Here is a 120,788-nt window from a genome sequence, read left to right as displayed (position 1 = left end):
GAATACACTTGAAAGTGAAGTAGTGTGCTACACCAGATATCTTCAAAAACGATACTCGGTTTTAACGTGTCATCCATTTGAAAATTAAAGTGACTACCATTTGCTATTCAATCGTATCATTTTTAATTCTAAATGTATTTTATGTTGGATTTGATATGACTTTGCATATTCGAATCGAATGTAATAATATAAGGTTCAAGGTGTTTTTCTTTCGTATAAACTAAGCATAGTCTTTAATCAATAAATTTAATATTTATTATCACCCATAAATTCTTAACCAAACCGGAGACCGGACCAAGTCACAAAACTGATAAAAATGCATCAATGGCAGCGAACTGTCAAAAATTTCGCAAGCTATAGTATACATTGATCAGATCAAGTATTGCAAACAATGAAATATGGAATCAGTATGAAATATGAAATAAATTCGAATGATTGAAACTTATAACTATTAAAGAACTCCAAAGATTGAATTTGATTTTCTCGATTCTTGGTCCGCTCTGAGGTTTACCAGAAATAGTTAGATACAAAATTACTTATCTTCGGGTCTGCGCTTGAAAGAGAACAGTTGAACATCTTACGTAATAGCCAATCGGTCTTCTGCCTTCTAGATCTGCTGAGGTCATTTTGCTGTAGCTCAGCTGCTTCCAAAGCATAGAATTAAAGCGTGGGGCTCAAGCTGGTTCCTTCTTCTCCTTCTCTTCTCTTCGGCATGAATTTATAATTGCTGTTAATCTGCATAGCCTAAAAGCAAAAAAAAAAAAATAAATTATACACATCAAAATAATTTAGTTGCAATTCAATCCCACCTGCTGAACCAATTCAAGTAAAGTGCTTTAACCAGTTCGTATTTCAATCGTTTAGCTCGTGCTGTTTGGGGCCGTCGTGGACCTCGTAGATTTCTAGGCTTATGTTACGCTGCAACTGTAAGAAGAAGATTCTTCGGCAAACTCCAAAACATGGACAGCATGGAAACGGAGAGTTTGGCCTGAATTCTCGCACCATTTCGCCAGACTGTCGCTGGCAAACATAATCGGATATCAGCTGCCCTCGATCACAAGAAACCGAAACAAGAATCTTGCCACTGGATGGCGATGTAGTAAATATTTAAGCTGTACGGATAGCTGTAGTAGGTTCACAATAGTGAGTTATTGCCAGTCGTTGGTACGTGTGCATAATACTGATACACTGCTTCGCTGAATCCATCGGTTGTACGGCCTTATCAACTGCTACTAAAATCTTCGTTTCACATAGACCTCCACACGCCGGCTACTCGGTAGACGATTGCATCGTTTCTTGCTGAGCTTGTACTAAGTAGATTCAGAATCGTTTCAACTAATTTTTTGATAAATCCAACTTCTAAACTTATATAAGAGTGCATGTTCAGAATGGCCTCTTGTGTAACCCACGTCTATCTATGGCACCAGAGCACAGCTGAATCACAAGTTTGGATCCCAAGCAACAATGTGAGTTTTATTGTACTCTTATGGTGGTCTTCAAGACCAATTTTGGTCTTAAATGCCATCATAAGAGTGTAATAAAACCCGAATTGTTACTTGGGATGAACCGTGACTAAGCCCGCTATGGAAAGACTGTGCTAAACTGCGCACCCAGCTTTGTCCTTTCTTGACTGACTCTGGTTTGAAACCTTGTGCCCATCGACTGCGGCTGCTTATGATGGTTATGTAGGCGAGAGCCTTAACTATGCGATGTTTGTCCGCAAGCGATGATAACGAAAGTTCCCAATAGAGCAGGAGAGGTATCTACGATGCCGATGATACGCTGCATTCGCTACTGGTTGAATTTGGAATCAACACTTGGTGCACGCCAGCCCATTAGTTGGATTATTAATCACGCGATTCGCCATATGGAATGTCGTTGGAACGTTACTCTTAAGATGGAAAGGTTTCATCTTCTTCAATTGATAAGCCAACTCGTAAATCAGGCTTAATGTGGCTTCCAGTACTAGTGATGTTGATTCTTCGAAATTGCCGGTTCATTCCTTTTGTGCTAAAACGTTTTTTATTCTTCCTTTTCAGCTTTACCTAAAAATTAAAATAAGTTCAATTCATCTGAAATTTAAAAAATCTTAACATTTAAATAAAAATTAGGTAAAACAAGTCAGCACAATTTCTACAATGAAGTTCTGGATGCTGCTGCTTTGAAGCATATTTTATATTCATGGAGGTATAAGGTTGACGTTGTTATCTATCTTCTTCTTCTTCTTGTATATATAAAAGTAAATGTATATTTGTATGTTTTGCCATAACTCCAGAACGCCTTTACCGTTTTTGTTATCAAACTTGGCACACACGCAAGAGATTGGGAGACAAAAGGCCGGTGAGTTATTGGGGACGAGGTTGGGGAGGGTATCCCCAAGGAGGGATATATAAAAAAACCTTTAGTTTCTCCTTGCGAAGGAGCCAAAGGGGCATGGCGCATGGGAACGAGAAACGCGAGTATGAATGAATGTTCCGCCATAACACCGCAAGGCCTTCATCAAACTTGGCACACATGTTCTTTGACATAAAAGAATCAATGCAGGGGGGCTCACAAAAAGGGTGGTCCCGAACTAGGGGAGGTCCAAATGGCTCCTAGATCAGTGCTATATCCAGTTTGTTTTCTGTGGATCTTCTGCAAAGTACCCAATCGCTTCTTTTGCATGGTAAGATTCGTTTAAACAAATTTAAATATTGACGTAGGACTACGTCTTTGTTTACTATACTGGGACTGGGTAGCACTTTATGAAAACGAAAATAGAAGTGTAAGGTTTGAATGAAAGAGTTCAAATGGTAATAACTACTATACTACTGAACGAAACTGAACAATTTAAATGTCGTTGGATAGATAAAATGACCAGCAATTTTATGGAGGGGTCTCCTAGACAATTGAAACACAAATTTCCTCATAACTCTAGAACTTATCAAGTAAAAGGAATCAAATTTGGCATATGGGAGCTTCAGAAGGCAAGAGTTTTTTCTATGGTGAATTGAGACCCCTTCCCTCTTTACGAGGGAAATTATGACCCCTCTCTCTTATAAGAGGGGAGGGGGGGGCTCACATACAAATAAAATACAAATTTCTTCATAACTAGAGAACTAATCAAGCAAGTGCAACCAAATTTGGCATGTGGCGGTTTTAGAATCGGGAATTTTTTTATGATGGTTTGAGACCCATCATCCCTATGGTAGGGGGATAAGAGCTTTCAGACAAATGAAAGACCGGTTCCGGGCGGCCGACAACCATGAGTGACAAAAGTTCTAAAGGATGCTGAAGAGGAAGGCTGGGGGAAAAGTGGCTACATCGCTGAGTGTGCTTGGTCGGGAGGTCGGTGCAATCGGCCAAACAGTGAAAAGGTACCTAGTGAACATGGATATACATATCAGGAAGCGACATGTCCTGTCCACTGGTCTCGGAGCTGCAGGCAATGAGGCAGCGGCAGCGGTTGAATAAGGCGGTCAAGCCGATTTTCCCGGCGAATCGCGACGTGACGGTGGTGATGGACGACGAGACCTATCTCACCCTGGATGGCAACGACTGACAGGGTACTTCGTATTTTACTTCCCCCACGAAGGAAGTGAGCTCCGAGGTGAAGTTTATTTCACACACCAAATTCCCCAAGAAGGGGCTGCTGTACCTGACAATCAGCTAGAGATGATGTGAAAGCCGCACTTCTTTCGCTCCAGACTGGCCGTGAACGGGGAATTTTATAGTAAGAAGTGCCTGTGGGAAGTAACATCGTTCATCCAATAATACCATAAAGGCAAAGACGTGCTTTTAAAACTTATTTTATTTTTATTTTCAAAAGCAGAAGGGGATCATAGAAACAGGTTTCCACTGAAAAATCACTGTCCATGCTGCAGTGAGTTACAGATTTAGCATCACAGAATACTAAATACAAGGATCAAATGAATGATGCTTAAAGATGCCAGACAGTGAGAGCAGTTTATTGAGTACAGTCGACAGGTAAAGTAACAGTGGTAATAAAATGAAAAAAAAAAACTATATATGTTGATGTTGGTATCAAAATATTTGCGTACTTTATAAATTAGCTCAAAGCAGCAAACCATTTAAAGTGTGAGTTATGCAGAACACCGAGCTCCCGATTATGTAGTCGTAAAATGATGCGAGCCCTATAGTAGACTCCACAGAACAATGCAAATGTACAAAATCAAATTTGCCTGACTTTTAAAGTGCCATCCAATCACATGTAAAGAGCGGCACACTTGTTTTACTATTAAGGTTCAAACATACGTCATTGAATTCTGTGATTTCAAAAGCAGTTTTATGCTCAAAACGAAAGATAGGTTCACGGAAATTTATCATTGTGTTCTTTGGTTGCATTGTGTTCTTTTGTTTTCGATCAAACCTTACTGCAATGTCACTCCCCAAAGTTAATAATATGCAAAAAGCTTTATCCCCCCGTGAGTCAACAAATGCTCACAAATCTATATATAAGAATTTTAAAAAAACGGGCAGATAAAGCGAAGTCGCGATAATTAACTATCATATATAGATCCTAACAGTCGGACCCCAAGATATTCTTAACCACCCTATTTGCACTTTATACAGTGCTACCTATAGTGCATTAAAAACGAGTCGATAAATTAAAAAAGCCATTCAATAATAAACATACCATACATCGCATACTTCAGGTTGTATTAGACCAATTTTGTCGCAATCGTAACTCATTAGTCATTTCGTACCACTTGAGGCATCATATCGGTCGAAAGGAACGAGCTTAATGCAATCGGAATGTTGCTTCGATTATTCGTATTAAGAACGCCAACTGTGTTGTCCGATATCCGAAATGCTATGACGTTGCGGATGCCAGTAATGTTCGGTTACTTTGGAGCAGATTTTTTTCATTTACGGCAAATAATCGACGTTGCTATAGCACATACTAGCCAGATTATTGGTAACTAACCTTTGAGCATACAACCAATAACCAACCTAAAACACAAAACCTTTGTTCAATATGGAAACAATTAATACATAAAATAAGGGCTTACAATGTGGATTCCAACAGATACTCGGTGATGCACATCCGGCTAATCGAATGATAGTTGAGATCCCCCACCACCTCTAGAGGATACCGCAGTGGATACAGCGACTTTGTGTCGGGGCAATTGACATCAAACATAATTATCCCAGAGATTGTAATCTCCAATGGAACCTCGACCTCTTACGACCAAGATCGCTGCAACTACGAGATAATACATTCTACTTATCATAGTTTTCTACGTAAAAAGAAACATCGCGTTATTAAAATACAGCCACTTCCATAAAATTACGTCTTTTTACCTAATACTTTATCCCTGAAGATCAAACCGTTCACGCAAAAATGTTTCTATTCCAGTAACATTTTTTGCCTGAATCGTTAAAAAATATCCGCACGAAAGTAATGAAGGCTCCTAATGCTATGCAGACGTTTACTCTCGTAGCTGGGTAGCATAATCCTATCAATAATTTCACGCCTCGTTCGAATTACGGATGGTTCCTTTCACTTTCCGGCTAGGCAGCATCGTTCAGCATAATTGCATTAATGTCATGATCGACCCTGTTATTTTAGATAGAGAAAAAAGAAATAATATTACTTACTATACTAGGAAGTTTGTTGATATTATTTGTGATTGTTGTAACTATATTAGAATGATTAGAATATTCTCAAAATTAATTACCTTGCGACATGTTTTTTTAGACACTGTCTGTCAAACGCCCGTTTAAACATTACACTGTTAATTTTAAACAATTTCAAGATCGAACCACGAAAAGGGCGAATGTGGGAAGTGTAAACTAAACCGGAAACACAAATTAGACCATTGTTTCTGCTTATACGTTGTGAAATCTGATAACTTAGAAGTGAAAAACGATTTGTCACTATTCAGCAGCCATTTTGGATTCAATTACACTTTCAATTAAAGTGGCTCACACTTGAATGCCGTATGCACTCACATATAGCACAGATCCAAATGGTGAAAAACTTCAATATTCGATGTCTCACATATAAAAATCAAAATTATGACATTTGGTTTGCATAGCATATGTCATATAGCATGTTAATGGTAAATCACTCGAAAATAACGTGGATTCCATTTGAAATGTGTATGGATGGACGAGTGGAAATGAAGTGGATACAGCCATTGATTTTCAAGTGAGAATAGCATTTGAACTGAGCGTGTAGGTTATTTACAATGAAGTGTAAACACATTTGTTTGTTTAGTACCTTGTACATCGAAATCATAAGTCAGTCACTTGAAATGTGCAAGTGCTAAAAACATTCGAAAATGATGTGGATTCCATTTGGAATTTGTAGAGATTTACAAGCGAAATTGAAATGTTCACTGTTATTTAGTTTCAAGTGTAAATGGCATTTGGATCGACTGTGCTGATTTTTTGCAGTGTATGGGTGTGTTTGTGTTTTCCTATCTGCACCAGCTACACTCTCTTTTCTTCTGGTGTAGCTGGTGCAGAAAAAGTGTAGCAATGGTGTAGCACCAAAATCGAAAACGAACAGTTTTGGTGCAAAAAAGCTACACCGGTGTAGCCTCGGTGTAGCTACACCGCAAAAACGAAAACGACATAAAGCTGTTGTTTATTGGAACCGCTGCCAAGCCACGTTCGCTCCCTCATAAGGCCGAACTTCCGGTGGAGTACTATCATTCAAAAAAAGCTTGGATGATGAGGCAACTATTCCACACATGGTTTTACGAGCAGTTTGTTCCGTCTGTGCGAACTTTTTCTGCGGAACAAGGCCTGCTACAGGTAAATCGGAATGTATAACATAATTATAGTAACTACCCAAGCAACAATGTGACTTTTATTGTCCTCATAAGAGTGTAACAAAACCCAAATTGTTACTTGGGTATAAATCTGAAACAAACTTAACTTAAAATATTGCATTGGCGTCACTTTTTAGGCTATCTACCTGCCACCGAATGTGACCTTCGAATGCCAGCCGATGGACCAAGCCGTCATTAATGCCATCAAAACCAGATACAAGCGCAAATTGATGTTGGCTTTGATCCTCGAAAACGACCATTTACCCTTTGAAGACAGGTTAAAAAAATAGTCTTCTACAAAGTATGAGCTGGCTGGACGAATCCTGGAAAGAAATCACACCAAGAACCATCAAAAATTCATGGAAAAAATTAATAGACCAGTTTCCAGAAAGTACCGAATGCTCTACGCAGGAGGAGTTTGCAATATCAGATATGCAGGCTCTTTGGCAGGAACTACTACATCTGAGGAAGGTCTAGTTTTCGACCCTGTGCTAGTTTTCGCACTACTGCTAAAACATTCATCAAATAGATTCCTAAGAAAAAGGTAGAGCAACGCTATTATTTAGGATATTGTCAAGGTTGTTATTTTGCTAGAAATTTTGCAATACCCCACCAAAATTTGCGTCTGTACGTCCAAATAATCAAGTTTTTTAAACTGGGACTGGAGTTCGAGTGTTTTCTTTTCGTCTAGTGAAAACAGATACGGAATCAAAATTTCCATAAACTGTGTATATTGAGTCACTGAATTCATGCAATATGTTTTTATACAAAGAAAAGGCAATATTTCTGTCCAATTTTCTTTTGTTGCAGTGCATATTTGTTTTTTATGATGTAATTAGAGACGTTTAAACAAGTACGAAAATTGAAACGCAAAACTGTTTGCGTTCTAGATTTCGACCGGTCGAAACAGCCTTCTGTATGCTTTCAAAGACGCTTGTTTCATTTTTCAACCCATCGTTCAAAAGCCATGGAAGTCTAAAAAGTATCCAGACCCGAAAGTAATTGTATGATTTCAGGCGTTTTCCGGGATTGCGTTTCATACATTTTGCACATATTCATTTAAAGGAGAAGGGTAATTGAAATAGTCTACAGAAAAGATTTACGGTTTAGTTTTAAAAAAAATAATACCAATGAGATATTACAGAAATGTTGCAGTTATTTTTTGCGTTAAATTCATCAATTTAAACAACCCTCGACTTTGAAAATACATTACTTTGTACTTGGATCAAATATTAGAACACGCAAGGGTCGAAAACTAAAACAAGGGGTCGAAAATTAGCCCAATGGAATATTGAATTGAAACGAGAAAATGGGTGAAAAATAAACATCGTACACTTATTTCCTTTTAAATGTTAATTGTAAATACATCCTTTTATACTATTCTATCATATTTTCGAAAAAATAGCGCTATTTGGACGATATATTGCATTTTGTTAGCCATGCGTTGGTTTCATAGGTCGAATTATAGTGCCCTTACCCTACCATTGTCGAAAACGAATGGTGTAGGCGCAAGATTTAAATAATTTTATTATAATAAAAAACTGATAAAATTTTAAAATGTTTCTCCATTTAGCATCCCCTTACCAAACTTGACAGTCAGACGTCACAGTGAACTTTGACGTTTAGTTTGCTTTTAACCGTTTTTTAATTGCACTTTCGTGCAACTAGCAAACGTGCAATTAAAAGGCAGTGCATGTAGTGAACGTGCAATTAGCGCACGAGTGCTGTACATGAAGAATCGAATGATTACAAGCATGAATACATGCTACATACATGAATATCACTACAAAGAGACTTACGTAGTCCTGCGTCACAACCCCTATGATTTTTTTGTTTAATTTCATGTATCGTATTCTACTAAGACGCTCCAAAAACTTCAGACAATTGACATGTTACTCAATTTTCTTCAATTGTAAACAGATACACATACATAAAGCAAAGCAAAGCCTACGTGCTACATTCCGTTATCGAAACTTGACCTTCTGTTTTTTTACGACAGACTTCGCAGCCAGCTGTTAGAGTACAGGACAATTCCCAGTAAACCATTTGGTTTGTATATCTCGATTGCAACTGAGGTATACGAAATCATATCTGAATGAAAAAGTTGTATTTCACGCCATATAAGAACATATATGTACCAAAGTGGAGGTGATATACGTGCGAAAATTTTGACAACTATTTGTAATTCTATTTTGCGCAGTTTTTATAACACGCAACTAAATACTCCTGAATATATGATTAAGATATAATCAAATATTGCAATTGTCTATCCTGCTTTATAATTCACAGTCATGAATTGTATATGAAGACACGCACGACTGCAAAATAACTTATTGTTCACTTCGATTTGACATACTCTAATTATTATACAATTCCAATGTGAAATTGATATGTAAACGATTTAATGTGAACTTTCTATTACGATTATGTGTTATCTGGGTTGCAGGGCCAGTTGCTACGATCCTATTGACTTTAACAGCCTCTCCCAACCAAGATTCGAACATACGACGACTGGCTTATTAGGCCAACGTCATACCTCGAAGCCAACTTGGAGGCAACATACATGCATTGCTATATACACACATACATTCATACACACATCGAGAGACTCGAGTAGGGTTTTAGTGGGTCTGGATCCTCACACCCCAGTAGGGGGGTCGGGATACCAAACCCCACTCCCTGAGTTGTCTTCTCAGGTGTCTGATAGCAGATTTCCCTACTCGTTAAAAAAAACATACACACATACATGCATACATACATGCATACATCATACATACATTAAATACCATCAGCATTTGATTGATATATTTTGATTTTCACGTTTTAACGGTTTAATATACGGTGCTTAAGTGTTAAAGTTTGAATAACTTTTGAATGTCCGATTTTCAATAACTTCAATAACGTTTGATAGATCTCAAATGTAATTTTCAAATAATAATAAATTGTAAGATATATCTCAATAAATTAATACTTTGTTATTACTTACTTAATGGTACAAAAATATGTTTTAAATACTTTTTTTTCACATTTCTTTATATAACTTTCAAACCATATTCCCAATTATTATGAAGTTTGGAAGTTAAGGTTTTGAAACGCTTTCCTTTCATATGCAATCAGTGTTTTTGAAATCGGTTGAGGGACCTAGGAGATAATGTTGTCTCTTATTTTTCATATTTTTATACATAACTTCTCCGATCAGTATGAAATTCAATAGCGACCTATAAGGCAACTAACCCTTTCATTTAATACTAAGATTATCAAAATTGGTCCAGCCATCTCCGAGAAAAGTGAGTGAGATTGAAAAGCGTTACATACACACACATACACACACACAGAGATAGAGACAGAGACAGAGACACCCTCAAACGAAACAACTTCTAGTTAAAGAATCCTGGATTCACATTGTTCGGATAATCCCATTAGGCTTTTTCAGGTTTTCCTTAATTTAATTAATTTTTGAGTTCAGACTCTTGTAAAAGCACGGACACGTAGCGTACAACCAGTGCACGAAGTAGGAATGATAACCGCCAATAGAACAGACACAGCGTAGAACAGTAACCACAGTGAACCACAAAGAAATCAAAACAGCTGCAGTGAGTAGAATTTCAGGACAAAAACAGTTCCAAATTATTAAAATAATTACAGAATAATATCCATAGCTTAGAGGGACACCATTTTTTAAAATAATACACACAACCAAGACAACCAATGTTAGACACTAACACAGTTAACGACAAAACGATAAATTTTCTGTAAGTAAACCAAACATAAATACACATAGACAACAGACCAAATAGTAACGGAAAACCAAAACTATGTTATACTTTATAGATTCCTCTGAAAAAGATGAAATAAATCATCGAAACTGTCGGATGTAGAGACCAAGCTCGTTTTTGACATTTTTGAGACTGATCAAGCCGAAGGAAAAAAATCCAACAAGTAAATCCCAACAGTCGACAAACATACAATCTTGTAATAGAATTAGTTTACCTATAGATTTTAGTTTACAATAGAGTTAGTTTACCTACACCAAATTTGTATACCTACACAGGTAGTCTTAAGCATCAACTGACACATTGCATCCGTTTACCTCGCATACAAATGAAACATAAATTTATGCATAACTAGAGAGCTAATCAATCTAATCAAGAAAATGGAATTAAATTTGGCATGTGAAGGTTTTAAGAAGCAGACATTTTTTCTATGGTGAATTATGACCCCTCCTCCTTTTAAGAGGGGGGGCTCCCATACAAATGAAGTACAAATTTCCTCATAACTTGAGAACTAATCAAGAAAATGGAACCAAATTTGGGATGCGGGGGATTTTGGAGGCATGAATTTATTTTAAGATGATCACCCCTTTGGTAGTGTGATAAGGACTCTCATACAAATAAAACTGAAATTTTTGCATAACTCAAAAACTAATCGAACTCGAGAATCTTGCATTAGTCAATAAGGCTATTAAAATATTTTAAGTTTTTCTCCTTCCAGTGTTGAGCAATTTTTTAATCAAGCAAAAATAATACATTTTTACCTAATGCCCGCGAGTGTTGCCAATGACCCACCGTCGGCAGCCCCCCCCCCCCCTCCCGCAGAAATCGCCCCTGTGTAGGTTTAATTGTTTTCCTACGTCTACTGCCCTTTATTACTTTCCTTCAGTTAGGTCCGACCGAGCGACAGCGAGTAAGGAGAGGATCACCCCTGCGAAATGGTACTTTACACGAAAAAATTTTCCGCGAAATGGTATATTCCGCTTAAGTTTCTTCGCGAAATGGTATTCACCGAAATGTTATATAATCACGGCGAATATTACTATCCGCTTTATTATCTGCTTTCTGGCTAAGGCAATGGGGGTTGTTTTCTACTTTACTGTGAGGAAAAATTGCAAATTTGTATATTAAACTACCCATGCTTTCATAGTTGCGTAACTGCTAAAATGAATCATTTAAGGCTGATCTTCACAGAAACTTGCAAAACTCGAGATTGTGACAAAGATCATGCGAGATTTATAATTTATGTACAACACAATTTAAGTTGTGGCAATACGAAGTTTTGTCGGGTCTGCTAGTAAATAAATAAATTGATTAAAAAAGAAATCCTGTAAGATAATCAAAATATATTTTTTAACGAATGGTTTTCTGTATAATAGCCTACTCCTCCCCAGTCAGCTCCCCCTTCTGTCACGTAGCTAATTATGCAATCCCTATAACGGAAATGAAATATGAGTTTTTTTTTTCATATATCGCTCCTCGGTAGAACTTCCCTTTTTTCTCAGGCACTTGCACAACTGCCACCGGTCTTAATGTCAGAGAAACGTAACCTCTTTTACTTATTTTGACCTCCCCTTCTTGTTAGAGACCGTCCCCTTTTTGTCAACCCCCCAGTGCTACATACAGTCAATCCCAATGGATTAATTTTCAATTCTACACAAAATAAAAAATATAAATATAGTATGTAGCCATGTAGAACACTGTCTCAGTGTTACCCACTTTTATTTGTCTCACTGTTTACTATAGAATTTTTTTATGAAAAATACTGAAATAGCGCACGGTATGTTCGAAGGCACTTATTATTTAACTTTCATGCACCTCAGATTTCTCTTCACAAAATGTTAGTATTAGTCAAAACGATTAATTTTAAAAAGTCTTAAAATATTCTATCTTGGGTTTTTTGAAAAATTCAATTTTTAAGTTTACGTAGGGGTAATCTCACCCGTTGTAATCGACCATCTCCGATTTCTACCAAATTTGGTACAATTGCTCATTTCAATCCCACATTCAATTTTCCAAAGTTTTGTACAGATTGATTAATCCCCCTTGCAGTGACATGCAGTGAAAAATGAGTTTTTTCGAAAATCTGAGAAAAACAGAGAAGCGGCACTGCAAGGGAGATTGATCAATCCGTACAAAACTTTGAGAAATTGAATGTGGGGTCGGAGTGAGTAATTATACCAAATTTGGTTGATATCGGAGGAGGTCGATTACAACGGGTTAGATCACTTGAGAGGGAATGACCCCTACGTATACTTAAAGATTGAATTTTTCAAAAAACTCAAAATAGAATATTTTAAGACCTTTTGTAAATGAATCATTTTGACCAATACTAACAACCAACAACAAGAGAAATCTCAGGTGCATGAAAGTTAAATAATAAGTGCCTTCGGACATAGCGTGTAGCGGTATTAACAAACAATTCGATTGTCATACTTTTCACACGTTAACACTTCTAGAAATTGCGAAGAGCTTCTCAAAAAGCTCTCGTGTTACGAGTAATTTTTAAAACAAGTACCATGAAGTATTGAGTCGAAATGTCTACGGCCTATTCATTCCCATCAACGAAGACATGTTGAAAGTTTTAATGAAATCGGAGAGGGTTGAGCAAAGTTTTAGAAGATTTCACCTGGAAATGCTCTATAACTAAAGCAGTTGTATACAAATATGCGTATATTGGTCACTGCTTGCAAGTTAAATAAGATTTTCTCCTAACTTTTGTCAATCTTTCATTACTAAATTATTACTAAATCGAGTTTATAATTGGTTTCCAAAAGATTAGGAATTGGCGAACAATGTAAAAATATTTCCATAAACAATAAAAATATCAATGGAGTAGAACATAGATTTTCTGGCTGTATTTTGAAGTTTTCCATCATCGTGGAAAATTTTGTGCAGAACTCTTGCTTTGTAATATTTTTCCAGTATGCTAAAAAATTGCTTACATTTTTGTAAAAAAGATTGTTCTATGATAATTGGTATAAATTTAAATTCAAATAAAAGGTTAGCCTTTAGTATTTTTATAATGATTATTTTTGAATGAGTTTGTAAACATAAATGTGATTTGATTAAATGCCTATCTACCTACCACCCGCTTATCCGAAATTAACTAACTGATGTATATGCTAAAAGTGTTATATTGATGAATTGAACGTGAAATATACGTAGCTGGATGATGTTGTATTCTTTTTATTAGAGAAACATACTTATCAGTTTTTGGAAAAAAATATTTGTAAGTTTGATAAACAGCTTTATTTCTAGTATGTTTTCTTTTGGTTGATAATGATGCCTATATTCGACGAAGCAAGACTTAAGTTGCTAAAAAGTCAGTTGGGATTTTTTTGCAAACTGTCCCACGTTTACCATGCGGCTTGTCTTAAGCAAGCGTGTGTGAATCCACATTTCGCATCTGTATACATACACGGCAGCCTCAGTTTCAGCCTCAGCCGTACACGTCGCTTCAATTCAATCTGCCGGTCCAAAATACTAAAATCTCTCAGGCTGTTGCTCAGTCGGCACGCGTGTGTTCCATTCCGATGGAGCCCGAGATGCAAAAAAGTGGAAACCAGAGCTCAGACTCCGTCTTTTATTCGAAATCGAAAGTGAATCGATTTAAGCTTCTCCAGTCTGATTTCGACCTTCTTTAGCATAGCATCGCGTTTCAGCCGAACCGCACGACGACTGAACGAAAGATCTTGTGACTGTGATTGTGGCCGTTGAGTGACAAAAAGCGTTCTCCGCGTGTGGCCACTGAAAAGTGTACGTTCAAAGTGAATCGCTATTGGGGGTTCGTATCTTGCCGCGGCGGTGCTGTCGTTCGACGGGTTTTGTGAACGGGTCACACACATACGTCGCAGATATTGTGCAACACTGTGCCGACGTCGCTTCGGTTGACGGTGGCTCACAGGCACAGCTTCTCATTGCTCTCGTTCGTTGACGAAGCCGCTAAGACTGGTACACGGTCACTCGGGTTTCGAAGTGTGACTGGAACCTACATACAGCTCCTTGCTTGGACACTACTTATGGACACTGCTTATGGCTCTTAGTGCGTTGGATGCTGTGATTACACTAACGGTTGGAAGTTGTTAGATACGTTAGGTGATTCTTAAAAAATCACTATTTGTATTGCTATTGAATTTTAGCCGAAATTTACAATGTGACAACGTGATTAACTAAAAACAAATTTAATTTTGATAAACAAATTTTTATTTCTGTTATTTAGTTTTAGGAACCCTCCACAAATTACGCAACACGTTTGGTGGATGGAAGAGTGGTATGTCTGAATATGTCACACGCCGGTAAACCACTAAATAAAATAGTGTTATGATGGGCGGGGCGCTAAAAGTCATTAAAATATGCGTTATGGAGTTTCTACATGTTTCGTATCTCAGCATTTAACCCATTATGACCCGGTGTACATTGATATAACGTATTAACACACACAAATAACATTCACTGTACCATTCTTCGGATGCAGTAATAATCATTTCAAATATGATTTTTGGTTGGAAATGCCTCCGTATTCATTAAAGTGGCGCTATTCAACGAAAGGAGCAAACGGTCATCTGCAAAACAATTGCTTCACCGAGAGATATTCCCTTTTTGAAATGTCGATCATAGTAGGTGCTAATGTACAGCCCAATCCCAAGTTCCCCTCTGGTTTTATTATGGTATTACGCAATACCAAGAGGATACGAGTCAAAACACACTTATAGCACAGACAAACAGACATAACTCTTGGAAGAAAAATCAACAAAAATTATCGTACCTCGCATTTAGCCTGAACACTAGCACCATCTATGATCGACATTCCCAAATATCAAATAGCAACATGGGCATCCCTCGAAGTAGCACGTATTTTTTATGGGGAACTCCCCTTTTTTCGTCAGAAAGCGCCACTTTGACCAAAACGGAGACATTCCCAACTAAGCCCAAATTTGAAATGACGGTTTAATCGGTACGAAGAATGGAAAACAAGTGTTATGTCTGTTTGTCTGTGCTTATAGCTAGCTACGAAACCACAAACAACTGTTAATAAAGCAAATTTATTGGGGTTGCTTACATTACCGCGATGAAACTAGCTGTCTGTCTCTTATAAACTTACCAAAGTGTGCTTTTGCAATACAATACAGCACACCAATCAAAATTGGTGTTATTATGGTTGCTTATCAAACCGCAATAACGGAAACTGATTGATATTTAAGCAAATTTTTGGAAATGAATAATTTTGTGTTGCCAAAAACGGATACTTTTGTTGCCAAAATTGAGGCATGCCGAAATCGAGCCATGCCAAAAACGAACCATGCCAAATTTGAAATCCCACTGTATATTTATTGTATTATAACAACCAACCGTTGATTTTATCCATCTATCATATCAATACGCACGATAAAATTTAATGCGCATATGCTGCAAACCAACAAGTTTGCTCAAAATTGATGTAATGTTGTATTTGTTTATTAATTTATTGTTGTTATGATATCATCTGAATATTGGTCGACTCCTCCAAAAGCTGCATCACGTTTTCATTAAAAAAGATGCCAAAGATTTCATTGAGCTAGAATAACCCGTTTAACCACAATTATTTTTGGCCGTCTAAAATAGCTTTCTGGCCCATAGTGCAATGCAGGTATGAATAAAATGGCGTAAATAATCGAAGAAGAAATGTGAATCTTACTCAAAACCCAACGCTTTGGCATTTCGTTGAGGCATACATAATAAAAATTATGTTATGTTATGTTGTTTACAGTTGATTAAGTTGGTATCTTGACGGTCATCAGAAGATTCTTCTGGAAGTCTTTTCAAGACTTGGCTTGAATCTAGCGGATGAATTCTAGCTGTTCGAAACCATGCTTGCATACTTTTTGAAGCATTTTACATTCAATCCAAAGCTTTTTTTAATAATCCAGGAAACACTCATTTATTAATCATACCTTTGCATTTCTCTTTGAACTCTTTAATGACATGTCTCCATTTAGCTTTCAATGGCCGAAAAACCGCAACATCTGGTGGTTGGCATAGATGTGTGCTATTCTTTGGCAGCAATATAAAACGGATATTGTGTTCGCGATAACTCTCTATTCTCTGTAATAGAGATGTGGCTTGCCAGATTATCTCCAATCAATTATTTTGGTTTCTCATTTTATGAATCTTTGTTCTTAAAGTATTTAAGTAGAACTTTGAAAAACCACTGCTCGAATAAATGGTTGTCGAACCAACCACTGTTAGAATTTCCGTGCACAGTTCCTGTTCGACCTCTTTCAGTGTAGGCACCGTAAAGATATTTACTTTTGTAGACAACAAAAGGAGATAGAATATCTCCAGAAGCTGTTCCAGCGAACATAACAGACGTGACCATGACGCATTCTGCATGTTTTGCGCCTCTTCGAATAATTAGGGTGCTGGATGGGTTCGTCTACGTGGGGTCTTCGTCTACTTTCCAGACATAACGACAAGAAACCAGCATTATAACCAATTTCGATGCGAATTAATTACAGTCAAACCAACCTGGTATTGATATTTATGGATTGTCTCTTCGCTATCGAGGAAAAGATTATGTTCGAAAATTACTATTTTTCAATATTTGTTCAAAAAATAGAAGTCCTCTTGGTTTTTCTACCAGTTTTGAGAATGACGAAGAGTAACTACTTGAAATTTTGAGCTGTGATTCAAATTATTTCCACTCTTTTTATAGTAATTGGGTAGCCCTTGGACACGGCTCAAAGATGCACGTGCTTAGATTTTTGTAAGTAATTACTGTCTGTCCATGATAAACGAAAGAAATCTTGCTTATGACGAAGTGAATTGTCGTATGACAAACTCCTTCTGGAGCATGAAAAATTGTTCCACTGAGAAATGTAAGTTTCGAAATATTTTTTCAGGCTAAATGGGTATACATGTAAAGGCAAGATGACAATTGTTTTATGCTTTGAATAAGTTTTTCAAGCCAATAAACGTATATCAATTGTCACCTAGTGTGTAGTTTCCAGCTGGTTATTTAATGCTACCTGGTGCTACAAGCCACTCAAAAATCTACAAAATTCTATCAATCACCGCCAATCACCAAAGGATGTGTGATTGTGACTTGGAAAACGATACAGAAGATGCAAACATTTGGAAAGTATAATCTCGACCTTATCTAACAAAGTTATAGTACAGTTTATGGTTAGAGTACAGTTTAAGGTAACCAATCTATTTTGGACCCCAGCAGCAACTGTACAACTGTATTTGGACATTTACTGCAAAATCAAATGGAAGTATCAAAATTATGTACAGTTGCTGATGGGACCCAAAATAGGTTGGTTACCTTAAACTGCGAGTCTACAAGTTGAATTCGCGGCATCTACCGAGGATTTGTCGAAGGTTTGGTCCGTCATTAAGCGTCCCTCTCGAAAATCGAGCCTTGTGTACTCTAATAGAAAATGCATTCTTTCGACACCTATCCGCGAAGAAGTCGATGAGTTTTTTATAAATTTACGGCAATCTTCAAATGATTTGACTAGTAATAAATACTTTTTAAGTAGCTATCAAAAAGCAATCTGCATCCTCGTGAAATTACTGCGCACACATCGATGAAGAATAATGAAAACAGTAGTGGTTCAAAATTGTTTCCTTGTGGGATGCCAGATCAATTGCAAAACTCCCTACAAGATGTGTTATTTAGTTTCACTGAGAAGCAGCTATGTAGTTATGAGTTTAGCAAGTTAACATTCCTTCGTCATTGCATAAACAGGGCTTGACAAGGTCTGGTTTCTAATTCCGTTGATCGTTTTGAAGAAGCTTCTCGTATCGTACAATCGAAACATATGACAACTGGCTTATTAAACCAGTGCCGCTCCTCAAGGTCAGCTGGGAGGTTGACTACCCAACAAACAATTTTGACGTAGGACTACGTCTTACGGCAAGTTTTGAGATAGGCTGTCATTCCAAAAAATCGAAAAATGCTAGCGTCACGAAAAATGAAAGGTTTTGAGCGCTAATAGCTCAGCGGTTTTCCGATCGATTTTCAATATTCTTATACCAATCGATCGGAAAATCTTCTAAGAATTGACCCAAATGAAGAAAAGTATGGATTCTTGATGTTGAACTATTGAAAAATTGAAAATAATGAACCCATGTTTTACCAGAATTCTCGCTTCGTGATTGGTTGGAAGATTTTTTACGATGATCTAAACCTATACCAATTTGATATCCGTGCTTGGGAAGCAAGCCAAAACAAGTGACAAAGTTTCCTCATTTTAACAAGATTTCTTAACAATGCGGTTCAACCTAGACCATTTTGATGTCCTTGCTTGGGAAGTACGCCAGAGAGAGTGACAAAGCCCCCTCGTGACAACAGATTTCTTACGAATGCGATTAAACCTAGTCCAATTTGATGTCTGTGTTAGGGAAGTGTGCCAGAAAAATGACACAAGTTCGTTGTCCCAACAGTTCGCAAATTCTTTACTGCGAGACTATTAAACCTCGGCGAATTTGATATCTGTGTTGGAAAAATGTGCTACAGCTGTAGTGTTCGGTTATAATACGACTCTGTATGAATACGCATGCTTGCCGTTTCATTAGAAGTGAATTAGTGAAAAGATGTGCTGTTGATAAAATAGGATTGAATTGGTAAAATCCCTTCAACGTGGGAAACCATGGACAATAAAAACAATCTTTAATTTCAGTAAGGTAGCAGGAAAGCAATAGTTTGTGTTCTTGATTTTGTTAAATTGTTTTCAAATGCACAATCTTTTGAGAATTGAACGTATGCAATGTTACTACTTTGATAAATGTTACATACAACGCATGTAGCATGTATATATGTTGCATATAGCATGTATACATGAAGAATAGAATGATTACAAGCATGAATAGCATGTCTATCACTACAAAGAGACTTACGTAGTCCTACGTCACCTATATATGCGGTCGTGTCTTGTACACAACCCCTCTGATTTTTTTGAATAGTAGCTTGTTCAACCATTGTACAGCTAATTACTAAGTAACAAGCGTATGATAAGCTGTTATTCATCAAAAATGTTTGTTGGGTATATAAAAAGTAGCCAATATTTCTCGTGGATGTTCTTACACTGCTCACTCAGGTTATCAGACTTGCTTACTACGAGATAATTGTCAGATTCGACGTTTGATCTCCGGAAGGACCGCATGACTGTGACATCTGCAAGACGTCGGCCATCAACCATACTGTGGCCGATACGAGAGCAGGCCTCTACATTGGTGTTTCCAAGTATGCTTTCGAATGTTCCAAAGAGCAAAGCAGGTAAAAATGTGTCATCCAGTACACACGTCTTAAAGCTCTGACAGTCCCACCGCTTCGTCGAAATCGTTGTTTGACTATTGCCCAAAGTTTTTTATTAAGTCTAAACTCCAACCTTATTAGCTGCATACCACTCTAGATCCTCTTTAGAGTAGTGACAGCTAGCAAAATTAGGCCATAATATAACTTTATTTTTATGTTTACAAATGACTGGCAAAACCCATTTCTTCAAACATTCTTCCATGTACACACTTGATGTCATTGGAAAAAGGATTGGAAGGAATTGATGAAACGCACAGTCTTTAGTCCACAGCGAGGGGCAAGACACTGTTGAAAATATATTACTTTCCCCTATGGAAATATTTTTTCAACTTCAGTATATTTACCGTTCCCACCCTAATATAAGCTAAAGCCCTATAAAGATATACATTATTTAATATGTTTAATAGGGCCTAATATATTAATATATAATAATATTATGAAGTGTCTTACCCCTCGGTCCACAGCTACATATTCCTCGCCAGATCAAGGTTTTCTTCGCAAATTTATTAGCAAACACGAACTTATACTTGGCTGGTACATCGCCACACCCAGTTGCAATGTAAAATTTTTGACCGAAATGTTGCTTGAAATCCTTTTTCACATAGGTTTCGCCATCCATCAAAATACATCCGTTGAGTTTCGTCAAAAATTGCTCGTACAAATGCCTAACGCGCTTGTTGGCTACCAAGTTCTGCTTCAAATGCCGATTCGGTTGTTTACTGGCACTTTAACCCTCTAACGGGTAAGACCGTCTGTAGACGGCCTTCGCTTTTTGAGCTTGAGAGCCGCATAAGAAATTTGTTTTTAATTGTCAGTATGCAAAATGTATTCAGAACAGATTTCTTGACATTTTGATACTAATATCATAACATTCTGACCATGCATTCAAAAGTTATCACCTTTCAAAAACAAAAATTCCTAAAAATTCCGAAAATAATTATTGCGCGAATATTCCCTTTTTTACTTTTGAAGGAAACGGACATCTAGAACAAAATGATTGACCTAAAAAAAATTTTCTATGAGTACATTTCATGCATTATTTTAATTTTGTAATATATCTGAATTGAAAAAATTTCTGGCCAGAGCGTTAGACATGAAAAAAGAAAAAGAGAAATTGGACTTTTTCTTACCTGGCACTCTTGCAGATAATTATTTTTGCATGAAAATCAGAACTTAAGGTTCTTTTGTGTGTAGTTTCATGATAAAAATGTCATTGCCTTGATCGCATCGTTTTTACGGTGTTGCACGTTAGAGGGTTAAGATCTATAGCCACCTCGCGGGAGGATATTCCGCGTGGTACGATGGTTGGCCTTCTAGCCATATCCCGGATAGAGCAGACAGGTTTGGACTTAAAGCTCCTCAATATCTTCCTGCCCAGCTCTAGATCCCTAGTTCCGATTTTCTTAAAAGTTCTTTGCCTCCTTTTCACTCCTTCTTCTTCTTCTTCTTTAGCCTAGAGTCGGGGTGGCTCGTGCTGTTTCAAGCACACGTCTCCATTCAACTCGGTCTCATCGCCAATTTCCTGGTCGTCCCAGAAGTCGCAAATCACTTTCGACCTGGTCGAACCATCGTGCACGTTGGGCCCCCCTGTTCCTGGTGCCGGCGGGGTTGTTGAGGAGAACTATTTTCGTCGCACTATCGTCCGGCATCATTACGACGTGTCCGGCCCACCGTAGCCTGCTAACTTTCGCTAGATGTACGATGGGAATCTCCCCAAGCAGTGCCTGTAGCTCGTGATTCATACGCCTCTGCCACTCTCCGCTTTCAGTTTGTACTCCGCCAAGCGCGTATGTTTTCCGTGAGCAGCGTCACGGTTTCAAGTCCATAAAGAACTACCGGTCGAATAAGGGTTTTGTACATTGTTAGCTTCGTGCGGCGGCGAATGCTTTCTGATCGTAGCGTTTTACGAAGGGCAAAGTAGGCCCGATTTCCTGCTTGGATGTGCCGCTGGATCTGGTTACTAGTGTTGTTGTCCGCGGTCACCTGCGATCCCAAATACACGAACTCCTCTACCACTTCTAGTTCGTCGCCGTCAACGATTACCGTCCGTGGAAGACGCGCGTTTGTTTCCTTCGAGCTTCTTCCTTTCGTGTATTTGGTCTGCGACGCATTTATTTTTAGTCCAATTCTCCTAGACTCCGCTTTCAGTCTGGCGTAGATTGTCTCCACCGGCTCGAAGTTCCTGGCTATGATATCGAAGTCATCTGCAAAGCCTAGAAGCTGGCTACCCTTGGTAAAAATCGTGCCTCTCGTTTCGATGCCCGCTCGTCGGATCACCCCCTCAAGAGCGATGTTGAACAGCATGCAGGATAAACCGTCACCTTGTCTCAGCCCTCGCCGCATCTCGAAGGGACTCGAGAGTGTCCCAGAGGTGCGTACGAAACACATCATTCGATCCAATGTACCTCTGATCAGTCGCGTCAGTTTGTCCGGAAAACCGTATTCGTGCATTATCTGCCATAGCTTGTCTCGATCGACTGTATCGTATGCTGCTTTGAAATCAATAAAGATGTGATGCGCGGGCACGTTGTACTCCCGACATTTCTGCAAGATCTGTTGGATAGAAAAATTTGGTCCGTAGTTGCGCGAGCCCCCATGAAACCCGCTTGATAATTTCCTACGAAACCTTGTGCTATCGGTGACAACCGGCGTAACAGGATCTGGGAGATTACCTTGTAGGCGGCGTTTACCAGCGTAATACCGCGATAGTTGCAGCAATCTAGCCAATCACCCTCTCCTAGGTTCACCTTATTCCACTCCTAGGTTCACCTTATAACCTTGCGGACATTTTTAGCACTTAAGTTAGCTTTAAATAGACCACTCTAAATTTTCCAGGTGATTGTACAAGATTTTTTTACGTTTTTTACGAGTTCCATTCAGTAATGCTCCGCAATGTGCTGGATTATTTAGAAGAAACTAGCACCAGCTGTTCGTTATAAATATATAAACAAAGTTAAGTCAAACAGTTCCAGTTCCTACGAGGGATGTCTAGATTTACATTTAGTCAGACTTTACGATACTAAATTTTCAAATTGCTATCAAAAAAGTTCGAATAAATTATTACTTACGAGCGTCTTAGAAAAAGGTTGTAATAATAAAGAAGAGCAAATTGAGGATATTTACATTTAAACATAGGATAGACTATCTGGTCTAAATATAACTTTACTGTTATTTACAACTTCTTTCGTTTTAACTTAGAACATTCTTTCCGTCGCTTCTCAAAAGCCTCGTGTCCTAACTCTTCCAACCGTCACCGTACCGGCGTCTGAGGCTGGTGGCTGCTGTTAATAACTTCGCAAAAACAGTGCACTATTGAATAAAAAGAAGAAAAAAAACAAGAGCTAAAACTGTTAATTATCATAGTAGTCGTAGTGCTCATATATTCACATCGAACACTGCAAGCACGGTAGTGGCTCCAGATCGCGGACCCGACTTCTCTCTTTCTTTGACCATTCGATTCGCGGATCAAGGGTTTTTCTTCTAGGCTTGTGCTTAGTCGGCAGTCTCGTCAGCAATAACGAGAAGAAGTCTATTGAAGGCGCGCGCGCAATTTCGCTGTGGCTTTCAATTTGACTGCTCAGAGTGTGTACCGAAGAGCGTGTAATATCCGCATAACCTTACCGTAATCCTTGTGAACGTCGCGTCGCTTTAAATCGACTGTCGAAAATTGTGCGGACCGGGAGTGGGCTAAAATCGTGTCATCTTTGGTGAAGTTTTCGGTTTATTTCATGAAACGTGATCGTTCAATTAAAATTTTGCTGGTCGAACTTTCCGATATATGTGATAAGTGTGCAACGATGTAGAAAACGCTGTGTTGTATTTATTAATTTTATTGTTACCCGGAATACTTTTTAGCTGTGGGCGAAAGGTTCAAATTGATCGCTAATTTAGTGTGAAAAGTTGAATTTCTCTGCTGATTACGAAGAATACAGTTTTGTCCGAAAGTTCCATTCAGCTACGCACACATTCAAAAAGGCACAAAATGGTTCGTCTCGTAGTTCTACTGTTGTGTATTTCAATGACAACTACCCAGAAGCCAGGCAACTTCAACCTGAAAGAGAAAGGTGAGTACCAACAGCAATTCGATACAGAAATATTTAAAACTAGCTTATAAACAGCTGGTTTCACCGCACCGGTTACATAATAACCAGATACCATGGATCACCATTACTACCACTAGAGTTGCATTAGTCCGTAGAAAATTCACCACAGCTTGACTCACGCGATGAGAAATGGCCGCTGCACTAGCTACTGGAAATCCCGTTGTCCTTCGAAATTAAAATAGGAAACACGACCCATTTTAGACTGGTACGCTTTTTGAAACTATCTTCGGTTGTATAAAATTATTTGGCTAACAATTTAAATATTCTATCTAATCTAATTATAATACAACACAGTTTACATTTCAAATGATTTATTTTATGTTAACCACAGTTTATGCTGAGTGGCTCTAGAATATGTTCCATTACCCTACAGATGAAAGCCAGTTTATTGCTAGTGGCATTTGAGTTTGACCCCCTGAATCAAAAGCTAGCTGCAAGGACCCTTTGTATAATCCTACAGAGACAGCGGTTGTAAATACGTCTCGAACGAAGGTGCAAGAATGCCCCTAGCGTGAATCCGCGATGTCCCGCCATTATTGAGTCTTCGAATTCCAGGTCATGCTGATTATTATGTGCTTTTTACATAATATTGGATTGATCACGCTACGACCAGCAGTAGATCGCGACAGGCTGATGAAAAGTTGTCACGCAAGTCTCACCCAATCGAATTCCGACGAGGGTCATGATGGGGACTGATATTTCCAACGTCGCGACGTCATGTCTGTGACGTATATGCGCGATAGTGTTTGGGTGTTTATTTGGACGGGCTCGCTTCGAGAAAGGGACATCGGCGCGGTGGTTCGGCCAGTTTGAAACTGGAACGCACGATAACCAAGGTCGGCTGAATTTATATTGGCGTCTCAATTCGAAAAATATTTGGTAAACAGAGGGGAGCGCGTTGCGATTGAAAATGGTCAAACAACATAGACACATTTATGTTTTGATCATCCGGTGGTCCTAAAGGAAAATTTTATCTCTTGCTTGTTTTCGTTATGTTACCTATGCTGTACAATAATAAACTGCTTTGCTAGACGAAAAAGGTAGTCGGTTTCGACGGCGCTTATATTAGTAATGAAAGCAAAGTAAATGACACTAATCTACCTTATCACACTGTCGAAATTTTCCGCATCAAAACAAACATTGTGACGTAACTCCGATTGCTTTAGTGGCAAAACGCCAAAAGCATACATACAATTGTCAAACCTGTGGTCAATGATTTCGTATAAAATCAATTACTGCTCAGTTCCTACTCATACTGATATTATCACATAATTGAAGACCAACAATTGAATAGTGCCCATGTCCAAAATGCGATAGTTATTTCTTACTCGGTTTGTTTACATATCGGATTTGAGCCCTTTTCAATTGTTGGTTTTCAATTAACTCTTCATATTTATGAATCCACTTTACTCCCTCAAATGGAGTTTAAATTTGATGGTGGTGATGAAACCACTGCGAATAGAATGGCTTAAAAGTGCTGGAATCACTAGTAATGGAGCTTCATTGGACAGCATCTAGAATCTGAGAAGAGGAGAAACTACACTGAGAATATAATTTCCTATTTTGTTTGAAAAAACATTCGTAAAATTATATTCGTAGCTGATAAAAATAATTCCATACAATTTAAAAACATTCGTAGGCTTATTGTCTATCGCAAATGTTGTTATTTCTACGAGAGCATATTCGTAGCTGTCATGTATAAAAACCCATGATGCAGGGTTATTGCCTGGCATCGTTATCGACGAAAACGGGTTGCGAAGATTGTATGAAGAGGAAAAAGACTTGTGCAATTATGACCTGCCAATTATGGTATGCAGTAGCTGTGGTTCTGTGGTTTACGGCGTCGTCGTCTGTTCGTAAAGAAATATGACAAACGAGCTCAGTTCGATTCCCGATAAAATCAGCTTTTTTCGGAGATAAAAGAGATTTCGCTATTTTTCGATAGGTCGGTTACCGATAAATCGGTAATGTAGAATACTGACACCTATCGGAAAATAGTGAAATCTGGTATTATTTTTATCTAGAGGTTTTTCGTGCATTCGTAAAATCTACGAATCTTTTTGTAAAATTCCATAATTCGTACGAATATAGCTGTAAAATCTTTTATGTTATTTTTGGCCATACATTTAGCATCATTGAACCCACTCTGCAACGATCATCAGCTTAACTGATGATCGCGAGAATGTAACTTACTCTCGCAGGTTGTCGATCGTAATCTCATAAATTGATTAATATACGGTCATTCTCCCCAACGTTCGGAGAACCAGAATAGTAGATACCTAAATCTGATAGCTCTGATAGCAGATAGTGTAAAGAAGTTTAGTTACCTATAAGTACTCGAACAAACCAGCCGCAAATATACGGCCAGATTTATTTGTCGCAATAAACGTACATTTTGGCATTTACTGGCCTGTTCTTGTGCTTTCAAAGAAAATTCCCATTTGTAGGGTACAATTTTCTATACGCGCGCGAACTGTGGCAACCTGTGCAAATCGGCCAGGTTAAGAAAGAAAGGACAATTGAACCAGTGCGCGAAGATCGAAGACGGAATTTACATTGGTCCTTCGAACCGGATTCGATCGAAGCGACAAAGGACCACAGTGCGCCATATCGTGAATCGTTAATTAGTTCTGTGCGACGGCGAGGATCGGCTATTGCGAGGAGAATCAAAGGCGGCATTGTCTATTGTGCTACCTGCTGCTTGCCAGCATTTGTTTGCTGCTCGGTGTGGTTGCGGCTATTGTGATATACGAACACGTGGTTTTTCGAGACATTCCTCTACCGCGGTGACTATTGGCGGATTCCTACTGCGGAAACCTGCCGACAGTGATACTCGAACCAAGCCTCGTAGCAATTAGTTTTCGGATTTAACAATTCAAGTGCAGAAGCATTCGATTACGCGGCGTGAATTTACTGTCATCGACGCTTAACGTGCATTATTCAGCGTCCATTTTGTGGCCATTATGACTTGCTCCGATTTAAGTAAACTGACAAAACGGGAGCACCAATTACTAGATTTGGTGGAATCTATCGAAGAATTTGTTCAACAATACCAGAATGATCGTGACAAGGGATCAGTCTCGGTAAGATTGACAAAGCTTGACCAAATATACGACGAATATTTTGAAGTGCGCAGTGATATCGAAATTATGTTGGAAGAATGTGATATAGACGATGATACGGGCAAGGAAGAGGCATCTTTTCGGGCTACAATGTCGGCTATAACCAAGGCCCAAAAGACTGCGGCTAAGATAGCGGACAGTACAGCCCAGAATTCGAAGATTTTGAAAGCATTTGTTAATCGTTATTTCAGGCTAACGCAGGCACTGGAAGCATGTTCACGTGAAACTAGTTCGTGCACTCAGCTATCTGACAGCAAATTCCTATCGAACAACAGGACAGTGTTGCAGTCGATTTCGAGCGAAAAATATCGTGTTTGTGAACAGCAGCATCATTTATTATTGCACATCAATACTAACACTATTGAACAGCAATTATTGCAATCGAGCGATCGCTCGTAACAAAGCGCACAGAACTCACAACGTAACCAGATGTTCTTAACTGCATTACAACCACCACCACCCACTGTTGATTCTCTCAACGTTGCGGTTACTGCCCAAGAAATCAAGCCATCGCGATCAGTTTTACAAGCAACTGCAACCTTGATTCTTGAGGATAACTTTGGTCACTCTATGCAAACTAGAGCGCTACTCGACAGTGGCTCTCAGCTCTCTTTCATCTCAAAACGGCCATCGCAGCAATTACATTTCAAGCGATCTCGTGAAACAGTCTCGATAAGCGGCATCGATTTTACGAGTCTACAGCTTCTGGACAACATCGCTCTCGCTGATCCACAGTTTATGAATCCTGGTAGGATAGACGTCATCATTGGAACAGGATTATTTTTCGACCTGCTACACCAAGAGACTATCAGACCAGGAGAAGACGGACCGATCGTATACAATGCATCGTTTGCTCGGATAGCATGCAGAAATCTTCCTGGTGAATCGGACAGTAGCAGACCACACATTAGAACCGCACTCACAGAGCGGTGCAATGACTTACCAACACGAGAATGGGATGCCAAAGAAAACGTATTCCGATTCAGAGCTCTTAACTGGACGTCATTGGAAATCTGCTCACGAATGGTCATTTCCAATTTAAGAGAGGTCTTCTATTTAATCCTGCTAAATGCAATCATGGTTCTATTTGCTCAAATATTCGTCCAGACTCTCTGGAAGCAGAAGGTTTCTTTGGACAAACCTTTGCATTTTGATCTCCAAGCACAATCATTTACGTTCCGAATCCTCTTATCCAGATTAAAAAATCTGCAGATTCTAAGATGGAGGACGTTCCAGTACGATTGTCTTCTCCACGGCCTTTGTGATATTTCGACGAAGGCCTATGGAGCAATTACGTCAAATTTTTTGGTAGGTAAATCGCGATTTCCCCGCTCGTAGAGCTGGGAAAGAAAAGCAAGCATGCTTCATTATCATTTGCAGCCACCATTTCCTCATCAAGTGCAAATTTTGGCCTGAAATCTACACGGCGTCGTTGGACAAACTTGCTCGCAATTTTGCTAATGTTTTTCTATCCTCTCTATACACGCGAATTGTTTTGTATAAATTCGGGTCCTATAACAATTGCGAACGAGAACAATTTGCTACAACTAGTGGCGCTACCACAACAGCAATGCTTCGCTCAAGAGGTCAAAGAATTTGCAAGAGACAATAAAGCAGACTCAACATTTCGCACCAGCATTCGGCATCCATGCTTGATTGACGGCGTATTGCGGTTTGGCGGCCGGTTAGATGTCCCGGTCGACAAAAGGCACCCAACACTATCGGATAACACTCTTCCATTGGCAACCATGGTTACGCGTTATCATTTCGAATTTCTCCTCGCTGGATTACTACTGCTGGTTACCAGTACTCGTGAATGGTGTTGGCGACTCAGCGCTCGAAGCCTGGCTCGCAGCACTCTAACACCACAAGCAACCTGCAACAACTGGGGAGAACTAGGCCTCCTCCAACGAAGGCGCAATGCGCCTGCGGGAGCCAGCGGGCTCCCGCACTCCAGTTAAGTCTTTATGTTTTATTGAATTTCTAAAAAACTCAAGGAATGTTTTGTCTATGTAGCTACTCTCCAGCGGCGGACGGCCGATCAACGAAGCCACCCCACGAAAGATGTCTTCTGTGAAACATCATCGTCCTGTGAATGCTCAGATGATCGCGGTGCCAGCGTAGTTCTACCATTTCCACATCCGGGATATCGCCGGATCGGTTCTGTGATCAACACCACTTGAGTCACGGGATCTGGTACTTATCATTAGTACCAAAGTTGGTATACGTCCGTTTCATCACTACCAGAGCATCCGTCAGTCTGCAGCGGTTCAAGGAAAACGTCCATCAAGTATGTCATCAAGTATTCATTCATCTCAACGATTCACTCAGTCTAGCAGAATGGAGGAGTCTTGTTCAATTTGGCGCAAGTGCGTCGACAGGAAATTGTTATCCCACCAGGTGGTGTAGTGCGGCAGCATGAATACGCAACAAAGCAAAACTCGATGGGTTCCTTTTTTTTTGAAAATCACGCATATTTCGTTCGCTGATTCCGAGGTCCGAGAATGTGAAAGAATTTGATCTACATCAACGATTCGCATTAACGCATCAGACGTTTATCTCAATATGTTGTCGATAGTATTATTTACTTTTTAAATTTGTTATTTGTAGTATATGGATATGTTATTTGTAGAGTAGAGCTTAATTTGTAGTATATAGTTTGTTTGAAATACCGCGTATTCCAAGGCGGCCGGTATGTAAAATCTTTTATGTTATTTTTGGCCATACATTTAGCATCATTGAACCCACTCTGCAACGATCATCAGCTTAACTGATGATCGCGAGAATGTAACTTACTCTCGCAGGTTGTCGATCGTAATCTCATAAATCGATTAATATACGGTCATTCTCCCCAACGTTCGGAGAACCAGAATAGTAGATACCTAAATCTGATAGCTCTGATAGCAGATAGTGTAAAGAAGTTTAGTTACCTATAAGTACTCGAACAAACCAGCCGCAAATATACGGCCAGATTTATTTGTCGCAATAAACGTACATTTTGGCATTTACTGGCCTGTTCTTGTGCTTTCAAAGAAAATTCCCATTTGTAGGGCACAATTTTCTATACGCGCGCGAACTGTGGCAACCTGTGCAAATCGGCCAGGTTAAGAAAGAAAGGACAATTGAACCAGTGCGCGAAGATCGAAGACGGAATTTACAATAGCTTTGTTCATATGTTTGAAACATTCAGGACTGATTTTACGAATCTACTTCGTGGTAGAAAAAAAACGAAAGAATTCGTAAAGCAAACGTTCGTTTTCGTACTATAAACCAAGTTTTATTATCAGTGTACCGTGGGAATGAATGAAACGAGTAATTTGTCCTATCTAAGTACGAAATGAGTGACTGGCTTGATTGCTATTATTACCGCGGCTACGAATCAAATTTTCACACTCCGACAAATTGTCGGAGGTACACCGTACACACAACGCAGCACACAATTCAGTCTAATGCAAACAGCTATGGCAGATAATGCGCGAGCGCGGTTTTCCGGATAAACTTACGCAATTGCTCAAAGCTACCGTGGGATGAGTGACGTGTGCGTGGGCATCGAAATGAGTGGTATTCTAGAAAGTTGACCGTCGGAAACTTGAAATCCTGGGGCTGAGCGAGGTCCTAGCGAACATAAGACATCATCCGGGCAAGTCTTGCTCTACCCTGGTATACGACGCGAAAATGTTACTCGAGAAAGACGAGTTGGATTCTAACTAAGCCCAGGGGCACATGCGGCCCTGATGAAGTAAGAACCGATAAACGAGCGAATAATCGTTGCCATATTCAGAATACGGGTTAGATACCTTACAACAATCCAGGGCTATGCTCCAACAGATGCTGCCGATCTGCAGGAGAAAGAGAGCTTTTACAGCCAGCTGAACAGCGTGGTTAAGAAAATCCCGAATCAGACATCCAAATCCACTTGAGACACTTCAACGCGAAGATTAGCTGGAACAACGCGGACCTTGCACGCATCATGGGACGCCAGGGCCTAGGAGAAATGAGCGGAAACGGAGAGCTGTTTACAGAATTCTGTGGTGGCAGAAACAACATGGACATTGATGAATCGCTCTTTCCCCATAGACCAGCACATAAAGTCACGTGAGACTCCCGTGACGGCCGAACAGAAACTCAAATCGACCACATCTGCATCAGTCGAAAATGGCGAAAGAGCCATCTTGATGTGCGCGCAAACGCTGCGCGTTTGCGCGTCGCACGTGTCCAACGACGGGAGGAGAAAGTTGGGTGCCGCTATGACATTTGTCGATTGAAGAACCTTGAGGTGAAAAGGCCTTTTGTTGAACAACTCGAATCTCGAGCCTCGGAGTTGCCACCTAATGGAACCGTCGAAGAGCAATAGACCGGCATCAAGACCGCCTGCTGGGGGCCCTGTAGCCGCAAGGTTACTTCAACCGGATCCAGGAGAAGACCGACACTACTCTCCATCGGCAGCAAGCTGGATTCCGTGCTAACCAATCGTGTGCAGAGCGTATCCCAACGCTCCGCATTATATTGGAGTAGATCAACGAATTCCAGGACTCTCTTCTGCCGGTGTTTGTTGACTTCGAAAAAGCGTTTGACTGACTCAACCACGAACCACATCTGGGGTGCACTTAGGCGTAGAGGAGTTCCAGATAAGCTAGTCCATCTCATCGAGGCTCAGTAACAGGCGTTCTCGTGCAAGGTTTTGCACAACGGTGTCTTGTCAGACCTTATACCAATAACTGCTGGCATGAGACAGAGCTTCTGTTTCTCATCGTAATGGATAAGATATTAGTTGGAGCAATTTATTTATTTATTTATTATTATTCACAGAAGAGCAAATCGAGGATTGCCTTGGAATCTTCTAACGAAGAACCTCGACCTAGCCGACGACAAAGTCTTGCTCGCACAACGCCAAAACGATATGCAGAGCAAGTTAGATGACCTTCCAGGCAGCAGGTCACACAGTCAATTTAGCAAGAACTAAGTCTATGGTAGCGGGACAACAAGTTGAACAGGTGGACACCTTTCAATATATTGGTATCCAGATAACTCCCGATGGTGGTACCAAAACCGATATAGCCACACGGATTATCAAGGCCAGGTGTACCTTTGTAGGTGTGAGAAACATTTGGCGCTCAAACCAGATCTCTCTACATACGAAAACCCGAATTTTGAACTCAAACATTAAGTCTGTACTGATGTATGCCTGCGAAACGTGGTGCGTCTCAGCGGAAGCAACGCAAAAACTGCAGGTATTAATTAATCGCTGCCTGCGATTTTTCATTTGTGCCTGGTGGCCTGGTGGAAATTCGTCGAACATCCCTTGAGAAAAGTAGCGAACGAGATCTGCAAAGAAGCACTCGATTGGAATCGGCAAGGACAGCGTAGAAGAAGCAGACCCAGTGGCCCATGGCGACGCAGCTTAAGCAGCGACATCCTTGCTGTAGACGATACCCTGTCCTGGCGACAGGTAAAAGCCATGACGTGTGACCGTCGGCATGGTCGGTCTCTGATTTCATCACTTTGTTCTGCCGGACCAGCGGACATGGACACATAAGTAGTAGGTGGTCCTTACCAGCAGTTTTGTTGGTCTTCATCAAACCAATTTCTTGTTTGACTTCTTGGAGATCATGCTAATGGGTGCAGGGACTTTAGTATCTTTCACGGGCACTCCTATGTTAACTTCCATTTCGCCTATTTCTGGAACTTCGCCATTGAGGTGTTCATCGAAGAACTGCATCCACTTTTTGACCACTCCGCGCTCGTTTGTGATTAGATTTCCTCCTTCGTTCCTACATATATGAAATTTCGGTGTGTAGCCATTACGAGTTTGGTTCATCTTCTCGTAGAATTTTTCTCTCCACCCTTTGTGGGTATTCCCTTCAAACCAATTTCTCTGTATACTCCTGGGCGCTTCACCTAAAGGCCTTGCAGATGGCCAACGTATTCTGTCCCAACCGTCTTCGAGATTTGAAGCACCTAACATCTCGCAAGAAGGCAGTGCCTCATCTAATATTCGCAGGTAGTTCTAGGCAGATTGCGGGTTATCTTGTTGCCTAATGTTCAGCCGAGGACGGGTTTGGCGTGACTGGTATGGGGTTGACAGCTTTAAGTGCTCATATACTGCTACAGGTGATGGTCAGAGTCAATAGGTGATGGTCAGAGTCGGAACGTAGACGGTAATCTTCTCACGAACGAACGTGAGGTGATGTAGAATTGAAAGCAGTATTATGACGAGCATCTTAACAGCGATGTAGCTGAACATAAAGGTGATGATATGGCAATGGATTTTGGAGCATGTGCAGAAGACGACAGAATACCAGCCCCCGACCTCCAGGAGGTAGCAGAATAGATCGGTCGGCTGAAGAACAATAAAGCGGCTGGGGCTGATCAGCTACCCGGCGAGCTACTGAAATACGGTGGTGCCGCACTGGCTAGAGCGCTGCACTGGGTCATTGTCAAGATTTGGGAGGAGGAGCTACTACCGAAGGAGTGGACGGAAGGCATCGTGTGATTGTTGGATTGTTGTAATTACCGCGAAATCACACTGTTGAACGCCGCCTACAAGGTTCTCTCCCAACTTTTATGTCGTCGATTATCACCATTTGTAAAGGAGTTTGTGGGGCAATATCAAGCGGGATTCATGGGTGCCCGTGCCACCACGGATCAAATTTTCGCGCTGCGGCAAGTGTTGGAGAAATATCGCGAATACAACGTGCCCACGCATCATTTATTCATCGACTTCAAATCGGCGTATGACACGATCGATCGAGATCAGCTATGACAGATTATGCACTACTACGGATTTCCGGATAAACTAACGCGATTGGTCAAGGCGACGATGGATCGAGTAATGTGTGTTGTTCGAGTATCAGGGGCAGTCTCGAGTCCCTTTGAATCTCGAAGAGGGTAACGGCAAGGTGATGGCCTTTCATGTTTGCTATTCAACGTCGCTTTGGAGGGTGTGGTAAGAAGATTGGGGATAGACACGAGTGGCGCGATATTCACGAAGTCCGTCCAGCTTTTTGGTTTCGCTGATAACGTTGACATCATTACACGTACCTTTGAGAGGATGGCGGAAACGTACATCGGACTGAAAGCTGAAGCCAAACGGATTGGACTTGTCATTAATATATCGAAAGAATGAGGTTCTAGAGAAGTGAATGCTGACCTCCCTCCCCGGATTCATTTAGACGGTGATGAAATCGAGGTGGTAGAAGAGTTCGTGTATCTGGGCTCATTGGCTACCGCAGACAACGATACCAGCAGAGAAATACAAAGACGCATTACGGCAGGAAATCGTGCCTATTTTGAACTCCGTAGGACGCTGCGATCGAACAAAATTCGCCACCGCACGTAGTTAACAATCTACAAGACGCTGATTAGACCGGTAGTCCTTAACGGCCATGAGACATGAACTATGCTTGTCGAGGACCAACGCACCCTTAGTGTTTTCGAATGGAAGGTATTGCGCACCATCTACGGTGGAGTGCAGATAGAAGACGGAACGTGGAGGAGGCGAACGAACCATGAATTGCAACAGCTGCTTAGGAAACCACTCATCTCTCACACCGCAAAAATCGGTCGCCTGCGATATGCTGGGCACGTCGATAGGATGTCGGACGACAGCCCGGTTAAAAAAGTTCTCAATAACGATCCGACTGGAATGAGACGGCGGGGCGCGCAGCGAGCAAGATGGTTCTATCAAGTGGATGCCGACATGCGGACCCTTCGCAGACTACGTGGCTGGCGAATTGCGGCCATGGACCGAGTGGAATGGACACGACTTCTTCGTACAGCAGAGGAAACCATGGCCTGGAGCTGATTAAGTAAGTAAGTTTGTGATATTAGAGAAGAACCGGCCATTCATGAGAACTTGGTCAATTTGGTTCATTGCATGTTGGTCACGTGATCCCCGGGTGGCATTGCATTTGTATATATTTGCGTGGGGAAAAGATGCTTCCTATCACCAGGCCTCGGGAAGCTGTGAAGTTTATCGTTCGAGCAGCACCTGGTCGTCACCCGCAAAATTTAGTGATCTGACATTTTGCAGTTAGGCCCTGTTGAAAAGTTGGTGTCGATACGTGTTTTTTATCTTAATCCCTTAACCCCTTTGAATGACATACGACCACGATCGATTATGAAATTGAAAAAGATACTCGGAAGGTTCCTAAACAAAAAAGTTATGATGATTTCAGTGAATTTTACGGTCCCAAAAATGATGTAGGCCTTTGAGGAGTTAATATCGTTCGAAGCGTCAATGAAGCGATTGTGCACATGTATAAAGATTTTATTGTGATCTGGTGCTTTAATTTCAATCTTTAGATTGTATTTCAATAGATCCAATTACAACTAACAACTAGCATGCAAAAATAAACCGAATAACTTCTTCCGTTCCGTTACTAGGTACCACTAGACATGTTTTCCTGCCACAATAGACAAATGCAGGTGGATCGAACAAAGAATCGCGACACGATACTCTTATATTTCACAATTGCCAGCATGACGCCAATCATCAGCTCTTGCAAGTGTTAGCGTCTCTATATTCATCGGATCCAAATCATTAAAGATCAATCAATATTTACGTACATATATTTTTTATTCACAAGGAAATTGTATACCATTCCGCTTACCTTTTGCCTTTAGCATGAAGCGGAAGTTGAACCATTAACAAAGTTCGCTGTTTATTTGTTGTACCGGCATTCGTGTTAACCTGCAGCAATTTTCAACTTGAACCTTAACGAAATGCACAACCCAAGTCCGAGTGCAAGCAGCCAAAACTTGTATAGTGTGGTTGGCACTATTAACCGTTATGTGTGCGACAAAAAAAAACACCTTTAGCAGGGCGACAAGGGTACCCGGGTACCCAAAATTGATATTGTTATAACATCAACAATTTTAAACCGATTTTTTAGAAATAGGTGTCATTTGATTCATTAATTTATCTAGTTTTGAATTATTTGGCCATTTGGCCATAAAAAGACATACGGGGCCGGAAAATCCGGAATTCCGACAGAGTGTCCGCTGTGAGGCAGAGAACTGATTGTATTGCAGGAAAATCAGTCATGCGGATGTAAAAACTTTAAAAATTCATACAATTAACTATTTCATATAATGAGATGAATCAGGTCGGCCATTCCGGAGTAGGTTCCTGTGGGGTTATGGGTGGCCAATCTAGGATTGGAAGTAAAACCTAGCAATATGGGTATCAAAGTTCTTGGAATTAGTTCAGTAGGTGATATTTTTTACATTTCGATGTATTTTGATTGGTGATTTCGAAAATGGTTTCTACGGGGTCACAGATGATACCGCAGGATTCAAGATAATGCTTAGCATTATCAGAACAGTTCAAAACGTAGAACTATCCGTTATACATTTGGAACCAGTTCCGAAATTATTGATCAGTACTAAACTGGCCATTTCAGTTCAAAACATCTAAAAGATCCGCTAAACCAATTCTAATATTGGATTAGGCACCCAACTGACCATCTGTAACCCTACAGGAACCCAATTCTGGAATGGCTAATGCGATCTAAAGTAACCAATTTATATAATAAGATGAAAAAAAGATTGTAGTAAGATGAAAAAAGGGACCACAATGTCAAGTTCAAAGCTAATAGCGTTGCTGAAAGCTGATATTCTTTCAAACAAGCGGTTTCCCACGTTTTACCGGACGTTGCTCCGGAATTACCGATTCTTAGGAACTACATCTAATTTGATGGCCAAATGCTTTATCTAATCGAAACTAGATAAATGTACAAATCAAATGCCACTGGTTTCATCCAAATCGGTTCAATATAGCCAAAGTTATGAACATAGCAAATCATGAGTACCCGGGTACCCTTGTCGCCCTCCTACGTAATAAAAAAATTCAAGTGCCTCTCATTGCTAATCCTCGTCATGGATATGCACCAAAAAAACCTCAATTACTTAAGATCAACGAGTTTTACGATGTCGCAAAATTTCGATGACGTATGTTTTAAATTGAATGAGTTATAACTATTTTAAAATTGAAAAGGTACCCGGGTACCCTGTTGCACACATAACGGTTAAATATGAAAAATGAATGAATGAGAAAAAATAATCATTACGCGTAACTGTAGAATACACCGAAAATGGAAGTATTGCAAGTAACCCCGTATATGGGATACTAGAGATACTAAAGCTTCAAATATGCAGCGAGTGAGCGTGTTCCCTATTACCTTCTGAAAGGACGTAGACTTTCTTAATTCTTAATTTTTCTGAAGATATTAGAAGAGACAACAACATCGAAGTAACAACACGAATTTACTATTAAATAGTAGAGATGAAATTTTCATTTCCAAGTTCAAACATAAGTAATGTTCAAAGTTGCTATTTGTTAGCTCACATCCGCTAACTGTGTACATGAGCCAAAAAATGGATTTGTACCTGTATTTGATACCTAAAACTTCGCAAGTTCATTTCTTCCAATCAAGTGAGAAATTACTTACTAATGCTAAAAATTAAACAAAACGACGAGCTAATCAATATAACACCACCAGATTGTAGGTGATTTATCATTCTTCAAAAGGGCAGTGGGTTCTAGTGATTAGATAAATAAAAACTGCGTTTGAACTATCAAAAATGCCATGCGCAACAATGTTGCAAGCAACCCTGCTGTTGCAAGTATCCAGTCATCAGATGCATTGTATGCATTAAAGGTAGCGCTAACTCTTAATTTTTACAGGGTCTTAACTACGATCAATCCTGTTCTCTCGTCCTATAACATGTTAGTAGTGAGCGGAAAAACTGAACATTGATATTTTGCAAAACGAATATTTTTTAGGCGAAGTTTTGTTTGTTGACTAATAAATTTGAAATATTATACTGAAAACTCTGCAGCTCTGGAATGTTATATTAAACATGTTTTGAATCGCATAAACATCCCGATCAAATGAAAATAGCAAATTTGTAACGGGATGAATTCTAAATAAGAAGTATTTTATAACAAAATCTCCTTTGTGCCTCGTTATAAATTTGGTCCCGTTAGTAGTTAAAGTAACAAGAATTGTAACCAAATCCGCTCTAGACATATCACAAATATATCAAATCATAATTTGATCTAGTATTGTATTCTGTCGTGCCGTGTAACCAAAATATAACAAAGCATGTTATAAGTAATAGAACGAGATAGAATCTTGGTAGAATATTTTGTGTGTCGTAAGTTTTTCTATCTCATTTATAGCAAAGTTTGATAGAAATATCAACTTGAGCTACAATTCTGTAACATTTTTGTTAGAATCATCTAATCGGGATTGTTGCTAATGATGGGAAGACTAAGCTGTGGAAGATAGCTGTGGTAGCGAGACATAAAGGTATACGATTAATGAAGCTAATTTTCGCGATGCGGATGATAAAAAATTCTGTCTGAGCAAAAACGTTGCAGCAACAAACCGGACTATTATTTCTAGCCTGGCAGCTAGAGCGGCTACCTGCCGCTCCGTCAGAGACGGAATCCATACAAACTGGTTCACTGAAGGTCGTTCGTACCGGAGTTCGTTGAGTTTTTCCGAATTTGGAAACCCATCTGGGTATTCCGTCAGCGTCTTCACAAACTGACATTTCAACTTGCTTTGTACACACACGTAGATAGACCGAGTAAAACAACCTGCTGAATTCAGTCCAATCCAGCGTAAAATACGGGATAAAACAGGTTTTCTTTTAAAAATCAACTTTCACCGAGTGTCAAAAAATTATTGTAGTGCCGACAAGCGGAATGGTTCGCCCTCTGGTAGGTTGTTGGACACGGTTGTGGTAAGTCTGCTGTCGGCTGTCAGCTGTGCCACAGTGAAACTTACCACTAGACGTGACCATCGCGATGGGGCGGTGCAAAAGCAAAAGGAAATGCACCGTTTTACAGGATGGTAAACGGCTGTGGAGCGAAACCGTAACCGTGCTTTGGGCCAATTGCATCAGAGTGTACAGATTTGGGTTACTCGTAGGGTACTTTTGTGCGAAAGCTTTTAGCTTTCACATTCTCCTCTGGGTTTCGTTTTAATTGAGTTTTATGTTTACTCTCTAAGCATGGTCCTCTGATCTGTCGGTTTATTAAGAGTAGCTTTTGCGGAAGTCTAACAATGGTCCTATGAATTTGCTGTAGGTTTCACAAAGACCTTTACTGATTTACCATTCCGTGTTAGTGGTGCTTTCCTGTAATGTACACGTTTCGTTGATTTATTATTACCAGCCTCTTTGAAAGGGTTAGCGTCTGTGAAGTTGTAACTCTATTCCAGAAAACAACTAGATAATATTTGTCGATGAAAGTCAATCCAATCCGTCGGGGGCCAAACCCTGTATGGCATTGAACACGGTTCGACGAATTGGAATGTGTCCGAGTTTATGTACTCGAATGCAAGTTCTATGCATTTAATTTTGTAAGGTATGAGCTTAGCAAATAAATTATTCTATAAGCTCGTACCTCATAAAATTAAATGTGTCAATCCAAGAAAGTGTTTTGTAAGCAAACCTGACGTGATGGACTCTTCTGAGAACTGACAACCAGCCGAATTACTGGTGGTATGTCAGACACTGCACATAGATTAAGAAAGGAGCCTACCAAAATATATTTGAATGCTGGTCGCAGTGGTTTCGTCTCCGATAAACAAAGATAAAAAACAACTACCAGATACAGACTACAAACTTAGACCGCATTTTGAAATTTTTCTCAATTCTGTGTCTAGATTATGTTAAAATTGGGCTTTCTACGCTGTAGTTTACGCTCAAAAACAGCAAACAATCGTCGATGAGCTTCCTTTTTTGTTTTGTGATTGTCAAACTCAACGGGATCTTCGTATGCTCCGCATCCAACACGACCTTTATATTTGACACACCCGAAGATCTACCATAAAGCAGTTCCGTCAGTTTCGTGCCACCTAAGTAACTCATTGGGCCAATGCCAACTATTATTGGTGGAGCTTTGAAGGGTTGGACTGTGGAGTGGGGTTGCAAATATACTAATACTAGAGGGAACAGTTTGTTGGCTAAGCCGGCAGTTGCGCGAAAGTAACTTTAGCACTTTTCATAACAACGGTCACGACCGGTGATAATGCAAAGAACTAAAACCTGCGAGCGGAAGTGAAAGACGACGGCCTTTGACGAAAATCTTTTTGATGGGGCACTCCGGGAGGACAGCAGAAGATCAATTATGATTGCAAACGAGTTGACGATTACGTTGGTGATGCTAGCATGTGGGCATGTGGGCATATGATACTAACTGAGAAAACTGAAGCCGATAAACGCGAGTAGATATAAGCGATTAGCCTAACGCTCACAAGATGAAGATATCGGACCATCTATGCAAGTTGCTTAAAAGCTATTTTGAAAATCAGATGCAGGTGACAACACGGCTGATGAAGGTGCGAAGAAGTATAAAGTAACCGCGGATGTTCCACAGGTTTCGATTCTCGGTCCTGCGCTCAGCGCTTTCCAAATTATACCAAATGGCTATGGGCATCGTAGCCATATCAGTGCTAATGTATGGTGCATCGGCTTGGGTCGGGTTTTAGCGTTGGGCAGTCAGCACAACGAAGCAAGTCTTAAAAGAGTTCAAACTGATAGCATTACGGGAGGCGTGTGGATATCGCGCCATATCGCTAGATGCGATAGGTGTCATTGCGGGTACGCTTCCTATATGTATACTCTTAATCGATGATAGCAAGTGCTATAGGTATAGACAGACTACAATCTTTTACCGACTGGTAATTCACTTAATATAGACAGAGAAATGTCAGAGGCATTCGGGATAAAGCAGATCACAATGCCGAGCACGGCTGATGGACCCGTAGACTGATCCGAAACATCTCGTCTTTTTTTATAATGTTTATGCAGGGAGAAAATCTTCATAGACAGCACCTTCACGGTGCCGAATAGGATTCGCAAGGTGCCAACATGCTCCTACTAATCTAATCTAATCTCGCACTAACGCAGCCAATTCTTGAAGGCATCCTGGAAAATGACGATTACTTGAATCAATCATTTTTCTTGTTAACGGCCAGGCCAACTGCGCAGCATGTACCGCAGAAAGAATTCAAAGGAATCAAGTGGAACCAGAAAAAATATCTAATTCCATTAAACTCCTTGAAATCAAGGGGAAGGAAGAAAGCGTGGACCTCCCGTACCAAACGCTTCCCATATACACAGATAATGATTTATTTACAGTCGTTGGGAGTATCTTTGCTAATAAAGGTTAAGTGATACTCCGGACCCTCAGGGATGAACTAATGGCATTTAGACCAGAAGCCAGGCTGCAATTGGCCAAGGATATAGCGCCTTATTTCGCTCTATCAAGGTGCCAACATGCTCCTACCTACTAAAAACTCTTCTGCTGGCCTTTCCTGAACCCCTCCCGGAACTACCGTTAGATTTTACTTCAGGAGGGAGGACATGCCTAAGCACTCCGACTTATCCGTTGCGTGCGTGGATTCACACAACACCCTTGTCACTTCATACCGCCACCACCCTTTACCTAGAACCTGGGCTGGCCAATCAGCCCATTACTGATCCTCAGTGGTTGGAGAATTCGCGAAAAAGTGATCATTTGAATCGATGAACATCCCTCATGAACACACACTATTCGCCTGCCTCGCCGATAATGCACGCATCAGCTTTGAATTTTATCATGAATGGAAACTCAGTGTGAACATCAGAATTCGTTCAAAAATTGAATATTGAACATTGAGTGTGTTCGATTTATCGGATATAGAACGCCCGCGGACGCCGGAAAGTATTCAAAATAATATTACCACGAAAACGGAATAGTTTAAAGTAGTGTTAGTGGCTTTACAAGTAGCAGAAAGCAGAAATTTGCACTTATGCGTTGCTCACGATATTCGTATATTCAGCGATGATATGAAGCGTGAGTGTACGTTGCTCATTGTTATAGGCGAATTGAACCACTCGCGTAGCTGTTTTATCATGATAAAAACCGTTTGCCGATGCTCGGCGTATCTATTCATTTTGCGAGTTTTCCAACCTCTGCTGACCCTCGCTAAGCTATGTCAGGCCCTGTCGTTGCAAACGTTCTAGCCGTTGCAACTCCGTTATCACATCCGTTGCCGCCCTATCGACGGCACCCCATGCGCGCTGTTCAGCGCACATTCTCTGCACGATGATGTCGGCGTTGGTGTCTTCCCCAACGACCGCAAACCTCACCCGCCGAGTGGCCACGAAACGCGGGCAGTGAAACATCACATGCTCCGCCGTTTCCTCGGCTACCGTGCAAACGAGGCAAAAGGGTGAGCCTACCCGTCCACGCATGTGTAAATACTTCTTAAAGCATCCATGTCCCGACAGAAACTGGGTAAGGAAAAAATTTACCTCCCCATTCTTCTACCGATCCAGGACGAGATGTTATAGATCAGCCAGTGGGTCCACCTACCGTGATCGGATATGATGATATGGTACGGCAGCCGCACGCAACGCGCAATGCCAACAGCCTGAACACCTTGTTCAGACGTGCCTGATTGCGCTTACTCTCCAAAGCCGGGGCCCATGCCGGTGCACCGTACCGTGGCACCGCCAACGCATGGCAACGCTGGCCATCAGGCGTCTCTTACTGCTGCTAGGACCACAGCCATTCTGCATGATCTTGGACAACGCAGAAACCGCCGACGACGCTTTACCACAAGCTTAATCCACATGGCTGGTGAAGTTCAGCCTGTTGTCTGCCATAACACCCAGGTACTTCACACTTTGTTTGGAGACAATCATCTGTCCTCCAACGATTATTTTGGCCTCTAAAGCCGACTTACGGTTACTTATCATCACCGCTTCAGTATTGTGGTGGGCCAATCGTAGATTGACGCCCGCCATCAAACTCTCTATTATGCTTATGGCGTCCAACACCAGCATTTCCATCTCCTCTAGAAACTCGCCTACCACTGTAAGGACGATATCATCGGCGAAGCCAGTGATCTCGACCCCAGCGGGTAGTTCGAGCCTCAGCACGTGGGGCCGAAAATCGAGCCCTATGGAACACTCGCCGTCACTTTGTACTTCTTCGCCCCATCCGCCGTGTCGTACACTAGCGTCCGGTTCTCGAAATAACTTTTAAGCAACCTGCATAGATGATCCGGTACCCTCATCTTATGCAGCGCTAACGCGATTGCACTCCAGTTAGCGCTGTTCAAAGCGTTTTTGACATCGATTGTGACTATGGCAGAATACCTGTCGCCTCGTCTTTTCCTTCTCTTAGGCTTCTCGGTCCTCTCCACCACGGACTTTATGGCGTCTACAGTGGACTTTCCCTTACGGAAGCCAAACTGCGAGCTTGCCAGTCCGACATCACTTTCCACCACAGGCGTCAGGCTGTTTAGGATTACCCGCTCTAGCAATTTGCCTAACGTGTCCAATAGGTAAATTGGCCTGTACAAAGAGGGATCACCAGGTGGTTTCCCCGGCTTTGGCAGCAGTAACAATCTTTGAATTTTCCATTTGTCTGGAAATTCGCATACCTCTAGGCAGTTCTGAAGCGTCTCTCCAAACATATCGGGATATGCTTGGATCGCCACTTTGACTGCCTTGTTCGGAATCCCGTCAGGACCGGGCGCTTTCTTCGTTCTTAAACCCCTGGCAATTACGATGAGTTCCTTATTCGTGACCGGAATGAGGACATCATTCGATTGACCGTACGGGGTCGGAGGCCACCAAACTGGATCGTGTTGCGGAAAAAGCCCTTCCACGATGACTTTCAGCTTTCGGGGGCAGGTTTCCCGCGCCGCGGATGCACTGTTAATCTTTTTCATCACCACCTGGTATGCGCCACCGGGGTTCGAATCCGCATCGCGGCATAGCTCCTGAAAACAGGATTTCTTGCTACGTCTAACCTCCTTGTTGAGGGCCAACCTGGCTGCTGTAAGCTCGACCCCCCGAGCTTCTGCATCTACATCGGTCGGGGCCCTCTGCGCTAGCCTTCTCGTTCTGTGGCACCTGGAGCGGAGCTGGGCAATGGTACCACTCCACCAGTATACCGAGCGACGACCGTTCGTTGGCTGCCCCGTCCTGGGCATAGTGGTATCACATGCCTGTACTAGGACGTTGGTCAGCTCACGGGCACTCAGGTTCGAGCGGTTGCTCTCTGCGCTGAGTGCTTCAACGAACAGGTCTATGTCGAAGGACTTCACTTTCCACCTCCTCCCTGTCGACTTCAACCCGCGTGGCCATGGCATCCGTCGTTCAATCGTGTATCGTATAGCTTGGTGGTCGCTATGCGTGTACTCATCTAACACCCTCCAGCCCATGTTGGCAAGCAACGTTGGGCTGCAGAAATTGATATCGAAGATCGATTGTTGTACCCCCCTACAAAAGATACTGACGGATCCCACGTTAGCCAGACTTACGTCCAGTTTGGACAGAGCTTCCAGCAAGCTTTGTCCCCTAGGGGTAGTGCACCTGCTACCCCATTCGACAGCCCAAGCATTGAAGTCTCCTCCAATGACAACGGGCTTGCGGCCCGTGAACTCGTCGGTGAGCACGTCTAGCATCCGGTCAAACTGCTCCGGTGACCACCTAGGTAGAGCGTAGCAGCTACAGATGCAGACGCCATCGACCACAGCAATCACGAACCCTTCCTGGTCAGACGAAACCACCTCATGGATGGGGTATCTACCCATTACGGCGATCGCTGCCATCCGCCCCTTGTCGAATACCCAATTAGCGCCGCCCCTGGTGACCCGGTAGGGTTCCGCGATAATGGCAATATCGCATCCCGTTTCGGCTGCCGTCTGCCAAATCAGCTCCTATGCCGTGTCACAGTGGTTCAGGTTAATCTGTATAACCTGCACCATTATAGTTGCAAAGCCCTCCTGTAAACCGCACACAGTGGACCACCTGTGGCATGCTTATTTCCCGCTACATTGGCTGAAACGTAGGGAGGTAACACAATTGGGTGTTTTTTTATATAGGTGAGGGCGAGTAGGGGCACCCTTCTACCCGTTTGTAGTGTAGCCGAAAAAACTCCGGAGCATGTGATATTCCACTACCCACGCTTCGATGTTTGCAGAGCAGCTAGGTCAAACTTCCCGCTTGGTAAACCCTCCTGCCCATATCAACTCCGCTGGCCGAGTCAACCCCTCTCTAAGTCAACTGTTACCCCCTCTGTCAGGTCAGCCTTCCCCTCCCTGCCGGCCAGGCCCTTACCCACGCTTGGTCAAGCTTTACTCTCTTGCCTGTTCGAACTATACCCTCTGCTAGGCATGCCTCTACACCCTAAAGGTTCAGTCATAAGCCTCCGTCGTAGGCATCCCCTACCCCTCCCGTCAGATCAACCGTCACTTTCTAAATCAACCCACACCCGAATTATTCGGTCGGCCCCCCTTCAAGGTCGACCCTGGCTACCCCCACAGAGTCTCTTTTGCCCGGGTTAAATGTTACCCACTCCCCCTTGCCGGATCCACCAATCCTTAACCCCCCCCCGCTATCTGGAACTGGTTTCCGACGAATTCTCACTCTTACACGTTTGATGGCTTTCGGTGTCCTTACTGTGCGATTAGGAACAGGTTTGGGGAGTATTTTTAAAAAACCGGTTTTTTTGTATCGCTTGATGGTACAAAAGATGAATCCTTCGTGTATTCCGTGTGGTTTCAGCTTTTTTTAAATATCACACGGTCCAAAAATGTTCAAAAACAGACTTAGCAGAAGTTCCCTTTTTGCGTCCTTGATTACCACGACTCTTAAGCGAATGAAAATTCAAAACCAACTTGCAACCTGTGTTGACATTTGAATACACACTAAACGAAAAATATACAGACATACATGTGATTAACACATTTTTAACTAAACATTTCCAAAAAACACTGATAGTTCTTACTACTCACCCTGTATATACAGTTAGGATGTAGTATGTGTGATTAGTAAAGACGGTTGAAAATAGTTATCTAATTTTAAATTTAATTTTTTTTTCTTTTCTTTTCAACGACGTATAGCAGTCGGCTTTTTACTTTTCTGTTGGGGAAGAATAAATGCTTAATGCGAGAAATGTAGATTCAGGCAAACTGAAAATTCTTGATATTAGGCCAAAAATATAGACTTAGCGAAGGTGAGAGTCGAACTCACAGCTCCCAATCTCTAGTTGAGCGTGTTGTTTAACCAATTACACCACTAAGCCGTCTATACTCTGTGGTCTTATATCAAGGTTTTGTTATGACGCTTGCCTGATTCTACCATTCATTCGCACATTTATCCAGCGCGAATATATTTTTGTTGACTGTATGTGTTGCGACCGCACAGATTGATAGACATATAGCTCGTCGTCGTTGAAAAGAAAAGAAAAAAGAATAATACGTAGTGGATCCTCACACTACATGTAACCGCTGGCTCGAACGGTTATCGACTGACGTTGCTAAGCACAAACCGATATATGTCTATAGCTATATGTCTATCAATCTGTGCGGTCGCAACACATAAGTCAACAAAAATATATTCGCGCTGGATAAATGTGCGAATGAATGATAGAATCAGGCAAGCGTCATAACAAAACCTTGATATAAGACCACAGAGTATAGACGGCTTAATGGTGTAATTGGTTAAACAACAGGCTCAACTAGAGATTGGGAGCTGTGAGTTCGACTCTCACCTTCGCTAAGTCTATATTTTTGGCCTAATATCAAGAATTTTCAGTTTGCCTGAATCTACATTTCTCGCATTAAGCATTTATTCTTCCCCAACAGAAATTTAAATTTAATAGAATTTAATAGTGGGGCATGTTGAGCTTCATGATATCAATTTTATATGTACATCTAGGCATATATTCTTCGGAATAGCTTTGTTGCGGAATTAATGGTAGCAGAATAATCGCGTAATTTTCAACCAGTTTTCAGATCTATTGAATCTTCTTTTAAACTATGTCGTTGGATATTTTTCCGAAGATGGCAATCTCAAAAAAAAAATCCTGCTCTTCTTGAAACTGTAGTTATATACTTTTCTTGAAATTAAAACCGATCATTTCGTTCATTAATCATGTGTGCTTCGGTTGCCTTCATCGGCTATCGGCAGTTTGTGTCTTGTACATAGGGGAATTGTGTATAACGTGCCCCCCCTGGCCAATGTGCCCCCCCTTCGTTTTTCGCTAAACAAGCGAAATCAAAATGCAAAACCACCCAGAAACCATAGTATTTGATGGAACTAGCCTACTATGCAAGTATGACAGTTGTCACATGCTGTAAAAACAAAACAAAAATAAATTTGTTTTTGAGCAGCTTCCGATGTAACTTTTGGCGTCATTTCCATAAGCTATTTTCTTGTCAAAATCTGTAAATAACCGGTTGTTGTGATTCGATTGCGTAAAGTGAACTTCAAAAAGACATCCCTGCCAAAAATAACGGTATGAAACGCATGATTTGCTTTAGCATTTAATATTTTTTCAAATAAGTAAAAGCAAGCCAAAATGCCCCACTTGCGGTGGTGCAATTTGCCCCCCTTGCAAATGTGGCTATAAACATAGGTAAACAGATCTAAGTTGAAGCCAAGTGCCATTATTTAATTCAATTAGTATTGTAGAGCAACCGTGGTGGGAATAATTTGTTACCAACGTCCAAATTCTGGGTAATTCAACTACCCGGTACAAAACGCCACAGCTGCAGTATAATGTGCCCCATGCAGAAAAGAAAACGTGCACCAGAAGGCCGAAACTAGGTTTATTTTACATAAAATAACGATATTTTGCAAAACAAAGGAAATAGTTTTACTTTCTACAAAATAGAGTTGGTCTGTCACTGGTAGAAATACTCAAATTACCGTATTGGGCATATTATACCGTAGGTGGGGCATTTTACCCCGCGCAGACGAGAAACACAACATTTAGGTGCTTTTATTAAATAATTCCTAGCATGTTTATTCCACAATACTAAATGAAATAAACAATTGCAATTGGTTGTCAGCTTAAACACCAACATATACACGTAGTTGTAACGTTAATTTGGGGAAGTATAACGGAGATATAACCATTTATTCTTACGGGGGGCACATTATACACATTTCCCCTATGTAGTGAAACTATTTGTCGTTGTGTAGCTTGCATGCTGAGAAATGGTTACCTTTATTGGGTGAAAATGGTACTCATGAAAGAGGAGACGGAAGGGGGGTCAACCCCTAAATCTTCCTAACCCCCTTCGCTGCGATTGATTTACTGCTTTTCTGTAGGTGTGTATAAATTATCATAACCTGCGTCTTTCAGCAGCTACATCATTTTTGCAGTGCTAAATTTAGCGGATACATATCATTGGATTGATGCACTACCACTTTATACATAACTGTCCAACCTACGCTTAGGTGGTGGTTTGTTAATCCAGCACCACATTATGCAAATTTGTCAAACCAGCAGTGGTTCGATAGACAGAAATATTTAATTGTCGTTAATCAAGAGTGGACCGTTTTGTTGTAATGATAATTACATTTTATACCTGACTATTAGGTAGTGGTGTGAATTTAGGAGCTATTTATCACTTACATCCATTTAGTGAAATGTAGCTCTGGGAATACAACAATAACAGCTTCAGCTGATACAGTTTGCTTTGAACAGTATCATCAACCCGGCCAATAATAACTTTTACGATGCGTGATAATCTAACGATGAATAATTCACGTTTTATGCAGGCACCTCGAGCCATCCCATTCATTAACTCACATGCAATTGTGTGCCAGTTTTCGAACGTTGACTGTATGTATATAGGGTTAAATGTTACGTCAGGATTTTTATTGTCTTGCTATGTCACCCCTAATCACTAGCAGATTTAATTTAACTATTAACATAATTTAACTATTGGCAGACCATAGATTGAAGAAAATGTATCTGTAAATATCAAAATATATTTTAAAAATTCAAATAAACTGACAAAATAATGATGTAAAATCCTGTGCAGATATACACATTGGTTTTTTTTACACATAAGGGCTGTGCTCTCCAGCTGTTTATAAACGATTTTTTCCTACATGCGTTCATCGATGAGATCCACACTTTGACTTATGGCCGTACCATTAGAAGTAGTTTGGTTGCATTTACTGCATTCGATTATGGTGCAAACGTGGTGGAAATTAGTAATTGCATTATTTCACTATTTTACCCCTGAGTTCATTTCTTGTTGTTTTATAGTTGTCTTGCAAATGAAATATAAAATTGTTGGCTATAGACAGTCGTAACGCATTCAGCAAACTTGTTTACATAATATTTTTATGAACTTATAATCCTACATAAAAATGTAATACAGATATGCGGAAGCAACTTTATTTTCATGCGTTTTGGTTTATCTATGTCGTATATTCCAGGGCAACACAGTAAAATTTAATGTTTTGACAGCAACAAAAAAATAGAATTTAAAAGAGGGTTTTTTCGGTTTCATATTCAGATTCGCCCCCCGTTTTACATGAAAAATGATCATATAATGTGGAGGATTAGGATCATTATCATAGACATAATCATAGGCTGTGTAATTTAATCAAATTCTTGCCGTCGAAAAAACGAAAAGTCATTAACTTGTTTTCTTTAGGTTCTCTTGGTTCGGGAGGAGCGAAAAGTAGCTCAAGTAGATGTAAATTAATTTATCCAACTAAGCGCGAAATGACTTTTTGCAAACTCTGGCTCTTATTACCACTTATCCTGCGTGCTGTTTCGATCAACAATTGCTCAATTATAATGAAGGTTTGTTGCCGATTTCAACAGCAAACACAACCGTGGAGAGTTGCAATCAATTGAGTACTCGTGCTCAACATGTTCGTTTAGTGCTTCCAAGTTAAGGCTTTCGAGTACCTAACACAAAATGTGCTTTGAGCGTCCTTCACAACCGGTATCAAGTTTAAGGTCCCTTTGAGAGTTAAGTGTAAATAATTATTATTTTTTTACATGTGTTACTAGGTTATGTTTATACTGAAAATTTCGCTAATATTTCACTGCAACCTAGTTACGTAGAACTTGGAATCGATTAAAAAAGAAACTCCCCAACATGGGCCCAAAATACTCAAATATTACACTGAAGGTAACACTAACAGTTGATAGATACACTTATTACATGCTTAAGCTTACTGCCTAATATCCTGAATCCGGGCCAATTATGACTACGCAACAGACCCCAAGTGACTGTGAAATTCAAACGAGCTACATGATTTCTCTTTCTTCTTCTCTTTCCTTTCGGGCTTCCATATCCCATCATTGAACGATTGATTGAATGAATAAACAAACGGTCTGCTAACATTACTCCGTAGCGGACGTGGATCCACAAGTGCTTGAAATCCACCGTCAGAACCTCATTACCCAGAAAATTCTGCAACGCTATCTGGAGAGGCGATTGCATCCCGAGAGGAAACCTCAAATCCGAGTGCCTTCGGTGGACGAAATCCTGGCCAGATCACTGACGGCCAACTCGATACGAGATACGCGTCAACAGAGCCAGAATTCTACTGGCACATACAAGACTGGATCTGCAGCCAATCGATATAATTTGTTCATCGATTACGGTAGTGAACCGGGCGATGAAGCCCGAAGGCAACAGCAGCAGCAGCAGAATGACGACGAAGACTACGAGATAGAGCAAGACTTGGATCAGTATGACGATCTGGGCGGCTCGCTGGATAATGATCACATCGACATCGATTCGCTGCAGTCCGGTGAATCGGAGCACGTGGATTCATTCTATCGAGATAGATTCTACCGGCACAAAGGTAATTATACATTTGAACAATAGTGTGTGCGTTTGGATGTCATTAAATCATACAATTTTTCCTTCAAATTCATATTTCATGTCACTTGGGGTTAGTTGGTTTCAATGTAAAATGAGGTGTTGGTACTCAAATAACCAAAGTTATTGCATGGCATTTTATTATTTAATGTGTTTTTTGCGTATCTCTCAACTTCTAACTTATAATTTATGTGTGGCAACTCGATACTTCAAAATTCCCTGATTTGTCCAGGTTTTTCCAGGTTTCAGGTTTCATATTGCGATATAATTTTAGCTGAAAATGTGTTTCGTTCATTTATATTTGAATTATTTGTCAACCAACGAGAATGTGAGAAAAATTACTCTATTAGGTACTGAAATTTTCTCATCCAACTCAGTTCCATCTGTGCGTTAACATCACGTATCCTCTTCGAGAGAAGTAACTGCTGTTCCTCCGCATTCTTGTTGTTACGAAATTCGTTGTCTTCAATGACCATTGTATCTGCGTTTCTTGCTTTCATAACAAACATTTTAAAGTATTGAATTGACTTACACTTTCACGATGAAGTGGTTTTACCCCGCTTTAGCGCTATTAAATTTCATACCGGTTGAAGTGGCCTCAATTTCTCTTCGAACTACATCCACATTTTCCAGTCACCGATGTTAGCTAAAGTTTAATGGAACAGTGTTGCGCCTGAAATACTAGGTACAAAAAGTTTAATCAAGAATAATTTTGGAACAATTTATTTACTCAGTGCGAGCTTTACAGATACCCAATAGTGCTAGCTCTACGAATACTTAAAAAATTTTAAAAAATTGGGGAATAGTCCCAAATATGGAGAACGCATTTTCTCCGTGTGCCAACCACCCTGCTAGACTTATCAAGAACAACTTTCGTATATTTTCTCCATACAGTGGGTCTTAACCCAACCTACCGTAAGAGGGAAATTTGCTCCACCTACTCTATTTCCCTAAGCGAGTTCTTCAATCGCTTTCTCTTATTCTGCCGAGCGGCAAATTACACTCCGTGCGTGAATTCCTTATCCGTTCTTTTTTCCGCCCAAGTTTATTCGCAAGCTCATGCCCAACCGGAGAGTGAAAAATTGATAACCAAAGTCATCTTCTCGCAGCGCCGAACGCGTTTATTACGGCTAACTCTAAAATCGATTTCGACGTGTACTTGACCACTCAATGAATCGATCATTGCGGTTGTTTGAAAAATTCCCGGATTTTGTTCAAAATTCTCTGATTATTACAGGTTTTTCCAGGTCATTTCCAAATCCTTGACGTTTTCCAGGTTTTCCAAATGTTTCCCTAGTTGGCACCCTGGTACAGTAGTGGCATTTATTTGGTGTATTTACGCGCTAACACTCTTTGTTGGGGTTAACACCATTCGTGAAGTCAGCCATCTGGCAATTGTCACGGTCTGCCATGTAATATTATTGGCCTCTACTGGCAAGTAGCCGTGTAATATTATTGTTTGCAAAGCAATGGTTCGTTAGTTTACAGGTTCGCCAGGTGCAGGATCGCCATGGTTCGTTTGCCTGGTTTGCCAACGGTTGGTTGGCTGCAACTAGCGGGTGTGCTGGTTCGAGTGAACTGCGGTGTTTAGTTTTACCTAAAGCGAAGAATCTTGAAGGAGTTTCTTCAAGATGTTCGAGTGCCAACCTGTGTTGGTTTGATTGGAGCCACATTCGATTGCTCTAAGCTTAAAATCAGCAGATAACATACCTTGATCTGTAATTTTATAACTTAGATAAGTTACAGGCTGTTACCTACTGCACACAAGGTGAACAATTTACACTTTTAAGCGTTGGGTTTCAAGTTATAGAATCTTAAACGTTCGAAGACCTGCTTAACATTTGAGAGTTGATGATTGACTGAACATCCTATTATAACGATGTCGTCAATGTAAATAAAAGTTAATTCTGAGGTTGGACCTGCCATTGCGATATTCATCATTCTCTGAAAACTTTTTGGACTAATATTTAACCAAACGGTAATTTAGTGAATTGGTAATGACCGTTTTTGGTGAAAAATACTGTGAATTTTCTAGATTTCATATCAAGCGGGATTTGATGAAATTTTGATATCAAATCTAAAGTTGTAAAAAGTTTGGCTCTGCCTAGTTGATCTAAACTATCATCCATCTTAGGTAGCGGGAATTTGTCTGCAAGAGTCTTTTTGTTTAGCTGTCTAAAATCTACAAGTAAACGCCATTTTTTGTATTATCCATTGATATTTTTGGTACGAGTAGGATCGGAGAGTTATACGACGATACGGAAGGTTCTTTCTAACATTTTATTCACTTGACGATCTATTCCGTCATTCTGTGAGTGAATAGTCTTATAAGGCCATTACAAATTACTGATTTATTTCTAAAGTTTTGGTTCACCCCCTCTCCATTCCTTTGAAATTGGCTTGAAAAATCGACGGGTAAAAAAATAATTTTTGGGATATCAGACAAATTTTTTTTATAAAATCAATTGTCTGTGAGCTCTACAGCCTAAAGAAGTGGAAAAATGAGTGTACGAGAGTATTAACGCTTCTAGCACGTGACAGAAATGGAAATTCGAACAATGGAATTTCCGAAAATCGGGAAAAATACTTTTGATTTTGTTTTTCTTTTCGTTGCTTTTTGCATGGAAAATAATAACATATATATGAAAGTAACAATAGATTTGGTTTTTACGTTTAAAATTTAAGTAAAATATTTGTAATGGTCTAATTAGGTATGTTGTCACTAGCTCCCAGTTGGCTTCGAGGTATGACGCTGGCTTAATAAGCCAGTATTTCCAGCCACGTGCACTTTGACTCGAATAAAATTTGATATACACAAGAATCTCTTTTTACGTCCATTCACTTTACTTGATTTCGTTTTACGTCACCTTTTTTACGTTCGAAATTTTAATTAATGTCCTCTCGTTTTAAGTCCAAAATTTGAAATAACGTCCTTTCGTTTTACGTCCAAAATTTGAATTAACGTCCTCTCGTTTTACGTCCAAAATTTGAATTAACATCCTCTCGTTTTACGTCCAAAATTTGAGTTAATGTCCTCTTTTTTTACAACCGATTTTCTTGCGTCCCCCAATAGTGGACGTTAAACGAGATGGACGTTAAACGAGTCGACATCTCTGTTCAAAAAATGGGTAGGTTTTGCTGTTGGTTGATTGATAGGTTGCTCCATATGTTGGTTATATGCTATCATGCTTGTACCTTGATTATGTAGCAATGATTATTATGATTATTGATTGTATAACATTCTAATTCTCGGTTGACAATAACGCGGAATAGTGTTTTGCGGTATACCATTTCGCAAAAAAAAACAGAGTCCAGCAGTCGAACACTTGAGTTGAATAATCCAGTCGATCAGTTAAATAGAGTAGTCCAGTCGAGCAGTCAAATCGAACAGTCCAGTCGAGCAATTTAATCGAACAGTTGAGTTGAGTAGTTGAATCGAGCAGTCGTATTGAGTAGTAAGTCGAGCAGTTGAGTCGAGCAGTCGAATCGAAAGGATGAACCGAGCAGCCGATTCGATCAGTCGAATCGAGCAGTTGATTCGAGTAATCCAGTCGGGCAGTTGAGTCCAGCAATTAAATCGAGCTGTTCAGTCAAGCAATCAAGTCGACGTGTCCAATCGAGCAGTTCAGTCGAACAGTCGAATCAAACAGTCCAGTCGAGCAGAGCAGTTGAGTAGCCCAATGGCTCAATCAAATCGAGCACTCTAGTCGACCAGTTGAACAATAGAGCAGTCCAGTAGTCGACCAGTGAGGTGACTAAGAATAGAACCCATTCCTACGAAAGCACGATGTCCTGTCATGGACCTGTTTTTAGTTACCGATAAGCCTCTTATGACGTCCTGTCAGAGACCTAGTTTGGGCTACAGACAAGCCTCTATATACAGGGTGCGTGACGAATGTTTGCAGTAAATGACATGTTTTAAAAAATTAACACCAGTTAGTCATATATGTGAGGATGTCAGGGTTCAGATCTTTGTTCGTTTCTTGTTGGTGATTGAATTAGCCAAATTCCATCGCGGAAGGCACATAATTATCATGACATTCGAGCTCCTAGTAAATGTTTCAAGATAAATGTGAATATCATCCATCAATTAGCCTTAGTGGCCTTCAGCATCAAGTAATAATTGAAGATAAAATTGAATTTTCTTTCAACTGTAAATATCTCTTCGATGTATCAGCAAAAGCAAAAATTGTTTTAGGGACTTTTACAGTGTTATAGCTTAGTAGTTTGAAGGAAACGCCACAAAAATAGCATGTGGGGTATGGGAGTGTATTTCCAGCCCATTAAGCGGTAGCCTGAACAATATTCAGGAATTACGTTGAAACTATATTTATTCGAGACAAGATTTTTATACCAGTTGTTAGAATATTATTTACTGAATATTGTCGTGTATTTTGGTCTTAATGAAACGCTACTTAATTTGAGTTATAGTCGCGAGAAATGATGAAGTCGCTGCGGCCTAATTGGGCCCATTTTCTATAGTGGTGCCTGTGTTTTTTAAATCCAATCGGCCGAAATAGCCTGCACAGGGATTTGATACTTTGCAAAAACAGATCAAAAGAGAGACCGATGGATAATGTGTCGCTATTGCCTACATTCCGGGCTCACTGAAGATAATTAGTTTTGCAGTGACAACAGCTTGCTGCTGGCGCTAGTGTATCATTGAATCGTTCATATACATTAGCACCAGAAGAAAGTGGTTGTCACTGAAATACTAGCTATGTCCAAACGATAGAAGTGTTTCAGGTGTTTCGGGTCTCACATATTGGTAGTAGTGTAAATAACGCACCATATGCTGGAATTAAAAACAAAATGCTGCTAATGGCTAGTGAATGCAAATTGATTTATATTTTCATATCAGAGGGGAATTTTTGTGTTCTTCCGTGATAAAAAGAAGCAGAATTGATCTGTGATAGCATGTTCACAGCTGTTTAGTTTCTAGAATAAGTAAACGTGATCATAATTGTGTGTTTTCTAAACCATCATCAAGAGCGGATACGCGTAAGCGATTGCTGCTGGTTTTTTCAGCTTGGTTAGATGCTAGTGGAAAAGCAGTGGTTTTAATGTTTATTGAATAAAATTTAGCAAATTACTTACATTTTTATGAAAATAGTTATAACACATTAAAGCCTATGAGTGCTACATTCGTTTCAGCATTGTTGTATAGCGGCAAAGTTTTTATTTGGGAAAGTGTTGCCAAAAAAGGTAATCTATGCCGCAATTAGTAGCGTGCTGGGAATACCCTCCCATACCTTATTTAGCATTTTAGGTACGATAAACTAAACATTTTTACAAAAAAGTAAATTTGCATTAAAAGGGCCATTGGTTACAAATAACATCAAAGCCAAAGTAAGTTCAGCGCAAATATCAGATGTCTTTCCCTTTTGGCATGGATGGCAACCAGAGGGGTGGTGTGGGTATCAAACTATATACATTGTCCATGTCCCACCCATTGGTTTTGGTAGTTCTGGTTCTGGTATCTACTTACTGATTGATTCATCTTAAAACAACTGAGACTAATCGAAAAGCATTCAAACACAGCCTATTAGCTATAATTTAACTATTACTAGCTGTTATTTTCGATATGAAGGCTACTTCAGAGTTGTTGCCATCCAAGGATGTTTAGTCCGCCAAATTTTGACAATTTCACACCCCTGATGGCAACAAGCACGTAGGTTATCGGCATCGATTCATTGCATCCTGCACTGAAAAGCTTCTACTAGAAGCTATCATTGCAGTCTGCTCCCGCTTGTCATTCGTACTTACCGCTAGCCTTCCATATTAACGAAATCTGACCTTGTTTTTACATATATTTTCACTATTAAGCGTATGAAAGATTATTATAAGTATGTTACTATAAAATTGCTGGACATTTTATCTTTCCAACGACATATTATTGGTTATGTTTCGTTCAGTAGTATAGAAGTTATAAGCATTTTAAATCTTTCATTCAAACGCTACACTTCTATTTTCATTCTCAAAAAGCGCTCCTACCCAGTATAGTAAACAAATACGTAGTCCTACGGCAAAAATCCTTTTCAATGACTGTTGATAGACATTTCCGGAAACTGTCGCATGCACATTTTACCATGTTTCGATCCACAGACGTCATCACCTCGATGATCTCGATAGTATCCCGCTCGTTGACGCCCCGCACAAAATAATCCAAAGGATTGATATCGGAAGTGTTAAGGGGCCAAATTTCCTTCTCCCAAAACTCCAGCACATTTTCAACAAGCCATTTTCGTGTTTTGTTGGCATTATGAGCAGGTGCGCCGTCTTGTTAGAAGATGAAGATGATAATCCACGGAACAACAAAAACCTGCAGAACCTTCAGATGTACATTGGTAGTTACCTTCAATTCTTGTTCAAAGAAATACCTATACATATCCCCCTGGCGGGAGACTACGTCTAGAACCAGTATTCTTTTCAATCATTCTTTCCACTTTTTTGACCCTGTTCCGTTCAGCGGTAATGGAACAGTACTTGTATGCCTTCCGGTTAGGTGTGCAGGATAGCTTATGACTTTCCCAAGTCTTACAGTACACTGTTCTTTCCGACGACAGTTTTACCGACGCTTGCTCCGACGCGCAATCAAATGACGACAGCTGACGGATTATTTTCTTGTTTCGACATCTTTCAGTTTACTCAACTCTGTTTGTTTACATCTGACACCCAACAATATAAGCTATTCAGTGCTGCCAGATATACCTGAATATTGTTTAGCAAGCATTAGAAATTGCTATTTCAAATTTACAGCAAAAATTCGTCACGCATCCTGTATATAGATTCTTCAAGAGGTTATAAAAACCTTCCGAAGAGTGGGTCACTTGGTTTAATAACGGTGGTTAGAAAGTTTCCGTGGAGATACATAGTTTAATTTATTCATTTAACTTAATTTGCTGCGAGGGTGTTGCCCCCACGCCTCTTGTAAATCTGTGTTCTTTTCGGTAATCCCTATAAAGCGAAACAGCGCCTTTTAAACGTTTTTAAACTTCCCTCTTCTCAATAACCACCCTCTTCCCCCCCCCCTTCAGAAACCCCCTTTTGTCATCTAGTCACTTGAACATTTGTAGCCATCTCAACCTTCCTCATCCCTCTGTAAGAGAACTCTTCTCCCCTTTGTAAACCTCCCTGCGCTGATTCTTTGTTATCAAAGAACATGTTTGCGAAGTTTGATGCTAAACCGTCCAGGCGTTCTGAAGTTTTGGCGGTACATACATTCATACTCACGTTCCTCGTATATATAGGTATAGATATGAAGAAGGTTTTGTTTGATATACATGATAATACACGTGTCACTAAAATTAACTGAAGTACTGTGTTCATGGAAATTGGTGAAAAATGAAATCGATGACGTATACAGGTGACCTTCACTAAGTCTATATTTCTGGCCTAATATCAAGAATTTTTCAGTTTGCCTGAGTCTACATTTTTTGCATTCATCATTTATTCTTCCCTAGTATTTTTCTGCACAAATACAAATATGCATTCCGCATACCATCTTTATTATTGCTTTTTAAACTACCCCCAGGCTCTTTCTTATTAGTGCTTAAGTATTCCTAAATTATCGAGCTTACTAACGATATTATTTATACATTTAGCAGTGTTGAGCACCGCTAATTCGCTAATTCGCTAACCGACTAATCGAGAAACGCTAGTTATACTTTATAATTTATACTCAGACTAGCCGAATTGTTGCTGGGCCATGATTCCAAATGAAGTGCCGCTGTTTATTTTAAAATTAACAAACTGTAAAGCATTTTATCCATTATAATAGGTTTTGATCTTAGGTAAATTAAGAACTGTTAATTTGCAGTTTGCGATTAGTGATTAGTGAAATTTCCACGATTATCGAGCAAATTACATCGGTTAACGAATTAGCGAATTAGCGGTGCCCAACACTGCATTTTAGGATCTTTTCTCGGTCTTTTTAACCAAGTCACAAGTAGGTCAGCCTTATAAGAAGGCCTTTGTTGCGATCACCAAAGGCCGCTTACGTATAGCTTGTCTTAGTAAGTTATAATTTTATGCTAGCCAAATGATCACATGGTGGTTGCAGCCTACAGATGCATTTTTATTTTACGACTTGTTTTGGCCGGAGGTATTTTTTATGTAATGAAGGCCCTATTCAGCTCAAGGAAGCAGGTTGAAGGCTGAGAATATACACTCAAGCGTCTTTTTACACGTTTTTTTTTACGATTTTCGAACTTACGCGGTTCTTTTATGACAAGTTTTGAATAATCACCCCTCACCTTTCCATTCTTTCCCCTCCATTGTTAGGGTGTCGGTTTTACCCACAGTTCCCCTACTTTCCCCTACCGTCCCTTCATCAATTGTAGAACCACCTTTTCAAAGAATATTAATTTATACGTGTTTTACATCATTTTTTGAAATAATACGCGTTTTTCAGAGATTTTTTAAATTCGAGCGGAGTTTTCGACGACATTTGGATTTTTTTACAACATTTTTCTAGTTAACGCGGCGTTTTAAACGGCTTTCTTTTACGCGGCACGTGTCCCCTGAGTAAAAAAAACGTGAGTGTACCCGATTTGAACTTATTTGTTGAGTTCCAAGTAATCAATTTCGATGCTGTAATGAGTATAGGCGTTCTTGTTGGATAGCAATTTGGACAGAAAATGGCTGGAAAAATGACCGTTATTTTTTGATTGGTAATTTAAATATTTACAAATGAGTCGTATACATTCCCACTGCATACCATCGACGAATACACGTATATCATATACACTGCAAACGTGAAAAAAGTTATTAGGGGTATTCATGTAAGGAATTATTTTTATCTGAGTGTATTGGCTAAAACTTTACTACTGACTTTATGTGAACGTACCGACGCATGATTTATTTTTATGAAGCCTCAGCCATGAATTTTATTTTTGCACGAGGGCAACAAAATTTGGTAGCGAAAAGTTGATCGGCCTCAGTGCCTAATTTGCAACCTAGCATCACAGATAAGCAGACATAACACTCACTGTTCCATTCTTCGCACGCAGTAACAGTCATGTCAAATTTGTTTTTTTTTTTTTGTTGGGAATGTCTCTGATTCGTCAAAGCGGCGTTTTTTAACGTAAAGAGAGAAAGACAATCTAAGGTACTAGCATGGACAAAAGTATTTTTTTTGGCATTTCAGATTTAGCTGATACTTTGCATAGATGTTTTCTTTAAAAACATGTCATTTTATGACATCAGTTATTTTATAAGGTTTCGATTGCTGTTACCGGGAGAACATTCAATTACAGCGGTCACTAATTTTCAGGAAAAGAACAAATATCGCGACATCAATTCTGCAGAGTGATACATTAATCCGAACATAAAATGACATCAGTGACAGGTTCACTAGTTTAGTTCAAAAACAAAAGTACAACGGCGATGTATGACTGTGGCCGCTCGTTTTTAATTGATAAAACCACTTTTCGCGTGCAAGCCAAGCATTGAGCTAAGCTTGAAGCATTAAAATCTTATAAAATCTATCGTGAGAAGATCGCTTTGCTTATAGTTAGCACAGGCATTCATTAGATCATTGAAAAACTGATCTCAAAGGCTTAACTTGTAGTCAACTTTGGTTTCAATTATTCAAATTGGTTAGCTCATTAGCTCAAACTGCAATCTCTAAAAATACATTAGTTAACATAATCGAGCCTAATTGGAATCTATATAATCAGCATTGTTTGTGTTGACAAACTATTGGTTACGAAATATGTGGAAAACTGTTTCCTGTTTCTATCAGTTGCTTCAACCGACTGCGCTCCGTGTGGCATTGAATGTCAATTTAGTGTTAATCTTGTTCGCATTGACTTTGACCTCAAAAGTCAACTATTCATGGGAAACAACCAAAGGCTTAGTCGTACAAAGTTCACGCGTATGCTAATGTATGCCTAGTGCTGTTTAATGGTCAGTATGACTTGTGTCTCGCTGGTTCTTTCTAGCCAACAACGACATCCAAATTGATTGGAATTACCCATTGCCCGGTTCTCGATACTGCTGTAAACATTTTGCAGGTGATCGCCGTGATCGAAGTGCATGGTGTTTTTCTATATCCAGCAGCAAATTGAGGAATGTTCATCTGTTGAATCGATCTCGAAAGGTGCACGAGACCAATCAAAGTATGTATGCTAATTTGCTGTATCGGCTGGTATGGTGCGATTTACGGCCGCTTGATTCTTAGAGGTGTTACAGCTGGAACACTGACCTTGGACTGTCCAGGTCGGGTTTCCACAAGATCAATAACCAATCAAACCAATGCATGGTTGTTGGAACGTAGTTCGTTCTACATTTGTACCGACAATGAACAACTAATTAAATAAACCAAATCATAACAGCTAGTCACAAAATCTATCTTTTCGAAAGATTGATTCAATCTTTGTATAGGTACAGGCAAGAAACAAACATGCCAGGAGTTGTTCAAATACCTCGACCCATAAATCAGATACTGGCTCTGAGCCCGGAGTTTTACTTATATTTGTTTTGATCCAATCTCCTTTCTCCGGATCCAGCAGCCAACCTTGGATAATCGATTGCCGTCACCTACGTAACCGCTTATTCATGCGGCAACCAACCTCGGATCCAGTATCCAACGGAAAGAAACCAAACACCGGTTAGCAAACGGAGGAAACGAGTAACTTAGATTCCAGCTGGCAGGTATGCAATGCATGCACGCGAGGTGAGCACGGGCAATGTTGCCGGTACTACCGCCAGCCGGATTAAATTGCGCAAAATGAGCGTCAACATGCAGCATGACTGCGCATAAAACGGATGGAAAAAGTAGGAACTGCCTGCCCGCTGACCGATTTAGTCTATTCATCATGCGATACGGCATCGTTTCGTGGAAATGAAATAGAAATTTGTTGACTCTTAGCAAATGCTGCGGGTGGAAATGATTGCCGGAAAATATGTAGATACGTTCAACGTGTTTAAAAATGTTTGGTATTTTGGGTTTGAAATTCGTGAGCTCCGTGATTTTATGATATTTCATTGTCTCTACCTACACTTTATAAAGTTGTTAAAAAATTGACTGAAATGTTCCAGATTATTTACTATATAATTTGAAACTTTCGTGGCCTTTTGATTAAAGAATTAAAAAATCTTATTTACATTTCAATTGCATAGTTTGGTCATCCTAAGTGTTTTCAAATTCTTTAGTGAACAACGTTTCCCAGCCAGCTGTAATAGACACAGGATAATAGCAGGACTAGGGCCACGATTCTATAGACTGTGACAGTTTCTTCCAGTTGAGATTCGAATATACGACGACTGGTTTGCTAGACCAGCATCGTACCTCGAGTCTATCGGGGCGGCTCGAAATTGAGCCACTGATAAATTATTTCACTATCAATCATTGTATAACACTAAATTATAATGATATGACGAGCCCAGATTTAGATGACTTCTTCCCAAGTAGATCGACAACAACTAATTTGGTTCAGTTTACCTTACACTGCACGACGCTAGTTCAAGTAGATATCATCTATACAGATATTAAAAAGGCTGCATTCGACCGAGCCGATCAGTTCATCCTGCTGGTGAAGATTGCTCTTTTTTTGAAACGATGATTCTACAATTGATGTCCAATGCTGGAAGTTGCATAAAAGATAGGAGTCACAACGACAACTTATTAAGCATAGTTACATATTACTCCCCCCCTTCCTTTCCACCCTTCCCCTTCATTCCCGAAAAAATCCTTCTTCATTACTTTCCCTTACCGTCCCTTCATCAATTGTAGAATCATCGTTTCAAAAAAATATTAATATATGCCTGACCGCATTTCAAGGTCATGACTAAAGTCACGAGTTTGGTCAACGAAGATTGCTCTACTGGGCGCTTCACTCAGCTTCGTTGAGTGGCTCAAACTATACCTGTCTAACCGTTCTCTCAATGTGAAGATCGGAAATAAAGAAACATATAGCTTCGTTATCTCATCAGGTGTACCTCAAGGAAGCAATCTCGGGCCACCGTTATTCTCTATATTTTTCAACGATGTCGGTTTCGTCATTCCACCAGGATGTAGGTTATTATATATGGATGACCTCAAACTGTATCCTATGTTACTATCCCTGTCTACTGCATCGAACTGCAGTAATCTCGATGATTTGTTTGAATGATATTTCTACAATCAGCTAATCCTCAGGATAACAACGTAATCTCTATCACACGAAGAAAACCGACCATTTTATGGGAATACACTATTTCTGGCCAAAAATGATGAGATGATGATATTGATGAAGATGATGATGATGATGATGATGATGATGATGATGATGATGATGATGATGATGATGATGATGATGATGATGATGATGATGATGATGATGATGATGATGATGATGATGATGATGATGATGATGATGATGATGATGATGATGATGATGATGATGATGATGATGATGATGATGATGATGATGATGATGATGATGATGATGATGATGATGATGATGATGATGATGATGATGATGATGATGATGATGATGATGATGATGATGATGATGATGATGATGATGATGATGATGATGATGATGATGATGATGATGATGATGATGATGATGATGATGATGATGATGATGATGATGATGATGATGATGATGATGATGATGATGATGATGATGATGATGATGATGATGATGATGATGATGATGATGATGATGATGATGATGATGATGATGATGATGATGATGATGATGATGATGATGATGATGATGATGATGATGATGATGATGATGATGATGATGATGATGATGATGATGATGATGATGATGATGATGATGATGATGATGATGATGATGATGATGATGATGATGATGATGATGATGATGATGATGATGATGATGATGATGATGATGGTGATGATGATGATGATGATGATGATGATGATGATGATGATGATGATGATGATGATGATGATGATGATGATGATGATGATGATGATGATGATGATGATGATGATGATGATGATGATGATGATGATGATGATGATGATGATGATGATGATGATGATGATGATGATGATGATGATGATGATGATGATGATGATGATGATGATGATGATGATGATGATGATGATGATGATGATGATGATGATGATGATGATGATGATGATGATGATGATGATGATGATGATGATGATGATGATGATGATGATGATGATGATGATGATGATGATGATGATGATGATGATGATGATGATGATGCTGATCAGGTTCACGTCAGCAGCCCGGATGTCGTTGGCTAAGTCGTGTGCTTCTCTGGTAATTCCATTTGCTTGTTTCCTCAAGGTGTGTAGCTCTTATTTCTGTTGCTATTGGGCGTTGATGACATCGACGATGGAGTTGTCAGACCACCAGGTACGAATAATGTAACGCAGACAGCGAGACGCACTACGGTTTGCAGGTGTACATACGTATTTAAAGTGTAAAGTGTACAGTACGAATTTAAAGTTTAAGTTGAAAATTCGGGGTTTCGTATGTAGAGTGATCTGGTTTGAGCGTCAGATATTTCGCAGATCTTCGAAGCCACGTCGGGCCTCCCTGATCGACGTGGCTATATCAGTCTTTGTACCACAAGCAGGCATTGTCTGGCTACCAAGGTTCCGCTACTGTAAAGTTGGCGGGATTGTCAGTGTTCACTATTATAGACTTGACTACGCTAACTACATTCACTGTGGGACCTGCTACCTGGGAGGTCACGATGGGGTCATCCAACTTGCTCTGCATTTCGATTCGACGTGCGAGCAAGTTCGTCGGTTAGGTCAAATTCATCTAGCTGCTTCATCGTTTGCGGACTCCAAGGTTATCCTCGATTTCGTCTGCTGCCCTGTATCACACCAGCATTAGCCCTTATAGGGTCGGACAAGACGCCATTGTACAACACCTTACTCGAAATCGCCTCATACTGAGCCTCCATTAGGCATTAGGTCTTCCGGCACTTCTCTACGCCTAAGTGTGTCTCAGATGTTCTCATGGTTGAGTCGGCCAAATACTTTTTCAAACTCAACAAACACCAGCAGAAGACCCGTTAAGCAAACATTTTCTTACGTGCGATGATTAGTCACACAAAATGTCGTTTGGAAATAACTCGCAATCGCCGCTATTTACTTACAGTTGTAGTTGGAGTAGAATGGATAAACGATAGTGAAAAAGGTATAATTATTGATGCGGTTTTCACCTAGCATTAGCATTTAAGTATTGAAAACTGTGTTTTTACCTTTGTTATACTATATAACAAAGGTTTAGAAACTGGTGGAAAAACACGAAATCGAACCGAGGCCCGGAGGGCCGAGTCACATATACCAATCGATAGGGTTCGACGAACTGAGCAATATCTGTGTGTGTGTATGTATGTATGTGTGTGTGTGCGCTTCATTTTCTATCGCCTGTTTCTCGGAGATAGCTGAACCGATTCGTTCGATTTTGCTTTTGTTTGAAAGGTACTATTGTCTAGTGTATCACTATTGAGTTGTTTCATGGTCCGACTTTTTGTTTAAAAGTTATGAGTAAAAATGTGAAAACTACCTGACACGATTTTCTGCGGAACCACACAACCGATTTCAATGATCTTAGTACCAAATGAAAGCTTTTGCTATCATAAAAATTGTCAGATTGTTTTATTGAGAACAAACAAGTAGTTTAAAAGTTAACCTTAAAAAACCTGTTTTGACAAGGTAATAATTATCGCCTGTTTCTCAGAGATAGCTAAACCGATTTTTGTGCTATTAGTCTCGTTTGAAAGGCAATATAGCCTAATAGATCACTATTGATTTGTTTTGTGATTGGACGTTTAATTTGAAAGTTTGAACAATCGTGTACAACATATCAATATTAGCAATAATTTATAATAATTTTAGCTTCAATTATTTATTTAATTTAATTTATTATTTTCAATTATTTTAGTATCAAACGAAAGGTTTTGACACTGCGAATGTATCTGCAAAATTTCATAGAATTGGTTTTTCCGGTCAAAAGATATTAACCCTTGAACACTCGCGCCAACTTTTGTAACACGGTTACTCGCGCGCACAATAGCCCAAAACCAAAAAACGTGCGCATTAGAGTTTTGACTGGGAAAACTTGGTTTTAGATTTATCGAACTTTTGGAAGTTTCTTGAAATTGAAAGCTCTATCGTCTGGTAGAATTTAAATTTTGATTAATCCCCCTTAAAGTGAAATAAAAAAAAATATTTTTCTTCAGTTTCCGTATAACACATTGACGAGTTCTGCAAAGTTTTATAGCATATTATTACAAGAAATTTTGCTGAAGACAGCAACCTTCTATCTATTCAGCGAAGATAGAAAAACCAGTTTTTCTATTTTAGCTCTTTTTGGAATTGTTGTATGACTTTTACATGTATTACAAAGTTGTACAAATAGTAAAAATACACAACACTGCTAAATATAGTATACCTCTATGTTTGCTTGTTCAGGAACTGTAGAATTTTGATTATAAAATATACTCTAATTTTGACTCCGAATTACTTGATTAGCAACAGGCGGATACATTTTAAACATTTTACATTTGCTGATAGTTTTGTTGTAGAAAAACACCATTTTTCCATATGAAGAAACGAGAGACAATTCCGGTTAGAGTCAATTGCGGTTCACCTCACATGCTGCTTGCTTCATTTCTGTGATGTCGGTTTATGCTGATCTATTTTCCTAACAATTTAAAGTATTAATGCATTGAATAGTTATGACATTTTGCTCATAACAAGTTTATTGAAGAACGATTTGTAACTTTATAATAATATGGCATTCAAAAACCTACACGTATTGTACAAAATACCACTGCGTGACTAACCGAAGGTTAATACAAATTGATGAAATTTATTCAAGAAAACTTGATTGATGTGAATCAAATAGAATGGCATTACAGGAAATTATGCATAGTTCAAAAACCTATAAACTAGACCCTTACTACGCAATGTACACGTTAAAGAATAATATTTCTTCTTATAACTTACTTTTACTTGCACTTACTCGCATTGATAACAACTTACTTAGCAATTTCATGGAAAAAGATCTATCAAAATTTATAAGTGCTCCTATTTTGTTCAAATTGTGTAAACTTATTCAATTTCCAAAAATTTTATGTAAGCCAACGCCCTACGCAACGTTAACCAATAGATGAATTATGTTCCGAAGATGTGTCGGTTTCTATCTTAAATAGCAAGTAAGACCGTATAACAAAGGTTCCACCACTAGGTGGATTAAATCAGGTTTAACAGCTTATGTCATTCGTGACTTCTGCGGGGTTGAGATTTGAACCGGGTCCTCGGCGTGAGACCACTACGCCGGGACTGACCCCGAAAACTGTTTTTGATTTTTGCTCGATTTTTCGGTTGATCACTACTCTTGATCTGCTAAGAATAGATGCAGCAGAGGCCGGTTTTAGTTTTAAATATGGTACATAGCACTAACCTGTACATGTTGGTGTTATTTTACTTTTCTTAGGTACTAAATTTATAGTTTATCCAATATCACCAGTAGGAATGGAAAACTAACCACCTTAGTGTAATTTCTCGAAGCCATCCTTGTTGGAAACGTTCTTGTTTAAAACCGCATTATTTGGGGGAAAGCTGCATGTTGTGTTTACGTGCGTAATAGCTGAAGAGAATACAAAAAGCGTCTCAAGCTCAAGAGTGTTGACAAATTCTCTACCATACCGAAGGCTATACGACACGTATAACAAAAGTTGTTTTCACTGTACTAGCAGTTCTTTTCGGTGCTTGTGTACTAGTAATATGTCGCAAGACTGGACGCAAGAAAAAATGGTAAATGTCTTTAAATATATGTCACCAACTAGTACTTTTAACGACCCTGGTCTTAGCCTGGTCTTAGTTTTTGTTCGCGCTCACTCAATGCCGGTTTTCGTCTTTCTCCACTCGTCCTTCAAGTTTCATTCGCAATCCAATATCTTCGCCCGTTGCGCTCTTTCCGAGGATTTCGTCACTGGTCGTGACAAAAGCGTACTTGATGCCGGTCCATTTTGTTTCGGCGGTTCCACCAGGTGGCAACTCCGAGACTCGGAATTTAAATTTATTTATTTATTTATTTATTTATTTATTTATTTATTTATTTATTTATTTATTTATTTATTTATTTATTTCAATTTTTCATCTGACCTTTAAAGGTCTCAATGAAATTTGTGGGTGGGGAAAAGCCCACTAGAGGTTGACCCTCAAGTGCGCGTAAAAACCCCACCATCTTTTGACAGAGTTTACGATTTACAATTTTACACTTAGAAGTTCACTAAAAATGCATTATTAACAAACTACGTACAACTACAATATTGGTACAACATTAACATTAACTTTAAACATCTTAATTTGACAATAGCATATTACATTACTTAAATCAGTTTTTATCTATTTAATAATATTTTATCGAACTGTTGGCCTGCATTAAGACTACGTAAATTGTCACAGATTACAAAAAGTTCAAACGATTTTTAAAGACATTAATACTGACATTGAAATCGAATTCGTCAAATACTTGATTAAACACTAAACACATGGCTCTGACAGGTTCGTTCTGCGCATACTCTGTTCTATAAACATTCAGTCTAAGGAACCGTCGAAGGCGAAGATTTCTTGGAACAACGTTAATATTAATTTGACTCAAAATTTGAGCAGCGTCTATTCCACCTAGAAGTACTGTTCCTACGAAAACTGCCTTGGCAATGTCACGCCTTTTTCTAGAGTATTCATGCCAAGTAGCGCGCAACGGTTCACATAAGGTGGCAAGTCGTTTGGATTATTCCAGGGCAAAAACCTCAAAGCGTAGCGGACAAATTTCTTCTGAACTGCTTCAATTCTGTTGATCCACACGTCATGGTATGGACTCCACACCACAGCTACCGTTTCAAGTGTCGACCGAACCAGCGAGTAGTACAGTGCCCTCAGACAGTACGGATCGTTGAATTCCTTAGAAATCCGGAAGATGAATCCAAGATTACGATTCGCTTTCGATATGATGTTACAGTAATGCTCCCTAAACGACAATTGTGTATCTAGCAAAATACCAAGGTCCTTGAATGCTGAAACTCTTTCAATGGCATCACCCTTAATCTTGTACTGCCAGTATATAGGATGCATTTTACGATTGAAGGAAATCACGGCACATTTTTTCACGCTAATTACCATGCGATTTGCAGAACACCAATCTGAAAACAAGTCGATCATCCATTGTAGCTGCTTACAATCCTCAATGGACGTCACCCGCAAGAAAATTTTTAAGTCATCTGCGTAGAGTAGTCTGCACCCGTCGGGTAATATGAAGCAGACATCACTGATGAATATCGAGAAAAGCAGCGGTCCGAGATTACTCCCTTGTGGCACTCCAGAAAGGTTGCCAAAAGCATTCGATTCGTGAGATCCAAGTTTCACACACAAACGACGGTTGGCGAGATACGATGCTATCCATTTTACAAAGTTGATTGGTGCGCCCAGGCGATCGATTTTGGCGATTAGAATTTTATGGTTGACTCTGTCAAACGCCGATTTCAGGTCCGTATACACAGTGTCTACTTGGACGCCTTCACTCATTCTTATTATTTAATTATGCAGTGTGACGTGAACTGTAGTAGATTAGTAGAAGTAGATCTCCCAGGAAAGAAACCGTGCTGATCTGTCGAAATGTAGGATTTGACTGCTTGCATCAGTTGCCCACTAACGAGTGTTTCCAGCAATTTGGATCCAGCGCTTAGCGACGTGATGCCACGATAATTTGAGATATTTCTCTTTTCTCCCTTTTTGAATACTGGGAACATAATCGAGTTCTTCCAGCGATCCGGAAACGTAGATTGACTCAATGAGCTGTTGCAAATGAAACGTAATGGTTCGCACAGAGCTCTCGCACACCTCCTCAAAACAAGCGTAGGAATTCCATCGGGCCCCGCAGCAGCCGATGATTTAATTGCTCTGATAGCAGCTTCAATATCCAAAGTAGTAAACTGACCCACACGGAAGTCCAGCATATCAGTAGGCACATTTCGCAATGCGTTCCTCACTTGTTGATTTGTGGTAGATTCCTCGTCGAACACACTCGAAAAATGCTTTGCAAACAGGTTGCATATTCCGTCAACCGAATCTGCACACTCTTCACCAAGAAACATACTGGATGGAAGACCGCTTTCATTGCGCTTTTCGTTAACGAACGCCCAGAAACGTTTTGGGTTACTCTTGAGCTTGGCTTGTGTACGTCGAACATAGCAGGCATAAAGTGCACGGTTGTAGTTTTTATACCTAGTGCTCGCTATCGCAAACGCTCTCTGGGTAAAGGGGTTTCGATTTCTTGAGTATCTCCGAAGTGCGGCGGCTCTTTCACGTTTTAGTTTCTTTAACATTCCAGTAGTCCATGCAGGCTTCTGCCGTGGTCGGGGAGCAGGAACGTATATTTGAAAAAGTCGGGACATAGTTGCTATCAGAAACTCTACTGATTCGTTAGGTACAAACCCAGTAAACAATTTGGTTTGTATATTTCGGTTGCAACTGAGAGATACGAAATCATATCCGCTCGAAAAAGTTATATTTTACACCACATAAGAACATATAAGTACCAAAGTGGAGGCAATATACGTGCAAACCAACATTTTGATAATTCTATCTTGCATTCTATACAACAATTTTTGGAACACGCAACTTAAGAATCCTCAATATACGATTAAAATATAACTAAATGTTACAGTCATCAATACTGCTTTACAATTCATAACCATAAGTTGTATATGACGATACACACGACCGCAAAACAACTTATTTTACACTTCGCCTTGACATACTCTAATCATTATGCAATTCCAATGTAAAATTGACATGCATACGACTTAATGTGCACTTTCTATTACGATCTTGTGTTATCTGGAAATCACCTCAGGATCGTCCAATCGACGGACGTCGTAACAACTCCCAATTTTCTCCTCCTGTTGTTGAACACAGTGATAGCAAGGTGATGGTCGGATGCAATATTTGCGCTGCACTTGTTGCGTATATCAATAAGGCTCCTTCTCCACTTTTGGCTGATATAGAGGTGGTCATTATAGTTTTCTATTCCGCCGTCGTGGGAAACTCATGTGACCTTATGTGCTGGTCTAGGAGGAAAGAGCGAGTCATCAATGACCATGTTGTTATTACTACAAAACTCTGTAAACAGCTCCCAGTTTTCGCTCAACACTCCTAGGCCATGGCGTCCAAAGGCATATTCAAGACCGTATTGTTTGAGCCAATTTTCGCGTTGAAGTCACCCAAGTAGATTTCAATGTCCTCCTTCAAGATTTTCGCAACTACAGTCGGTAGTATCCGTTGGTGTAAAACACTGGATTGCTGTAAGGTTCGTGTTCTGAGTCTGGCCACGGTTATTCTTACGTTTATCGGTTCGATCTTCATCAGGCATAACAATAAATAGCATTGCCAAATAAATAGTATTACTGTTTACGCTCATTTCTATTAAATAAGGATTCCATCAGACTTTAATGAAGATCCTCTCTTACTTCCATGACTACAATGGTAGCAGTGGTTCAAGTGAAAAAAATGATTACTGTTTTCGAGAGTAATTGAATTTCAATGTATGAGTTTTATTTTGTGATTAGACGGCGAATGACTCGAAAACAGACACTCATGAAACCTGCCGGTCGTAGTCGAAAACGACGTTTCTGTCGTGAATAAAATTAATAGTGGATTTCAACTGGAAGTTTTCTTTTCTTTAATTTCAGGTTTCGTATTCCATTAAGACACTTCAAAAACTTCTGTCAGATTAGACGAAGCTTATGAAAAATCATTAATATTTCAGTGTTAAATTTTATTATTCTTAAACAGAATTTAAGGATATACAGTGTAGATAATGCCTTTTTTCTAACTCCTAACTACAGTTGTCTTTTTACACATACCAATAACATTTAACGAAACAGTTCTGTTCAAAATCATATAAATCCGCATTCAATTAAATTAAATCTAATCATAATATTCCTTTTAATAGAAAAATAAACTATTCTTAATGGTACATGTGACCATTCCTGTGAGCAGGTGAACTTTTCTATTCGCAACTTCAATTGCGGCAACTTCACTCTCCAGCATACTACTGATTGATTGATGAAAGCATCGATACCGCCAGTGGATGCCTATCGGTTAGAAAAATGTATTGAGACATTTTCTCTGCCTATACCTCCTCTGCCATGATTACCGAGGAAACGAGACCGGCTCGACCGTTCATAAAATACTGTGTAATATCGGCATATCTCGCCGATCGATTGTTTTGATTACCAACATTCAACGGACTGACTACTTTTTATTGATCCAGTGTAAGCGCGGGATATGGAGGCTTTAAAAACTGGTACCCGAACGTTAAATTACAGAGTCAGCGAGAGTGTAGTTCGACCTTTTGCTGCCGGTGGATGGCATACTGCGCGCAGACACTTTTAAATTTATTAAATTAATGTGATTGAAACTCCTTAAATAGAGTGGTGTCGTAGGTATCTAACGTTTTCCTGGTGCTTGGACTCACTTGCCTCGAGCAATTACGATATTATCAATTTCTCAACTACCGCTGCTGTGACTGACGCTGAGAGGGTATCATTTTTCAGCTCAAAGGCTAGTTAATGCTTGCTAACCTAACCTGGGTTCACCCTTCCGTGTAACCAGGGCAACCATTGTGGTTTGTTAACTTGGCTGCTCTCTGATAGATAAGACCTACCTGAACTGAAAACATCTACACAAAACCATCTTCAAGCATGCTATTTCAAGTCGCTTTTATTAAATACACGCCTTACGTAATGCCTGCCACAAGTCAAGTTTGAATCATTTAAATCATCCAACAGCTAGCAGAAGAAACTAGCCACGATTTTTCCATCCTGCTTTCGATTCAATGCGAATCAAAATTTATTGCATCGCCTGCTCGCAACTTGTAATCGCTTCGCAATGCTAGAAGCAACATCTCCAGCCCATCTAATTAAATCAGATTCTAAAATTTCATCATTATGTTTCTTCTTCTTTTTCTTCTCTTTTTCCACAGCTTCACAGCTCTCAGGTACGTACCCCTACGACCCTATCAACACTTAGGCGATCGCCGAAGAAATCACGAATCTAGCCGGTCGGTCGGTTTCTTCGCCGACAAGAATTGAATCAGCATCAAATATCAGAGCATTTGCCACCACCCTGCGGCACCCGGCCCAAGTTGCGTTCAACTTCAACACCACCGTCACAACCTTCACCCCCAAATCAGATACACTTCACTGCACAGTAGTACCTATAACCTCGCAAATAGACTGACACTTGCTGGGTCGGCCTGACAGTCGTACGGAGGCTGTACCATTTTGGATGTTTGTTTCATGTGCATATCGCATCGTTGCTTTAAATGCCACAATTTCAATACCTCAAAGTAATTTATTCACAAAAATGTTGTTACCTACCGAATGATATGCAAGAAGGGGGCACCTGTGGGGTAATGAGGTAAAATATGGACTTATTTATGCTCACTTGGTACGGGTACAGATGCGAACGTGTACAACATGTTCGCTGGCGATGATGCTGTGTGACCACGAAGATTGCTGCTAATAAATCAGTCTATTGCGCGATTTTCGTTTCCATTTGCGAAACCAGCGGACGCTGCGACTTGCTGCGGGGGGGAACATCATTACAGGGTGATAGCAATTAGTCATGTTAAATTTGTTCCTACCGCCGGAGGCATGGGAAATCAATTCCAAGGCGAGATTTCCGAGGATGACATTTGCGTCGGGTTGGATCGCGATGATGTTGTGGCGAATGGCGCTCGGACCAGAACAACTATCGCAAACGTTAATGATTATTGCATTCGTTATGGTCATACGGTGATGTTTGAAATGCAAAAAAATAATTCAAATTTTTTAGTATGATGAAAAAATTAGCCAACATAGGCCTAACTGAAGTTAAGTTTCGAGAATGAGTATGAGAAGAACATGAGAACCAGAGAACATTAGTATTCACTTTTATGTTCACTTTACTCATGAGTAACCATTCATTTTAGTCTGACAACTATGTATGTGGAATCGGCTTGTTTTATTTCTGTCAGGTGTAATTAATCAGTGACAAATAACGAAAATCGAATATATTAAGATAATAAACAAAATCAATTAAGGTCATTACAAACATTTTAAAAAGTACCATTTTTCGAGTTCACAACTTATAAACATTGAATACTAAAAAATCCGGGGACACGCTACCATTTTATTTTATTGGCAGAAATTCTCAAATTTCAAGTTCACTGAGTTATGGTATGAAACAATTTGGAGATTTCTGAGCATCAAAAAGAAACCTCGGGAATGGTAGAAAAGCAAAAGCAGCTGATCCTTATTCCTGAACTTATGGAAAGAAAGGTCTTTTCATGCCGAACCAGAAGTTGATATCGACATACGCGACATACTTGTAAGAGTTACGAAATCCTACGTTTATAAAGTGAAGCAGAAGGCATGTTTCAGCAGTTGCAAGAAAACTTGTTGTCTCAGACCATAACACGAAGTCAAATTTTGAGGTCTTTAAGGAACATTTGCGGAAATTTACTAAAGAAATACGGTTGCAGCGTTATGGATGACCAGGGAATCGGAATGTCATTGTTCATACGCAGAAATAATCGACAAAAACAGTTTCGAATCCTTTAGGATATCTACATCTTCTCTCAAAATTCCAGACAAAGTTAGTTCCACGAACCCCTTTTAATTGGGGGAGGCGCTGCGATAGGTACGAAATGATCAGGCAATGTTTACGTGCGCTGTTGTAAGCAGCATTCGCAACACAATTAAATTTTATAAAAATTTCTTCGGATTCGTAAAATTACGAGTTGGATTTAGTCAAAAAGAGGAAACGTAGTGTACGGCGGACAACAGAACGCAAAGTGGAAGTTATTATAATGACAGAGTAAAAGGAGCGCCGTATAAAAATCGGAAAGAAAATGATGTTCCAGCTGAAAAAGTAAGAGCTGATTGTAATGAAGGTGCGGTTGGATTAGTTGGTCGACAAGGATAATCGTAAATAAACCAATCTTGTAATCTAGATGCGCTAAAAACTGTTGCGGTCTTATTTCGGAAATCTATAAAGAAGATAAAATATCCAAGCGTTTCACACAATATCGGCAACCACCATGTATTGTACAATGTTAATAACAACACAATATAGAATAAACTGTTCAATTATCTATTTAGTTTTTTCGTTAACTCGTTGCATTCCCTAATACGTGTAATGATGGTGTAGCGAGACTGCCCGAGATTATTTCCGCATTTTAATTCAAAAACCACCTTTACTCTATTTACTTTACTAATTTTTTAATAGGGTAACGCAAACCATGGAAAAATTTCTGATATAAATTCGGATATATTTCACATCAAATATATTTAATAAATATCGCCCCCCCCTCTTCTTCTTCTTGGGCAGCATGTAATAAATTATCTTTATCAGTGATGTTTTGTAGCCAATTATAAACTATGAACATTAAAAGAGCACAAATTTGATTGAAAACGGTTTGAAATTACTCTAATGTACCGCCGATTTCTCGTTTGTTTGAGAAACCCCAAATATCGATCAACTTTAAAGCATTATAATTTGAGCTGGAATCATTATTTAGATCAAAGAAGTAGCCTACATATTATATTTTAGATATTGTCATAGAACCTGATTCCAAAAAATATAAGGATTGGTTCAAAAATTTTAGAAAAATAGTTTTTTGTTGCTTTTTAACAATTGTGCCGAGTGAACTTGTGGGGTTTCTCAAACAAACGATTCAGTTATTCTCTGCCTATAGAACAAAAATACGTAGCAACCAGAATGTATCATGACAACAAAATAATAGGACAAACACATATAAAGCGATATATGATGACAGGTTTATTCGAGCAGTGCGGCTTGTTGTTTACATTTTTTTGAAGAAGAATATATATTCCGTCTCTCTTTTACTAATATTATGTTGTCGTTACCAGTAAGTGTCAAGATCATAAACAAACAAAAAACATATGATATTAGACGTCACGTAAAATACTTAATCGTCTTGCACCAGTAAGCAGGACAACTTTCAATGAGAATATATTTTGATATACACTCGCTCTTACAAGTGTTTGGTTTGGTGTTACAGGTATAAAAATAAAATATGTGTTTGTCGTAAATCGACTGGTTAAGGACAACACTTTATCAGTAATTTGAACAAAAGGGACAAACAGCAAAAAACTTATGAAAAAGACTAGCTTCCTTTGACCCAAAGTCCGGCGCTCAATGATTGCCAATACTAAGGTACCAATATTACCTCGGTAACTACCAAACACTGCCGTCCCAATAAACAATTTTTTGAATAGTAGCTTGTTCAACCATTGTACAGCTAATTACTAAGTAACAAGCGTTTGACAAACTGTTATTCATCAAAAATGTTTGTTGGGGTTGCCAACACAGTGCGACATGATTAGGTTTGATTTTGTTGCGTATAATACGTATTGCATACAACAGTGAGTCTCTTTCGAACGCAACAGTATGGTTGTCACAAAACATCTGTATCCACGATAAACAGTTGCACTCTTAAAGGAGTTTACCAGTAAATAGGTTGGATTTAGCTCAAATTTGGTTAAAACTACTCAAAATGTCACTAAAGTGTAAAACCTCAGATTTTGAGTAGAAAATTTAATTAATTTTGGCTACTTCCCGATCAGGAGGACCTAACAAAATTATAACAGATCTTGTTATTGTGTTATCAAATTTTCTAACAACAGTCTTAACCGTTATGTGTTCGGCTGGGTACCCGGGTACCTTTTGAGACTTTATTGCCTCGAAAAACAAGGTTTACGACAACTCAGCCAGCTAAAACTCGTAGAATGCTCCTAACTAGTGGGAATAAACCATTTGTCATCAACAGATTGCCTGTACCAGCAGGGGGGGTCGAAGGGGGGCCTTTGAATTTTTTTACCCCATAAGTGTTCGGATGGGTACCCGGGTACCCACCGAAATGAAATGCTTCTAGCTTTATCAATTCTTGACCGATTTTGGATCTTGAACCGTCAAAAGATTGGAAAATTTGTCTATTTTTAGAGCATGAAACTTACCAAGCCTGGGACCACGTCTGGTTCCCGTAAATCCGGATCTCCGGGACCATGTTCCGGATCCAAAACAAATGTGAACAATTGTCAATAAAACCACACAATATTGGTATCAAAATTCATGAAATCACTCCAGGAGTTGATGTTTATCCATTTTGAGTCCATTCAACTTATAGTCTTCGGAATGGCCACTCCGGAGCAAATTCCTGTGGGGCCTTACGGGACCGCTAACATATTTGGATAGAAAACCCTAGCAATATGTATATCAAAATTCACGAAATCACTCCAGGAGTTGAGTTTTATTCATTTTAAGTTCATTTGATAAGCTGTCCCCGGAATGGCCACTCCGGAGCAGGCTCCTGTGGGGCTCTATGAGACCAGTAACATGTTTGGTTAGAAACCCCAGCAATATGTATGTCAAACTTCATGAAATCACTCCAGGAGTTGATTTTTATCCACTTTGAGTCCATTTGATGAGTTGCTTCCAGAATGGCCACTCCGGAGCAGATTCCCGTGGGGTCCTTTGAGGCCACTAGCATGTTTGGATAGAAACCCTAGCAATATGTATGTCAAAATTCATGAAATCACGCCAGGAGTACAATTTTATCCATTTAAGTCCATCTGACAAATTGTCCCCGGAGTGGCCACTCCGGGACTCAAAATGGATAAAATCAATTTCTGGAGTGATTTCATGAACTTTAACATACATCTTGCCGAGTTTTCTTTTTATATCAAACAAGCTAGTGGCCATATCGGGCCCCTCGGTAAGTTACTCCGGAATGGTCATTCCTAGGACAACTCGTCAAATCGACTTAAATGGACAAAAATCAATTCCTGGAGGGATTTCATGAATTTTGACATACATATTGCTAGGGTTTCTACCCAAACATGTTAGTGGCCTCAGGACCCCATGGGAATCTGCTACGAAGTGGCCATTCCGGGGACAACTCATCAAATGGACTCAAAGTGAATAAAAATCAACTCCTGGAGTGATTTCATAAAGTTTGACATACATATTGCTGGGGTTTCTAACCAAACATGTTACTGGTCTCATAAGGCTCCACAGGAACCTGCTCCGGAATGGCCATTTCGAAAACAACTCGTTAAATGGACTCAAAATGGATAAACATCAACTCCTGGAGTGATTTCATGAATTTTGATACCAATAATGTGTGGTTTTATTGACAATTGTTCACATTTGTTTTGGATCCGGAACATGGTCCAGGAGATCCGGATTTATGGAAACCAGACGTGGTTCCAGGCTTGGTAAGTCTCATGCCCTAAAAATAGACAAATTTTCCAATCTTTTGACGGTTCAAGATCCAAAATCGGTCAAGAATTGATAAAGCTAGAAGCATTTCATTTCGGTGGGTACCCGGGTACCCATCCGAACACTTATGGGTGTTAAATTTCCCGTACACATAACGGTTAAAATGATGATGATAATTAAAAGAAGTTTTGCTAGTAACATATTTTGTTATAAAAGTAATTTGCAAGTAACATATTTTGATATTAAAGCGAAATGTGTCATTCTTAGCAGTGGAATCTATATAGCTCATTCATAACTCAATGTGCTACTTGTATCTGAATCTGTTACAATCTTGAATTTGCTTCCTAATTAGTTTATTTTCGATTTATAACATAATATGTTAAAAGTATCAAAATGTATTATAAAACAGATATAATCTTGTTATGGCCTCCTGATCGGGTTGCTACCAATAACTGAGTTATTCGCTATGACAATGTGACTATGTGTTTCTACTATCAATTTTTTGGTTAAAAACCCAACAAACAATGTTTTTTGAATAGTAGCTTATTCAACCGTTGTATATCTAATTACCGGGTAACAAGCGCTTGAGAATCTGTTATACAGCGAAAAAGTTCGTTGGGAAAACTCAGAATCTGAGTTTGTACACTTTAAGAGTATTTTGAGTAGTTTTAACCTAGTTTTAGCGCAATCTAACCTACTTACGCGTAATTTCATCTAAGAGTGTACGATATCTTGTTGTTATTCTACACTCAAAATAATGTTCACGCTGAAATTACAGGAAAAGTTATATGAATATTTTCCATTCAACTTTTCCTGTACGATTAACGTGAACTCCCTTAGTATGCGTGCATTTACGTGGAAATCAGATAGATGGTATTGTATTTTCCAATAATGTACTACTGTAAGTCACGCAACTCCCTGTAGAGATATTTATGTGATTTTTCACGTGGAAAGGACGTGTGGATTATTTTGCATGTAACTTTTATGCTATATTGACACACTTTGATGATATATTCAGCCTTATTCTGCGAGTCACGTGACTCAATACGACAATTGTCACCTAGGTAACAACCGTGTCACCTAGGTAACAAACCCCTGTCACCTAAGTGACAAACCGTACGAGTACGATGTGAAACTCTCCAAGTAGTGCCTAAAAGCTCGTGGTTCATACGGCTACGGGACTCTCCGCTTTACGTTTGTACTCCACCAAATATAATCCGCCACACCTTTCGTTCAAATATGGCGCGTTTCAGTTATAGTTTCAAGTCCGTAGTGGACTACCGGACTCATCATCGTTTTGTACATAGTCAGTTTTGTGCTGCGGCATATGACACATTCCAGCGTGTCCCGTTACGACCCGACTTTCATTGACATTTGGCTCCCGCTTGCCAAAAATACGTTTGTGACTAAGTTATTAAACAAGTTTTAAATTATGTCTGTTAAATGAACTTTCTAATGTAGTATTTACTTTTTGACAATCTAATATTTAGGTAGGTATAACAAGTTACATTTCGTAACGGGACACCATCGCAGAAATACCGCTTTTTCCACCATGTTTTAATATGTATACACTTCAATGTGCTAATTATTAAACGTTCTGTATGTTGATTGTGTTGAGAACTACGTTTTCTTTGTAGTTCAATAATCACTGGTTCATATCCAGTATAATATAAATTGAAATATGCTGTTTTAAATACCGATTTCTTGGTGTACAAGTGCGTGGAATGTATGCATATATGCTAACTGCATTTACTGAAAGCCGTTCATCTCGTTTTGATCCCCCTTACCGGATTACATCTTCAATAGCAATGTTGAATAACATATAGGATAGTCCATTTCCTCGCCTCCCTTTGCGCGATTTGAAGGTACTCGAGAGTGCCCCCGAAACACGCACGTAGCCTATCACTTATTCCAGAGTAGCTTTGATCAGCCGCGTCAGTTTGTCTGGGAAACTGTGCTCGTGCATTATCTGCCGTAGCTGTATGCACTCGATTGTATTGTATGCTACCATGAAATCTACGAAAATATAATGCAGAGGTACGTTGTACTCCCGATATTTCTGAAGGATTTCGCGGAAAGTGAAAATTTTATTCGTACACCGATAAAAATAGACACGGCGTTACCAAAAGATCTCATGTACACATGAATTTCAACGTGCAAATATTGATAAGCTTGTTTCATATGTCAATCATTCGGGTATCAAAAGCGTTTCCCTTCGATTTAACGTGAAATGACATATTTCATATGGAAAACACGTTAAACCACCATGTTTTCCAGCAAACTTTCAATCAACATGATATTCAATGTTTTTGAACTGTAAATCAGCGTGTTTTACCATTAGATCATATCCTGTTGCAATCCACATGGAATTAAGGTAAAAGTTTTTATAAATATTTCATTGGTTTTACACGTTTAATCGAAGGGTTTCTCTTACGAAATGTCATTCTATTTGAAACTCACGTGGCTTTCACGCGGAGTTGATGTGAATATCAGATCATCTCAGAGTGTTTTACCCCTGGTTTTACCATTAAACATGATTCCTGTGTTATTCCTATGAAACTGTAGTGATTGGCATCAGTAGAATATCTATGTTATGTGCACATTCATCGCATGTGTACAGTTTTTTCGGTGTAGTAATATGGGCCCCCAAAAAACTCGCCGGACACTGGACTATGATATGTCTTGCTATTGCTATTGATGTGGGATCTGGGAAAATCTGGAAGAGCACCTTGCAGGTGGCTTGGATCAGCGTAATGCAGCGGTGATTACTGTAATCGAACAGAACGCCCTTTATATAGATGGGATAAACTACATCTTCCATCCATTCCTCCGATAACTTCTTCTTCTCCCAAATCCGTGAAATTATCCAGTGAAGTGCCGTTCCTAGTAGTTCTTTGCAGTTTTTGTAGAGTTCGACCAAGATCGGTCCTTTCCGATGAGTCTGTTATTCTTCAGCTGACCGATTTCTTACCGGATCTCTTCGAGTAGGCACGCTGTTATCGTTTGTAGGTGCTCTTAGGCTAACTTTCGCTTCGCCTCCTTCCTGTTATGTCGCCATTGAGATGCCCATAGAAGAGCTGCTTCCACCTGTCAACCACCTCACGATCGTTTGTGACCAGGTTTCCCTCCTCATTCCTGTACATATCTGTCGTAGGTGTGTATCCTTTACGAGATTGGTTCACCTTTCCATAGAATTTGCGCGTCGCAATAGTTGTTCTCTCCATGATCTCTGTCCTCCTTCTAGCGCTTTTTACACCTCAGGATCGTGGTCGACTCCTTTCGTGGTCGTCGATACTTAGCCAAATTCTCCCTCGTGCCAATGCTTAGATTCAAGTTCTTTTTTTTCTTTTCAACGCCTGCCAACGCAACGTTGGCATTCCCAGTCAAACCAATCATTTCGTGCACTCAAGACTTCTTCACCTAGAATCGCGATTACGACCTTATTGATGACCAGGCGTATCCTCCGTCCGTCTTCGAGAGTCGAAGGACCTAGCTCCACATAGGAAGGTAGAGTTTCATCCAGTACGCGCGTAGTTCTTTATACTGCTACTAGGTAATGATCCTATTCGACATTTGCAGCCCGTAGGGAGCGTATATTGGTGATCTACAGGTGACTTTGTGGATAGATTTGTGGGGAAAGAAAGTACTTATGATCACCAGGCCTCGGGAAGCTACAAAGTTGATGCATCGCTGACCGTAATCGCTCGTGTCAGTGTGCAGGCTGTGGGGCTTGATCACCGGTCTATACATCGCTTCCCTGACGCGCTCTGGATGTTCATATCCCCGATAACGATCTTGATGTCCTGTAGTGAACAGCTGTCGGACGTTGCCTTTGGCTGCACATAGAGCTTCTTGTCGTCGGGTGTACCTTAGTGTGGACGTGTGGTTGAAGAAACGGCCTTTTATGCTCAATACCCTCTCGTCGATTGCCTTATAGTCCTTCATGCGATGCTCCATCCTGCCTATCACTACAAAGTCGTCCCTAGCTCGTTGGTCACTCCACCGCTCTGGTAAAATTGGGCCTTGTCGCCATGGATCTTCCACACCTTCTCGCTATTAAATTATATATTAAACAATTAGGTAAACTAAGCGTTTGTTACCTGGTTTTCACCTGAGGTAATGTTTGAGAACTTCACTTCACGCAATATATTTTCAGATTCTAACCACAAGAAAGCTTTTGGAAACGACGCAATAAATTACATCGGAAGCTGTTATAAAACAAATTTATTTTTCGTCTAGTTTGACAGCTAGTGACAACCGTCAAACTTGCATAATAGGCTTGTTTCATCAAAATTTAAGATTTGTCGTTAGTTTTGCATTTTAATTTATGCTAGTTTGGGAATAAACGAACTGGGGCCTATTGCCCAGCTGGAACACATTATACACATGTCCCCTAAATTTGTTTTGCTTCTATTACATGTCTTCCTTTTAATGTACTTTTGATTGCAGAAACTTTAAAATTGTTAGTTTGACATGTGTTTTTTCGGGATTCTTCTAACACTACAACGACATGAGTAGCAAAATAGTAAAGCTGGTTTGCGTAAATATGTGAGTCGCGGACTAAAGTATGAATACGAAATTCATTCAATATCCGAGCAAAGCTTCCGCTTGTCAACTTGAATATCAGCGGCAGACATGTGTAATTTTATGCATAATATTGAGCCTAGATGCAAATATTGTCGTCGCAGCACTAAACCGGAATTGCTGCCCGGGCATCCATGCAACATTCCTTCACGTGAGGTTAATGTCAATGTCGAAGTGAACCAGACACCACACATCGAAAATAATGATAGACATTGAAGTTTGAAAATTTTTTATAAATATTTTATTTTATGCTTAATTGCGATAACCAAAAATAAATATTTGAAAGTAATAATTTGATACAAAATTATGTCGGTTTCTCTTTTAGTGCATACACAACCAACGTAATCTTATCAATAATCTTTACTAATGGCATGAGCAGATTTGACTGACACTGTTTTTCACTGCGTAAGAAATGTGCACTCGAGCTTGTTTTGCAAATCTTACCCACATAGATAATAGTTGTATGCCAGAAGGATTGATTGGATGGATCCAATTTCACGGCTGAAAATCTCGGAAATAAAGAGAGAAAAAAAGTCTTTTGTGGCATATCCTGGTTGCTGTACACAGCATACGGACAGCTCGTATTCATTAAAGGAATTGAGCCAAATAGTTGTAATCCTATGTCCCAATTCGGCACTACTTGGTTGATAAAACCAATGACCTTTTTGGAATTCAGACTCCATATTTAGTATGGTGGTCTAACAAACCAGTCGTCGTATGTTCGAATCTCAGCTAGGCTGGGCTGCTAGAAAGAGCCGGTAGGATTTTTGCGCAAGCCCCGTAACTGTCCTGTACTCTAATAGCCGGCTGCAAAGCCTGTTGATAAAGAAGGGTCAAGTCTTAAAAAGCACGTTTAATCCCACGGCATTGCTTTGATTTAGTATGGTGTAAGAAGGAAATTTCCGAATGCCTGAATGATATGGTTCAAAGTTTCAAAAGCGGAAGGTGTCGGATGATGCCTAGCCAATATTTTTTCAATGATAAAGGGCGAGATAGTTATCCGTGGCATTCTACATTAATTCGAGAAACGTTGATGTCAGACTCTGCTGCGAGCGAGTGCTTGAAACAGCACGAGCCACCCTGGTTCAATGCTGCTGACGACGATGATGTCAGACTCCGAGATGTATTCCAAAGTGAAACTGGTGAAAAAAAGTTGATGAGCTCGGAAATTATAACCCCATCTGTTACTATAAAAAATTGGGTAGAATAACATCCGGACTTGGAGGCATTTTTTTAACGAGTAGAGTAATCTGCTCAGCATCTTAGAAGATACGGGGAGTGGGGTTTGGTATCCCGACCCCCCTAATGGGGCGTGACGACCCAGACCCACTACACCCTGCTCGAGTCTCCAGCCTAAATCCCCCCTGGCACCACCCTATCTGTATTACTTCAGGGAGGGGCTATTCTGCTTAACGCACCCTCTTAGACAACTACTGGACTATGGCTATTTACTCGCCGTTGATCGGCTCTCCAGCGGTTTTGTAGCTCAAGTACAATCTGGGTAGCAGCCGCATTGACCGCTACCCAGACGTCCGAGCTAGAACACATCCTTTGGCCTAAGTTGTCCGGCGTAGTGTCCTGTCCGCTCACTGCCTGCATGTTGTTTCAGGCGCCCACGAGACGAGGGCATATAAAGAAAACATGTTCTGCAGTTTTTTCAACATCCACGCATTCTGGACACGCGGGGGACTCCGCATGCCCGAACTTGTGCAGATAGTGTCTAAACCAACCATGTCCTGACAGAATCTGTGTCAGGTGAAAGTTGACTTCGCCGTGACGCCTGTCGACCCACCCGGATACTTCCGGAATAAGTCAGTGTGTCCACTGGCCCTTTGTGGAAACAGACCATGCCCGCAGCCATGTGGTCATCGAGGCCGATCTTGTAGTACTTCGTATGCCACTAGTTTCACGTTGGTTGAAGCACTCAACATCCTCACTGATGATGATGATGCCAAATTCCCAATAGGCATCATACCTGCTAGGACGCAAATTGCCTTCTTGCAGACGTAGTCGACGTGGCTCCCGAACTTGAGCTTGTCGTCGACCATGACTCCCAGGAGTTTTAAGAACCGCGTTGACGAAATAGTGCAGTCCCCGACGCTGATCTTTGCTTGCTGCACTGACTTGTGGTTGTTCACCACGATAACCTCCGAGCGCATCCAATCTTCGACAATGCTTATAGAGTTGGCAGCCGTCAACTCAACCTCTCTGATAGATTCACCGTAGACCGTAAAGCCGACAATCACCACCCCTGCCGAGAACTTTAGCCTTAACACCTCGTCATACATGACGTTCCACAACACCGGGCCCAGTATGGAACCTTGCGGAACCCCTGCGGTGATTGGAACGCACTTCTGACCCTCCTCCGTGTTGTATCATAGCACCCGATTCTGGAAATAATTTTCCAGAACCCTGTACAGCGACACCGGACGTTTCGAAGCGAGTTAGCTATGGAGTCCCAACTAGCGCTATTAAACGCATTTCTCACGTCGAGCGTGGAAGCTTCATTGATTCAAAAAAACTAAATGCCCATTTGATCGGTGTACTCACTCCTTTTGGCTTGTACTGCTTCCAACCTGGAGGACCAAACGTGTGTAAAATATAGCTGATGTTTCAAGTTTCTATAAGCAATGCTTGCCAGTACAAATTCACGTTTCGTGCACGGGTTCCTATTATTGGTGTAGTGTCGAAGAGCTCTAACACGTTCTCTTTTCAATTCACATAACCGTCGATTGGACCGAGGAGGGTTTCGTTTCATTCGAGGTTTGGGAACATGCAAATTAAATAATGCAGTCAGTGTACCAGTCAGAAAGGAAACTGCTTCATTGACATTAGAGGCTCTGTATAACGGCTCCCAATCCACTACTGCGATCGAACGACTCAGAGCGGCAAAATCAGCCTTTCGAAAATTAAACTGTGCCTCGTCGTTTGGCTATGTGAGTGAGACAGCAGTGGAACAACGCAGTAAAGCGTGTAGCGCGTGTAGCGTCCATCACTCTGCTAGACGCGCTCATACCGATCCACAGTGGAAAATATTGGGACAAAACACCCAAAATGGAGTTGAAGTTTTTCATGAATTATTATTTTTCTATGAAAGTAGACAGACTAAATAACTATATTCCAAAATTTCAGAGCACTGGGAATGATACAGCTTTTTGGAGAATTTTTTGAATCTGAGGTTTGTGTGACAATTTCCCATATTTTTCAATTAACGCAAGTTTCGAAAAACTGTTTTTAATCGTATCCTGTTAGGTATTTGGATACAAAGAAAACGCGATTTGGTATTGAAATGGTTATAGATTAGCACCTTATTTTGCAGATTGACGAAAATCAAGTACACTCTAAAATATGTTTGTAACAAATCTCAAAATAGTAACACACATGTGACTTCGAATTTTCAAAGTTGAGCATCTTTTTTTGGGAACGGAAGGAAACCGTGATTTTTTCATATTTTATGTAGAATTTAGTTTACTTTCCAAAAATCATATCCGCATTTTGCGCAGATTTGCGCAGAGACTAAAAATATTGAATTTTATAGAACCATGTGTTTTTAGGCAATCCCGCTTTGTAATTACTTCTAACAATACTATTACAGATATTTTTAAAATAAATCTTTGAGCATTTAGCAGCTAAAGGTTAGTACCAGGTCAGCAGAGCAGAAATGACACTTTGATATTCAAATTTTAGTGAATAAACATGGTTTTTGGCTGGAGAAAGAGCTATTTTTAAAATTCGAAATTTATTTTTAAATGTGGCTCAACGTTATGGATTGCTGAGTGTTACAAGGTCATTACTACTTCTCCTAATTATCCCAATGCAAAAAAACACAAAATAAATATAATAGTTCAAGTAGTTATAAAACTTTTCTTAGAAAATAATTTTAGAGACACCCTAATTATTGATTTTTTAAATATTTGAAAACTTTAAGTTTTAGTAGTCAATTTGGTTCACAGTTATATACAAAATATGTGTGTTCCATGCTACTTTACCAATTTTATAAGTTTTGTCTCAGTTTTGTTCTGACTGGCGCCACTGTGCGATCGGACTATGTACTTCCGATGTAGTTTCGAAAGTCTCCTTAACACCTTCTTTGGTTTAGGCATCAACTTCTGGGAGTTGTTGGTTTCCACATGACTGTTTTGGTAATATTTTCCATACCGAAATCTACTGGCAAGAAAAGTTAACTGTCTTTTATCAGCTTGGAACCGAGGGAACAATCTACTCTCAGGGTGCTCAGGTACAAAGCACAAGACTGGTGCTTAGTACAAGGCTCCGTTCGACCTGGGAAACTTTCCATGAAGTCTCAGTCAAATTTGCAATTTTCCATTCATATGCGAAACTTCTAAAATTTAAAAGAGCATCAGTAGGGGAAATAGTACTGAAGTCGATACTGCATACATCGCCTTAAAGGTAACCTTTGACTATGTGATTTGCTTTTGACCAAAGTAAAGCCAACTTTGTGAACTGGCAGAGATCGTGCCTGGTGACCCGCTGCCTTTCTAAGGGGCTAGGCACCACACATCCCAAGTAACAATTCCAAGTTTTACTACGTTCGTAATACGCAGCCAACAAGTTTTAACGTGATAATATAAGCAACCACAATAAATTTGCTTTATTAGCAGTTTTATTATGATTTTCTAGCTAGCTATAAGTGTGTTTGGACTCGTATCCTTTTGATATTGCGCAATACCACAATAAATGACCAGAGGTAATGATTAATACCGCAATAAAACCTTTTTAAATTCATGTAAAACAAAGTGGCTTTAGAAATGTTACTTGGGATTCGTATCAGTTGCAATTGATCTGGTGTCACACAAAGGAGTAATCTTGGACCAATACTTTTTCCACTATTCACTTCAATTATATATCACGTCAAATGTCTCAAGTTAAAAAAGTAACAGAATGATTGGGTGCTGTCGACGAGTTGTATTGTATTGTATTGTCCACTAGCATGCAAATCGCACATACTTGGTGCACCTCTATTATCAAATGTTGTGCAAGCATCGACCGATTCCTCTCATTCGACGATGGTATGATATTGACTTATTGATTATATATGTTGAACGGGAAAAAGCCGTCAGTAGCGGACAAACTTATGATTTTTAAAGAAACACCTAGCTAGCCTATCCTTTATGTACCATTTCGCACGCCTATTTACGATGCCGTGGGTTTTCCGATCCACCACAGCAAATCGCAGTGTGTAAAACAAAAATAATTATACACGAAACCGGACCGGGCGGCGCGTCGGATGCCGACCGGCGTAAAAACTGTAAAAGAAATAAACGGTATGTTGAATTAATAAGCTCGCATGTAAAAATATGCTACCGATGACATTGCGCTGGCATTGTTCGTTCGGAATGGCGTGTAAACTACGAGCCAACCTTTATAAATTCACCTACCCGTATGGAACAATCCTTCTCAATTATAAATTTGCTGTTGATGAAGTACTCAAACGGTTCACTAGAGGTCAAAAATGGGCGAATATTGTGGTTATGGAGTTGTAAGAAAACAAGCTATCTCGAAGCTATTTTAAAACAGCAGAAGTCGGTTCGATAAAGATGTTTAGCAATTTTAGAATACCCGTAATCGGTGGAGTTTTTAGTCCAACCCATCGCATTTCTTGCACAGTATACTTAAAAGTCTGATGCACGGTAGTTTTCGCAATCGCTAATACTACTTTCAACGGTTGCGCGGAAGGAGCTATGGTATATAATTATAGTGGTCTTTTTCTCCACTACTACCCAAAGGTCAGGTGTAATGTATTACTGTACAGGAATGATTGATGCGTGGAAATGGTGGTAAATTTTTTGACCAATCGATGCCCTTTTAATGCAATCCGATAAGGACAGGCCAGACGTCCTCGATTTATAATAAGTTACTAAGCATAAAAATATATAATAGTGTGAATGAACTTTAGTCCCAGAGGAAACATTCAAAAGTAGGCTTTCGTTATTTTTATACTATTAATCGTGTGCAATAAGAGGAATTAAACTGGAAATGTTGCAAGTAAGGTACGGGATTGTTTTTCGGACTGCTTCTATTTAAGCCTTGCCATCTTTTCCACATATTCTGGGAAAAACTATTATTATTTCTTGCCCACTGATTTTACTTGGCTTGCACATCAGTTTCGTGGTGACAGACTGGTTCTGGACTGGCGGTAAATTGAAAAAACAGGGAGAAATAAGATATACCTCAAATAATAAGAGTTTCTTTTCAATTAACACCCAAATACTGAATGTTTTACAATGGTTTCGAAATGCTGAATGTTTCAAAATTTATTAAAACATTCAGTGTAAATCTGCCAATAACCACAATACATTAGCTACCAAACAACATCAAAAGGATAGTCGTAAACGATAGATAAAATATTTTCATTTGATATGTGCGATAAATTTTAGTGGCTGTTGTGTGAATGAGGCGAGACGAACTGATCAGCAGCAGTTACAAAATAAAAATTTAATTGCCTTCTGATGATCTACCTATTCATCCGTACTACAAAGAACTACCTTTTGAATGATTGAAAGCAGAGATTGCATAGCAGACAACATTTTCATAACGTCTTTTATATACATATGGAGACTATACGCAAAAACAAACTCTGGGCCACCATTACAAACCGGTCTAGTTTACTCGGGTTTTAACCAACCTTGAACTTCATCAGCGGGCTTGTCTCGAGCAAACCCTACAAGTTTTTGTCTTCCTGGCTGTCCTTTGCTATTGAATTAGCCACATCACGCACTGCGGCCAGCTCAGTCTCAGGCGTTTGCTTCCATCCAGCGGCATAATTCTTACGGTTGACTGTCCGCGTACCTACCAGTTAAGCCTTTCAACCTACTACGTTTGCGATACTAACTTCCTCGGAATGCCACCATAAATTACTCTTGCTTATCTCTTACTTGCTGCAACCAACTCGGACTACCTGCTCAGCTGTTCACTCGGGCCAGTTAAGAAACAGGTTGTCCGACGATATCAGTAATGGAAGTCGTTAACGAGTAGCACTATTTTATCATATTATCTTGTTACGGTCTAAAAGCTTGTATCGATTGCACACTTCTAAAGCTTAGAGTATTAATTAACTATCGCAACCATTGAATGATGTATTGTATCGTTTTCATAATCGGAGTAAGTAAAGTGTCGACATTGACAGCAGGAAATATTTTCTAATTGTACTGCTGTGATACCTATGCCACTATTCAAAATAAGCATATCGTTAAGAATTTTAACACAGTATCATTAACTATCTTGATTGTAACAGGAAGACGAATACGTATGAGAGTGATAAACGATTTCCTTTTCCTTTATTCTATCAACTGACTGAGATCTTAGTCATTTCCACAAAGGCTAATGGGTATTTATAACAAAACGATGCGCAACACGTCGACTGGACGGACCTTTCCCACAGATAGATCTAGCCCTTTACCACATATTCTAAAATGTCAAGGATATCTTTTATAAGATTTGTTCTTATAACTGATTAATAAACATTTTAATTTATTGTGTAGTAGCTTCCATTATTGAAATAAATCTGAATATGGTGAAGCGCGTTTAGTGATAGGCAATAGCTCACTTAACAGAATGATCTCGTACACCATTCAAGAATTGAGTGTTTGTTAATTAATTGTGAAGTAACGAGTCATTAACTAGTAGCCAACAAAGTTTTTCTTCGATTTTTTTTGTATGATTGAATGGTTTTCAAGTTCAAAAACCATACTATTATTATCGATGAAATTAAATCTACAGAGTCAATTAATTTAATCAATTAGCATGCCAGTGGAAAACAATCCTTTACTTCCGGTTGGGAAGATTTTTTGCAAAAATCAGACATAGCTCAGCGAGAATTCGTTAGATTTCCTCCTTCTCGTGGAACGGCGGAATCCAGAAACTTGTGCGGTAATAGTCTGTAAGAAGTTTCTGAAAAGGCAAACAAAATAAATTTCAGTTCGCACTGTGCAATCGGCTGTTGTAAAAACTGTACTAATACTAATCATTATTATGGAAAGTCAAAATGTGTTGTTACACTCTCGCTGTAATATTTGATCATGCTTTTAAAACTTTGTCGTGCAAACTGTAATTTTCAACATTAAATCCTATTTTATTTGTTTTTATACATTATCTAATAGCTTTAGTATTTATTACTATTTTATGATAGTTATTTAGAATCACCATACACGAACGACACTGGATTATAAAATTTACGACAGTAGATTATGAATCACAAATATTCAAATCACTGCTAGGAGCATAATCGTTATGGCTTGAGCCACAAATATCAGACGTTAATGATTTTCACTCTACCGTGGACCCCCGTTCGTTTGACCGTTTTTAATCTGAATACTTTTTAATTTGAACCCCGTTGGTTTGCACGACGTGCAAATTAAAAATGGTTCAAACGTCTTTCTCAATATGACAACATTTGCTTATGCAGACAATGCACATAAACACGATTTGTTTGTGCTGATATACCGTGTTTAAACTGTTTCACATTGCGTTTTCCCAACGATTATGGTAGAAATCCAATCGGAGAATGAAATATTCGCTGCTTGCAACTGCCAACTGAATCAAACCACCAAAACAATAACGAAGAGCAGGGCAGCCAGTTCACACAATTTCCAGCATATTTAGGGTTACCAGTCGTTCAAATTAAAAACTAACCCCGTTAGTTTGCATGAGGAATCGTTCAAACGAACGGGGGTCCACTGTATATTGACCCTACCATACGTACATGTGATAATAAGTGATGTCTAGAATTTTTGGTAAAAAACCCTAAATTAAATTTCATATTCAATTTGTGCAGCTGAAATCGGGATACCGTCCTTCGTCAGTAGATCGTTAAAAACCAGCTTCTCAGCGACACCCCGGAATCAACCAAAATTTACGTAATTACATCAATCAAGGAACGTCATCGACCGTCAAAAGGAAGAATGGAAAAAATACGAATGGAATATACAGAGAATAAGCATCAACCAAACCGATCAACCAGATCAATCACCGACCAAACTTATTGTATCAGAATGGGACTAAAATACTTTTGTTTTGCGAGTCACGAAAACAATAAAACGCTCTGTATGACAGACATGTATAAAAATACCTAAAACACTGTACCAGCTATATGCACAACGTCATGAGCGTAGCCATAGGAGGGATTGGTATTTCGAACCCCTCTACAAGAAAATTTCTTCTTCGCTTTCAAACTCGGAATTTCGTATCTAGCTGTTTAGTGCACAGGAAAATTTACACAGCTGTTGGTACGATCCTCATCGTCATTGTCAGCAACATAGGAGTAATTCTCGTAGAAACGGGGCCTCTACTGACACGAGGTCTTCAAATATTGGAACTTTTGCGCTTAATTGGTTGAAAATGGTTGAAAAATAAGAATTACACTTTTGATACCTCGAAATAGTGGACCCCTCGTTCCCCAAGGGGTCTAACAGGTTCAAAAAAAGTTGAATTTTGAGCAAACCTTGAGATATATATCATGTCATATTTCATGAATTTGCCATGAAACAACTAACAAATGGCCCGGTTCTGTAAAGAAGAAGAACAGGGCTTTCAAAAACGGCGAAAACGGCGATTTTTTGATAAAATCCAACATGGCGGCCAAATCTAAGATAGCCGTCGATTTTTTTTCACTTCGTTTATAAATCCTATCCTTTGTAGTTTGTATCATAGCAAATTTTGGAAATATCACAATATTTATATGAAAATTGTGAACCTAGCTACAAATAACTGGTTGTTTTATTCAGTTAATGCAATTGCACACCCAATTTTATGAATATTTCTTGTCGCATTTATTCTCAGCTTTCCAACGGTGGTCTTAGAATGAAAATCGGTGGGAGGGCTCATGGTGAAAACGGCGATTGTTTGATGAAATTCAATATGGCGACTAAATCCAAGATGGCCGCTAAAAAAAATTTTACTCCATTTGAATACCCCGTTCTTCTTCATTACAGAACCGGGCTATTTGTTCGTTGTTTCGTGGCAAATTCATGAAATATGACATGATATAGATCTCCAGGTTTGCTCAAAATTCTTCTACGTCAAACTTTTTGACGTAGGACTACGTCTTTGTTTACTATACTGGGACTGGGTAGCACTTTGTGAAAACGAAAATAGAAGTGTAACGTTTGAATGAAAGATTTCAAATGCTAATAACTACTAAACTACTGAACGAAACTGAACAATTTATATGTCGTTGGATAGATAAAATGACCAGCAATTTTATAGGTGGGTAAGAGCGATTTTGAGGAGAGCAGGCAGACGGCAGGATTTCTTTCTACGGTGTACTGAAACCTCTTCCCTTCTAGGGTTGGGGGGTGGGGGGGGGGTGTCTCCCATACAAATGAAATACAAATTTCCGCATAACTCCAGAACTAATCAAGTAAAAGAAACCAAAATTGGCATGTGGGGGTTTTTGGAGGTAAGATGTTTTTCTGTAGTGTACTGAGACCCCTTCTTCTAAGAGGGGAGGCTCCCATACAAATAAAATACAAATTTCCTCATAACTCTAAAACTAATCAAGCAAATGGAAACAAATTTGGCATGTGGGCGTTTTTGTAAGCATGAATTTATTTATTTTATGATGGTTTGAGACCCCTTACCCCTGTGGTAGGCGCAGGAGGATAAGGACTCTCATAGAAATAAAACAGAAATTTTTACCGAACGCTCGGCTGTCCGAATTTCGGCAAATTTTGCTGAGTTTTTTAAGTGTGTACTTACTTAGTTGACTTTACGTCTTATGATAAGGCCTGCGTAACATAATTCCTCCATCTATTCCGGTCCATGGCCGGTGGTCACCAGTTTCGCGGGCACCCAGTGCTCCCCATATCTCGCAACACCTGGTCTTGCCACCTCGATCGCTATGCCCCTCTTCCTCTTGTCTTCACCCTTGCGGATTCGATACGAAAAACATTTTTGCAGGATAGTTTTCCAGCATTCTAGCAACATGTCCTGCCCAACGAATCCGTCCAGCTTTAACCACTTTTTGAATACTGGGTTCGCCGTAAAGACGCACGAGTTCGTGGTTCATTCTTCATCTCCATACACGGGTCTCTTGCACGGCTCCAAGCATGGTTCTTAGCACCCGCCGTTCGAAAGCTCCGATTAATCGAAGGTCCACTTCTAGCAGTGTCCACCTTCATGCCCGTAGCGGACAACCGGTCTAATTGGCGTTTTTTAAAATGTACACTTTGTACGGAGGCTAAGATTATTCGACCGTAAGTATTTGTGGAGTCCGTAGTAAGCCCGACTTCCGCTGATAATATGCCTTTTAATTTCACAGCTCGTATTATTGCCACAATGAGTTAGGGATAGAAGTTACTGGATAAGAGGCTATGGACCACAGGATCTAATTTACGCTCAGTGCGCGTGACACCAATGGTACGCTTTCAGCTTGTACTCTGCCAAATATCGTCTGCAGTACTTTTTCATCGAACACAGCAAGGGTGCGTATGGCCTCCATGAGCATCGTCAAATCCATAAAAACAATCGGAAAGGCTAATTAGAATCAATTTTCTGCTGGATCTCTTTACTCATGTAGTTGTCCGCGACCACTAGCGATCCCAAATACGCGAACTCATCTAGCACTTCTGGTTTGTCGCCGTTGAAATTAGTCCTGAAAATAAGCCGGTGCAAGACAAAACGGTAACTTCTCTCGACCCACGCCGCGTCTCTAAGAAAGTCGATCTTGTTGACTCTAATAGGCTCTCCCAGTCAAGATTCGACAAACGTACCTCGAAGCCAACTGGAAGCCAAATATTTAACATCTGCATATTATCTTTTTTTTTTTCAAATCAAATTTTATTTCTCAAATGAGGAACACTTAGTTTAAACCAAAATAGCTTCTTAAGATTTTCTGGCTACGCTCCTGCATTACACTCTCCTTGCTGTATTGTCAAGCATCCGCTGCTATATAATTTACTTTCAATGTTATAAATTAATTATCTCAAAACAACACGCAGTACTATGACTGTTATAGTTTAATAAATAAATAAAATAAACTAGTCGATATTGTGCAGTATGGATGGAGAAATGCTCTATGCCAGCTTTTGGAGTGGGACTATTGCTACGTCTTACTGAAAGAATGTTGTGGTTATCGTCAGAAATACAGTGGTATTCCGATTATATCTACACCTGGTTTAATCTACACCCGAATTTAGGTACCCCCGATTTTGTCTACCATTTAGACCCGGTTTTATCTACCTTTTTTAAATTGTCATTTCGGCATGAAAATTTGGAAGATTTCATGAATTTATGCATAACAGGGAATATTTCTCTGTATTTTATAGTTTACTTTATGGCATCTGTGGTATGTAATTATACACAGAGTGGGTATAATAAGGCTGAAGTCAAATACGCAAAGTAACTTCCATTTATTTTATAACGCATATTTTTAACATTTCATAATGCTTCTTTGTGATATTTTTCTATACCGTAACGCTAACGGGCACACCCCGTCTCCGCTAGAAACTATGGTTATCACCTTTCAATTATTAAAATCGGTTCACCTGAGCCATTGAACCGATTTTAATAATTTTATTACTAAATAAGAGGAATTTGAATGAGCAGAAAAAAAAACAATAAACTGACGTTCAAAGTTTTTTATGATTGCAGAAACATTTTTTGTAAGAGCCTTGAAACTCTTAAAATCACTTAAAACATTTCAAATATTCTTTTTTGCCTTTCTACTATATAAATATATAGTATAAAGGTATAGCAATCATTCGAAAACCCGGAAATGGAAAGAAGGTTTTATTTTTTCATTATACTTTCAATGGCAAGGTAGTTGTTTACATACGATATCAAAAAACAGATATCTGACATTTTTAGTTTTTGAGAAACTCTTTTTTAAGAAATAAAGATGGACTCGCATGGCGTTTTATTTTAGAGACGCATTTCTTTGTCAAAACCCCCTTTTATTACAAGTAAAAACAAAAACCTTGCGTCTCCATTGTATTCTCGATACTTTATGAAAACTTAGAATCTACACACCATGGAAACATAAATAGTGAATGTTTCCAATGTTTTTGCGATAATAAAAAAAACTTTGGGCTGTAGTCCAATATTTTTTTCTGAAAAGCTCATTAAAATACTTTCCATTTGGTATTAACATCATTGAAACCGATTCAATAGATCAAAAGTTATGAATTTTCAAAGTAAAAAAGGTGGAAAAGATGGTAACTTTTGGGACCACACTGACTCAGAAAAGAGAACCCTAAGTACCAAATAAAAATACGGATCTCAAATTTACTGCAAAAGAATAAGCACACAGAATTTGAACAAGATTGAAGCAATTTTGAATTTCGAAATGTCTTTTCTCATAATATTGCTGAGTTGACATGCATTATGGCTAATGGTTGATATGAATAAAACGAGCCCTATGCGTAAAATTACGCTAAAATAATACATAATTGAAGAAAATGATCAATATTAACAATACTTTTGTTCATTTAAATTATTTTGGAGCAATTTATTTTTCCCCAAATTTGTCTACTTTCCAAATATATCTACCAAAAATTTTCGAATGGGTAGATAAAATCGGTAAACCACTGTATTGCTAAAGCAGGAGTGAGATTACGAATTTCGCGTTTTCCAATTTGGCACTAGCAAAAGTATACATTTCTGCCAACACAAAATAGCTTGTCTACCAAAATTATTGCAGAACACTATCCACTTTTAACACATAAACTCTAAAGGACACGAAAAATATTGATTTTTTTCTTTTTTTTTGCCTATACAGGCCAAAAAGTTGTCTTATATCGAAACAAGATTTAAAAAAAATTGCCTCTGCGGTCGTCAATTTTGCTCTGTGTTGTGTGTTTACATTTTTTGAACTATTTATTATTGTTTGAACTATTTGTTTTTTACAATTCTTGGGTTATTTTGAAACAATGAACATCTTTATGGTGCCGATTTTGGAATGGAAAATTAGCTCTGGTATCGTTACCAACTATGTCAAAAGGATTTGTTCAATATAGGAAAAAAATTGTCTTATATCGAATTGCCTTATATCGAAGTTGTTTTATAACGAGGCTGTCTTATAGGGGAAATGTGTGTAATGTGCCCCCCCTAAGAATAAATGGATATATCTCCGTTATACTTCCCCAAATTAACGTTACAACTACGTGTATATGTTGGTATTTAAGCTGACAACCAAATGCAATTGTTTATTTCATTTAGTATTGTAGAATAAATATGCTAGGAATTTTTTAATAAAAGCACCTAAATGTTGTGTTTCTCGTCTGCGCGGGGTAAAATGCCCCACATGCGGTATAATATGCCCAATGCGGTAATTTCAGTATTTCTACCAATGACATACCAACTCTATTTTGTAGAAAGTAAAACTATTTCCTTTGTTTTGCAAAATATCGTTATTTTATGTAAAATAAACCTAGTTTCGACCTTCTGGTGCACTTTTTCTTTTCTGCATGGGGCATATTATACTGCAGCTGTGGCGTTTTGTACCGGATAGTTGAATTACCTAGAATTTGGACGTTGGTAATAAATTATTCCCACCACGGTTGCTCTATAATACTAATTGAATTAAATAATGGCAATTGGCTTCAACTTAGATCTGTTTACCTGTGTTTATAGCCACATTTGCATGGGGGGCAAATTGCACCACCGCAAGTGGGGCATATTGGCCTGCTTTTACTTATTTGAAAAAATATTAAATGCTAAAGCAAATCAAGCGTTTCATACCGTTATTTTTGGCAGGGATATCCTTTTGAAGTTCACTTTACGCAATCGAATCGCAACAACCGGTTATTTACAGATTTTGACAAGAAAATAGCTTATGGAAATGACGCCAAAAGTTACATCGGAAGCTGCTCAAAAACAAATTTATTTTTGTTTTGTTTTTACAGCATGTGACAGCTGTCATACTTGCATAGTAAGCTAGTTCCATCAAATACTATGGTTTCTAGGTGGTTTTGCATTTTGATTTCGGTTGTTTAGCGAAAAACGAAGGAGGGGCACATTGGCCAGGGGGGGCACGTTATACACAATTCCCCTATCGAGGTATCCCTGTATTGGCTGTCAGGGAATCCTAAAATTGCACTATGGCACAAAACCTGGTGGCTGATACTTCGGACAATAGCTTAGAGTAATACAATTCGTAATACTGCACCAATAAGAACAAAGTCCGAGACACGATCTATGTCGAACACGCAATATAAACTACTCTGCAACGTTGTCTATTCTTCTATTTTTAGCACTTGATTTAGACTTGGTTCTGCAATTCTAGAATCCTGCAACTATAAGCTTGGTGGCTATAACAGGTTTAAATGAATGGCATTGCCATTTTTTGACGTTAACGAAGATGACATCAGCGAAGTCAGATAGAGTATATCAACTGAGTATTTCAGTATTTCATAGAAATTTATGAGAATGCCTAGATTATTTAGCTTTTAATTATAGTTTGGCATATATTTTAAGGTCATATGCAATTTATGAGTATATGTAAATATATTAAATTTACTGCAGACATGTTTTATTTTCCGATTTATATGAAATAATCATTTATTTTAGTAAAGAAATATATAGGTAATAGCATCTAAATAAACCTATCCCGTTAGCTTCGAAGTAAAGGGTGTTCCTCCTCCCACATCACATCGAATTGCACCACGGAAAAAACGCTGTAGAAAGTTACCCATTGAGTATTTTGTCTTGAGCATTTAAGCAGTAGTAGTTTAGAGTAAATTGTTTACACTGTATTTTTATCGCTGTCAGTTTTTCGAAAATTGGAAAAAAATAGTGTCACCCGAAAAGCACTTGGAAAATACTCAACTCTCTCATCAAAACATCGGAAAACACCTCGGAATCGTGCAGTCAACGGTGAGTCGTGTGATTAAACGTTACTACGAAACTCGAACGGAAGGAGAAATGTGATCAGAATAAATCACCAACACACTCTCACATATGATTTGACAGTACCCCCATACTGATGGGCCCCTCGCTGCTGGGCCCCAAACAACAATGGCCGCTCCATATATTTTCTATGAAATGATTTCCCGCCCAGTGTTTTGACATTCTAGATGTCGGTTATAAAAAATGGCGACGTGCCGGGGGGTCGGTGATCAGAATCACAAGTGTTGCGTGAAAGCGTTTAAGCGGAATCCAAATGCTTCGGTCAGGCATGTGATCAAAGAGTTGAATCTGTCCAAGTCTGCATATGAACAAAGTGCAGAAGGCTCCAAAAACTAACAATCGATCATACGCTGCCGTTTGTCATAAGTTTTTCGAACATAATTTAAAAGCGGTAAAAATGTAATCTTGAAAGCGGAACTATCTCGGAACTAGTTTCTTTGCACGTAGATTTCTTGAGCTAGTCACAGCCCAAGTAACAATTAAAAATAAAATCACTTGGTTTTATTTGAATTTTATAAAGCTTTCATTGCAGTATTAATCATTACCTCTGATTTTACTGTGGTATCACGCAATACCAAGAGGATACGAGTCTAAACACACTTATAGCTAGCTATAAAACCGCAATCTATCTATTTATATAAGAGGCTTATGTCTGTACCGAAAACCAGGTCTCTGACAGGACGTCATAAAAAGCTTATCGCTAACTAAAAACAGGTCCCTGACAGGACGTCATTCTTTCGTAGCAATGGGTTTTATTCTCAGTCACCTCACTGGTCGACTGCTGGACTACTCGATGGCTCAACTGGTTGACTAGACTGCTCGACTGCACTGGTCGTGTAGGCTAATCGATTTGATTGCTCGACTGGACTGCTTAACTGTACTGCTCGACTGAACTGTTCGATTCGACTGCTCGACTCAACTGCTTGGTTGGACAGATCGACTTGACTGCTTGACTGAACAGCTCGATTTAACTGCTCGAGTGGATTACTCGACTTAACTGCTCGATTCGACTGCTTGACACATTTGCTTGACTTACTACTCGACCCGACTGCTCGACTTAACTTCACGATTAAACTGCTTGACTGGACAGCATGATTCATCTGCTCGACTAGACTGCTCGACTCAACTGTTCGATTCGATGCTCGACTCAATTGCTCGATTCAACTGCTTGATTCCACTGCTCAACTGGACTACTCGACTCAACTGCTCGACTCGAATGAACTGCTTGACGTAACTACTCGATTGGACTATTCGAATCAGCTGCTCGACTCAACTGCTCAACCCGATTGCTCGACTAGACTACTCGATTTGATTGCTCGACTCAACTGACAGCTTGATTCGACAGCTTCACTAACTGCTCGACTGCTCGACTCAACTACTTGAGTTAACTGTTTGGTTCGACACCTCGACTTAATTGCTCGGTTCAACTGCTCGACTGGACTACTCGACTTAACTGCTCGACTTAACTGTTTGACTTAACTGTTCGACTGAACCGCTTAACCCGACTGCTCGACTAGACTGCTTGACTAAACTGTTCGATTCGAGTACTCGACTCAACTGCTCGACTAGACTACTCGATTCAACTGCTCGACTGGACTACTCGACTTAACTACTCGACTTAACTGCTCGATTAAACTGCTCGACTGAACTGCTCGATTAAACTGCTCGACTCGACTGCTGGACTTCTATTTGATACAACTGTTCGACTCAGCTGCTCAACTGGACTACTCGACTCGTTGTCACCTCATGGATGATGAGACTTACGTCAAGGTGGACTTCCGGCAGCTTCCTGGGCTACTGTTCTTCACCACCCAGCACAAGTTTGTTGTTCCGGAGGAAGTAAGGAAACAGAAACTTTCAAAGTTTACCAAGAAATACTAGATTTAACAAGCGATCTGCTCGTGTGGCAAACGGATATTTTCGTGCAGAGGAAGCTGCAGCCAGATGTTGTACAAAACCTTATGAGTGGAGTTAAGCGTAAGGTGCGAGCATACGGTTATGGCATTGAAGTTGAATAAAATAAATATGCCAAAAGCTTATTAATGGGTTACATTTTATTGTCTGATCGGTCTACTAGGCAATTTTCTATAGCGTTTTTTCCATGATGCAATTTGTTGTGGGACACCTTTTACAATGCTGGTCTTGCACGCCAGCCACCCTGTGTTCGAATCTCGGATGTGCGGTGCTGCTTGCTAACCAGTCGAATCGTTGCACTAGCCCTGTATTTGCCCTGTACTCTAACAGCAGGCTGCAAAGTCTGTCGATAAAGAAGGGTCAAGGGCTTGCTTTTTTTTACATTTGAATAATATTTTTGACACATATTTCTATTTTTTCAATTCGATACTATATCTATACTACACTATTGGAAATGCGAATCGGAATATTCAACAACAAAATTAAGTAACGGAACTAGGACGGAATAATAGATGAGGCACTGCCTTCTCCCGAAGTTTAGATTAGTTGCTTCAATCCTGAAAGACAGTTCGGCAGAAATATGCTCGATTATCGGAAGGTCGCTACTACGTCATTAGGTAAAGAGCTGCGTTGTTTACGAAATCGATTTGACGGATAATACCAACAAACGGTGGTAAGAAAATGAAGGACATGAAAAAATTATCTAAACTTTGTCGCTAGGCAGAGCTTGGCCAAAAACTGACCAGCTCGGAACCAATTGAACGCGATCCTGAGAGGCAAAAGTACCAGCTGGAGGATAGACATTGTAAATAATTAGAACAACTATTCCGGGTTAATGATGCACGGAGACGCAAGTTGTGTGAGAAGATGAACCTATCTTGCTAGAGCTAAGTACCGAAACCTGCCATGTGTAAAGACGAGGAGGGAAACCTGACCATAAATGAGCGTGGGGTGGTCGATAATTGGAAGCAGTTCTTCGATGGATACCCAAATGGCGATATTACCGAAGGAGATGGAACGAAATTCCATGGAAGACAGGCACTACAAGATCTACAAGTGGTTAGGCCCAGGTCGACGTAACGGCTATCATTATAACGACATAACGCTGATAAACATGCCGCTGGGATGCCGGACAATGATAATAATTTTTTGCATTTTCTCTCGCTCTTGAGTTATGACCGAAAAAGTAACAACTGTCGTTTGTCGTTAGTTTTTCTAATATAACTTAGGAGTAGTGTTCGACATCAGAATGAAAATTGAAGTCCGGGTTCCGGTCCGGTCCGGTTAAAAGGCGGCTCGAACTTTGTTATTCCGACTATAAAGACTAATAATCCGGTACGATTTGGCTCTGTTCAGGTTCCGGAACCGGAACAGAGCCAAATCGGACCGGAATAAAGTCGGAATAACAAAGTTCGTGCCGATTTTTACCGGACCGGACCGGACCGGAACCCGGACCTCAATTTTCGTTCCGATGTCGAACACTACTTAGGAGCGGTAAAAATGTTATCGTGAAAGCGGGACTACTTCAGGGTAGCTACTTCGCACCTAGCTTTCTTGACCTAGTACCAGAGCACTCTTGTCAAGTCGTCGTATGTTAACCGCATGCAAGCATACAGAAACTTCAAGTTTAACATGGAGCTCTGGATGATAATCTGGCTGGCTGTTAGTTTACTTTCATCAGTAGTTTAACGATATTCACTGTCACTTTGAGTTGGCGTTGTCGCCATGTTTGTGTAGAGAAGCTGTTGCTCGTATTATCAACGCCATTATAAATATTATAAACCGATTCACCATCTCTTCGTCGACTCAGGAGATAAATCAGTAGTAAATTTAGAGCTGTCAGCTTCTAAATGCGTGGTGAATGACCAACTGGTAAAAACCACACTAAAAATAAAAAAAGCTACTAAATGACAGTATGGTTTGTGAATCCCATTCTGCAATATAGACTACGATTTTAGTCGGGATAGTCGTTACCTTCGTCGTAAGTAGATTGGTTGGATAATTACTAATCAACTGTAATGAGGCAGGTAACATCCTCCATCTCGCTAAAGGAAGTCACTACTTGTGGTTTAAATGTGGTTTAGACTCTTCGTTGCTGCATTTTTTTTTTCCATGTGTGGACTCATTACTGCGACCAGTATAGTTGATCTATTGTAATATCGCCCGGGTGTTTGCTGTATGACCTGCACTGCATTTCTTTTTGCTATAATCGCTATTGAGTGAGCGATATGCTTATTTTAAATTGTATGCGTGCTTGCGTGTATTGGGGTTTTACCCTTCCTTCAAGCTTGATCTACTACCCACTTACTCCTCGCTGCCAGCACTATCCCATACTATAGCCGTCCCTGGCGAGGACTCATTCGTACCTCTGACCAGTACACTTAACTATAGGAGGGACATTTGCACTGTCAAGAGGCTTTAGAGGATAAATATAGAATTCAGCACGAAGGAAGGGTAAATGGAGGGGCCTGAGAATAAACCCATGCTAAAGTCACTTGACATCGAATGGCTTGATTCTACTAAGATTCGAACCCACGACCACTCGCTTGTCAAAGCAGACTCGGTAACCTTGCGGCTACGGAGCCCCCCTTCGTTGCTGCATAGTCATGTTGAGCAACACAGGTTCCGTGGAATTCTGCTGCTTGATTTTGAATATAACATTGATGGTGACCAATTCAATTTTGGCCCAACTATTCCCAGGAAGATACGAACTGCGCGGCATCTTTTACGAATTAGTGGACCGCACAAATCTCACAAAATGTCTGGTTTCTCTTCTTCGTTTGACCACGTAGGCTGGTCGGTTCTTTCCAATTAGGTGAATTTAGAATGGTCCATTAAACTGCAGGTTTTTTATTCAAACAATAGAAAAAAAAAAAAATTAGAGTCTTTCACATCGAGTGCTGAGGTCCTCTGAGTTCATTCTTTCCAGTATTGTAAGTCTGCCAGAAACTATAAAATTACTGCCTGATAGCTACGAAAGACTACTATTTCAACCATCATCTTTTTGGAGGCTTTAAATATGCTCCTTTCAGAGCGAATAAAATATCTTCTACAATCCGGACGTTAAATTCGTACAAATTTTATACGGTAGCAAAGCAAAAATCAATATCACATCGAAAGCATATTGCGCACCCTGCAAAATCCACGAGTGAAAATGAAATATTAAAACTTAAAATCAATAGAGTTACCAAATATTCATGTTAAAAATGAAAGGGATGTTGTTCACCGTGGGTTCACGCTATTTGCATAAAATAAATTTCTTCTAAATATTGTACAGGAAATTAACAATCTGGTATTCCGAACTTAGTTTAGGGTAGTAGAAAATTATTTTTTAATTTGGTGACTAATCATTTTTGTACAATAAATATTCTATAAAATAATTATTTGACAAGTTTCGCTCACTAAAAACTACACTACACTATAAAAATTGGTAACAACTGAAGAACTTTTGCATGATTTCACTTTCTTAAACTACTTTTCATGAAAAAGCTGTGACGGTATCTAAAACACTATACAACACACACTGACCCACTGACACTGGCCGTTTTACCGACACTCTGACCTCATTCATTCCCTCATCTATGTCAGGTGGTCATCTCTAGCCTAATTCTGTTCTTTTCTCTGCCTATTGTTTCTTTCTATTCCTAACAGCCATATACGAATCAACCATAGACGACGATTTTGATGACGCAGAGGAGATCTTAGCGAGCGAACTGACAAACGAGATTCCACTTTTGCCAGAAATGAACCAACAGGAAGACACTGACCCAAATTCGTTGGCGGATTTGATTCAACCCACTAAAGTGAGAGAAAAACGCCAGGTCATTAATAGCCGCACCAACCGACGAAGCAGAACAGCTCAACAACAACATCATCAACAACAACAACAACCACGGGAACAAACTATAACTAATCGGATAGACTCGAGATATTACATTTCTGATGATTACGTAGATTACACAACAACACCCAAATTGACCAAAAACTTGCGGGATAATTGGGCGGAGTACAGAATTTTGTCGAAAAGCAAAGCGTCTGGCAATGACATCAGAACTAGTCGTCCGAGAACTACGGCCAGTCAGAGCACACTGGTCAGAAATGCAGCGAGATCTAGAAATCGCAACACTTTAAAATCGTTAGCTTACAAGCCTACCTACAATACACGAAGGCCATCGTTCACTCTGTCTGCCTACGGAGGCAATAAACCAACCGTTCGCGGAAACGCTCGACGAGGAGGAAACCATCGAACATACAAAGACGAAGAGCAACGTGTTGTGGTCAATCGCTATGGTCATACGACAACCAATTCCGATTGGCGTAGAAAAACCGTTAGCATGGGTACTACTAGTCTACAGCCCAGTACTCCGGCCTTGACTGTGACATTTTATCTTACGACGGATGCTACAGTATCATTGGTTACCAATTCCCGTACAGAAATCAGTCTCATCAAAACTACCACGACTAGCATCGAGGAGATATGTACTACTTGTTTTTCGCTGACACAGGGCCCTAATGGATTACCGGTTCACGTTCTGAACAAAGAAATCACTTCCTTCAACAATGACGGTCTATTCGAAATTACCAAATTTATTTTGAGTTCCACTCCAACCACGACTATTTCGGTTTCCCAGAACACGTTCCGTGGTCGTTCGACAGCTTACTCTGCTACGATTTCAACTACAATCTATGAAGCGACCCCGTTTGTACAAACTAAAGGAAGCAATCCCAATAGTGCAGTCCTTTCCAATGCACCATTAGCCAATATTCTTTTATCGCAGCTGTTGTTAGGCAATCTTGGTGTTGGCGAACCTAATTTTGCTCCTCGACCAACAGAGTTCATTCCAGATCCCAACCGCTATCAACTGGTTGTAACAACAAATGTCGAATATAAAACTCACGTTAAGCAGGTGATTAGCACTGTTACCCAGACGAAATCCATAGTGCTGCCGGTAACTTTCCAGGGTCGTGAAATCTTGACTACTGTGTATGACAGCGAAGTCACGGCAACGGTTATTACCTCGTTTGTAACTGAAACCCTAACGGTACCAACCACTTCTACGATCAGGATTCAACCAACGACAGATGATCTGTCAAATAAATTGAGCCTACTGCTTCCACTATTGGAAGAGCGCGAACGGAGGAACCAACTTCTTTCGGCAGCAGCTGCAGAGCCAGTGTTGCCAATTATATCGACCCCACCTCCCACTCCGACAATGCTATCTAGTGCATCAGTTTCGAAAGTTTATGTGTCCGGACAGCATCCCGGCGAGTTCAGCGTGTCATTCACCACTATACTTAACACGTGAACCAGCAGCACTGGCGAATTAAGCAGTAGGTGAAGTAGATCAAATCTAGCGATGGCCTACTTTTTAGGGTGGTTTCATTGTGAACTTTCATGTTGTTTTGTTTACTAATTACTTTCCATCTCCATTGCAGGTATAATCAATTAGGATACATTTTAACAAAATTGCCAATCCACAATTTAGTCAAACGGAAACACGAGAAAGGCAGAGACATTCGAGTTGTGCTAACGGAATGCAAACTGATACTACTGTAGGAAAATACTCTTTTTTAGAAATGCTAACATTTACTTAAAGTTTGTTCACTCAAACCATTGAACTGCCGATATTCTGTAGTAATGTTCTGTTTAATACTCTTACGTAGTACTTTTTTCGTACCAATAAATCTACTCATTGTTAAACTACATTCCTTCAATCGCAAGAAACTCCTTACTCATTCATTTTACAGGTAATGTAGTGTCGTTTCAAGCTATGGTAAGTGATGTACATGTTGTAAATAGCAGTTTATCTAATATGTTCTCTACTAAAATGACTATTAAAAATTAACTAACAATTTTTATTTTCTGTTCTCAATACCAAATTATAATTCGATATTGTACTAAGTTATTTCATAATGTCAATAGATTAGTGTTTGGATTGAGAATTAGTTTCTTTCGTGTTTCTTTAGGTTATATTCTCATTAGATGTAGCAAGTAAGTGAATGGAAAATTCACGATTTGATTATTTGAACCGAATATCATCAAGCCATGCGTTCATGAACCTTGAAAGGATTGAGCATGCAACAACCATGTGAAAAAAATATTCTTCATCAAACATCTTTTCAAACAATCTTTTTTTTATGAATTTTCCAACCATCGGATATGGTATATAGTCCTTAATTAATTTCTATGCTTTAATTTTATGAATATCGCTTTCAAGGCTGTACTCGAAAGAAATTGGATACACGAAACAGACTGTAATTTATTGTTCCTCAAGTTCGATTCTTTAAAAATGAAATACTACTCCCTATATGGTTGCATTTTGACAACATTGCATCTCCCAATCCAAACGCCCGTCCCTTTGCGTTCACCCTTTTCATCAGGTCTAGGTCGGTGAGGGCCAACTTGTTTAGACACTTTTAACAACACTTTCTCTAGTTTAAGTTCATTGTTGATCACTAGGGCCTTTGTGAAGGTTTCCCATAGTAATGACCCAAAATCGATAGGATGAAATTCCGGAGTGTTAGGAGGGTTATTTTCTTTTGATACGAAATCAAAATTGTTGCTTCTGTACCAGTCTCAGGCGAAACGTGCATCGAAATAGGATGCCAAATTCAGCTAAAACAGACTCAGGCGATGATAAAATCTCAAGAAGGGAAGAAATTGCTTTTGGAAGCATTCATCCTGAACATTCCTAATGAACAGCTGACTCATTTTGCCACATCCGCTGAACGCTCACAAGGATTTTTTTAACCAATTTCAATAGCTTCTCCTTGCGTGAACTGTCGGAGATCGCAATCCTAGAGATAGCAACGTAGTATTTCTGTTCCAACATTTATCTGGTGTCAACCATGATGTAGATTTCATCATCCCAAACGGTTTTGTGAGCTACTTCTTGTACAACATCCTTGCGCGTGTTTTGGCCACCATGTTCTCCGGGTCGGTGCCTGCCGAGTTTTGTAGACGTATAGCTTAGAACATGTTATTATTAGTTACAAAAACAAACAGAAGACTTCGCCATTTTTGCAGCCATTCTTGGTGTTTCGTGTCGCTATCAGCCTTCCGCTTGGTAGTCTAATGCTCATTGAGCGTTCTGATCATATAAAATACGGTTGAATGTACGATTCCGAGCTGTTATCGACAGGGATGGTTCGACTCAATTTGACTCAATTTTCATTCATTTGACAGTACCGTCTTAACGGGGCCAAATATGACAGAGTAATGTATGAGACATTTGTAGAACAGGTTATTACTATAATTTTGCTGAAGAAAGTTTTGTTGTATCTTTTGTAGTTACGACGCTACAATGCTAGTATCTTATTAGTGACTAAATGAACGTTCATTTAGTCACTGATGAGTTACTAGCATTATAGCACCGTAACTACAAAAGATACAGCAAAACTTTGTTCAGAAAAATTGTAAATTAGAACTATTTCTACAAATGTCCCGTATATAATATTGTCATATTTGGCTCGGCTGAGACGGTACTGTCAAATGCATCAAAATTGAGTCAAAGTGATCGAACCATCCCTGAAACGAGAAGCACTTAGATTTTCTAAGTGAATGCTCAAAATATTTGGCAGTTTTTCTTGTTCTGAAACTATCACGCTATCTTTCATTTACTTCAATTCAAATTTTCAATCATCGTTACTCACACCGTAAAAAGGTTCAAACAAGTAATGTGTCCAATTTTTTCGAATACAAGCTATAGTGGCTTTATGCAATTATTGTTTGTCTTAAAATAAAGGAAAAGCTTGTAAACCAAATATGTGTTTTTACGTACAATAATATACGCTCTTAAATGAGTTTACCTGTAAATTAGTTGGATTTTGCTGAAACTTGTTTAAAACTACAACAAATTTTGAGCCAAAAAATTGGCAGCAGAATCTTAAAAATGCGTTATTTGTCACAGAAAATTATTCAGTTATCGGTAGCAAATAACCAAAATTGGTTGAATTTTGTACCTAAAATTTGAGTTTGTACACTTACCCCTTACTTACACTTTTGGGTAGTTTGAACCAAGTTTTAGCTAAATCCCACGTCTTTACAGGTTATCTCATTTAAGTATGTAAACAATAATGGCGTTCATTTTTTGTCAATATGCAAGCTATACTATCCGGTAAACATAGATAAGCGGATGCATCTTCCCGCAGAGCTGGCAGCGGAAAAATCTGCAATGACATTTCAAGAACACTGCAAAATTCTCAAGAGTCGCATTGGACATATTGACGTCCTGCTCGTTTGAATACACATTTGGAGAGTTCATTTGTACAACGGGGTCGTTTTCGCTCATCTATGCTTATTTTACTTTCTATAATAAAACTTACTTTGAATCTTTTAATGTATGTCTAAATACATGGTTCCACTATTTTTCGTTTCAAAACAACTTTTCAAAGCAACTTATAATAACAAAATGAATTTTATTTGAAATCGTCAAATGCTATCCGTTTAATGAGGTGACCTAACGATATATTTAAATACGATAGCCATTCGAACATTCGCCATTTAAAGCATAAATATGATTGCCATAATGTAAAAATCATGAGCAAAGGCCTTGGTGCTGCATTCCGCTTCTGGAACTATTAAATTCTTCAGTATCCCTCACACAAGGTCAACTGGGACACATAATCTATGTTTCGAATCTGTAATGTATGATCGGAAGCCATAACATACGATAGTCATAATGTACGTTGACCGTATATTTTACATTCAATTTAAAAAAGAAAAAATACTCACAACCTTCGGCTGACTAGATTCATTCTTCATCACATTTCACATCTCACTTGTCAGTTCTTGCTTCTTACTTCTCACTTCTCACTTCTTGCTTTTCATTGCTCACTTTTCACTTCACACTTCTTACGTCTCATTTTTCACTCCGTACCTCTAACTTATTACTTCTAATTTCTCACTTTCATGTACCACTTGTAACACTACACTTTTTACTTCTTATTTATCATCTCACATCTTGCTTATTTTCTCATTTCTCGATTCACACTTCTCTCTTTTTACCTCTCACTACTCGCTTCTAACTGACTTGCATTAAAGTTTTGTCCATTTGTGCTTTCGTCTATATTAGTTTTCGTTCATTATAACTTTCGTCCATTTAGCTTTCTTCTAGTTTGTTTGTCTGCTTTGGTTATCATACTTAATGACTCATCCATTATGGTTCTCATACAATATTGCAATCGTATTTATGGCTCATAGGGTTACTGTTACTATATGGTGGCCTGTCAATGTTCAAATCTCAACTAGGCGAGACTTACTTCATAATTTTTACTTCTTATTTCTTACTTCTTACTTCTTACTTCTTACTTCTTACTTCTTACTTCTTACTTCTTACTTCTTACTTCTTACTTCTTACTTCTTACTTCTTACTTCTTACTTCTTACTTCTTACTTCTTACTTCTTACTTCTTACTTCTTACTTCTTACTTCTTACTTCTTACTTCTTACTTCTTACTTCTTACTTCTTACTTCTTACTTCTTACTTCTTACTTCTTACTTCTTACTTCTTACTTCTTACTTCTTACTTCTTACTTCTTACTTCTTACTTCTTACTTCTTACTTCTTACTTCTTACTTCTTACTTCTTACTTCTTACTTCTTACTTCTTACTTCTTACTTCTTACTTCTTACTTCTTACTTCTTACTTCTTACTTCTTACTTCTTACTTCTTACTTCTTACTTCTTACTTCTTACTTCTTACTTCTTACTTCTTACTTCTTACTTCTTACTTCTTACTTCTTACTTCTTACTTCTTACTTCTTACTTCTTACTTCTTACTTCTTACTTCTTACTTCTTACTTCTTACTTCTTACTTCTTACTTCTTACTTCTTACTTCTTACTTCTTACTTCTTACTTCTTACTTCTTACTTCTTACTTCTTACTTCTTACTTCTTACTTCTTACTTCTTACTTCTTACTTCTTACTTCTTACTTCTTACTTCTTACTTCTTACTTCTTACTTCTTACTTCTTACTTCTTACTTCTTACTTCTTACTTCTTACTTCTTACTTCTTACTTCTTACTTCTTACTTCTTTCTTCTTATTTCGTAACCAATTCGATATGTGTCTCGACACTCGCAGCTCGGCTTCAACTTTTGTGAGCCATCTAGTTCGTTCATTCCCTGTATTCACGGTGCCGGTAAGGTTCTTGAAGAGAACAGATTTCATTGCACAGTCGTCTAGCATCCTTGCAACGTGACCGGTCACCCGTAGCCTCACAACTTCCGCCCGTGTGTATGATAGAAATCTCTAAGTAATTCCTCCAGATAGTGGGCAAAGTTACATTCTCAAGACCGTAGAAGAATACTGCTTACCCAGGTAATCAATCAGCATTAACAATGCTATCTAAATGCAAGCCAATAAGTATTAAAGCCACCTTAAGTGCTACCTTAATGCTATTTTGGCAAAATATACAGCTACTTTACTGCTAACCTTCTTATAGTGCTGACAATGCTTATTTGCAGCTGATTACTGACACGAAGAATTTGAATAAAATTTTAAATGCCAATTTACAACACCCATGCAGCCAAAATGCCGATATGCAACAACGTGCACTATAAAATGCCAGATATGCCAATAAGCGGCTGATTTGCTGCTAATCTTAATGCTTATTGGTTAACTGGGTAGCGTTTTGTACGTCGTCTTGATCGAAACGTCTCTCGGAGGGACAAGTAGACTGAACTTCCAGCTTGAATATTTCGTTGTATCTCCTTATTAATATTATTATCGGCGCACATAAGAAGGGTTCCATATAAAGTAGCGGCAAAAATTGCCGAATGTAAAATTTCACATTTTAGCACATGTTTAAACGCGGTTTTGTAGTAAATTGTCTATATTGTCATGATTCGCGAATTAAATTTTGATAGAAAAAAAATATTATGTAGAAATAATTGATGGCTTATGGGCTTATGGGATGGGCTTAGCTGCCCATTTCAAAAGTTTGAAAAATAAGTCATTTTAAAAAAGTCAAAACATTAAATAGTTATCGCGGATATAAATATTATAGTTATATATCATTTTAAAACTGATATCTTAGCCTATTAAAAAATGAAATGAAAACAAATTTAAACACAATGAGGTGCGCCATAGGCTACTTTGAATAAAAATGAAATTCTCATAAACTTTAATCAAAAAAACAACTCTTATCGCCTCTTGTCGCCGCAGTTTCTTACAGTGCGTCTGAAAGCTCGAAGTATGTTGTATCAAAACATGAATAAAAAGTTTGCTATAATTTGACGTTTTCCGAAAAAAAAATAATTTTAAAATTGTCATATTTTTAGCAAGTCCTTAAAATTTTAAGTACTCTTTCAACAAATTTGATTATCTTTGTTACTAAATTTATTTAGTACCTGAAGAGAGTTTTAATGAGAGAATGGGAGAATCCCCGCGAGAAAAAAAAATTTTTTCAAGCAAATATTTATATCGAAAACATTTGATCATTTTTCCCCAAATCACCCTAAATATGAGTTCTTATAAGTTTGAATCATTTCTTTTGTAAAAAATATAATCTAGAATCAATGAAACTAAACAATAATTTTGGCCAAAAATCGCAATTTTCCGACTATTGTGCGGCGGTGAGGAATATATGAAGCAATCACTTTCAGTTCAACGACAACAATAGTCTCTGTTCAACTTCATGCACGAGAATATAGAATATCAGCGCCCTGTGATATTGTAACAGACTGCTATTTACGTTTGAGCAGTGAAAATCAATAACAAAAATTTATGTTATGGTTTAGCATCTATTGCGTTCAGCTGTTGGACATAAGATTTCTCTTTTCATTAACTGCATTTAAAATTGTTTTTTACCTAAAGTGAATAGGGTAAGGGATCTAGTTTTCGACCCTGTGCTAGTTTTCGCACTACTGCTAAAACATTCATCAAATAGATTCCTAAGAAAAAGGTAGAGCAACGCTATTATTTAGGATATTGTCAAGGCTGTTATTCTGCTAGCAATTTTGCAAGACCCCACCAAAATTTGCGTCTGTGCGTCGAAATAATCAAGTTTTTTAAACTGGGACTGGAGTTCGAGTGTTTTCTTTTCGTCTAGTGAAAACAGATACGGAATCAAAATTTCCATAAATTGTGTATATTAGGACACTGAATTCATGCAATATGTTTTTATACAAAGAAAAGGCAATATTTCTGTCCAATTTTCTTTTGTTGCAGTGCATATTTGTTTTTTATGATGTAATTAGAGACGTTTAAAAAAGTACGAAAATTGAAACGCGAAACTGTTTGTGTTCTAGATTTCGACCGGTCGAAACAGTCTTCTGTTTTCTTTCAAGGACGCGTGTTTCATTTTTCGACTCATCGTTCAAAAGCCATGGAAGTCTAAAAAGTATCCAGACCCGAAAGTAATTGTATGATTTCAGGCGTTTTCCGGGATTGCATTTCATACATTTTCCATACATTCATTTAAAGGAGTAGGGTAATTGAAATAGTCTACAAAAAAGGTTTACGGTTTAGTTTTAAAAAAATAATACCAATGTGATATTACAGAAATGTTGCAGTTATTTTTTTGCATTAAATTCATTAATTTAAACAAGCCTCGACTTTGAGAATACAGTACTTTGTACTTGGGTCGAATATTAGAACACGTAAGGGTCGAAAACTAAAACAAGGCGTCGAAAATTAGCCCAATGGAATATTGAATTGAAACGAGAAAATGAGTGAAGAATATACATCGTACACTTATTTCCTTTTAAATGTCAATTGAAAATACATCCTTTTGTACTATTCTAACATATTTTCGAAAAAATAGCGCTATTTGGACGATATATTGCATTTTGTTAGCCATGCGTTTGTTTCATAGGTCGAATTATAGTGCCCTTACCCTATCACCTTCTGGATTTGAAAATCACTTTCTCCTGTTCTATTTTCACGATATATTGAACTTGTATACTATGATGAAAATCACTGTGCAGTTGTACATACGAAACTCAGAGGCATAAAAAACAATGTATGCTGAGAAAAAAGATTTTCTATTTTGTTTGAAATTCGGTGATAATTTAAGGCCCTGCTTGTTCTAACTGTTAGCGTTTCCCAAATGGGGGTTCGCGAACCTCCGGGGGTACGCCAAATATTTAGTTCGCTGCAGAATAGTATAGGGAATTCCGCCAGGGGGTTCGCGAACCAAAAAAGGTTGGGAACCGCTCCTAACACATTCACATATTGATTTGTAACCTAATCTCCTAGCTTCCATTTTTAACTTGGCGATTATTGCTTTCGCCGTCCTAAGGTTTCTAGTAAAGATGTCAAGATCGTCTGGGAAGGCTAGGAATTGACTACTTTTGCCGATGATCGTTTCTCTCGTTTCAATGCTCGCTCGCCGGATCAAACTTCCAACAGTGATGCTAAATAACACATACAGGACATCCCCTTTCCGAAACCCTCTGCATAATTTGAACAGACTCAAGTGTGCCCCTGGGAAAGGCTATAACTCAGATTGTATAACAGAATCATACGCTGCTTTGAAGTTGTTCAGATAATGCGTCAACAAACAATCGCAAGTAAAAGTCTGTCAGTTATTTGAGGAGTGCTATTAAATTACACAATATATGTATTCGTTTCCCAGCTGCTTTGCGGTTCTTCAGTTCTTTGACTGAAGAAAGATTGATGGATCTGAAATTCGTTCGTCATCTTCGACATCTATCTTTTTCGTCCTAGCAAGTTCATTACCTTAGTGTTAAGGAGCACTTCCACATTTATTCCCTACCCTTTTGCAGCACACAAAGGCAGTAGAAGTTTCTCGTATCGTATCTGGAGAAGCAAGCGTCACTTCTAAAATGCGTTCGCCGTTCTGATGTTCCTTTCGGCAACAGGGTTTGTGTTCATTTTTTTCACGATTTTTTACAGCCGCCATTCGCTGACAGCCAGCGTGGAACCCTTTGTTGGTAGAGACAGTCACAGTCATAGCCAATACTTTATACACTGTGGTTTTTTGTCGACATAAAACCGAATGTCAAACCCGCCCACATTGTGTCTGGGCCTTCAGTCTATTATCTGAATATAATTCGGTTATGAAAATTGTAATGCAAGAAAAAGCGAAAATTCTGGACATTTTAATGTTGTTTATTGTTGAAGTTGAAAACTTACTTTTGTTTAAAAATAACTATATTTCACATACGCATTTAAAAATTATATCCATTTCATATGCGAAAAAGAATCATATGTATTTACTCATTGTAATAATGGGAGCGCAGCTTAGTTATCGCCGGTTTTATTTTAACTCTTTTTGTGAAAAAATTATAGTAAAAGTCTTTATCTTTTAAAGCTATTCATGAATCAAGCAATTTTCTGATATCCTCATATAGGTTTGGCAACGTGTGGCCAAGCGTTGTCATTCTGTAGAATAACTTTCTCGTGCCTCTTCTCGTATTGAGGCTTTTTTTGCGCAGTACCTTTCAAAGTAGCATCAGTTGTATTCGAAACTGTTCTTCAGTAATGGCTTCGTTCGGTTTCAACAGCATATAATAAATAGCACCAAATTTCACCAAATACACACCATAACCTTCACAGCGTGAATATTTGACCGAGCTGACGACGCAGAAGCAGGTTCGGGCAGTCTCCATGACTTTCTTTTCTTTGGGTTGCTGTAATGAATTTATTTTTCATCTCCGTCACGACGCGACGAAAAACCCTTCGTATTTTTCCACTGAAGCAGTTAATTACAAACTATGAAACCCAAGTTCCTTGCTTTTGAATCATTCCCAAACGCATGCAATCGCTTGAAAATGACTTGGCATATAAAGGGCCAAACAGAATGCTGCATCAACGTTTCCGTTAGCGTTATTCTAGCAGTTTTTCGATGGGTTAACTATCAAATTGGCGCTGACGGATTCTGCTCATGCTAAAGAACGGCACATTATCTCGCTAAAATCATCGTCTCCGCAAACTTTTTGGAACGCTCGATGTGCTTTAGCCGCCGTTTTAACCGAATGAAAAAGGAATATCGACATGTTCAGCGAAATCAGACATTTTTTGCACAACCAAAAGTATGTGCCCTCAAAACAAAATTACAAATTTTGGCTATGTCGAAAACAACTAGCATTTACTGCTGGAGCCATCTATTGACCAATAATGGAAACTTAGATGCGCACCTAATAGGTATCTAAATAAAAACAATATGAGTGTTGTTAGCTAGCATTAATGGATAGCTAATACAGGAATTTAGTTGGTAACGATTAGCGTTGCGCTCAGGCCCTTCCTTGTAAAAAAAATATACACTCAAAATAAATTTCACGTCCTAATCATAGGAAAAGTTAAGTGAATATTTTCCATCCAACTTTTCCTGTACTATTTACGTGATTTTCAGGTAGTTGGCACGCATACTAATGCGTTAACGTGAAAATCAGATAGATGTTATTATTTTTTCCAATAACAATCAGCTGAAAGTCACGGAAATCCCTGTAGAGAAATTTACGTGATTTGTCACGTGGAAAGGACGTGTGGATTATTTTGAGTGTACTTAAGTTACAATTCAGAACTTTCCCTAGCCAAACATGCTTTGAGTGTGCTGCACCTTCTGTTTAGCTCTGAATACGCCAGAGGTAACGATAGCGTTAGTATGTGAAGGTCTGACCGTAAAAAGGTTAATTAAGTCGCCTCGGGGTTCTAGGTTTTAAGCATTATTTTTATCTTGATAAACATTGCACTTCCACTCATAAGTCAGAGACATTTGTGGAGCCAGCTCAATGATGCCACTTACTTTACCAGTCTCTTTCAACAGTGATTTAAACATATGATGAATGGCTTTTTAGGGAAGTCGACCTTTTTCATGTACAAATGCGGTCGGTACCAATCAAGTTTAACACTTTGACTCATTTTTTTTTCGATATTTGGTATGAATTATTAAAACGATCTAAGATATTGTATAGAAATATTAACAGCCTACCTACTATTGATTTAAAAGATAATCAATTACTAAATCTAGTCTTTAGGTTGATGCAAATCCGACACCCACAATTTATAATAACAAATCAGGTCTTTACTAGGTTATGAAGGCAAAATTTAGCCTTCATATATGGAACAAAGAGGAGGCATTCCTCAGCCTTTTGTTGTTACGCAAACTCGTTTATTTTTCTGATATATGTTTATAGCAATCTTTACTCACGCAATACAATGTTGACCAGCAACTGCAATAATCTATGCTGTACTCGCCATAGTTTCGATTCCTATTCCTGCAACTTAATATGAAACGAAACCCGTTTTATGCTTTTACTTTTCTCTTGTGCGGAACAATTGTTAATGCGTACAAAATTGAAACCTGCTGATCGAGGAGTAACAAACAGTGTAACTATTTGTGGCAAAAGTGTCGTCATTTTGGGTAAAACTTATTGTAGTAGAACCTGTCTCATAAATCCCAAGCTTTCGCTTTGAATACTTCTAACAGATAACATAACCACACCACTTGTTATAACCAATATTTACCAAATACGAATTTTATGTTGCTATCAAAATTCGTGTTTTTTTTTAAATATTTGTTTGATAAAAATTTCGTGTTTCAAAAAACATTTTGGGCGAGTATTTTGTATTTCACAGAATAAAATTTAATCTACCACAAAAACTGCCGCTGACTGAATTTGAGGCAAATGCTTTTCGAGCAAACGTTATTATAAAAAATTTAATTTAGGTATGGAAAAATTTAACTTCCTCACTCATATAAGAGATTCTACTAAGACGATCAGGCCTTTATTTTTCGTAGTCATTCACAAACGATCTGCTCAAATCGTTTGTCTTCTTCCATATTTCTTTTCTTTTTTTGCATAAAAAAGATCGAACCACACTGCATGTTAAGTTTCCACGATGTTGTCTCCACCACTTGCCTCAAATCGCATATTTGTGTTTATTTCATCTCCTGTAACAATCGTGTCGCGTCTCGCCAAGGTAATCGAAATCGACAGCAAAACGAGAGAGAGAAAAAAAGATCAAACCTACCAAGCTCGATCTCCATTTCTGTAGTATATATAGATGCTCGGCTTTTACGTCACTCTGCAGCAGCATGCCGCGCACCCGGATGGCCACCATTCTCCATCAGCGATGAGCCAGTTTGTGCACGGTCTAGTCTGGTCAGTTTCGCAAAGCCGCCAAAGTTGACGCTCGGATCCCGAGTCAGGTTGGTATGATTTAACGAATAGATTGATATTGAAAATCAAATTTCGCAATAGTCGTGAGCTGTCGCGCTAGTGGTATGCTAACTTAACACTCTGTGTATGTTCGTTTATATGAAAGCAAATATACTCGAATAAGAACTTCATTTGTTCGCAATTCTTAATGAAAATCTCATATTTAAATTCAAAGGAAACCCGAGGAGACGCGAAAGTCAAAATAATATCAAACTGTGTTATGGAAATCGAATAACTCGTATCAAAAATGGGACAGTTGGTAAAATAACAAAAAATAATATAATAATTTTACTTTTTCATGACCAAGAGATAACTACTTGTGTTATTTGAACAACAAAGCAATAACATGATTGTATTCGGACTTTGTAATAACATATTTTAGTATTATTAAGGTATTGAATATCGAATGCAATAGCATATTAGATATTAAAAAATCATTTTATAAAATATATCTAATGTGATTTTAAAGTCATAATAAGATATGACACCATAATTAGTTATTAAACTCATTTTACTACCAATGTTCTAAATATCTACTCAATAACAAAATGTGTTATCATTATATCTCTATGTCTACTCAATAACAAATTAAAGTATCATTATATGATGCAATTGAACTTGAAATTGGACTTTACATTGGACGTTAAATTAGAATGGAATTTGGACTAACTTGAACTAGAAACCCTCGAATGAGACGATGGGTGGTGCTCTACGCCCACCGCGATATATCCACTGGTCATTAACCAATAAAATTAATTTTTGGTAATTCACTACATTTTTTCGTGAAAGTACACTTAAAAGAAGCTCAAGTTTTGATTTTTACGTAAAAATAATTATCTGATTGGCAGCGCCAGGTAATAAAAAGTCCGATTTCCCTCTTTAGTTTTTCATGTCTAACGCTTTACGTTGACTTTTTTTTTAATTCAGTTAGGCCATTGCAAATATTTTTTAAAGTTTTTGTCTACCCCCCCCCCCCTTCTGAAATTGGCCTGAAAATCGAGGGGCAAATAATAATTTGTGAGATATAAATTAAATTTTTCTTATAAAATCAATTGTCTGTGGGCTTTACAGTCTAAAGAAACCTTAAAACGCGTATAGGAGCGAAGATAACGCTTCTAGCACGGTACAAAAATGGAAATTCGAACAATCGAATTTCCGAAAATCGGGAAAAATATAATATACCTATATAAAAAGCAAGAATAGATTTGCTTTTCACATTTAAACTTAAAATAAAAATGCTAAAAACACTTTTTTTTGCTCGATTAAAAAAATCACTGTTTTTTTCGACACAACACCTCCCCCCCTCCCCCCCACCTTCAGTTGCTCAATACTGGAAGGACAAAAACTTTTAAAAATATTTGTAATGGCCTTATATTATAAAATTAAAATAAAGCAGAAAAAATCGCGATTCTCCGTCGTTTGTGTTCCCTTGAATGCATATTAATGCATATGGCACCTTATATTAGTGATACAAATAAAATTTGTTTGTTTTTATTACCTATAGTTTTCTAACTGTTTAAAAAGAAGCATAAATAAATATAAAAAACTCAGTCCGATTTTCCAAAAAGGGGGCTGAACTGTGGGAAGGGGGAGCTTTCGCCGCCCTAGTTCCGCCAATGCGTTTAGGACGAGACACTAAATGTGGACTTCGTAGTGTAGTGGCTTTGGAAAAACGAGCTACTCAATACCATGTACAATCAAGCAAAAAGAGATATAATTTCTGTTGATTTGCAAAAGCTTAGTGTACTAATTTTTCTGAGGTGATCAATACTAATTTTGCAGCGCAATTTTTTTTATCGTCGTCATGTCGTACTCAATTGCTGTATGCATTCCATCTATCCATTGAGTCAGTATGACCATTATTAGCAGTAAACTTGTTGCCATCACTGTTATTGTTGTATATGACTACATAAAAACAATTTTACATTACATCTGTTCGGCTTGAAATTATTTTTACCTTTGAGGTTATAGTATAGTAGTTGTCTCTTTGTGGTTTATTTGTTAATACAATTGGAACGGTAACCATTTTGTTTGGTCCTTGATATAATCACACGCCCATTACAGATATTAATGATCTATGCATCTATAACTCGTTATAGATGCTAACTTAATGATCATCTAAAGAATCATGAACTGAAATGATATACAATGTGCACTCGCAATAAAGTGTTATTCTTACGAAGCATCCTTCAAGTGTGACTGAGTGACAACGTGACAATGTAGGTACATTGAAGTTGCGACCGTTCAAGATGGCGAGTGGCTGTTCAAGTTATTTCAGTTATTTTGCATGGGAGCCTATGCAATATAAACTTGAACAATATGAACATAATAAATACAAATCCATCCATAATCTTTTTAAAACAAATAATACGTTTATTTATCTATATATAAAAGTGAGCGTCAGTTTGTTTGTATGCTCCACCATATCTCCAGAACGCCTTAATCGATCTCCATCAAACTTGGCACACATATTCCGTGATATAAGGGAATCAGCACTGCTATTTACATTCATGTAGACTATTAGTCGGACGAATTACATTATAATAAATAAAGAAATGAGAGGGGGTGTTTGTAACAGGGGGAGGCCATAACTACAAAACGCCTGGTTGGTTGGTTGGTCATCAAACTTGGCATACTTGACATAAGAAAATCAGCACTGGCAAGTTGCCAAAAGAGGGGGCCCTAACAAGGGGCTAAGTAAAAAGGGCTAAATGCGTTTCTCTTGCATTTAAACCGATTGCAGTTGTGCAAATAACTTTGAGAAAAGAGGGGGTTCCACCGAAGAGGAATATATGATAAAAAAGGACCTTTGTTTAGTTTCCATTATAGTGATTTTCATAGAGCAAACCAATGCCTAATTAGCTACGTGACAGAAGAGGGAACTGACTGGGAAAGAATCGACAAGTAGGGGGACGAAGAACGTGAGTATGAATGTATGTTTCGCCATAGCTCCGGGACTTCTGGACTGTTATTCATTAAACGTCGTTTATCAAACACATGTATTTTGGCATAAAAGAATCAGCGCAGGGAGGTTGACAAAAGAGGGAGATGGTCTCTTACAAGGGGAAAGAAAGGTTCAAATGGGTAAAGAGGTGCGTTTCTCTGTTTGGCTCCCGCCCACATTAAGATGGCAGCCCCATCAGCGGGATAAGAACCTTAGGTTAACAGCCTACTGTACCAGAACATAAAAAAAGTTACCGAAAATGAAAGAAGAAATCTCGCTGGATTATTGGCAACGACCTTTAGC

At 39.1% G+C, this 120,788-nt stretch overlaps 1 protein-coding gene across 1 annotated transcript; it reads left to right on the top strand.

Annotated features, from left to right (window-relative positions):
* Positions 1–23,835: 23,835 nt before the first annotated feature.
* Positions 23,836–105,885, top strand: LOC128734510 (uncharacterized). The gene is made up of 6 exons (XM_053828748.1): positions 23,836–23,917; positions 31,529–31,552; positions 50,269–50,724; positions 59,703–59,732; positions 104,065–105,787; positions 105,850–105,885. Exons 1-5 carry the CDS (start codon positions 23,836–23,838, stop codon positions 105,717–105,719), a joined length of 2,247 nt encoding a protein of 748 aa, XP_053684723.1. The 3' UTR covers positions 105,720–105,787; positions 105,850–105,885.
* Positions 105,886–120,788: the final 14,903 nt, after the last annotated feature.

Source organism: Sabethes cyaneus, chromosome 2 (assembly GCF_943734655.1).
Source record: "Sabethes cyaneus chromosome 2, idSabCyanKW18_F2, whole genome shotgun sequence".
NCBI lineage: Eukaryota > Metazoa > Arthropoda > Insecta > Diptera > Culicidae > Sabethes > Sabethes cyaneus.
This window is presented reverse-complemented; position numbering and strand designations above follow the sequence as displayed.

Coding starts and splice junctions, on each gene's coding strand:
- LOC128734510 (XM_053828748.1), top strand. CDS start 23,836: ATGGTTCGTCTCGTAGTTCTACTGTTGTGTATTTCAATGACAACTACC. Junction 23,918..31,528: donor CTTCAACCTGAAAGAGAAAG/GTGAGTACCAAC, acceptor ATCGGCAGCAAG/CTGGATTCCGTGCTAACCAA. Junction 50,725..59,702: donor TAGATTCTACCGGCACAAAG/GTAATTATACAT, acceptor TTTGCAACCTAG/CATCACAGATAAGCAGACAT.